This window comes from Bos mutus, chromosome 5, assembly GCF_027580195.1.
Source record: "Bos mutus isolate GX-2022 chromosome 5, NWIPB_WYAK_1.1, whole genome shotgun sequence".
In the NCBI taxonomy this organism is placed as follows: domain Eukaryota; kingdom Metazoa; phylum Chordata; class Mammalia; order Artiodactyla; family Bovidae; genus Bos; species Bos mutus.
Window position 1 is genome coordinate 51533373 of NC_091621.1, and position 144179 is coordinate 51677551.

At 38.6% G+C, this 144179-nt stretch overlaps 2 protein-coding genes across 2 annotated transcripts; both read left to right on the forward strand.

The window, feature by feature from the left end:
* The first annotated feature begins 15930 nt into the window (after positions 1–15930).
* On the forward strand, positions 15931–55593 carry EPYC (epiphycan). Its single transcript, XM_005910092.2, has 6 exons — positions 15931–16095; positions 42689–42860; positions 49621–49779; positions 51082–51284; positions 52705–52800; positions 55423–55593. Exons 1-6 carry the CDS (start codon positions 15931–15933, stop codon positions 55591–55593), a joined length of 966 nt encoding a protein of 321 aa, XP_005910154.2.
* Positions 55594–65791: 10198 nt separating this feature from the next.
* Positions 65792–67039, forward strand: CCER1 (coiled-coil glutamate rich protein 1). Its single transcript, XM_005910093.2, has one exon. It carries the CDS (start codon positions 65792–65794, stop codon positions 67037–67039), a length of 1248 nt encoding a protein of 415 aa, XP_005910155.2.
* Positions 67040–144179: the final 77140 nt, after the last annotated feature.

Below are 144179 nucleotides of genomic sequence, written 5' to 3' on the forward strand. Positions count from 1 at the left end.
AAACACCAGAGTCAAATTAATGTCTGAAACACAGAAAGAGTGAAAGTTGGATGATATTTTGGAATCAGAATCAACCTTGGAGCAAAAGCCTATTCACTTACACCAACTGTGAAGGCCAAGAAGAAAAACATATCATCTTGTAAACAAGTACATGAATTAACTTATTCAGTCCAGAACAAGTGATTTAACCAAGTTAGACAACATAAAGTAACTTCAGCCAAGAAAGACTAGATATTAATTGTAACAGAGCCAAAAACATCAGTTAGAAAATTTAGGAGTGAAGTGTTAAGACTGTTGGCATTTATATGCCTGTGTAGACCTTACAAGTTGGACGTCAGAAAATAATCTCTAGGAAGAACATCATAAATGGACTGTGTGATACAGTTTCCTGTTCTGATAAAAGCCTCTTTTGATTTCAAATGTTTTCCTTCAGCAAATATTTGCTAAAGGAGACAAAATTTCTGGAATTGGTATATAATGTACACAGTGTGTGGGTTTTCCCTGAAGATTAATGTAGGAACCTATCTGTAATTAAAGTAGTAACTGTGGGAGAGGTAGTACCCATAATCATATTTACCTCATTCTAAAATGTAGTTTATCTTTGAATGAGTGATATTTGCTCAGTTGTGTCTGACTCTTTGCGACCCCGTGGACTATAGCCCACCAGGCTCCTCTGTCCATGGAATTCTCCAGGCAAGAATACTGGAGTGAGTTGCCATTTCCTTCTCCAAGTTGATCTTTAATCCAGTATAATACTGAATATTTAGTCTAAGTTTTTCCTAATCAGGAGAATTCTGTAAAGTCATATACCCCAAATACAGTGCCTGATATGTAATAGGCACATAGAAAATAAGGCAAATTTGGGAGTAAAATAATATATTAATCTTTTTATTGGTGTGAAATGGAGACTGGATATCTAATTTTTTAGAACAGTTTTAGATTTACAAAAACATTTAACAGATGGTGCAGAGATTTTCATGTAACACTCTCCCATCCCCCATGCACATTTCCTATTTTATTAATATCTTGCATTAGCATGGTACATTTGTTACGATAAATGAAGCAATATTAATACCTTATTATTAACTATAGTCCATCATTTATATTAAAGTTCACCACTAGTGATGTACAGTGCTATAGATTTTGGCAAATGCATAATGTCATGTAGGGCTTCCTTGTTGGCTCAGATAGTAAAGAATCTGCCTGCAATGCAAGAGACCCAGGTTCAATCTCTGGGTCAGGAAGGTCCCCTGGAGAAGGGAATGGCAACTCCAGTATTCCTGCCTGGAAGATTCTGTGGACAGAGAAGCCTGGTGGGCTACAGTCTATGGGGTAGCAATGAGTCAGACATGACTGAGTGACTTAACATTAACACATAATGCCATATATTTACCATCACAATATTACACAGATGAGTTTACTTGCCTTAATAATCCCCCCTGCCTCACCTCTTAACCCCTACTCACTCCCTCTATAACCCTAACCATCACAGATCTTTTCACTGTCTCCACAGTTTTCCCTTTTGCAGACTGCCATATGGTTGGAATCATACAATATGTAGATTGAGAGTCCCCAGTCTCTGGGATCAAATGCCTGACAATCTGAGGTGGAGGTGATGTAATAACAGAAATAACATGCACAATACAGGTAGTGCACTTGAATCATCTCAAAACCACCCCCTCATCTGGTCCATGAAAAAGCCATCTTCCATGAAACCAGTCCCTTATGCCAAAAAAAGTTGGGGACCACTGCTGTAAACTTCTAAGGTTGTCGTCTTTCCTTTAGCAATGTGTATTCAAATTTTTACAAGTTACTTTATTGTTTGATCTCTCATTTAAAAAATTATTTTAAAAATGCTTCATTGTATGGATATAGCACTGTATATTTATTCACCTTTGAAAGACATCTTGATTCCTTCCAGTTTGGGGTGATTATAAATAAAACTGCTGTAAACAGATATTCCCAACTCCTTCCTTCCATCCTTTACAATATTGTTGTCATTTATTTTATTTGTCCATATGCTATAATCACCTAAAACATTATTGCTATGATTATTTAAACAATTATGTATTAAATTAAGAATAAGATAAATAAAGTATTTAATTTCATCTTTATTTATCCCTCCCCTTATGCTCTTCCTTTATTTATTTAGGTCCAAGTTTCTGACCTATATCATTCTTCTCTTTAGACTTCTTTTAATATTTCTTGCAAGGCAGATCTACTGGTAACAGATTTCTTCAGTATATGTTTGTCTAAGAGTCTTTATTTCTCTTTCACTTTTGAAAGATAGGTTGCATGTGTGTGTGCTAAGTTGTTTCAGTTATGTCTGACTTGTTGTGACCCTATGGACTGCAGCCCACCAGGCTCCTCTATCTATGGGATTCTCCAGGCAAGAATACTGGAGTGGGTTGCTATGTCCTTCTTTAGGGAGTCTTCCCAACTCAGGGATCAAACCCGCATCTCTTATGTCTCCTGCATTGGCAGGTGGGTTCTTTACTACCAGGGGCTTCCCTGGTAGCTCAGAGGGTAAAGCATCTGCCTGCAATGCAGGAGACCTGGGTTTGATCCCTGGGTCAGGAAGATCCCCTGGAGAAGGAAATGGCAACCCACTCCAGTACTCTTGCCTGGAAAATCCCATGGAGAGAAAAGCCTGGTAGACTACAAGCCATGGGATCACAAAGAGTCGGACACGACTGAGCAACTTCACTTCACTTTCACTTTCTTTACCACTAGTGTCATCTGGGAAACCTGAAAGATAGGTTAAACAAATACATAACTCAAGAATTTAGGGTTTTTTTTTTCCCCTCAACACTTTGAATATTTCACTTCATTCTCTTCTTGCTTGCATCCAATGTAATTCTTATTCTTACTCCTCTAGAGATGGTTTCTTCTACTGTTTAATACTTTTTTCTAGATTTCCTCTTTGTCTTTTTTTTTTTTTGGTATTTAACTATAATATGCTTAGGTGTAGATTTCTTGGTATTTATTTTCTGCTTGTTGAATCTGTAGTTTGGTTCTGTAAATAACTTTAGAAAATTCTATTATTAGTATTTCAAATATTTCTGCTGCTCCTTCCTGTCATTTTTGTCCTTCTCATGTTTTTTATTATACATATTTTATACCTTTTAAAATTCTCCCACATGCCTTGGTTATTCTGTTTTTTTGATTTTTTTTTTTTTTATTCTTTGTGTTTCACTTTTGGCAGTTTGTATTAGCATATCTTGAGAGTCACCAATTCTTTCCTTTGCCGTGTTTAGTCTACTTATGAGACCATCAAAATAATTCTTCATGTCTATTATAGTATCTGTGACTTTTATACTTTCCTTTTGGGAATTCCCTGGTAGTTCAGTGCTTTAACTGCTGGGGCCCTAAAGTTTGATCCCTGGTTAGGATCTAAGATCCCCTAAGCCATGCAGTGTGGTGGGGAAAAAAAAAAAAAATTATCTGATACTCTTTCTTGGGAGTTTCTGTCCCTCCATTTATATCACCCATTTGTTCTTGAAAGTTGTGTATGCTTTCCAATGAAGTCTTTAAAATACTAAACATAATAGTTTTAAATTCTCTGATAATTTCAATATTCATGTCATATCTGAGTTGGGTTGTTTTGTCTCTTTATCTCAAAACTTGTTTTGTTTTGTCTCTTCAGATTGTTTCTTTGTTTTTTATCTTTTAGAATACCTTGTAATTTTTTGCTGAAAGCTGGACATGATGTATTGAGTAACAGTCATCAGAGTAATTAAGCTTTTACTGTGACATTTTATGTTAATCTGACTAGGAGTTGGGTTGTGTTCAGTGTTTGCCATAATTGTAATTGCCAGAAGCCTAGATTTTCTCTAGTTTCCTTGTCAGACTTTTTTATTCCTGTTGCTTTTGGGTTTCCCTAGGGACTCCTTCTTAAATAGAATCTGTGATTCTCATTTATAGTCTGTGACTCACTTATGATCTGTTTTAATATTGAAGCCCTGTTGAGGTGGCAGTAAGATGTTGGGAAGGGTAAGAATTCTATATTCTTATAATAAATCTCAGATTTTTAATAGACCATAGTCCCTGAAATGTGGTTTTCAAAACATTCCTTAGCCCCTATTTTCTCATTGTTTATGACAGACAAGTCTAGCACGGTCTGGAATTGTCCGATTGTTTTTGCTTAAGTAAGATAGGGTAGAGTAGTTCCCCATGGAGGACACTGTTAAGTTTCCTTTGGGCATACTTTAAAATATTTACTAAAATCTGTGGAAGAGTGGCAGAGTTAAGAAAATATACAGAAAATATTGAGATAATAAAAAAAATGATTAGAGCAAAAACTGATGGTGATGGAACAAAGCAAAATGAGTTTCAATATAACACAATTATTATTCCAGAAAATGATTACAAGGAATTAAACAGAAACAAAATTTCAAAGGTATATTAGATGAGATTTGTCCTGAAATTAAGAATACTAATTAACCTGCAAGTGAAAAATGAACCTTCTTCTTTTGTAAAGATTGACAAAACTGTAAAGGTCAAGCCATCTTTTGTGATGTTACCAATATTCAAAGTCTAGAAAACATCTTGAGTGTGCACAGAGGAAAAGTAAGTAACCTAAACAGTGGAAAATAACTAGGCTGGCTTCAGACTTTTCCACTGCAACTTTTAGTGCCAGAAGACAATGAAGCAATGTCTCAATATTCTAAGAAAGATGTGACCTAAGAATATTCTACCAATTTGTCCTTAGAGTAAAATATTCACAGATATTAAAAAAAAAAAAAAAAAAAAGCAAGTACTCAGGGAACATAGCACATATGAGAAAGAAGTGAATATACTTTCAAAAGAGTTCTATCAAAATCGTACATTCAACACTGAAGCAGATGTGAATAAAAAAGAATGAGTCATTCATATTAAATACTATTGTGCATATATCTAAAGTCAAACACAAGACATACAATTTATAATGTGACAAATAAATGGTCTGGATCTACATTCTTATAGTTTCAACTCTGACAAGTCTTAGGTCTATAACCTTGGGCAAATTAATAATACAAACTATTTCATGAGGTCATTTTGAAGATTTGAAGATTAAATGTGCTATAATCTGCAAATAAAAATGCAGGAGACATTAGATGATGTTGGCTAAAGTAAGCAAACATGTATTCAGACAATAAGAAAAATTGCCAGTCTCTGATAAGTAAAATATAACAAAATTGGAAAGTGAAAAGAAGTGCAAATATAAATGAGTACATAAAATTAGAAATATTTTTAAAAGATTTAACTCAATAATTTCATAATTTTTAATATTTAAATGAATAATTTTGAATTTTTTGGATAAAATGTCTATTAAACTTTTAACAATTCCTTATATAAGTAATATATCATTATTATATCTTATTATCTATACTTATATTTTTCATCCTTTTTATCTCTAAATATGCAGAGATAATAAGATTTTGTGTGGTAAGCATGTGGATGATTATTGGGTCTTTTTCTCAAAACTTATAGTCCTTGAATTTTCATAATGATGAGTATGTATAAATTCTACCAAAATAATAAGCTTTTAAAAAAATGCAACATAAAAATGACAAGTAAAATGTAATAATTCAGAGTCTAAATTATGATAAAATAAGCATTAACAGTATCTAAAATTGTTATTTTAAATTTTACTGATTAAGCATGAGTAATGCCAGAATGACAAGGAAAATAGAATATATACATATGCTATACATGAAGCAGAGATTTAATGATACTACCATAACATTTTGGTTTTCAATGATTTATGTATATCTTATATCCAATTCGTTAGAAGACAGATAAGAATCAGAAATTGAGCAAAAGAAACAGCCAAAATAGTTTTTACAAAGTCCATGCATAAAAGTTCAAAGACTTTGTGATGCATGACAAATTCACTCTTCTTTCACTCGTTTTTGCTGGGAACTACCATTCACTCCCTTTATTTGGTCAAAGGTCTAAGTCAACAAATATTTACTGAATGCCTAACCTGTGTAATGGACTAGAAGTACAGCAATAAACAAAACTGATAAGCCATGTTTTGTGGAGATAACATTCTGGTGGAGAAAATAAATAAATAATAATCTATGCATTTATGTCATATAGTTATGAGTGTTATGAAGAAGTTCATTCACTTTTAGATGGAGTGCTCAGGGAAGGAGTAACCGAGGAGGTAACATTAAGCAGAGCCTCAAATGAGGTAGGGATTCAACCAAATAGACACTGTATTCTCCCAACCCCATTGTTTTCTTTTTGCTAGTTTGATTTTTGAGTGGTGAGCCTATGATTTGATCAGAATCAATAGTACAAAAGAAAATATTTTCTTGGGTTATGAGAACAAAGAATTCTCATCTTCTTCTCTGATATTAACCTAAAATGATACAAGGTATGGAGCAGATGTAGCTACCACCTCTATGTGGAAGATCACTAATTACGGCATCAACAAAAAGAAAGCTCTCTGGAAAGAGAGAAATGTAGTTAAAAAAAAAAACTACATTATTTATTATTTATTACTTTGAATTACTATGCATTTGATTTCATACAATCATTAATTGACTGATTCACATAAGAAACACTGGGCACACATTGTGGGCCAGGAACTGTTTTAGACATTAAGGATACAACTGTGACTATGACTAGTAAAGCTGATGCCTCATGAAGCTAGTATTCACCTAAGAGAGATGTATATAAGAAAAGAAAAAATATAATAGCAGGTTGTAACAGGTACCATGAAAATCAACACTTGGAGGAAACAATGATTGGGTGTGACTTGACAACAGAAAGGTCATTCATATGACTGCAGTAGACAGACTGAGGGAGAGGTGCTTGATCTAGGCATGGAGAAGGAGGTGGGCTCCAGCTGATGGGGAACTTTCTGGGACATGGATCAGGAGTTTAGATTTCGTTCAAAGAGAAATATAAAGCTACTGAATGCTTCCAGTGAAAAAGATGTGGAGTTTTATGTATTTATGTTTTAAATGACTCTTGCTGGTGTTTGGCAGAGAAGGCAATGGCACCCCACTCCAGTACTCTTGCCTGGAAAATCCCATGGATGGAGGAGCCTGGTGGGCTGCAGTCCATGGGGTCGCTAAGAGTCGGACAAGACTCAGCGACTTCACGTTCCCTTTTCACTTTCCTGCATTGGAGAAGGCAATGGCAACCCACTCCAGTGTTCTTGCCTGGAGAATCCCAGGGACGGGGGAGCCTCGTGGGCTGCCGTCTATGGGGTCGCACAGAGTCGGACACAACTGAAGTGACTTAGCAGCAGCAGCAGCTGGTGTTTGGAGAATAAACAATAGAAACACAAAACAGGAAGCAAGGAGACCCAGTAGCATGCTTTTTTGGTAGTTCAGATGAGAGAAGATAGTGGAATGAACTATATTTTAAGTAGAACTGAGCTCTTTGATGGATTGGATGGGACACAGTAAAGAATTGGAAGGATTCTACAATAATTGTAAGGCTTTGAGCTGGAGCCAACTAGAGAGATGTATTATCATTTAATAAAGTGTAGAGTAAAGGGACAGAGTTTAGGGTGAGTCCTAAGGCCATTATTTCGGGTATATTATGATTAGACACCCAAGTGGAGACGTCAAGTTCTAAGTAGTCAATGGCATAAAAGAAAAGAAATGGCAGCTCAGACAGCTGTGCAGATTGGAGAGGCAGCGGTGGGAGATTTATACATAAGGTGGCGGTTCAAAGTTGTGGTTAAAAACTTGGACTTTGCTGCCAGATGACTTCAGCTTTGATTCTGGCTCTGCCTCTTACTAGCTGAAGTCATTTAATCTTCCTGGACCTTAGATACTTCTCCAGTAAGTGAGGATAATAATGCCAGGCCCATAGTGAGCATTCACAATGGTAGTTATTCTTAAAATTTTGTTTTTGTTGTAATTTTAGAGTGGAAAGAGATGAGGTCACCCAAAGACTAAAAGCTAAGGTACTCCAACATTTACAGGCCAGATAGGGAAAGAGAAAGTTGAGAAAGGAATTGAGAAGGCATAGCCAATGAGATATGGAAACCACGGTGGGTTGCTAGGACAGCAGTTGGGACGAAGCCAGAGAATTATCCATACAGAACCCCGAACTGCTGTAGAATGAAGAGCGGATGAGAAAAGAGCAAGAAGAAACAGTAAATGCAAACCATTAGTTTGAGAATTTTTTTTTCTGTAAAGGGGACAAAGAAATGGAATATAAGTAGGAGGAAAATGTGGAATATAAGAGCCATTACTTTTAACGATGAGACATACCATCTGAAGTCATAATTGTAGAATTTATAGGATGACTCAAGTCTGTAGATATACAGTTTTGGACCCTGGAGTGTTTTAAAATAATTTGATTTTGAATTTTATTTTAGAAGTGGCATATGCTCTGATAGTTACTACTGTACCCATGGTATTTTGTACTTTCACTCAGCATAGAATATCTGCCTGACTATGCACAGGCTGTGTGTGTTTCTACATCCAATAATAGAGAGGGGAGCTAGTGGAGCAAGAGGAGACAATTAAAGAAGCATAGACCCACTCCAGTACTCTTGCCTGGAAAATCCCATGGATGGAGGAGCCTGGTAGGCTGCAGTCCATGGGGTCGCTAGGAGTCGGACACGACTGAGCGACTTCACTTTCACTTTTCACTTTCATGCATTGGAGAAGGAAATGGCAACCCACTCCAGTGTTCTTGCCTGGAGAATCCCAGGGATGGGGGAGCCTGGTCAGCTGCCGTCTATGGGGTCACACAGAGTCAGACGCGACTGAAGTGACGCAGCAACAGCAGCAGCAGCAGATCTTGAGAAGAGAAACAGGGAATTAGATCCTGTTTGGGGAATTTACTTTACTTCTTCCACTGTCACAGAAAGCAAAACAAAAACACACATACATGCAGGTAGGTTTTATAATGAGTTAATTGAACATTTCTCTAATGACTTTCACTATTACTCTGCTGATATTTGTCAGGAGAAACAGAATACAGGATGCGTTTAAGGACAATGGAAATGTAATGTAGTCATCTTAGAGTACTGGGAAGGGAATCAACATCAGAAAAATGGTAGATCTGCTGGCTAGGGTTGAAGCTTATTTTTAAGAATTTAAAGTGACATCAATTGCTGTAGGTGATTTTCATTAGTAATATACAGCTGCTCAGATGCAAGAGAGAAGAGGGTTGGGAGTTGTGTTTAACCAAAATTTAAGTTTTCATAAATGAGTTTGATGAAAGAAAAAGAAGAAAGAGAGCAGAAAGTGCTTGAAAGGGAGTAATTATGATAATGGTCCATCAAATCTAAAAGCTAAGGAAGAATCTGAAGATAGGAAATTTAATAAATAGTGAAAAAGAGACAGAGTCTGTGGAATGACGTTTTCCTGAGGCAAAGGGAAAAATAACAATACCTCAGTAATAGGATTATGTCATGCCTGGTGATGACAAGCTGGGGTTATGACAATAATAGTGGGTAACTTCACATGAGAAGATAAGGCAACTCCAAGTTATGACCAACCTAGATAGCATATTCAAAAGCAGAGACATTACTTTGCCAACAAAGGTCCGTCTAGTCAAGGCTATGGTTTTTCCAGTGGTCATGTATGGATGTGAGAGTTGGACTGTGAAGAAAGCTGAGCGCCGAAGAATTGATGCTTCTGAACTGTGGTGTTGTGGAAGACTCTTGAGAGTCCCTTGGACTGCAAGGAGATCCAACCAGTCCATTCTGAAGGAGATCAGCCAGGGGTTTTCTTTGCAAGGAATGATGCTAAAGCTGAAACTCCAGTACTTTGGCCACCTCATGCGAAGAGTTGACTCATTGGAAAAGACCCTGATGCTGGGAGGGATTGGGGGCAGGAGGAAAAGGAGACGACAGAGGATGAGATGGCTGGGTGCCATCACCGACTCAATGGACGTGAGTCTGGGTGAACTCCAGGAGTTGGTGATGGACAGGGAGGCGTGGCTTGCTGCGATTCATGGGGTCGCAAAGAGTCGGACACGACTGAGCGACTGAACTGAACTGAACTGAAGGCCACGGTGGTACATGGATTATGCACATAGAAGCATGTCATTGGACATGATCACGGGTATCAGTAGAGAGTATGAGGGACCCAGGAGTCAAAGTCATAGACAAGGAGAGGCTTGACTAGGAGGTCCCGCAGTTGATGACAGGAAGAGGTTGCAGATAATTAAACCAAGTGTCATGAGTTTCAGAATGGATAAAGTTATTTTTTTTAAGAGTAAAGAGAAGAAATCATTTGGAAGAGACGATGTAGAGCAGGGACGACCCTGCATCTTTGCGTCATGTGAGTAAAGAAGAAGCACAGCGTTTACTTTAAGGACTACAGTGGGAAACGTTTCTTGGGAGACAGCCATTTTTAAGATTAAGAAAAGCAGAGGGGGATTTTTCAAAAGAAACTGAGGACAAAGGAGAATTTTTGGATCAGAGATCAGGCTTGAAAGAATACTGGAAGAGGAGACTGGCTAGGACTAGGGAACACAGGCAGCCCATTGTTTTAATACATACGTGTATGGTGATGCTAGAAGACTTACAAGAGCCTTGAGTGTCTGATGATGACTAGGTATTTGAGGCAACAAGGGGATTCTTCAGAGCTAGTCATGCAGGCAATGGTTTTACTTCTTATACTCAATGGAGTGGGGCATCTATACCCTCCTACTGAGTCTTACTAATGTGGTCTTTGGGAGCTGATAACAAGGGCAGAGAGTTGTGGGCTGCCCTCAGAATGACTGCTCCTGTCCGCTCACCACTGCTACAGAACAGAGAGAAGGGAATCATTAGTACAAGACCATTCTGTTTAAAAATTAATTCTGTCTCAGCAAGAAGGATGGTATTTAATTAACTGTGTAGAGAGTTATAGCCAAAAGGATTTGTATTGATAAAATGTTTGGGGACTTAAAAGGGATAAAGCCTCAGTTACTAGATAATACAAGTGGCCATAATAACTGATCTCCTGAGCATATCTGATGACCAAGTTCAGGCTCTATTAAGAAAATTATCATGAAACTAGAAGATACTTACCAGGGATATGAAAGGCTGGAACTGGTAATTAATCCTCCCTCATTGTTCAGTGCAGATTAGATCCTCAGGAGGCTGTTACAAATTTGAGCTCCCAGAGTTCAAAACAGTTTTGAAATATTGGAGAGGGTCCAGGTAAGAATAAGAGAAAGTTCTTTAAGAATTGTCCCTTAAAAAAAAAATATTGGAGTACAGTTGATTTACAAAGTTGTTTTAGTTTCAGGGGCACAGCAAAATGGCTGAGTTATACACATACATATATTCACCCTGTTTTAGATTATTTTTCCCAGATAGGTTATCACAGAGTGTAGAGTTCCCTGTGTTACACAGTAGGTTCCTATTAGTTATCTATTTTATTTATAGCAGTGTGTATATGGCAATCCCAGTCTATCAATGTATCCCTCTTCCCATTACCCCCAATAACCATAAGCTTGTTTTCTGCATCCGTGACTCTACTTCTGTTTTATAAATAAGTTCACATGTACCCTTTTTTTAGATTCCACATCTAAGTGATATCACATGATATTCGTCTGTGTCTGACTTCACTCAGTATGACAATTTCCATTTTTATAAAGAAAGAGAACTTGGAAGAAGACTCACAAATGATCATTTTTGCTGTCAATTCTATATTAAGACTAGTAATTGTCAACATAATATTAATTCTATATATAATTCTATATATAACACAAGTAATTTGGCTGTGAAATCATCATGAAAAAACTGCATTCGTGGAGAGTGTTCTGGGGCCTATGAAAGACATCACTGAAACATCAGTAACTTAAAGCAGCAGTTCCCAACCTTTTTGACATCAAGGATTGGTTTTTGTGGAAGACAATTTTACAATTTTTCCATGGGAAGAGTCGGGGACAGTTCAGGCAGTAATGCCAGTGATGGGGAGAAGATGAAGCTTTGCTCGCTTGCCCGCGGCTCGCCTCCTACTGTGTAAGTTTCTAACAGGTAAGTTTCTAACAGGTGTGGCCCTGGGGTTGGGGATGCCTGGTTTAAAGGACAGAAATGCCTCTTTCCAGAAATGCTCTGAAAATAGCCTCTAGATGATGTGGTGAAACTGAAAGCGTGCGTGGCTGCCAGGAGGAAACCGCTGCCTCCAAGATGGCTTCACTACTGTTCCAGAGGTCTGTGTAGATTTCATACTTTACATTTTATCACTGCTTCCATTATCAATAAAGCTGACCCTGAGAACAATAATTCACACTGAGAACAAATTATCTGTAACCAGGTACAGATGATGGGGATAATGACTGAGAGTGCCCTGAAGAGATGGGCAAAGCAGTTTGAAGGACGAAATATCGGAGGGAACCAGAAAGGGGAATGAGTATTCTGAAGACAGACCATCTCCTCCGTCGGTTTGTCCAGGATCAAACCTGCTTTCAAAATCCAGGGAAGCTATTCACCTCTGGTCATGAAGGAAAGATTCCTGGTGTACAGGTGAGAGCCGGATGCCTAGATTTACGTAAGACATACCAGAATACCAGATGGAAGTTTCAGTTTTCTCTAGAACTTTTGCAGTGTGAGTGAAAGCAAAGAAGAGAAATTTAATACAAATATATTTTCTATATATACCTGTAATAAAACTCAGCTTCACAAAACACGTCAGGTACCAAAAGCCTAAAATAAATCTTGTATTCTGGGGCGAAAAAGTTTTTAATGTAATTTGATTTTTTGGGCTCTGATTGATAGATAAAAGAGAAGAAATGGAGCCTTCTTTTCAAAACACTCAGATCAAAAAAAAAAAAAAACACTCAGATCATATTTATGCATTATTTCTGGGCATAATTTTTTAAAAAGATAATCATGCAAGAGGTTATTGTTTGTTCTCAAAGCATTCCAAGCAATCAAAATAATTTGTTTTCTTTTGATTCTTCTCCTTACCCAACATTATATAGGTAAGGTTTTTGCAACATTTACTAAATTTCAGTTAATGTCAATGAAAATTGAAAAAAAAAAGACAATTCAAGATATGCAAGGTTTGATAAAGTTCTTTCTTCTTAGAACATTTCTGAAATATCCATTTACAGCATCACTGTGTACATTAATGTCTTCCCTTAACTGGTGAATGTGTTGTAGAAGAGATATGTTAAAACAAACTTTTTCTTTTAATTTAAATTTATTTATGTTGATGTATGGTAAAACAAACTTTTTCCATTAAATATTTTTAAGGTGACACATGTGCAATCAGAATTCCTTTAACATAATTTCAGGAGCTTTTTGTACTATGTAATTGGCTTCTGCTGCTTAATTTGAGTGATTATAAAATAATTTGGGTTTTTTTAAAGACTGAGAAGCATTTCCCAAGGTGAGCTTTTCCAAACAAAAAACTGAGTGTTATAAATTCCACCTCCAACAGACCAGAATTCACAACCATTGGTCAGGGGCAAATACCACTGGGACGGCATCCTCAGTCCCTGCGTGCCATTTCAACAAGTCGGAGCCAAAGGTAAGTTTTTACACTTGCCTTCTTCTTGGGTTATAGACTTTTTTCCTACTATAACAACCTTTGAAAAAAAATAATTCACCTTGCTTTAGTGTTTCATGGTGAACTTCAATGGATTGGGTTTAGTTTGCTCCTTTTATATTTATATTATTCTTGGAAAATCCAAAATTCTGAATTAGCTTAGGAATTCAAAAATACAGCAAAAGAGTTTATCTTAATAGCCATGACAGATGCCAATAAAATTATAGTTGTTTCCAATATAGTCCTTAAATCAGGTGCCCTGATACAGAACACATTCTTTGCTAGTATTGACAGGTACTATTGGTTGTTACTGATTGAAATATTATGCAAAAGAAGAAAATTATAAGAATCAGGTGTTTAAAATGTACTGATGATCATATTAGGATTGTGCAATTAGAATGCCTTTTTAAGCTATATATTTTAAAGCTTTATATAAGTATATGCTATTAAAATATCATTAGATGGCATAAAGTAGACATTAAGTTCAAAGTTTCAACAAGCCACTACATTAAACACTAATGTAAGTATTTGAAGGAAGAGATATGCTTTTTATCTACACATGGATATGTGTTCTTCATATTTCTAAGGTTCACAGACTGCCTTATTGGTGATAGCTTTAGGAGATATGTCAAATGCAAGTAAATTCTAATATGCAGATCTTTATAGTATGAAGTGAGAAAAAATAAGCAAGTGCATAATTTTTTTGAACAATGAAACTTTCTGGGAAAATGTACAAGGAAAATATATACTTCTTAGACTAGTGTTGACTGTTGTTACTGCTTCCCCCCTGAATATGGAGATTGGTTCTTGAGAGATTTGCAAATCACACTGTTTTATTAAGCAGGACTTTGTTGGTGACTGCATAATACAGTTTCAAATCTGAGATTGTGCAAAACCTTCTGCAAAGGCAAGTAAAACAGAGGTTTAGTTTATCCTGCGTGAATAAAATTTATTTGAAAAAAGCATAGGAGGGGATAAAAAGGAGCTCCTTGTACTACTTCTTATTCTCAGAGGAATTCCATATGCTTCTGCCTAAACCTGCTTCATAAAGACTTTCTTTCAAGTAACTGAAGGTCAGTTGGTCTGCCAGTGCATTCAAGTTTAAAGGTAATATTTACCATGAATTCCTTTTTATATGTCTGTGTAGGTACAAAACCACACGTACTGTTCATAAGTAAATCCAAGAAATGTATCTGAAATACAAAATTAAACATTAAACATGTCTTTAAAATTAGACATGCTTGATAAAAAGTTTTACAAATATTTTGTTCCTCAACAAATGATCACAAGGTAACACTTTTGATAGGCTTAAACATTTAAAATTATGCTAAGAGATTTTTTTCTAAACTACGCTGTATTCAAAGGAGTATACACAGAATTAAAATAATTAAAATTATAAGATATTGACTGATTCTCCCAAATGCGTGATGCTACCATGGAAAATAAAAATTACATTAATTAAAGAATTACAAAACATTGCTCTAATTTTATGTGTGTGCAAATGCTCCTCTAAGGAAATCTTGCTAAACGGTGACTTTTAAACATGTATTCCCATTGATTCTGAATCTAAACTTTAAATAGCCATTAAGAATTGAAATAAAACACCAAGGACTAAAGGAAAAGTGGTTTTTCTTATCGCCTCCATTTAGTTAAGAACAAATTTTGAAAATATTGCCATGAAATATTAATTTTATGTATGTACATATTAAATTATGTGTGTATTAATGACACCCAGAGGCAACAAAGAAGGAAAAAAAAAGTCTTCATTATTTTGTCTGGAAAAAGCCTTGGGCTTAAATGAACAAGAAACAGACTTAGTTGTATTACTGGCCAGCTCTGTCTTGGTTTCCTCATTTTTAAAATGGTATGACAGTTATAATAATTATCATCATTATCAGCTCTGCATCCCAGAGCTGATGAAGTAACTTCATGCTTACTAAGTGGTGAAACTTAGATAATGTGAAGGCTTTTGTGAATAAAGTGAAAGTCGCTCAGTCGTGTCCAACAGTTTGTGAATCCCATGGACCGTATAGTCCATGCATTCTCCAGGCCAGAATACTGGAGTGGGTAGCTGTTCCCTTCTCCAGGTGATCTTCCCAACCCAGGGATCGAACCCAGGTCTCCTGCATTGCAGGTGGATTCTTTACCATCTGAGCCACCTAAGTTTATCACAGTCTTTCTGCATCTCTTTTTCTCCATGTTTCTTTGTAAAATAAAATCAGTTTATTGTAATTACAGTATCTACTGCAAAAATGTGGGTAGGTTTGTGAATTAATTTGAATACCTGGCAGCAGTAGTCCTCAGAGTCCACACAGTTACACATGTTTTGTTATAAATTATCCATTGAAAGAAAACTACCGGCTTGAGTTTCTCAGTATTGACAGTGATGTATCATTCCTGTTTAGTGCAAACTATTCATAAGTTGTTAGCAATTAAATATTTACGTGTTCCAATGTTTTATGATTAGGAAATTTGAAAAATGAAAGCATTAGCAAGACTCATTGTGGGACTTCTCATCTTGGATGCTGCTGTGACTGCCCCAACTCTAGAATCCATCAACTACGACTCAGAGACATACGATGCCACCTTAGAAGACCTGGATCATCTGTACAACTATGAGAACATTCCAATGGGGCGAGCTGAGGTAACGGATTCCTCCAACTCTTGAGATTTTTTAAGCATCATATAAGGGATTATTGGGGTTTCTTCTCTTCAAATAGATTTTAGTTTACTTAGAAGTAGAGATGGTCCTGGCTTCCCAGGTGACTCAGTGGTAAAGAACGGCCTGCCAATGCAGGAGATGCAGGAGACACGGATTTGGTGCCTGGTTCCAGAAGATCCCCTGGAGGAGGAAATGGCAACCCACTCCAGTATCCTTGCCTGGAAAATCCCACGGACAGAGGAGCCTGGTGGGCTGCAGTTCATGGGGTCACAAAGAGTTAGACACAACTGAGCGACTTAGAACATACACTGAAATGTTCCGACTTAATAATTTCATATTAACATTTTCTCCAGAACATGTTCAGTGTGATGGAGGTTAACATTGGAAGACTCTTTTCTTTTTTATTCTTCATTTCATTTTCTTTACATCTCCTCATAAAGTTGAAAAATAAGAGTTTCTATCAAGTTAGAACAGAGAAAGAGGCAATCAGTGAGAGAAAGGTGAATTCAAATAGTACACCTATAATGATAAAGAAGTTTGGGAAGTTTGAAGTGAAGAAAAAAGATGTGAGAGATTAAAATGTAATAGAAGAAAACTAAAAGAATGCAAAAAAGGGACAATGGTTTGAAACTTTACTGTTTTCCAAGTGAAAATATGCTTCCCTAAATGATCACTCACAGCAGTAATGTAGGCATTGGCAAGGTTGCAGACCATTACCTAAATCTAATATGACATGTTCCTAATTAAATGGTAGGCTTTTTATATAACTAAAGGATACAGACTAATTTTTCTGAATCAGAAAACAAGCAGACCTTGAAATGTTGGAGTGTAATGAACACACAACATTGACAAAAACTAATTAAGTACAAATAAACCGAAAGGGAAATTACATCACCTTTACAGAATCAGAACATATTTGGGGCAGTCATTCAAGTGCAAATCTCCTTAGAATAACTTTTGATAAATAGGGACATGAAATATTTAAATAAAAGCATGTATTTAAATTGTATGAGACTTAGATACATCTTTTTTAAGATACTAAATGTTCTCATCTTTCTTTTTATTGCCTTATTAAATAGTTAGATTTTCACTGTACAATATTTTTATATCTTCTCCCCCTACCCTATTCTTTTACTGTCTTTCTCTCATTTGCCCTCTGTCTCTTTATCTTTCTCTTCTTTTTTTTAGTGAAATTTCAGGCTTGATAGCAGGAGACTTCTTCTGAACATTTGGTTATGATTTTTTAAATCTTTATTAATATTCACTGTTGATTCATTTCACTGTGTGCCTTCTATTACATGAAGGGGGCCTTCTGTGGAGAATTTATAGTTATTAATATCTATCTTGCTATAAATGTGATGTCTATATCTCTATTGCATCAATGCAGAGCATTAGAAGAAAGTTTGCAGCACTTAACTCATCTGCCCGTCTCCTTTTTCCATATTGCATAAAATTTTTTTAAAACCACAGTGCGTGTTTGTGTTGTTATCTACTAAAATAAAGATTTTAAACTTATTTGTCATTCTTCCAAAAGATATTTCATAGGATTGGTGAGTACCATAAGTGAATTCTCTATTTTAAGTAGAGCTGAGGAATTTGGATTCAAGGGGCTATTATTCACTTCAGAAGAACAGATGCACAGTACAGAAAACACCTTTTGAGACTAAGCCTTCCTCGTGGCTCAGAAGATTAAAAAATCTGCCTGCAATGCAGGATATCTGGGTTCGATCTCTGGGTTGAGATGATCCCCTGGAGAAAGAAATGGTTACCCACTTTAGTATTCTTGCTTGGAGAATTCTGTGGACAGAGAAACCTGGTGGGCTACAGTCCATGGGGTCGCGGAAGTGAGTAACACTTTCACGTTTTTTAATGCCCTGGGAAAACTGTGAAGGAAGTGAACTTTATCTGCAGACTGCTTTTAAGTTATTCCTCACTGTCAGGATTTTTTGTTGTTGTTGCCCAAGAGGCCCTACACATTCTCATGAAAGTCTAAAATTCTTCCTGCTATCAAGAAAATTAAGCTAATCAATATATCCATATAGAGATGATTTAGTAGACAACTTTTCCTCAGTGTTTGTTTATTCTAGAATAAGAACCTTTCTGTAAGGTACTGAATAGGTGGCATTATATCCTTACATTCTCTAGCCCTTACTTCAGGCAAACATTTCTAATTTTCATAATGGCCTATGCAAGCTCAGAAACCTAAACAGCAGCGGGTTCCAGAGAGTCACGGACAACACCTCGTAGTTAAATAAAATATACCAATCATCACTGATTTAATAACCCTTTGTGGCGAAGTCATCATCAGAAAACTGGTTTTAGGTAGGTGATAGATATAGACACAGGTATAGATAGAAATATAGATATAAATGTGCTATCAGTTCAGTTCAGTTGCTCAGTCATGTCTGACTCTTTGCAAACCCATGGACTATAGCACACCAGGCTTCCCTGTCCATCACCAACTCCCAGAGCTTACTCAAATTCATGTCCATCACGTTGGTGATGCCATCCAACCATCTCTTCCTTTGTTGTCCCCTTCTCTTCCCGCCTTCAATCTTTCCCAGCATGAGGGTCTTTTCCAGTGGGTCAGTTCTTCGCGTCAGGTGGCCAAAGCTTGGAGTTTCAGCTTCAGCATCAGTGGTTCCAATGAATATTCAGGACTGATCTCCTTTAGGATGGACTGGTTGGATCTCCTTGCAGTCCAAGAGACTCTCAAGAGTCTTCTCCAACATCACAGTACAAAAGCATCAGTTCCTTGGCGCTCAGTTTTCTTTATAGTCCAACTCTCACATCCATACATGACTTCTGGAAAAACCATAGCTATGATTAGACAGACCTTTGTTGGCAACGTAATGTCTCTGCTTTTTAATATGCTGTCTAGGTTGGTCATAGCTTTTCTTCCAAGGAGCAAGTGTCTTTTAATTTCATGGCTGCAGTCACCATCTGAAGTGATTTTAGAGCCCCCCAAAATAAAGTCTGTCACTGTTTCCATTGTTTCCCAATCTATTTGCCATGAAGTGATGGGACTGGATGCCATGATCTTAGTTTTCTGAATGTTGAGTTTTAAGCCAATTTTTTCACTCTCCTCTTTCACTTTCATCAGGAGGCTCTTTAGTTCTTCTTTGCTTTCTGCCATAAGGGTGGCAATCTTGATTCAAGCTTGTGCTTCATCCAGGCTGGCATTTCGCATGATGTACTCTGCATATAAGTTAAATAAGCAGGATGACAATATACAGCCTTGACATACTCCTTTCCCTATTTGGAATCAGTCTGTTCTTCCATGTCCAGTTCTAACTGTTGCTTCTTGACCTGTATAACAGATTTCTCAGGAGGCAGGTAAGGTGGTCTGGTATTCCCATCTCTTTCAAAATTTTCCACAGTATGTTATGATCCACACAGTCAAAGGCTTTGGCATAGTCAATAAAGCAGAAGTAGATGTTTTTTTGGAACTCTCTTGCTTTTTCAATGATCCAGCAGATGTTGGCAATTTGATCTCTGGTTCCTCTGCCTTTTCTAAATCCAGCTTGAACACATGGAAGTTCATGGTTCATGTACTGTTGAAACCTGGCTTGGAGAATTTTGAGCATTACTTTGCTAGTGTATGAGATGAGTGCAATTGTGTGGTGGTTTGAGCATTCTTTGGCATTGCCTTTCTTTTGGATTGGAATGAAAACTGATCTTTTCCAGTCCTGTAGTAACTGCTGAGTTTTCCAAATTTGCTGGCATATTGAGTGCAGCACTTTCACAACATCATGTTTTAGTTTTTGAAATAGTTCAACTGGAATTCCATCCCCTCCATTAGCTTTGTTCATAGATATGCTTCCTAAGGCCCACTTGACTTTGCATTCCAGAATTTCTGGCTCTAGGTGAGTGATCACACCATAGTGGTTATCTGGGTCATGAAGATCTTTTTTGTATAGTTCTTCTGTGTACTCTTGCCACCTCTTCTTAATATCTTCTGCTATGAAAGTATAACACACTTGAAAACATAAACTATATATAATTTTAAAAAGATATTCATGAAATTGGTCCAGTGGCAAAAATCAATCAACCAATCCACTCACCCACCACCTATGGCAAAAATCCAAAAACAAACAAATCAATATGATAAGGTAAGGTGACATGAGGAACCAAATTCAGAACTTTAGTTCAGATCTTCACAAATTATTACTATAAATTTCGTTATAAACAACTACCATATAATTCCCTAAAGAAAATACAAAATACAGCCAGTAGCTCCAGTCATGTGAATGGATTCTAGAATCTGATTAACATGGCATGAATTTCTTGGATGCAGTCTTGGAAGTTTAGATTTTGGAAGGTCAAATAAACTTATATATCTCATCTCTATAAATTAAAGGCAGTGTTTCCACATGTTCTTGATCTTATGGGATACTTTTTGAGTGAACACTGATAACACACCCATAAGGGGTCTCGTTGATGAAAAAGTTCAGAGTAAATGATGCACATTGAGAATGAGGGGATCAGATTCTTCAGTTGTTGCTGTTGTTTTTTTTTTTTCCCTTTGTTCTTGACGCCAAGAGTGTGGTTCTGCATAATGTAGCCTAGAATTTGTTTCATCCGCACAAAAGACAACTTGATATTCTAAAATTGACATTGTCAAATTGTCATTTTACAATGACAGATATCCTGTCATTGTAAAATGACAAGATAACTGCTTTTAAATGCCAATTTTCTTTCTTATAAAATCTAAGACTTGGCAACTTATGCTAATATAGTTTATCCTTTGGTCTAAACTTGGTATGATTATTACTTAAGGCCTTTGATATATGTGGTAGGCAGAATTCTAAGATGTGCTCTAAGTGGCCCATTCCTGGAGGCATCCAAGCTCTTTACAATTCTTAACACCATGAATCTATTGGGATATCACTCCTGTAATAGGTTATGTTCTATGGCATACTTGAAATTTAAAAAGGGAGATTATCTTAGCCTGACGTAAACTCATGAGCCCTTTTAAGTCAGTGTCTTGAGGTTAGGGACAAAATTGGAGTCACAAGAGTAATTCAGTGCAAGGGAAATGATCTGTTTCTGGCTTTAAAGATAGATGGGTATATGGAGCAGGAATGTAGGAAGTCTCTAAATGCTGAGGAGAAGTTGATAGCCAGCACGTATATGGGGGTAGAAGAAACCCATTTCTAAATATACAGGAAACTTCAAGCTCCACATGAGGTTACAGCCCTGGTCATCACTTTATTTTGGCCTTGTGAGACCTTAAGCAGAGAACCCAGTCAGGCCATTCTTGAACTTCTGATCCACAGAAACTATGAATTTAAAAATGAGTATAGTTTCAAATTACTACGTGTGTGTGTGTGCTAAGTCACTTCAGCCGTGTCCAACTCTTTGCAACCCCATGGACTGTAGCCTGCCAGGCTCCTCTGTCCATGGGGATTCTCCAGGCAAGAACATTGGAGTGGGTTGCCATCCCCTCCTCCAGGGGATCTTCCTGACCCAGATAGCAATTTTCAATGCAGCAACGGAAAACTAATAAAATATGTAGTGATTTAAACTGCTTTTCTGAAAGCCACATTTGAATTACTGTAAGGCTGCAAGGCTTGCATTTATGAGTCCAGTGATTTATTTAGTCAGTGAGCCAAACCACCCTTGATTCCCAGGGTTAGAATCTCAGTAGAGCTTTATTAATTTCTACTGGTAGTAGTATATTCATTACCTCCTCAGTGGTTGGAAAGTATTTCTTCCAATGGTTTGAAAATTATATGCAGTTAATATTTCAGACTGATGACTTACATGATTTCTGAAGCTCTAGAATATCTGGGATCCACTGGACATATATTAGAAAAATATTTTAGACCCAGCAATTCCATCATCTGGGCTTCCCTGGTGGCTCAGCAGTAAGAATCCACCTGCCAATGCAGGAGATGCAAGTTCTATCCCTGGGTTGGGAAGATCCCCTGGAGAAGGAAAGAGCGACCCACTCCAGTATTTTTGCCTGTGATACCCCATGGACAGAGGAGCCTGGTAGGTTACAGTTCATGGCGTCACAAATGAGTCAGACACAACTTAGTACATAAACAACAATGACAAATTCCATCACAATGTTTTAAATTATCCTGTGGATAAATTTGCTGATATAAAGTTGCTGCAGTTTTTACCTCTAGCTTTCATTTTACCATAATGATATGAGTAGGAACTGGTTATAAGCCATAAGACTGAAATGCAGATGTTTTCCTTCTTGATGGATAATAGCTTAATTCTGAGCGCTTATTGCATGTCAGTACCATTCTAGGAATATCACACGTATTATCTCATTTATTTCTTCCAACCAAAGAATGAAGTCCATTATTATTCCCATCGAATAGATAAGAATGTTGAGACAAAGAGCAGTTAAGTAGCTTGACTAAGATTACAGTTATTCATAATATATAATCATAGTGATGTTCTCTTAGTGAAAGTGAAGTCGCTCAATCATGCCCGACTCTTTGCAACCCATGGACTGCAGCCAGCCAGGCTCCTCTGTCCATGGGATTTTCCAGGCAACAATACTGGAGTGGGCTGCCATTTTCTTCTCCAGGGGGTCTTCCCAACCCAGGGATCAAACCCAGGTCTCCTGCACTGTAGGAAGATGCTTTTACCGTCTGAGCCACCAGGGAAGTCCCTGATGCTCTCTTACCAGAATATAATTTCCAACAAACTAATAAAGATTATATTATCCTCCCTTCATTTTCTACCATTTTCTAATTGTCCTTTTAACTTGCACCAGTTTTAGCTGAACTTAATGCCACGTGCATTTTATACTGCACTCTTAGAAAGAAAAACATTCTTCTGTGGGTGAAAGTGCTGCACTCAATATGCCAGCAAATTTGGAAAACTCAGCAGTGGCCACAGGACTGGAAAAGGTCAGTTTTCATTCCAATCCCAAAGAAAGGCAATGCCAAAGAATGCTCAAACTACCGCACAATTGCACTCATCTCACACGCTAGTAAAGTAATGCTCAAAATTCTCCAAGCCAGGCTTCAGCAATACGTGAACCGTGAACTTCCTGATGTTCAAGCTGGTTTTAGAAAAGGCAGAGGAACCAGAGATCAAATTGCCAACATCTGCTGGATCATGGAAAAAGCAAGAGAGTTCCAGAAAAACATCTATTTCTGCTTTATTGACTATGCCAAAGCCTTTGACTGTGTGGATCACAACAAACTGTGGAAAATTCTGAAAGAGATGGGAATACCAGACCACCTGATCTGCCTCTTGAGAAATTTGTATGCAGGTCAGGAAGCAACAGTTAGAACTGGACATGGAACACAGACTGGTTCCAAATAGAAAATGAGTACGTCAAGGCTGTATATTGTCACCCTGTTTATTTAACTTATATGCAGAGTACATCATGAGAAACGCTGGACTGGAAGAAACACAAGCTGGAATCAAGATTGCCGGGAGAAATATCAATAACCTCAGATATGCAGATGACACCACCCTTATGGCAGAAAGTGAAGAGGAACTCAAAAGCCTCTTGATGAAAGTGAAAGTGGAGAGTGAAAAAGTTGGCTTAAAGCTCAACATTCAGAAAACGAAGATCATGGCATCTGGTCCCATCACTTCATGGGAAATAGATGGGGAAACAGTGGAAACAGTGTCAGACTTTATTTTTCTGGGCTCCAAAATCACTGCAGATGGTGACTGCAGCCATGAAATTAAAAGACACTTACTCCTTGGAAGGAAAGTTATGACCAACCTAGATAGCATATTCAAAAGCAGAGACATTACTTTGCCAACAAAGGTCCGTCTAGTCAAGGCTATGGTTTTTCCTGTGGTCATGTATGGATGTGAGAGTTGGACTGTGAAGAAAGCTGAGCACCGAAGAATTGATGCTTTTGAACTGTGGTGTTGGAGAAGACTCTTGAAAGTCCCTTGGAGTGCAAGGAGATCCAACCAGTCCATTCTGAAGGAGATCAGCCCTGGATGTTCTTTGGAAGGAATGATGCTAAAACTGAAACTCCAGTACTTTGGCTACCTCATGCGAAGAGTTGACTCATTGGAAAAGACTCTGATGCTGGGAGGGATTGGGGGCAAGAGGAGAAGGGGACGAAAGAGTATGAGATGGCTGGATGGCATCACTGACTCGATGGACGTGAGTCTGAGTGAACTCTGGGAGTTGGTGATGGACAGGGAGGCCTGGTGTACTGTGATTCATGGAGTCGCAAAGAGTCAGACACGACTGAGCGACTGATCTGATCTGATCTGATGGGTAAATATGGTGAACTATAAGTGAACTTTATAGACAACTGACAGTTACCTAATTTTTTAGGAAAAAATGGTTTAAGATTACTTAAGAATAATTGCGAATAGGTATATGTATCTAAGTTATAAGGAATAACCTGAGTGTGTAGAGTCCAAGGAAACATTTCACTAATTTTTTAAAAGGTTCATGAAAAAATCTCAATAGTTCAAAATTCTGTATTCTTTGAATGGCTTAAGTTGAGATTGCGCTTTTGACCGAGCAGGTATTTGGTGTTCACATTTTCAGGATCAGTTTTTGCATTATTGATTGTCCATTTCTCTTAGGTCTAAAAAATCATTGGTCTGGCCCATGAGTAAATGATTTTGCTCAGAAACATACTCAGTGGCTATATTAATATTTATTGATGTTCTGCTGAAAGGTATGAACTTCCAATCCTCCAGGAAATTTTCTTGGCTCCTTCCAGGTAATTAGACTTCTCCATACCTCTATCACATTATTTAGTCTTGCATAATTACTTCTACTTAACTGAGCCTGCACTGTTCCCATATCTTCAATAAATAGCAGAGATATGTACCCTGTGGTCCCATGAAGCACTTGACTGTATTTGTTGTAGGATGGTGTCGGGGACATTTAGGACAACATCACACAATGCTCTTTCATGAGGACATGAAGGAAAAATTTCTCTCAGGCCTCAGTGTCAGAACAGGTTGCAATTTTTAAGAAATTTGTTTATGTTCTAGGCCATCCATCTTGTAAATGTGTTTGTCATTTTTTTTTTTCAGAAAACTAGATCTTAATTTTTGCCTCATTCTTCCCTGGCTTTGTATTATTTCCCACACCTCTATCTTCCCGTCACCCTAATCTCTTCAAGGAGGTTATTTTCTAAAATATTACCATATGTGCTTTAAAAATTGCCTTATATACCTACTGGAATGAGAGAAAGTATGCATTCATAAGGAAATAGCATTAATAACTAACAAAAAACATCAGTAATAATTGGCCAAGAGTAAGTTTCTTGAATGAGGAACGCTTTTCTTGCTGTTACTCTCCATTGATCTTAAAATTAAGGCCTTTTTTTTTTTTAATTTCACAGAAAGAACAGGTGGCCAGATTGTTTAAAATTATCCTTAAAAAACTGCCATTGAAATAAATATATTCAGCTTCAAAAATAGCATTTATCAATAACCTTTGTCAAGGGAATGAAAATTAAATTTAGTGAAGTTATAGGAATGGGAGAGAACTCAGTGAAGGCAGTTGTATCAATTAACAATAGAGCAGTGATTTTTCTCTTGTCATAACAGGATGTCATGCAAAAAAAAAAATTTAGAATATATGTTGATGGCCTGTAATACCTGAAACTGCTGAAGTAGAAGCAAACTAATATGGGTAAGCAAACTACTTACAGAAATCAATGTCCATTTTAGATAATGACATATAAAAAAGATCTTAAAATTAGGTTATACAAGTATAATGAATTGGTGTACAACTTCATTAATACTAGAGGATAGTTTGTCTCAAAACTCATCTCTATATATTCTGAACAAAAAACAATTAAATTAGAAATATTTCTACTATTTATTTCTTCTGGTGAAAAAGGCATGCAATACTTTATATTGTATCTGGAATTATGTCTTACTTTGGCCAATTTATATAATATATTTTAAAGTTTCAAATATATGGTTGGCATATAAAATACCTCTTATTGGAAGAAGTAACTTGTTAAAGTGTCAGTCAGCCTGAAGTAAATATTCTTTTCAGACTATGGCAAAAATTAAAAGCTAATCTTTCTCTTTACCCTCCCTTTTCATCAAAGATACTCTGAGGATGAGAGGAAAGAATTTTGCTGATGATCCTTTAATATGGTTGTCTGATTGAGTTTCCATATGCTTCTTTCCAAAGCAGCATTAAACCATTTGATTTTTATTTTAAGCTATTGGAAAACCTTAAAAAAGTGAAGCAACAAAAATGTACAATAATTCAGGCTCATCAGGAGAAAAAGATCACTGATATTATTTGCCAGTGGTCGGTTTGTGTTTGTATCTGTACTATACATTATTTATGAGACCACAAATATAAGTTAATTATCAAAACTAGCCCTTGAAATAAGGCTTATTTTTAAGAACAACTGAGGAGCAGAGTTCTTATTCAACTAGGAAGTTTCAGAGTAAAATTTAAACCAGATTCTTCTGATGCCAAAGCAGAGAGACCCAGGCACTAAAACCTCAATTATTTTCCAATTCCTTCTCTTTCCTCTTTGCTTCTTTTAGCTGTGCCCTATATTGAGGCTTACTTTCTCTGAAATTAAGTTATTTGAGTATTAGGAACCAGAAAAAGTTTTCTAGTGATTACAATTAACACACTATCTACGTATCTCTCTTAGCTGTCAAAGTATTTAAGGAAGAGACAGGAAAGATGATCCTTCTGAACTCAAAGCAGCTTTGTAAAACACATGCGATTGAGCAATCTTTGCCAAACACATTTCTTCCTCATACATTTTCAAGATAAAGTAGAAAATAAGATACAGCTTTCATTGCCTGTGCTCATGGTCACATTCTTTTAGATAATTAATATAAATCACTTAAATTAATTTGAGCACCAGACTTATGCTTAGCGCAGAATTTCATCACACTTAGCCAATTTCATCACCTACATGCCAGCATGTGGAACCCACAAGAATACTCTTAGTAACTCAGGCTGAATGAATGGCCCAGGGCCTATTTGGGAACCAAATTTTGATATAATGATGACAACAAAGAACACTTTCAACACTTTCAAGATTTGACTGGTGGGGTAATTTGGGAGAAAGATAAATTTAAAATTCTGTTCTGTTTTACTTGGTGCTGAATAAAAATCCAAATAGTATTCAGGATTTTGAAGACTTTAACAAAACAGGGAGATTGGCCTATAATTTAAATATTATGTGCTGGAGGAACGGAGTTCACTGGTTAGGTATAGACTGGCAGAGTGCAGACTCTAAGCAAATAAACAAGTAGGACATTTGCTTCTCAATCTGGCTTTGCCTGGGCACTTAAATCATTACCACGCACACTACAAAGAATGAGGGTAGAAACCACCAGCTTTGGGTGTTGCTCATGTGTACATCTGATTCATCCTTGAGAGGCAGTTTTTCACAGAGTTGAGTGACATGGGCTATGGAGTCAGACTCCTCATGTGTGAGTCTCAAGTCTGTCACACCAACTGCGTGGCCTTGGACTGTCATAAAAACCCTCTGAGTTTCAGCTTCCGAGTCCCAAGATATCTTGGGAGAAGACTTGAGAGTCCCTTGGACTACAAGGTGATCAAACCAGTCAGTCCTAAAGGAAATCAGTCCTTAATATTCACTGGAAGGACTGATGGTGAAGCTGAAGCTTCAATACTTTAGCCACCTGATGTGAAGAGCAGACTCACTGGAAAACACCCTGATGGGAAAGATTATCTTCAGAACATGTGATTTAATTCAACATAATTTTTAAGGGAATTTTTGAAAGAGTTAACTTTTGAAGGTAGCAGCTTTAAAAATGCAAAGAGCCAACTCACTGGAAAGACCCTGATGCTGGGAAAGATTGAGGGCACGAGGAGAAGTGGGTGACAGAGGATAAGATGGTTGGAGAGCATCATCGACTCAATAAACATGAGCGACACAAACTCTGGGAGATCGTGAAGGACAGGGAAGCCTGGCATACTCCAGTCCATGAGGTCACAAAGATTTGGACACAACTTAAGAGACTAAATAACTATGATTTAACTTAGTTCAGTGAATATTATCTTTACCATGGAATCAGTTATTAGTCAACAGCCACAGAGGGTTATGCACTGGTGATCAGAGAAGCCTTCATGGAAGGGAGAGGATTTGTGCTATAATGAAGATTAACTCTACCGGCATGGGTTCACTTTGGATCCACTTACAAATCTTTTGCTGAAAGTCAGGAATAGAAGCAGGTAAATCAGACCAAGTCCCTCCCTGTCCCTCAGTAGCTCTCAGTCTAGTCATCTTAGAAACACACAGCTTCAACACAATAAAGGAAGTGAAAAAATTTAGTATAAACAAGATCTATAGTTTGGGGACATAAGGTTTCTATGAGTTCAGCTGCAAAATATACAGATGTGCTGAGAAATTATGTCTCCAAATCTGTCATGAGTCACAGACCTGACAGAAAATCTTAGATATAAGTTATTTTACTCTTGTGTTTATCTACTATTGTTTTTGAATAGTATGTAAGTCTAGTTACATGCATAAATGCTATAATGAATACAGAAATAGATGTATAAATATATAGATAAATATAATTGTAGATAAAATCAGATTAATATAAGCTATATACAATGGGTTTCCCTGGTGGCTCAGATGGTAAAGAATACACCTGCAGTGTGGAAGACCTGGGTTTGATCCCTGGGTTGGGAAGATCCCCTGGAAGAGGGCATGGCAACCCACTCCAGTATTCTTGCCTGGAGAATCCTCATGGACTGAGGGGCCTGGTGGGCTACAGTTAATGGAGTCATAAAGAGTAAGACACAACTAAGCGACTAAGCATAGCATGAGCTATATACAATAATATTATCTCATAAAATAGTTTACAAAAATATATAAGGTATATTGTATTATATTATGCACATCACATCTTATATATTATTAATTATGTATTATATTATGATATAAAATATAAATTAAGACAGTGAGGCAAAGAGAAGAGTTGTTAACATAATATGAAGCCAGGGGTTGAGTATATTATTTGAAAATGCATACTATTCTATATATGACACATAGAGATACATATAGAAATTTTCTGGGCAATAGTGTTAGGTTTTAAGGGACCTTATACATGTTCCTGCTATGGCCTACCTAAATTTAGGATCAACTGAGAGACAGAAATGAGACTAAGACAAATAGAGTTCAAAAAATCCCCCTTATTACTGATAAAGGCTAAGTTGCAATATATGACTTAGGTGTGAAGCAACTGTGGGGGTTTTAATATAAAACTTCAGAAATAGGCCAGGTCATCAGTCACAGGCAAGGCTAGTCAACCACAGGCCTCAGCATACAGTAAACCTTATTGCCTGCATGAAGGGGCAAAACAGAACGCATGCTCCTGGCAAGCAGGCAACTTCTTCTAAAAAAGAAGATAGCCACTCATGCTGAGCTCCTTTTCCTACTCACTAATCACCCTGACCATTCTTCTTCCCTTAGGAGGAGTGGATGGACCTAATCCCCAACCCGGTGGCCTCACAAGCCATTAGGCGTGGCCACTGAGTTCAATATAGCTCTCCACATCAAGAGAGGAAGTCAGCCCATTTTTTAGGACAGTGGCTCCTACATTCCTGAGGCCTGCCCTTGAGGCCTGCATGAGGCCAACCAGCACTCTCAGATATCCTCTGTAGCTTTTGATTGCACAAAATCCTGAAGTAGGTCCAAGCACATCAGTGAATTTATCTCAAAGATTGAAATTTCACTCTCAGTTCTATGTTCTAACCTCAAATTATATCAAGCCCCATTATTTAATATCAGAGCTTCTGCAATGAAGTGAAATGCTGAGTAATTATACCAATAAGACAATTTCAGAAACATTGAGGATACAGATTTGCCTATAGCTCCCCTACCTCTATTAAGTTTTGGAGGAAAAGTTAACAAGTACACATTAATGTCCCTTGCATATTAAAGCATGTTGTTGTTTAGTCGCTAAGATATGTCTGACTGTTTTGAAACCCCATGGACTATAGCCTGCCAGGATCCTCTATCCATGGAATTTTCCAGGCAAGAATACTGAAGTGGGTTGCCATTTCTTTCTCCAGGGGATCTTCCTGACCCAGAGATGGAACAAGCATTTCCTGCATTGGAGGCAGATTTTTCACACTCAGCCACCTGGGAAGTCCATATGAAAGTATGAGTGAAAAAAAAAATGAAAAAAAAAGAAAGTATGAGTGAAAGTCACTCAGTCATCTCTGACTCTTTGCAACCCATGGACTATATAGTCCATGGAATTCTCCAGGCCAGAATACTGGAGTGGGTAGCCTTTTCCTTCTCCAGGGGATCTTTCCAGCCCAGGGATTGAACCCAGGTCTCCCACATTGCAGGCAGATTCTTTACTAGGTGAGCCACAAGGGAAGCCCATATTAAAGTAGAAAGATGTTTACATCCAAAGAGATTATAGTACAAAGTCAGAATTACTTGCCTCATGATTTAAAAGATTGAAGAATATGGACTCCAAAACTCCCCTTTTTCACAACCTAAGTGGACTCTACCAAGTACAGATGTCGTTCTTCAAAGACACATAAATTGCTGTTTGTTCATTACCAAGTCTCCCATGACCCTGATATTTAAAGAGAATGAAGCACTGATTGCACATACAATATTATCACAATATTGACCCCAATCTCCATCAAATTTTAAGAAACATGTTAATCCTGAGTCCCTAAACAGCTATTCTAGGCAGAAGTGTATTCCTCATGCCTGTACATACTATTGCCAGAGACCAAGAAGAGAGTTGATGGTATCTGAGAATTCAGAAGATGGAAAGAACTTTTGGTTTAACCTCATCCAGATATTGGTCAGCTTATGTTCATTGTCCCTAGCCTACAGAATTTGAGGTTAAGTACAATTTGGAGAAATCTCCCACTAGAAGTTAAATTATGGCACTGTTTAACTTTGAGAGCAGCTGTTCTCAAAGTGTAATTCTTGAGCTGGCAGCATCAGCATTTACCTGAAAACTGGTCAGGTATGCAAACTTTCAGGTTCCACTCCAGATCTAACAAATCAGAAACCCACCCTCCAGGTCATTCTGATGTACCTATGAGCTGCACTGAACTAGAAAACATCCCCAAACACCATGTCTCTTCTCTCACAGTATCATTGGAGATATTACTCTTTCTTGGCCCAGTTTTAAATATCCGGTTTTTTAGCAGAGGTGACTGATGGCTTCGCTGGTGGTTCAGTTGTTAAAGAATCTGCTTGCATTGCAGGAGACTGCCTGCAATATAGGAGACCTGGGTTCGATCCCTGAGCCAGGAAGTTCCCCCTGGGGAAGGAAATGGCAATCCACTCTAGTATTCTTGCCTGGAAAATCCCACAGACACAGGAGTCTGGTAGGTTATAGTCCTTAACATTGCAAAGAGTTGGACATGACTGAGCAACTAAACCACCACCCCACCAATCATCAGATCCATCTGAAGCTTATCTTTCTGTACATTCAAAGCTTTGAACTCCATTTTCCTGCTAAGTCCTGGTTTTCTGGCTGCTGGTGTTGCATTGACTAAGTGTTCTTTCAAGTGACAGATGGTTGTATGCAAGGGTTTTCAGCCAGGGGTTTCTCCAGTCTGGAACCTCTGTGTCCCAGGGGCTTTTAGCCTTGCTTCAGGTTGTGAAATTCAAGAAATCTACCTCCCAGAGAGTTTCCACTGCTTCCCCATGGTTTTTTTTGTTTGTTTGTTTGTTTTGTTTCAAGCTGGAGAATGAACCTCCGCAGATTCCTGAACTGAAACTGCCAGCTGATATCTCTCATGACTGTGGCCCTTGGGAGGCCAGTAAAAATCAATCCCTCTACTGTGTGTTCTAAGGCTATACTCAACATTTCAGAGTTCAGGACTTAATTGGCACTTGCGTCTCCTATGTTCTAGTCTGTGGAATTAACACTGACCTTGGCCATATATTTGAATCACCTCTAGAGTTTCAAAGTCAAAGTCGCTCAGTCGTGTCCGGCTCTTTGCGACCCCATGGACTGTATTACAGCCCACCAGGCTGCTCTGTTCATGGAATTCTCCAGGTAAGAATACTGAAGTGGGTTCCCATTCCTTTCTCTATGGGATCTTCCCAACCTAGGGAGGCAGATTCTTTACCGTCTGAGCCAAGAAAGAACATTTTAATGCCTGGACCACACTCTAGATTATTAAAATCAGAATATCTAGGGGTAGGACTCAGACTGGGTATTTGACGGCCCTCAGCTATTCTTTTAGTGTTCGTCTGTTACTATCGTGTTTAACCAGTTTACTATGCTTTTTAGTTGGGTCCCTTTACTTCTTTAGTACTGTGTGTCTTCTAGTAATGAGAGCCTTCTCTCTTCTTTCCGGTCCAGACTTGTTTTTCTGACAAAAGTGAAAGCGTTAGTTTCTCAGTCATATCTGATTCTTTGCAACCTTATGGACTGTAACCCGCTAGGTTCCTCTGTCTGTGGAATTTTTCAAGCAAGAATACTGGAGTGGGTTGCCATTCCCTTCTCCAGGGGCTCTTCCTGACCCAGTGTTTGAACCCGGGTCTCCTGCATTGCAGGTGAATTATTTACCATCTGAACCACTATTTTCTGACAAAGTTCTCCAGATATTGTTTTGTGGCATCTTCTACAGAGACATTAAAAAATCAGTAAATGATAAATCTGCCAAAAGTAACATTGTTCAAAAGAAATTTTGGACATCTTCACATTTCTGAGTTGGATAATCCTATACTAGACATGCTCCTCCATTACACTAATTTCTAACCCAGGACTGGACCTCACCTCTTATTGTCCTGCATAGCCTTTCTAAAAAATGCAGTGTAAGCCTCTCTGTTCCCAGCAAACTCAAGACAAAGTTTACCATAACACTCCCTAGGAGTGTTAGAATGAGAAATGTGTGGAATTAGGAAAGATCCAATGAAAATAGGGCATTTTAAAAAAAAAGGCTAGGCAGGACAATAAGAGGTCAAACAATGTTGTCATCCATTAGGCTGTACAATTATTGGCTTATGATGTCAGTGTACTCCATATAAGATGCAAAGAGGTGGGCGTCAAAGGATAATCACAGTGATATCATGTCAATATCTTTGCTAACTTTCAATGTGGGCTTTAAAGAGGAAAAGTATATGTGTAAATATATAAAACACTCCATTTCTTAAAGCGTATAAGGAGAAGAACAAATGAAATGTATCTAGAAGGTATTGAGGATGGATCAAATATTTTTTCAATGTGTTCTCTCTGGAGTTATGATATTGAAACTCTGATCAAAGACATAAATATGAAATCAAATTCAGAATGTTTAAAAGTCCTTCACCATATCTATACTGAATCTATAACACATATATAGAATGGAGATTAAAGCAGATCCATACATTTTGATACTGAGATTAATAAGGAAGATCATAGAGCCAAATATTACCAGAGTCAATTAACTACTACTCAGCAGCCTTCTGTTGACTGAATGACTTCTATCAGGCTAATGACTGCAAAAACATATGATAGTCAACAAATTCAAGGATTTCAAACCCTTGAAAAACAGCCATCTGTTACTTTACGTTATTATAGAGCTGATATACACAGGGTCTGGAGAAGGCAATGGCACCCCACTCCAGTACTCTTGCCTGGAAAATCCCATGGACGGAGGAGGCTGGTAGGCTGCAGTCCATGGGGTTGCTAAGAGTCGGACACGACTGAGTGACTTCACTTTCACTTTTCACTTTCATGCATTGGAGAAGGAAATGGCAACCCACTCCAGTACTCTTGCCTGGAGAATCCCAGGGATGGGGGAGCCTGGTTGGCTTCCATCTATGGGATCGCACGGAGTCAGACACAACTGAAGCGACTTAGCAGCAGCAGCAGTATACACAGGGTCCTCGAGTCTGCTTTTGTTTCTACAAAGTTTTAACTATAATTAAGCCCCCAAGTGAAGCTACAGAGACTACAGAGAACATACTGGTGGCAATAACAGGGTTCAGGTTAGTATACTAGGTTAGAATGGTCTTTTGAATTTGTTTAAAGTCATTCTGCCACTGAGAGATTAAGTCAGATTTATAAACTTGGAAAATTTTGCAAGGCTTTACCACCAATCCTGTACAATAGGAAAAAATATAATGTAATAACTATTTTGAAGACAACTGAATCTTAGCTGCTTCTCCCGAGAAACATCCTCTGAAATGCAAGTTTTCCTGTTTAAAATGTCTATAATCACCTCTGATAATATGTAAATCGTCATCATGAATGAACAGCAGTTGTGTTCAGAGACGCCCTGCATATTAAAAGGCACAGTTTGTTATACTTTGTGCCTCAAGAAAGTCTGTGTTAGAAGGAACAATTTGCTTTGTGTTAGGATGGGAAAGATTGAAACTTAAAAAAAAAAATACGAAATTACTCCATCATAAAATAAAGAGCCAGTGTTTGAAAGGTTCCAAATATCTTGGTTTTCAGTCCAGCTTCTTTGTTTTCAATTACTGTGATTGACTCTCTCCCCCTACTCCCATCCTCAAGAGATTACTGATTTCAGCCTGCGCTAAATTGTCCTTCTGGCAACCTTACTTGGGGAACAAGGGCAGTAAGGGGAAAGGGAAAATGAACTGACTTTGCTATTAGATAATGTTTCTACAGCCTTTGCCAAAGTCCCCTACCAATATCATTTGGAGACATTCAATTAGAACTAGATGATACATTTTGTGAGAACTAAGATATTGGAAACCTATTAAGTTTCTGGAGCCTAAGGGGGTGATGGTGAACAGAGTCCTGAATAAATCGGGATAAAACTGAAGTAAAAAACAGTCTATCTGGCAAGTAAAAATGAAATATCTCCATTTTCTGACAACAAGAAAAGGAAATAAGAAAATAAACATGTGAACAAAGGAAAAAACACTGACGTCCCAGAAGAGACACCGGCTAGAGAGGATATGATTAAATGCAACCTTCAAATCATCAGCTTTTGTTTCTTTTGTGTTACAGTTTTCACTTAAACTTGGCATTGAACACAAATCTACGAAGAATAGCTGTACATTAGGATAGATTTTAAAAAAGAAAGCATTTACAGGTTTTCTTCAATACATACATATCTTAGCAAGTTAATATCAAATATTATGACTGTATGCTATTTTGATTAAAAAAAAGCCATTAACTAGTCTTGATTTAGACTTTCAGACATTTATTCACTATATAGATTTATTAATTTTGAAATAAGTTAATAAAATACTGAGATTTAAAAATATATAAATTGAAATAATGGTCAACTGAGTAAAATTCGGTGATATATTTCAAAGTACTACATAAGTGACCTAGATCAAAGAACAGTAGTCTGTTAAAGAGAAATTAGAGAGGATAAAGAGACAAAAACATGCACATATGTATATTTTTCTAATGTCAAAGAAATGTGCTAGGTAAATAAATTCCAAAAATGTTAAAAATTGTTTCATTAATTTAATTAGGAAATGGATAATAAAACAACAATTGGAAAGGTCTATTTTAGGGCAAGTTACATCAGCAGCAGTAACAAATAATTCAAAATCCCAATGGCTTAATGCAATAAGAAATTTATATCTTGCTGACATGGCTACCTAATGCAGGTCAAGGGGTTTACTGCCTTCCAAGTAGTTATTCAGGGATTCAAACATCTTTCATGTTAGAACGTCACCATCTTCACCTTTGGACTTCAAAGTCACAGTGGATCTTCTGTTGACAGATTAAGGGAAGAGAGAAAACCTGAAGAAAGAATGCTTGCTCTTCTGATTTGAACCAGACGTTGCACATGACCTTCTCTCTCCCTATCAGTTGGCCAGAACTAGCCACATGGCCCAATCTAGAGTCTAAGAAAGTGGAAAACTGATTTCAGCTGAATGCCCAAGAGGAAAATGAATATATGAAACTATCATAGCTTAAGCAGACTAGAGCTTCATTCTACATAAAAGCTTATTTCTTACAAAATTGAGAAAATTACAATCAATGCTGCTTGAATTTTACATTCTACCTACATCAGTGTTATGTGATATATTTTATACTTGTCAATTTCAGGAGAAAGACTGATTGGCTGCCAAGTGCTCTCATAGGGGAGCATGGCCTTGGTAGGGTGTTCAGCCTTCATGTGTAGCAACAGACTAACGTCATCAGTCATGGTCAGATATGACGGTAGGCTGATAAATGACACTAAGAAAAAAAAATCACACAAGGCTTAAAATATGTACAAGAAAGTCCATTTATGAATTTATAATGTGAGGTCATTTCCACTGATGACAATGCTCACTTCTCCTATCCAGAGCTCCTCTTTCTCAGAATGAAGATACGTAAGAAGTTAGATTATTCAGCATAAATTTTTTTGGCTGAGTACAGAATCAGTAAGTATTAAGGAAGTTGTGTAGTTTTATGACAATCATAATCAGATTTAAAACCTGGGCTGACTACCTAGGAGCTGTGCGACCTCGGACAGCTTACTCAGCCCTGCCTCCTTCCATTCTCAGTTTATAAATCTATTAAATGTGCACAGTCATTGCACCTTCCACAGAGGGCTATTTTGAGAAATACATGCAAATCAATGGAAAGAGTATAACAGTTGTTCATATACAATGAGTATTCAATCCATGCCCAATATTTTCATCTAGCCCATAGTGAGATCCAGTGAATCCTCTCTTCTCCATTTTAGAGATGATATCTTTAGGTTCAATGAATTTAGTGTTTCTCTCTTCCAAACAATGATGGCTACAATAACAAACTATCATATATTTCCCCGGGCTCAATTTTTCTAGACTACCCTCTTCTTCAGTTTACTTGTGGGATACCCGAATTCTATCCCTAGGTCAGGAAGATCCCCTGGAGAAGGAAATGGCAACTCCTTCCAGTTTTCTTGCCTGGAAAATCCCATGGATGGAGGAGCTTGGCAGGCTACAGTCCATGGGGTCTTAAAGAGTCAGACATGACTGAGCGACTTCACTTTCCTTTCTTTGACTATATCATCATCACAAATGAGTCAAGAGTCATGAGTCAAGAAACCGCTCCCAAGGGTTTGAAACAGTCTCTTCTCACTGATCAGATCTACATCATAAGAACAATCTAAAGTAACTTCAGTTTCTTGGGCTGGGAATCTCACTGTGACTCTTTCTTGGACTCTATTTTATCTACTAAAATCTGCATTATTTTTTTTCCAATAGGATTGATTATATTTTCATTCTTGGATCAATGTTTAGAAAATATTAATGACAGGGAAAATGGAGAGTTGACCATAGCTTAACTGTAATGCTTGGCACAGGCATTCAGTCTGGTTGATTAGATAATGATAAACACTGCCAAACTTTCTATCATTTATAAATTCATTCATTCATTTAGTGATCCTTTCATTCATTCATAAAGATAGGAATCGAACCCAAGTAATGATTTCCATCTCACATGTATTATATTTTCTTTTCATCCTTTCCATCTCACAGGTATAACATTTTCATTGAGTTTTTCACTGGAAATTTAGTGCAGATTAAGCACTGCTACTGCTGCTGCTAAGTTGTTTCAGTTGTGTCCAACTCTGTGCGATCCCATGGACTGCAGCCTACCAGGTTCCTCCGTCCATGGGATTTTCCAGGCAAGAGTACTGGAGTGGGTTGCCATTGCCTTCTCCTAAGCACAGATTAAGCACAGAGATGAAAAATATTAAAATATCAAAAAACAAAATATACTAGTTTTAATTAATTCAAACAATGCTTAAGAGCACCAAAATAGTTTGTGACTACCCTGAACAGGTGTGAGTAGCATGCTCAACAACAGGTGTCTACTGAAAGAATCAGTGGAAAATAAGACAATCAGAAGAGGTGTGGCTGTTTCTGAACATATTAATTATTTATAGTTTTACTCTGAAATTAGGACAAATAAATTTAGGCTTAATGGTAGTAATTCAGTTGCGTAGATCGTTTAGATATACTTTTTGCTAGAGGGCAAATTGATTTGATTAAAAGGATTTTTTTGGGTTTTTGTTTGTTTGTTTGTTTAATATTATGTTTCTTATTATTGGAGTACAGTTGATGACAGTGTTGTCTTAGTTTCAGGAGTATAGCAGAGTGAGTCAGTTATATTACATCTGCTCTTTATTAGATTATTTCCCCATGTAGCTCATTACAGAGTATTGAGTAGAGTTCCCTGTGCTATACAATAGATCCTTATTAGTTATACATTTTTATATATAGTAGTGTATATATGTCAATCCCAATCTCCCAATTTATCCCCACTTCTTTATGTTACTGTCACTTAAAATGGTGCTGGGTGCTTTCAGAGAAAGTTTCTTCTGTGAGCAGCTCTGCAGACTATGTTTTAAAAATAAATTTTATTGGAGTATAATTTCTTTACAGTACTCTTAGTCTCTGCTATCCAACTAAATAAATTAGCTATATGTAAATACATATCCCTTTCTTCTTGAACCTCCCTGCTACCCACCTCATTCCACCCATCTAGGTCATCACAGAACACTGAGCTAAGCTCCCTGCCTGCTGACTATTTGAGAATGAAGGTCTCAAATCTTTCAGTGTTATTAATAACAATATAAACACAGCCAGTAAAAGTCTGAGTACACATAATCTGGTTAAAAAAAAAAAATGTAACTGACTTTCTTTCCACTTAGAGTCCTTATTTCTCCAGGAGCAGAAACTTCATCTAAGCCACCTCAGGGTCATTTCAGCCCTGTTTTCTCAGAGATTGCATTGAGGTTCGAGGTCATCTCCATGGAATCAGGGCTGTGCTGCGTGTGGAGGTCAAGGGATGGTGGAGGACACTTCTTGGTACTATTATCTCTTCAGTGTGACATTTGCAGAGACCTCAATGTGACTTCCCAAGTGGCTCAGTGGTAAAGAATCTGCCTGACAATGCAGAAGATGCAAGAGACATGGGTTCGAGCCCTGGGTCAGGAAGATCCCCTGGAGAAGGAAATGGCAACCCACTCCAGTATTCTTGCCTGGAAAAGTTCATGGAGAGAGGAGCCTGGCAGGCAACAGCTTACTGGGTCTCAAAGAGTCAGACATGACTGAGCGACTAAGTTCAGCACTCTACCCAGCCTGTGGGCTATGCATCTGTAATCTCTGATAGAAATAAACCTCTTTCATGGATATGGAAGGTACTTCTAAACACTGTCTGCCGTGACATCAACTATCTAAAGTTCCAAGGCCAGTAAACAAGAAAATAGAACGAGACAACTGATTAACTCAAAGATATACCCTACTGGTCAAGAAGATAAGCACAAGAAGTAATGACACGTGGGAATGACCTGATGTTGTGTCTTTAAATTTAGGGAAATATAATGATCAGATCAAAAGTCAACTCAGTAGGGAGCAAGTTTGAATAAAATAAGGAGGCAAAATGAAAAGGAGGGGAGAAAAACTCCAAAAGAATAAATATTTATATCAGAGGCTCAGTTATGTGTGCATTTGAGAAAGCGGGCAGGGGTATTTTCTGGCCATTTATGTTTCTTCCCAAATTTAGGTTTCTGCAGCATTAAGCATAAAAGTCTGTTACTCGGACAGCCAGGTGGTTACGTTTCCCTGGCCTCATTTCCCTGCATGCATTGCCTCACCGCTTCATATCACAGTATGAAAATTGTTAAAGAGGAAAAGACAGAACCCTAAATCACTTCTATCCAATGGTGAGAATAAATGCGTCTGCAGTGCAAAAGGCTCTCCGGGCACAGTACTTTGAGGCTATAGTTCTGTAACTTTGCTGAACTGAAAATACATTCCTTTTCCTCGGTTTTAAAAGCTGCTCAACATTCACGTTTTATTAGCAAGGAAGCATGAACAAAACAGTTTTTGATAAACATAAAAGCTGTTTTGCCTCATTATATTGAATGACAACTGAGATCTTACAGCTTCACGTCAAATCAGTGGAAAAACAATTATCTGTAAAAAAAAGTATGCACAAACATTTTTCTACAAAGCTAAAGATTCAAGGCAACGTGTCTGGAATGTGTTTCTCCCTTTAGGCTGCCTCCATTCCATGAAACATCTGTCTCAATTTCCGTTCTTCCCAGAACCTCCTTTTGGTCTCTCTGCAAATCCATTCCTTCTGAAACTGCCTCCTTCTGACCCTGCAGATGGAAACCGTATGTTTCTCTGTTTAAGGAAGTGTGCTTCTCAAGCAGAGATTTCTGGACACGTTTTATAATATTTTCATGTATGGCTTCCTAATGCACCCAATATACTGTAATTTGCTTTAGGTTTGCCTTCATGCTTTAAATGCAGTAAAATAAGCTTTAGTACCTTCGTTGATTTTTCTTAGCAAAATGTCTAAAACTAAGCGTGGAGCTGTGAATTAGATATATTTTGGACAAGCAAAATTTTTTATTATAATCAATTAGCACTTGTTGATCACCTACTATGCTACAGCCTTGAGGGGCGAAGATAGAAGACCTAACACAAAGTGTACTGTAAAGTAGCCTTGGGTTGGCAGAAACCTGATGGAATCAATACCATACAATGTAGGAAGGGCTGAAATGGAGAAACTACAGCTGCACAGAAGGAGACACAATCCAGAAAAATAAATTGACCAAAAAATAGTTTAGTTTCCTTTAAAGGGATAATTTTCATTTGTGGAGCAATGTATTCAAGTGTATAAAAGTGACATTAAATCATAAGTCTATCATAAAATTTTAAAATAATCTGAAACATCTATCTAAAATACTCAGAAAGTATCTAGTGTAATTATTTATTTTACATATTTCATATTTCAAACATGAAAGCAATAGCTTGCATATCATGTTGACATTCAGTAAGTTAGAAAGTAATTTGTGTGTGTGTGTTTAATGAAAACAAAGAGGGATTAAAAAAATCAAGGTGATAAAGGGAGACTTTGGAAATTCTAGGGTGTCATGTGGAGAAGACAATGGCACCCCACTCCAGTACTTTTGCCTAGAAAATCCCATGGACGAGGAGCCTGGTAGGCTGAAGTCCATGGGGTTGCTAGAGTCGGACAGGACTAAGCGACTTCACTTTCACTTTTCACTTTCATGCATTGGAGAAGAAAATGGCAACCCACTCCAGTGTTCTTGCCTGGAGAATCCCAGGGACGGTGAAGCCTGGTGGGCTGCCGTCTATGGGGTCGCACAGAGTCGGACACGACTGAAGTGACTTAGCAGTAGCAGGGTGCCATGAAAAAACTAGTCCTCTAAGGATGATTCCTACATAAGCCTGTGAGCGGGTGTAGTCACTCAGTTGTATTTGACTGTTTGCAACCCCATGGACTGTAGCCCACAGGATCCTCTGTCCACGGGATTTTCCAGGCATGAATACTGGAGTGGGTTGCCATGCCCTCCTCTAGGGGATCTTCCCCACCCAGGGATGGAACTCATGTCTCCTGTGTCTCCTGCTTGGCAGGTGGATTCTTTACCTCTGAGCCAGTTCCTACATGTTGACAACCAATTGTCTTGAGCAAATTTCTCACCCAAAGTTTCAAGGTCAGCAGGAAATTAGGGTAGGGAGGTAGGGATTTACAATACAAAGAAACTGGGGCTTCCCTGGTGGCTCAGTGGTAAAGAATCCGCCTGTCAATGCAGGAGGCCCTGGTTCAATCTCTGGATCAGGAAGATCCCTTGAAGAAGGAAATGGCAACCCACTCTAGGTTTTTGCCTGGAAAATCCAATGGACAAAGGAGCTTGGTGGGCTACAGTAAATGGGGTTGCAAAAGAGTCCGACACAATGTAGCAACTAAATAACAACAACAAAGAAACAGACACTGAGATAAGGGAAGAAAGTTGGGAGTAAGGGGTTCTTCTAAGTGCCAAACAGTGTTCTTAGAATCAAAAGCTCACTACATAAAACATGCAAGGAAGAAGGGAAAATCAAGAATAATCTAAAATAGAAGCCATCTTTGACCAGGTTTTCAAATTTTATAAAAGTGCCTTGTATTGTCAAAGCTCTCAAGAAGGTCAATTTTAATATCCCAATATTATTGGTAATATTTGTCATTCAAATAATAGTGAAAATATGTGAGAAATGGTATTCCATGGTCAAGTCATGTAGTGTTCATACATTTACATATTTTAGTTTAGCATAAAGGATAAAGGAAAGGAAAGTGAAGTCGCTCAGTCGTGTGTGACTCTTTGCGACCCCTGGACTATAGCCTACCAGGCTCCTCCATCCAAAGAATTTTCCAAGCAAGAGTACTGGAGTGGATTGCCATTTACTTTTCACTAAAAATGCAACCAAAGGAAGTGTAAGTCACTGTAAAGGAACAGAATATTTTAATCTAGAAAATCAAAGATTAAAAGGACTCGAAAATACACATCAGTTTCTTATTGGGAGTAGAATTGGGGCTGCAGGAGGAAGGGGAATTTTGGATTTTACTCTCAGAATCTTTCACAATAAGGCATTCTTGCAACACTATGTATTTAGAAAACAATAAACAAGGTTATTTTTAAACCTATGAAATAAACATACGCGGGTGTTTTAAAGAGCAATAAGACCATAATTAAAAAGGCACTGGAAACTATTACTAAGATTTGAGAAACAAAAATAATTAAAAAGAAAATGGGAACCGCATGTGCCTTCCCAGGCAAGCAGGCGTCACACAGCGTTCAACTTCAGGACACCAGCGACCTCTTGTGGCAAAGATGGATACATTTTTAAATTTGTGTCACGGCCACAAAGGGTGATTGAGAAAGCTGCCTGATGAAATTCTGCTTCTTTTTTAGATTGAAATAGCGACAGTGATGCCTTCCGGAAACAGAGAGCTCCTCACCCCACCCCCACAGCCAGAGGAGGCTGAAGAGGAAGAGGAAGAGGAATCTACCCCCAGGCTGATCGACGGTTCTTCCCCACAAGAGCCTGAATTCACCGGGGTTCTGGGTCCACAGACCAATGAAGGTCAGGTCCGTTAGGGCTGGATTGCACTGACGTTCACGTGTCTCTGTCTCAAAACTGCCAAGTTCCAACTCTGCAGGGACCCACATGACCCAAGGAGAGAGCTTTGCTAGAGGCTAGGTTTGAAGCAGGAGATACACATGTATTTTGTGTTAAAATATAAAGCAGTTTTAATAATTCAGCTTTGGCATGATGGAAATGATCAAATAACCAAAGATCTGGGGTGAAAATATTTGTCTGGCATCATTACTCAAAAAGCTTTGTGGTGGAATGAATGCATTTCTAGACTAAAGGATACACTATTAGCAAGATCCGAATCCATGGCTGAGAGACCAAGTCCCAGCATTTCAAGGAGATAAGTGATGATGGTGAGGATGATGGTGGTGATAGTAATAATGTTTTCCATTGATTGAGCACACACTTTCTGGGGGCCATAATGCTCAGCAGGTCACATTATCTCATGTGACTACTACAACCTCCCTGTGAAGGTATTAGTATTCATTTTTTTACATTATTACCTAGGAAACTAGCTCAGAAAGGGTTGGAACTCTCCAGAGATCACTGAACATGAGTTTCACACATTGAGTGTTAAGCAAAGTTGTTCTGATTCCTGAGTGTGTTCTTAGTGGAAACCAAGCTGCCTTTCCACTCAGTCCCAGGGGCAGAGAAAGGACAAGAGAAGACAGGGTTCCATAATATTGGACTCCACTTTGTAGGACCTGAAAGTTATGTAAACCAGGGCCTTTTGGGTGATAAAAGGAATTCCTGGTGCTAAATGTGAGTCTACAGTTTGTCTATATTTCATGTTAGAATTTGTCAGTGTCAACCTTGGGAGGTATTCAAGTGGACTCACACTAGAATACTTTTACACACGTGTGTGCTCTGATGAAGGGGGTGCAGAAAAAAATGAATAGTTTTCATTGTGAAGGTTTACTTACATTGAATGTCTCTGTACTGTAAGTTCGGGATATACAAAACAGTTTTAAATGACTACTATTTTCACAGATATTTCTGTTTAGTACAGAGACAGACATGTAAAGCAACTTAGAGACAATAGATGTTATAGGTAATATAAGAAAAAGTCAGTACATAAAACAATGAGAGAACAAAAGAGAGGAAAGAGCATTCAGATCCCCACGTTCAGATTTGCTGGATATTCAGTCTTGAGCAAAGCATTCAATATTTTTTTGCCTTTGTTTCCTCATCTAGAAAATGGGGTAATCAGTAACAGATGTCACCTCATAGAGTTGTTGCAAGGATTAACTGAATAAATTTAGTGCCTGGCCCACAGTTAACATCATCAATGGTAGCGATTCTCATTATTATTGATAGAATTTTTTTACTTACTGTCAACAAATTGTTCAGTGTATGATACATACATTAACTGTAGGCACCATGTTGTAAGATGTCTAGGACATAATTCATTTTACACACCTGAAACCAGTCCCCCCTCCCCCCAGTCCCTGGTAATCACCAATGTACTCTCTGATTCTATGAGTGTCTCACTATTCACTAAGAAGTCATATGAAAAGTTGTCTTTTGTGAAATGCTGCCAATACGCCAGTCACTGAAGTGTTTTATATTGTGTCTTTGAAGAGACACAGTAGTACTAAGTACGTGTTAGTTATTACTATTTTCACTTTATGAATAGGCAAACTAAAATTTAAAATACCACAAAAGTGGTCCAAGATCATGGAGGTGGTACGTAATGGTGCTGGAATGAAGACAGAAACCACTAAATCCTGTCTTTAATGAATACATTGTATTCTTCCCACACAGTCAACTTTCTGTGGGGTGGTAGAACATGCTAAAAACAGAACCAGGGAGAGACACACACAATGAGAAGGAAATGTGCACACCCGGCAGAAAGTCCTCAAAACAGGGAAATTAAATATCTCTAGAACATTACTTACTTTTAAGTAATTTCAGAGCTTTCACAAGTTGACTGATTTGGAATTATCTGATGTGCCAAGATTAAGAGGAGTAGAATGCCCAATCTTTTGAAAAGCTCTAGTAAAATGTATGGCTCAATAATGTAAATTTTGAAACAATGTAAGAAAAATTATGACTTAAAATATTTGTTTCTTAAAGGAGTCTAAGTAACGAAATTAAAAAGTTAATTCATATTTTACTTTGCACAAAAATAAGTTCTAAACTTTAAAACTTAAATGTAAATCATAAATTTATTTAAGTCAAATAGTTTGGAAATATTTAAAACATTAAAAACTGAAACATTATTTGTTATTATAACTATCAATTTCTAGAACGAATACTTAGAAGCTACACTGAGTAGGCTTGAGTTATAAGTGGAAAAAAACTAGAATTAAAAACAACTGTTGTGACTATATATAATTACTCTAAGCAATTACCGCTAAATTAGCATGGTCATATATATAGAAGAATGAAATGCTTTTCTTCTTGAAACATTGTGATGAGTAGCAAATATTTATTTATAATAATTGGAGAAATTAGCAAGTATTAAGGAGAAGGAAATGGCAGCCCAGGCAGTACTCTTGCCTGGAAAATCCCATGGACAGAGGAGCCTGGTGGGCTACAGTCCATGGGGTCGTGAAGAGTTAGATACGACTGAAGTGACTTAGCAGCAGCAGCAAGTATTAAATATTTTATAGCTCTCCCTTAAATTTTTTCCCCAAACTTCCATTCCTAAAATAGCTTTCATTCCTGAAGTTGTTATAAGTGATTTTTTTTCTATTTAATGACCTTGTTTTCTTGGGAATCCTAACTTTATAATTAAAATCACTAAAATCTGCCTGCAACGCAGGAGACTTGGGTTCAATCCCTGGGTCAGGAAGAAGGAAATGGCAGCCCACTCCAGTATACTTGCCTAGAAAGTTCCATGGACATTGGAGCCTAGTGGGCTACAGTCCATGCAGTTGCAAAGAGTCGGACACCACTTAACAACTAAACAACAACAACAATAAGACCTTAGTAGGTGCATTACTAATTCTTGATCTCAAACCATTGTGGATCCTTCAACAAGGGCAACCAAAGGTCCTGACTTGCCTAGGAGTGAGGGATCCCAAGACACGAGGCTTCCAATGCTAAAATCAGCAAACTCTCAGCCAAATGAGGATCACCAAGCAATTCAAAGAAAGTCTTTCATCACTTCTATCTCTCATGGCTATTTTACTTTCTCCATCCATCTCATGTCTCATAACCATTCTCTCCTTCTCCCTAAACTCCTCAAAACTCGTCAGAGAGCTTGGCTTCCTCCTACACAAAGAAAATACAGTCTTCAGGTTAACGGCTCCTTGGTCTTTCTATTTTCAGACACATAATTTACCTACATCTATATCCATGCCATTGGAGAAGGCGATGGCACCCCACTCCAGTACTGTTGCCTGGAAAATCCCATGGACGGAGGAGCCTGGTGGGCTGCAGTCCATGGGGTTGCTAGAGTCGGACACGACTGAGCAACTTTACTTTCACTTTTCACTTTCATGCACTGGAGAAGGAAATGGCAACCCACTCCAGTGTTCTTGCTTGGAGAATCCCAGGGACAGGGGAGCCTGGTGGGCTGCCATCTCTGGGGTCGCACAAAGTCAGACACGACTGAAGTGACTTAGCAGCAGCAGCAGCATATCCACGCCATACATGTTTTACCTACATTTCCATCTACAGCCAGCAAATTTGGAAAACTCAGCAGTGGCCACAGGACTGGAAAAGGTCAGTTTTCATTCCACTCCCAAAGATAGGCAATGCCAAAGAGTGCTCCAACTACCACACAATTGCACTCATCTCACACATTAGCAAAGTAATGCTCAAAATTCTCCAAGCCAGGCTTCAACAGTAGGTGAACTGAGAACTTCCAGATGTTCAAGCCGGATTTAGAAAAGGCAGAGGAACCAGAGATCAAATTGCCAACATCCATTGGATCATTGAGAAAACAAGAGAGTTCCAGAAAAATATCTACTTCTGCTTTATTGACTATGCCAAAGGCTTTGACTGTGTGGACAACACAAACTGTGGAAAATTCCTAAAGAGATGGGAATACCAGACCACCTTACCTGCCTCCTTAGAAATCTGCATGCAGGTCAAGAAGCAACAGTTAGAACTGGACATGGAACAATAGACTGGTTCCAAGTAGGGAAGGAATACGTTAAGGCTGTATAGTGTCACCCTGTTTATTTAACTTAAATGTAGAGTACATCATGAGAAATGCTGGGCTGGATGAAGCACAAGCTGGAATCAAGATTACTCGGAGAAATATCAATAACATCAGATATGCAGATGACACCACCCTTATGGCAGAAAGTGAAGAAGAACTAAAAAGCCTCTTGATGAAAGTGAAAGAGGTGTGTGAAAAAGCTGGCTTGACACTCAGCATTCAAATAACTAAGATCATGGCCTGGTCCCATCACTTCATGGCAAATAGATGGGGAAACAATGGAAACAGTGACCGACTTTATTTTCTTGGACTCCAAAATCACTGCAGATGGTGACTGCAGCCATGAAGTTGAAAGACGTTTGCTTCTTGGAAGGAAAGTTATGACAAACCTAGATAGCATATTAAAAAGGAGAGACATTACTTAGCTGACAAAGGTCTGTATAGTCAAAGCTATGGTTTTTCCAGTAGTCATGTAAGAATGTGAGAGCTGGACCATAAAGAAAGCTGAGCACTGAAGAATTGATGCTTTTGAACTGTGGTGCTGGAGAAGACTGTTGAGAGTCCCTTGGACTGCAAGGAGATCAAACCAGTTCATCCTAAAGGAAATCAGTCCTGAATATTCACTGGAAGGACTGATGCTGAAGTTGAAGTTCCAATACTTTGGCCACCTCATGGGAAGAACTGACTCATTGGAAAAGAGCCTGATCCTGGGAAAGATTGAAGGCAGGAGAAGGGGACAACAGAGGATGAGATGGTTGGGTGGCATCACCAACTTGATGGATAAGAGTTTGAGCATGCTCCAGGAATTGGTAATGGACAGGGAAGCTTGGAGTGCTGCAATCCATGGAGTTGCAAAGAGTCGGACATGACTGAGCAACTGAATTGACTTACAGACATCCTCGCCTCTTCCCCTTCCTCCTGTTACAACAGAAGAACTGTCTGTGCTCCCTCACGTGGATATAAATGCTTCCCATCGTGTTCTTAGTTCCATTTCCTGCTGCCCTCTCAGGATCCTTTTCATCTTCAATCTCTCTCCCCTTGGATTTTTTTTTCAAATCTCTCCCACTTTAGTCCATTTCCTCCTCATACACACTACAAATAGGTCTTATAGTTATCACTATCTCTCTTTCCTTTTTCTTTACAGTCAAACATCTCAGAAACATTGTCTGCACGTTGTATAACTGTTTCCTCACCTCCTACATCCTCCTTCAGGGACTGTGATCTGGCTTCCAGCCTTATCACTCCACAGCTCTTACTGAAGTCTCCTTTAACCTCCACAATAACTACTTCAAGAGAGATTTTACAGTCCTTAACTGACATCTCAGCTGATTTAGATTATTTTCTATTCCCTGTTCCTTCAAACTATCTCTCCACTTGGCCTCCATAATACTGATCATCTATTATCCTTCTTTTCTTCTGACCATTGCTTCTCTATCTCCCTTAGAAGCCCTCTGTCCTCTATAAGATCAATAAGACCAATAAGTAGAGAGTGAAGGAGGGAGCTCTGTGTATGTGTGTGTGTGTATGTGTGTGAAAGAGAGAGAGAGAATAGATTAATAAATGGAGATATAATATAACTTGAAATTTTTAGTGGGGGGGGGGGTCTGTTGCCTTTTCTATCACATTGTCATAGCCAAGCAAGCACCATCTTTTATCTTGATAACTCATTACCCCTATGCCCATCCCACTCCGCCCTCTACCCCATCAATCAGTCTTCCAGTTCACCTTCAAGCACGGTATATCTTAACCCGCAAATCTGATCATGTGATACTCCTGCCCATCCTTAGGACAAGAGACCAAGCCTGTAACACAGCCCGTAGGCCTGTGTGTTTTGTGTCCTACACATTCCAAAGCTTCTGTGCTGTCGCTACAGGGACCGTCTTTCAGTCCCCTCAGAGTGAAGGGACCTGGTGCGCTCTGCGTTCTCGGCCTGCAGACTCTTTCGGCTCACCTGAACAGTCAGGTCCTGCTCTTCCTGCAGATCTCAACTCAGTCATCACCTCCTCAAAGAACCACGACTCTCAGACTGGATCAAATTCTCCTATTTTATGCTTCTATGATATTCCATGACATTAACCGCAATCATCATTTTATGTGATTAACATCCGTCTTACACAGCAGATCATGAAACAGAACTGTGTCTTTGTGGTTACCACTGTTCCAACAGCTACCACAGCGCAATTACACAGAATAGATTCAATAAATGCATATTGAGTGAATTAATATTAATGATAATTGCCCTACCCTTTCCCTTGATTTTATTTCAGTGGGGTGTATAAATACTGAATGAAAGATAAAAATATTATATGTGATGTTTTAAATTTATAAAAACTGCAATCAATATTTACTTCTGAAAATAGAATTTTCAATAAATATAAAAGCAACAATCATGCAATATTCAGTAGATAATTTAAAATAAAATTTTAAAACATTACAAAGACTATATTAATTATTAGGCAGCCTGGGTTGTTATATTTAACTTTAGTATTTTATTTATAGAAAACTACATAAGAAGATATTAAATATGCCAGCATAGTCTATATGAGACTGTAATCTTGCTTAATAAACATTTGTAATCCCGTTATTTGTTAGAAATTGCTTGTTGCTTACATATATTATTTGCCTCTCTTTTAGACTTTCCAACCTGCCTTCTGTGTACTTGTATAAGTACCACCATATACTGTGATGACCATGAACTTGATGCTATTCCTCCGCTGCCCAAGAACACAGCTTATTTCTATTCCCGTTTTAACAGAATTAAAAAGATCAACAAAAATGATTTTGCAAGCCTAAGTATGGATGCTGGCACTAATATCCTTCCCTTTTGTTTCCTAAATGTTTGCATTATAAAATGTTGGTACCAAAAATGAAACTTGAATATTAAAATATGTCTTGTAAATCAATTTTTACTTATTTGTATGCTTGAAGGTTTGTTTTAATTACAATAAGAAAGAATGATGAATCATTAAAGGTCGTTATGAAACTATATGGATTTCCCAAGTGGCATTAGTGGTAAAGAACCTGCCTGCGAATGCAGGAGACATAAGAAATGCGGGTTTGATCCCTAAGTAGGGAAGGTCCCCTGGAGGAAGCCATGGCAACCCACTCCAGTATTCTTGCCTGGAGAATCCCAATGACAATCCCCAGTCCAGGAGGCCTCAAAGCGTCAGACACAATTGAATTGACATGACTTATGCACATGAAACTATATAGTTGTTGATATTCTCACTATTTTCAAGTAAACAAAAATCACAAATAATTCTATTTTATAGGCTAAAACTCTTTATCATGTTATCACAATAAGAGCAGAAAGTCATGACCATATATTTAGTAGGATCTGGGTTGTTCGAATAGACTTCCATTGAAGCACAATTAAAAAAAAAAAGCACAATTGCTTTATAATTGGTGAATGCAAATCTAAATTCTGGCCAAAGTTGTTGCCAACTTTGAAAAAAGTTGGTATTTGTCTTCATTAAGTGTTTTAATCATTTAAAAATTTCTTTTTAATGCCTGTGTATTTTAATGCTAATGTATCTATTACTGTTAGAAAATATAATAATCTGCCAGCACGGAGAAAAAATAAAAAATATTTTAAATAGTAAGATCCAGACAAAATTTATGAGGAATATAGGAAAAAGATCAATTATTTTAAATATAATGAAATATAATGGGTCAATTTCTTTGCTAAGGCTACACTTTCTTTGGAGTGCATAAATATGAATAGTATTTGGAGGAAATCCAGGTGGTTCAGTGGTAAGGAATCCGCCTGCCAATGCAGGAGACATAAGGTTCAGGGGTTCAGTCCCTGGGTCAGGAAGATCCCCTGCAGGAGGGAATGGCAACCCACTTCAGTATTCCTGCCTGGAGAACCCCATGAACAGAGGAGCCTAGAGGGCTATAGTCCATAGGGTCGCAGAGAGTCAGACATGACTGAGCAGCAGCAGTAGTCTATTAAATTTTTATAAAGTTGTTAGAAATAATTGTTTCATTAACTATCTCTAATTCATGTTTATATTTGTTTATATGTGGGAAATTTATATTTTTATGTGAGTGAAACATATTCAACTACTTCTCTCGTGTTTTTTTTTTTTCCAGATGATCTAAGAAGGATTGATCTGACATCAAACTTAATATCTGAGATTGATGAAGATGCATTCAGAAAGCTGCCTCAACTCCGAGAGCTTGTTCTGCGTGACAACAAAATTAGGCAGCTCCCAGAATTGCCAACCACTTTGAGATTTATTGATATCAGCAACAATAGACTTGGAAGGAAAGGAATAAAGCAAGAAGCATTTAAAGTGAGTTTTAAGTTTGAATATGAAATACTTTAATCTTCCTGTTCCTTTGCAATCAGTGTCTAGTCTTTTTATTTCCACAAAGGGATTCAATTTGATGAGACTTTTAATGCCTAAAATAAACTTTAGAACACTATGTGTCATGCCTTTGGGAAACACTGTGTCCTGGTACATTCTGAGGCTGCTCAAGAACTAAGAAGAGAAAGCAGAGCTGGAATAAGAAGTGGGTGGAGCACCAGTCTGTTAAGTTGCACCTAAGAATGCTATGAGCCAAATGATGCATATTTACCAAGGCTCCACTCAAGGAGAGTACTTTGTGTGGTTGGAAGGACAGTTATTTGCACAGAGTGTGGAGGGTGGTTTGAGGGTAGAAGCCTTCTAAATTATCTATGAGGGGGATGGATTCAGTTAATCTTATGAATTTTATTTTCTAAGTGAAGGAAACAAGTTTGGGGTTAGAATGGCTTTGCTTGGCATAACTGCAGAGAGTCTGAGAACAGTAACCAGTTTGGCTTTCTTATCCAGTCTTAACTCCCTTCGAGCTGCTTCTCTAAATATCTGTTGAACAAATACATTTAAGCTATTGTTTGAAGGGACATCTCACAACTTCCATGGAGGCTACAAGGGGTTGTGTGGATTCGCTAGCCCTGGGCAATGGTAGAAAGGCTGTATCTCCCCCTGTGCTCCTGTGACACCACTGTGGCGGGCAAGGGAGTTAGGACACCTCACCAGAGCCTGGCAAAGATCAAATCTAGTCCCCTCACTCAGGGTCTATTGGCATGGGTAACAGTGAGTCACCCTTTGTCCTGTGACATTTGGTTGGAGTAGACCTGGTTGTATCTAAAGGTATATTCTGTCTTGTTAGGCTGCCCTCTTGCTACTTGCATGGGAGGCGGTAGGATTTTCTCAGGGAGAATTTCTCATTTCCCCATTCCTGTAACGTGAAGGAAATTCTTGTTATTTCTCACCATAATCCTCAAAATTTTACTGCAGAATCTCTGTGTGGGAAATCAATGCCTTGCTTAAACTGAGAAAGTTAGAGTGGACAAAGTAGGTTCTTCCAGAGACTAAGAAAGATGTTTCATTTACATCGAGAGATATTTGCTGGCTATCAATTCTTGCAGAACTCAATTGAATAGTCCAGGAACACAGGAAACTAATTTGCCTCAACTTTAGAAAACATGGCACCCCATACCAGTACTCTTGCCTGGGAAATCCCATGGATGGAGGAGCCTGGTATGCTACAGTCAACCGGGTCACAAAGAGTCGGACACAACTGAGCAACTTCACTCACTCACTCACTTAGAAAACGAGACCTGAACAGGCATGTGTTATTTTACAAATAGTTTCATGGGCAGGGGATGAACCGTGTGACTGTGGCCCACTAATTTCTATTAAGGCCCTACATTTGGAATGTTTACAGGATATGTATGATCTCCATCATCTCTACCTCACGGATAACAACTTGGACCACATCCCTCTACCACTCCCAGAAAATCTGCGAGCCCTTCACCTCCAGGTAGGCTTCTCCTAGTAAGTTATGTCCAACACATCCATGGAAAACAGATGCAGACGGGAGGAAGCCACGATACAAAAGCTGTGTATAATGGCATGTTAATACACTGTGACAGGTTTTTTTTTTTCTTCTCTCATTTATTCTCTCTCTCACTCTGAGTACAAGGTGTTTGCATATTCATGACTCTATCTATACTGATTTATTTCTGATAACTTTAGTCTTTATTTTCATTTTTTGCCAAGTCATAATGCATCTTTTTGGCACACAAATCTTCTTTTTTTAGAAAATAAGAGCTTCATCTGCTGAAGAAATGTGTGAAGACTAGAAATGAAAGAGAGTAAGAGAGAAAGAAAAATTTAATTTGATTTCCAGCTTTCAGAGGAAAAAAATGTCAGTTTTAGCTCTTGATTTTAGGTTCCATGAACTGAGTTAAATTCAATCCTAGGACATTCCTATCTGCTGAGAGATGATGGACTTTCATCTCTCTGGATTAAGAAAATGCAGTTTTTTCTAAACCAACATATTTGAAAGCTTGCGTTATTTTAAATTCCTTTAAGCTACATTTTATCTTTGAAGTAATGAGTGAAAACACATTTTCAAAATGTTACGATCTGATATTTTCTAAATACTGGGTTGGCCAGTAAGTTTGTTCATTTTTTTTTTTTTTTTTCCTATAAGATGTTATAGAAAAACCCGAACAAACTGTGGCCAACCAAATATATTCCATTGAAGTATATTACAATACGATCAATAAAAAAACACTTTTGGCTGTTGAAACAAAGAAAGATAAGTTATTTCTTATTTCAGACGTAACTTTTGGTATACAGTTGTAATCAACTTTCTGTAATAATTTCATCTGTTCTATGGAATAAATCTGTAGAGAACACAAGCATTATGTGCTCAAAGACACAATATCATAGTGCAATATTAGTCTTTTAGGAGGAAAAGTATAAACCATCACAAGAAGTGATTCTGCTCTGTGACAGCAAGTCTGATTCTTTTTTTTTTTTTTTTTGCTCTGTGGATTCTGTAATTATTTACCTCTGTGTCCTTTCTTCCATTCCTGTTTACATCTTTCCATACTTCTTTTTGGTGTCTTTGTGTGTGTATCTGTCTATGGCTCTTGGATACCTATCTCTTGAGAGTTTTTCTGACTATTTAACTTCCTTAATGTGATATCCTTTCTAGTCCTTATCTGGTTTCTGGATGACTCTCTATTGGTCTTCTCTTTTTCTGGGGGTGAATGTCTATGTCAATGAGAATTTCTTGCCTGGTTTAGGATTGGAAAGAGGATTTTCAAGGAAACCATAAAAGGAACTGGAAATTTTTTTTCCAATTCTGAATTAAATTTCATTACTATGTCTGATGATATTGACTCCACAGAGTAACCAGGTCTCTGATGTTATATTTAAACATAATGTGATTGCATATACAATCTAAGATTTTTTTTGAAGTGATTGGCTTTACATTTCCTATTCTAAGGATTAAGAAAGTATCAAGTGAACATTTAAAAATATTTCTCTTTCACAATCACCTTACCAATATCCAGTATAAGGCTGTTTTTAATTTACATTGTCTTCATTTTATATTTATTTTTAATGCTCATATAAAAAATCTCTTTTTGTGATTCATTTGAAAAATATTTTCCAACATACTATGAGAATGACAGATCTGGCAAAAGCAGATTCCCTGGGCTGAAATTCTACTTGACACTATTTACTGATTGAACAAGTATCTAAACCTCTCTGCATCTCAGTTTTAGTTCATAAACTGGGTGCTGCATTCACTGATACATGATAATGACTTAAAGATAAGGCATGATAATTATTAACTGTGTATGTATTACCTATCAAAGAAAATAGAATAGTGCTCATGGACACTTTGTAAAATAGAGAGTCAATCTATCAGAAAGACATAAGGCTTATAAATACATATGTACCTAACAACAAAGCCTCAAAATTTATAAGGACTTCACTATTAGAATTGAAGGGAGAAAAAGACAATTCAACAATAATAGTTAGAGTCCTCAATATTCCACTTTTAATAATGGATAGAGCAACTAGCCATAAGATCAACTAAGAAACAGAAGACTTGGGCAACACTATATACCAACTAGCCCTAACAGTCATGTACAAAACTTTCAACCCAATAGCCATTTTGACATTTTTTTTTCTCATTCTTGAACTTGCCATGCATATTTTTCAGAATTTGAACTTGGTGTTCTGTCTGGGATATTCTTACCTCAGCTCTCTCCCATGCCCATGCCTCCTTGTCATTCCATTCTCAGCTCCACTGCTGTCTCTTAAGATACTTTTTCACAGACACTTTCCTTTCTTCTTAGGTTAGATTATTTTTGGAAATAATTTGTTTTTTCATCTAATTATCTTATATTCCCATTACTGAAGTATAAGCTTCATAAAGGCAAGCATATGTCTATTATGTTTATTGGCTTATCCTCACTGCTTTAGAAAGTGTTGATGTATATAACAGTTGCATAATGTGCATTTCTGGATGAGAGAAGGAATGAAGGCGTAAAAGCAGGGGTGAAGCAAAATTGACTATATTATTCATCAATACTAGGAATATGTGATAACTCATCTAATAACTTATCTTAATCTTTTTTAGAATAACAACATTATGGAGATGCATGAAGATACCTTCTGCAATGTTAAAAATTTGACTTATATTCGTAAGGCACTAGAGGATATTCGACTGGATGGAAACCCTATTAATCTCAGCAAAACTCCCCAAGCCTATATGTGCCTACCTCGTTTGCCTATTGGGAGTCTCGTCTGATTTCAGATAATGGTTAGCATTATGATGCCTCCTATAACAAAATGATTCTTCCTGCTCTCTTCAAAAAGAAAACTCGGCATGATACTTTCAAAATACGTTCTGGAAGATGATATAAGTACATAAAATACAGCTAAAATTTTTAATATATGATAGCAATGTAGTAGCCTAAGAAAACACCAGATTAATCAGAAATAAACCAAAAAATGTACAGAAATAGAAGACTAAGAGAAAATATTTCATAGATATTCTTATAAATCACATGTAATTTTCAAGTTTTAGGAATTCAAATCCTATATAACTTTAAATTAATCATATACTAAAAATTAAAAATTAATAGTGTAGGTATATTGCCAAGATTTTAATGTTTTAATTAAACTTTTCCTTTTTTAACTAAAGCATGTTTTTATTTTCAAATTCATTAAAGAAAATGAAGAAAAGAATAAAAATATTTGAAAATGATAAGGGCCTTGTGGAAAATATTCATTATAATCACAACAGACATATAGCTTCAGTATTTTAACAATAATATTTTATCATCGTAAAGCCCTGCCAACTCATTTTTAGACCTTTCCTAAATTATTAGTTAATTGGTAATATTTCTGTGCCTGGAAAAAAAAAATGTAGAAAATGGAAAATATAAACAATAATATGAAAATGACAGTAGGGAAGAAGTTAAGGAGTACCTTCTAGAGAGAAAGTTGAACTTTCTGAAATGTGTGATAATAGTACAAAAAACTGAAAGATAACAAAAGAGTATACACTGAAAGGTGAGTTTGTTTCCTGCAGCAAACCCTAAGTTCCACTCCTTGGAAATAGTCAATGGTTTCTTTCATTATTTTATCAAGTTTTCCATAAGAAGCAAAAACTTGCACATAAAATAACTGCTCCTCTTTTACAAAAATACATATGGATATATGACTTATATATAAATATATAAATATATCTCTCTATATAAATATATCACTATTATGTATGTGTCGGTACATGTAAACATGGATTTTTAAACACAATAGATAATCACTATTTTGCTTGTTTCACTTAAAACTACTCCTTGATCACTCTTACCACATCTACCATATTAGCACACACAGCTCTACTGATTTTGAAAAACAGATATCAGCTTACTACAAGGATGTATATTGTTACAACAGGAACCAATTCTTGAACACAAAAGATGTACTAGGCATCTACTAAGGTTTTCTGTATGTATTAATTCACAACATCCTAGGAGTTGAAGATAGTAATGACTATTCCAGTCACAGATCAGAGAGCTTAAACAACTTGCCCCTGGTTAAGGGCTGATCCCAAACACCTATTCTACACTTCACCTCACTGTCCTGTCTCATATACCATGGATGTGTCTTTTCCCTGTATTGTAATACAAGAAAATGGTGTATGGACTGGACAGAGAAGTTGTTATGAGCTGAATGTTTACCCCCACAATTTGTGTATTGAAGCTCTAAATAACCCCCTCCTCATTGTGATGGTGTTTGGAAATGGGGCCTTTGGGAGTTTAATAACGGTTAGATGAGTCATGACGTAGGGGCCTCATGATGGGATTAGTGGCCTTATGAGAAAAGGAAAAAAAGGAGACTACTCTGTGTGTGTGTGTGTGTGTGTGTGTGTGTACCTATACTAAAGAAAAGCCATAAAGAAATCAAAGATGACACACATAGATAGAGAAATATACAGTGTTCATGGGTCGGAAGAATCAATATAGTGAAAATGAGTATACTACCCAAAGCAATCTATAGATTCAATGTAATCCCTATCAAGCTACCAACGGTATTTTTCAGAGAACTAATACAAGTAATTTCACTATTTGTATGGAAATACGAAAAACCTCGAATAGCCAAAGCAGTCTTGAGAAAGAAGAATGGAACTGGAGGAATCAACCTGCTTGACTTCAGACTATACTACAAAGCTACAGTCATCAAGACAGTATGGGCACAAAGACAGAAATATAAATCAACGGAACAAAATAGAAAGCCCAGAGATAAATCCACACACCTATGGACACTTTATCTTTGACAAAGGAGGCAAGAATATACAATGGAGAAAAGACAGTCTCTTTAACCAGTGGTGCTGGGAAAACTGGTCAACCACTTGTAAAAGAATGAAACTAGAACACTTTCTAACACCATACACAAAAATAAACTCAAAATGGATTAAAGATCTAAATGTAAGACCAGAAACTATAAAACTCCTAGAGGGACACATAAGCAAAACACTCTTTGACATAAATCACAGCAGGATCCTCTATGACCCACCTCCCAGAGTAATGGAAATAAAAGCAAGAATAAACATGTGGGACCCAATTAAAAGATTTTGCACAACGAATGAAACTATAGGCAAGGTGAAAAGACAGCCTTCAGAATGGGAGAAACAATAGCAAACGAAGCAACTGACAAAGAATTAATCTCAAAACTATACAAGCAGCTCCTGCAGCTCAACTCCAGAAAAATAAACCCAATCAAAAAATGGGCCAAGAACTAAACAGACATTTCTCCAAAGAAGACATACAAATGGCTAACAAACACATGAAAAGATGCTCAACATCGCTCATTATCAGAAAAATGCAAATCAAAACCACAATGAGGTACCATCTCACGCCAGTCAGAATGGCTGCTATCAAAATGTCTACAAACAATAAATGCTGGAGAGGGTGTGGAGAAAAAGGAAGCCTCTTACAGTGCTGGTGGGAATACAAACTAGTACAGCCACTATGAAGAACAGTGTGGAGATTCCTTTAAAAACTGGAACTAGAACTGCCATATGACCCAGAAATTCCTCTGCTGGGCATACACACTGAGGAAACCAGAATTGAAAGAGACACGTGTACCGCAATGTTCATCGCAGCACTGTTTACAATAGCCAGGACATGGAAGCAACCTAGATGTCCATCAGCAGATGAATGAATGAGAAAGCTGTGATACGTATACACAATAGAATACTACTCAGCCATTAAAAAGAATGCATTTAAATCAGTTCTAATGAGGTGGATGAAACTGGAGCCTATTATACGAGTGAAGTAAGAAAGAAAAATACCAATACAGTATACTAACGCATGAATATGGAATTTAGAAAGAGGGTAACAATGACCCTATATATGAGACAGCAAAAAAGACACAGATGTAAAGAACAGTTTTTTTGGACTCTGTGGGAGAAGGCAAGGGTGGGATGATTTGAGAGGGTAGCGTTGAAACATGTATATTATCATATGTGGAGTGGATCACAGGTCCAGGTTCGATGCATGAGACAGGGTGCTCACGGCTGGTGCACTGGGATGAACCTGGGGGATGGGATGGGGAGGGAGGTGGGAGGGGAGTTCTGGATGGGGAACACGTACACCCGTGGCAGATCCATATCGATGTTTGGCAGAAACCACAATATTGTAATTAGCCTACAATTAAAATAAATTAATTAATTAAAAAAAAGAAAAGAAAAGCCATGTGATGACATAACGAAAAGTCGTCCATCTACAATCCAGGAAGTAAGCTCTCACTAGGAATAAAATCAGCTGACACCTTGATCTTGGATATGCTATCCTCCAAAACTAGGAGAAATAAAATTGTTTTATTTAAGCCACTCAGTCTATGGTATTATGGTAGCCCAAACAGACTAACATAGGTGTCAAGCTCAGTGTTATCTTTTTGTATGCCACAGTGACTTCCAAATGGTCAAAGGCCTTTGAGTCACATTTGAGTAAACACTTCTAGGGTCTAGAGTAGGCTTCCAGATACCCAGCCTCCAGAAGTTCAGCAGAAAGATGGACTGAGATGCTTTGGACCAGGAGGGTAAAGAAAGACTCCCAGCAGGCAGGGCTGACTTACTCATTTTAGGAACTTAGCATGTGCTTTTCAATGAAAAGAAAACACATGATTATAATAATAATAGTAAACAGGCAATAAAGAATCCAGCCTGGAACATATTAGTGTTTATAGCAACATGGTATAAACTATAACGTTCACTTTTTAAAGGAGGAAATGGTCCATAAATTCATAATGCCCTGCACACACAAGCTACTGATGATCTCAGATCTCCCCACAAATGACACAGAAAACCCCTCTGTTCTCACAGTCTTCTCAACACACCATGACTACAAAATCATGAGTAGGGTGTTGGAAGTTGTAGTTAAAGGAAAGAAAGGGGGAAGAGAGATAGAGAGAGAAAGAAAGAATGAAAAGAAAAGGAAAGAATGAAAAGGAAAGAAAGAAAAAGAAAGACTGGAAAGAAGGAAGAAAGAAAGAAAAGGAAATATTGGGATAAAAAGAGTATCATTATGCAAAAGCTATGGGGTCAGTTGACATTCTCATGGGCATTATGACTGCCTACTCACAAGGCTGCTTTACAGATGTAATTCATCATCAACTCTATAAGGACAAAGTAAGAACTATAACCCTGAAAATATGCAATTTTCGCACCACCTGATGTGAAGAGCTGACTCATTGGAAAAGACCCTGATGCTGGGAAAGATTGAGGGCAGGAGGAGAAGGGGATGACAGAGGATGAGATGGTTGGATGCCATCACAGACTCGATGGACATGGGTTTGGGTGGACTCCAGAAGTTGGTGATGGACAGGGAAGCCTGGTGTGCTGCGGTTCATGGGGTCGCAAAGAGTCGGACACGACTGAGCAACTGAAGTGAACTGAACTGATGATGGCATTCCTTTAAAATGTATTCTATTTAAATGACCACCTTAAACACCTCACATTCTTAATTGAAAGCTCTGATCTAAAATTGATCCCTGATTAAACACAATCTTTTTTATAGCAAAAGTTTTTCTTTATGAATATGCTATACACATTTCTTTTTCTCTAAATATTACAGGTTCTTTTCCAAGGGGGAGGACATTGCATTTTATTGCCCCATATTATAGTGTACTTTAAAACTATTTATAAGCAAACATCTCCATATTGAAATTCCTAAGTAATTCTCACTGAATACACATATTTCTCAGATAATAGGACTACAATATATTTTGCTAATCCTCTGAAAACCTTGAGTTGTTGTAGGGTTAGTAATATTTTCAAAAGGCAATAGCAAATACCTACACAGACTACTATTATAAATGTAAAATTCATATCCCTACTTCTCTTTAAATCTGTAACACTGTCTTTGTAGTTATTACAAACTTTCCCTTCATAATTTACTTAAATGAGAATCGTAAATGGAAAATATCAAGTGGTATTCCCTGATGCACAAGGTGCCTTATTTACTTGCAAACATCACAACTTTCCAAATTGTGGAGAGAAAGCAATGAGTAATTTTGAATCTCTTTTTTCTCACTTTCAAAAAGTCAGAAAGGCTTAATACTTTGCATTTAGTCTCTGTAACCACTAGATGGCGACTACATTTTAAATTACATGAATATCTTCAGGGTGGAAAAAGGCAAATTTTTGAGAGTGCATAAAAGGAGTTATGTTTACATTATTTTATGTATATCATAGCAACACTGGGGCTTCCCTGGTGGCTCAGAGGTTAAAGCGTCTGCCTGGAATTCAGGAGACCCGGGTTCAATCCCTGGGTCAAGAAGATCCCCTGGAAAAGGAAATGGCAACCCACTCCAGTACTCTTGCCTGGAGAATCTTATAGACAGAGGAGCCTGGTAGGCTACAGTCCACGGGGTCGCAAAGAGTCGGACACGACTGAGCGACTTCACTTTCACTTTCATAGCAACACATTGATTACAAAGATAAATCTGAAATATGCTTTGTATTTCATTTCTCTGACCAAATATATCAGGTATATACCACTTTTCTCTGAAGAATTTTATTTACCAGTTTAACTAGCAGAGCTGAGCTTTTCAAACTCCAGTCAAAAAAAAAATGCTAATCTAATAAATATACCCGATTCTACCACTCCAGGAAAACAAAAAGGATAATTAATATTGGCAACCTGGAGTAACTTGATATATGTGATAAAATATTTTTTATAAAGTGTCTAATTTCAGTTTCTTTGGTATAAGGACTTTTACTGCCTGAATCTTGAGTTTCTACTGCCATCCAGTGTTAGAATTCATTCTTTTCAAGTCACCCAAATGCACAATCAAGACTGCAGTGTTTTAAACTTAACATAACGCTCTGAATAACATAAAACATAGCAAAACTAATGCTGTTACATGGCACTCATCAGAATTTCAAAATGCAGCAATATCATGAAAATCTCCCAAGTTGTAACTAGTTACTACAAAGGACCTATTTGACTGCCTTTACTTGAAACATGTGCAGGCAGACTAAGGTGATCCCCAGTGATTTCCTGCCTGTTGGAATTTGTGCCTTTGTGTCAACCTCTCTTCTTGAGCGCTGGTAGGACCTGGGCCTTGCTTCTAGCCAAGAGGAAATGACAAAGGTCAGGGATGTCACAAAAGTCAAGCCCCATGATTATGACACACACAGATATGTGTCTCTGTGTGTTCACCGTGCTAGGAAGCACGGACGAGAGGCTCTTGGCTAGCAGGAGGGGGTGAGTGGCCACGTTGAGGAAGCCCATGACCGGGATCTGCAGGCTGCCTCTAACCACTGGTGTCCTCGCCAACCTGCAGTTAGCCTTCAAATTTGAGGACTTCCTCAGCCAACATGAAAGCTAAAGTTTAGGGCCCTCAGTTAAACAGCCACAAGGAAATAAATTCTGCCAATAACATGAATGATCTTGAGAGCAGATTTTCCCAAATTGAGTTCCAGGATGAGAGCACAGCCAAATGCTTCTATCATAGCCCCAGGGAGATCCTGAGCAGAAAACACAGCTAAGTTGTTCCTGGATCCCAACATTTGGAAATGCTGAGAAAACAAATGTATGTACACGTTGTTTTAAGTATGGATGACTAAGTTTGTGGGAATTTTTAATGTAGCAATCTAGATGGATACAATGTATAAAAATATGGTGCGTTGGATTTTAATGTTGAATCAAAGTATGTCCTTTTGCAGTATTTGAAGAATATGGGTCAATTTTAAAAGTCTTTAAAATTTCTTAATTGCATCTGATGGTGGTGCTTAACAATCTCTGGTTCCAATTCTCTTGGGTAATTTACCAGTATGAACAGTCAGTATTATAATGTAAATCTACTGAAAAAAAAAAATCATAAAAGGTAATTTGCTGTTTTTCTTAAAAAAAGTAAGACAATTCTGCATTAATGTTTTTAAGCAGGGAGGATAGGTCTGAAAGATATATATCTCACCATGAAAAAAGTGTATTAAAGTCAGTATTACTTATATAAAGTTCACATCAACTGAATAAAAAAATGCCCTTAATTATCCTTGAGGTAATCTTTTTTTAAAGAAAGAAATGGATAGGAATATCACTAATCAACATGCTCAATTTCTAGAGATCTCAATTAAAACTCAATATCATATATCATATATGTTCTTAGAAAAATAAATCTGGAATGGCACAGTTCCAAGTTCAGCAGATCAGGGGGTGAGTCACCACCCAGTGTGTGAGTCTCTGTTCAAAAATGGACACGGGAGGCTTAAAATGTCAGCATTCTGCCCTGGGACACAAGCAGACTTGTCTCCTCAGCAAACCACAGAGCAAATGACCTTGAACGATGTCTGTGGAGTCTGTAAGTCCCATGTCAAAGGGTAGAGTGCTGATCCAAGAACCCCTGTACTATTCTCAATTTTCAACCAGGAAAGTATAATGACCTTTGCAAGCATCAAGGCTTCGCCACATTTTGCTTCTCTGTCATTTAATGGAAGCCTGTATGGACTCAGTTCCCACTGGGCAGTGTTCCATTTTGCACAATTCCACTGAGCACAGGAAGGTAATAAAAGAATATACTCGATAGTTTTCTATAGGGTCAAAGCTGGTGGCACTTTCCTGCTATTTCTCAAAAGTGGGACAAGAAAAAGGTCATGAGGATGGGGATATCTAGTCTATTTTTGCTTCCAGCATAAGGTTAGTTATCTCTATATGTACTGTATCAATTTCTTGACAAGTTCTAAAACATGTAAGTATGATAATGATGCTAGTTCCTAGTTACTAAGTGCCCACAGAGTACCTGTGTTATGTGCTTTAATCGATACTTAATCCTTAACATAACTCTATGCAACAGGCACTATAACTATACTCAATGGTATGGGTGAGGAACTGGAGGCTTCCAGAAGTTAATAATTGCTGAGCTGAAGTTGAAGTACCTCTATTTTTTATTTTTGTTGTTTAGTTGCTAAGTCATATCCGACTCTTTGTGACCCCATGGACTGTAGCCCGCCAGGCTTCTCTGTCCATGTGATTTCCCAGGCAAGACTACTGGAATGGGTTGCCATTTTCTTCTCCAGGAGATCTTCCCAACACAGGGATCCAGCCCCAGTCTTCCTCATTGGCAGGCAGATTCTTCACTGAGCCTCCAGGGAAGCCACTTTTTTTTTTTTTTTAGCCCTTATTTTTTAGAGAAATGTTAGATTCACAGCAAAATGAGAAGAAGGTACAGAGATTCCTCATATACTCTCCCCCCATTATAAACATCCTCCACCAGAGTGGTTTATTTATTAATAATGAACCTACAGTGACACATCATTACCAACAAAAGTCCATAGTTTTTATTAGAGGTCATTAGGGCTCCTCTTGACATTACACCTTCTACAGATTTGGATAAACCTAGACTTCCCAGATGGCCCTAGTGGTAAAGAGTCCACCTGCCAACACAGAGGACGCAGGAGACACAGTTTCTATCCCTCGGTTGGGAAGATACTCTGGAGGACAGCATAGCAACCTACTCCAGTATTCTTGCCTGGAGAACTCCATGGACAGAGGAGACTGGCAGGCTATGGTCCATAGGGTCGCAAAGAGTCTAACAGGACTGAAGGGAATCATTCAGGGTAGGCTCTTGTCTATTTAAACTGAAGCCCATATTCTTAACTGTAATATTACAGAGGCTCCCAAGGTACCATGGTGCCTGGTTAACAAAAGGACAAAAGGAAAAACAATTGGCACTGTAGCATTCTTACAAACAAACCCATGGTAAACATCCTGGTAATGTTTAATCAAAGCACATTTACATGATATACTACAATTAGTGCAGTGCTTGACCATACAGATTCCCTGTACTCTTCATCACAGTCCTGTTTAAGGTGTTTGGGCACTGCAGTAACCTAAGAATTTGGGCTCTGAGGTCAAACACGTTTAAACACTAGCCCTTAAATTCACTGACCTCACAAGCTCGGGTAAATTAACGTCTTAGCTTCCTAACCTAGGAAATGTGGTAACCATGCCTACTTCACAGAGCAGGTGTGGGACTTGTGTGCCACAAGCCCACCTGCACAGAAAGCACAAGCAATAAACGTCTGCCATCTTGTTTTATGCATGATGAAACAGAGCTCCAGGAGTTAGAGCAGTGGCCACAAAGTAAGGCGTGGCACCCTGTTTCCGACTCCAGGGGCTTTCTCTTTACCCCTTCCATCACCCCAAAGGCATAGGATATTGTTTTTCAACAGACAAGTTTCTCCCCAACCCCTGCCTCTGGGTTCGGCTGAAGGTGCATCTTCTCTAACTCAGCACCTCAAGATGGTCGGAGGGGGCAAAGGAAAAACGGCCTCAGGTGGTTCCTAACGTGGGCTGCACAAACCCAGCCTCCGCCCTCCCTCCCGCAAAAACTACGTCACAAGCCCCCTGCGAATGTTCACTGGGCACCTGTTCCGGCTGGAACCCCACCTCCACGCCCGGGGAGAACGACCTCAACCCCAATTGGCTGTCTCCCGGGGCGACCAAGGATGCGGTGGGCACGCGGGGCCCCTGGCCGGTATTTAAAGGCTGCGGCGGCCCACGCCACCCCAGTCCGGCCCGGACGGCGACGGTGAAGCACCTGGGTTGAGAGGGAGCAGGAAGGCAACGGCGCGACCCCTGCCTCCCCCCGGCCCCAGCCCGCGCATCCACTGAGGCGGGTGTGAGTGGGACCCGGGAGCGGGTCTCACCGCGCATTGCCCACCAACACCTTCCTCACCCACCATCCTTACCCAGCCCCAGTCCCACCCAACCCGCCTTGGCGAGACAACTCGGGTGCAAAGGATCAGAGATAACGCGGAGAGCGACTGAGCGAGCAGAGAGGCGGGGATCCTTCTGGAGACAAAGGCGTGATCCCAGCGGCGGGCACGTGGTGCTGGGCAGAGAGAGAAACGAGGCCCTTGAGACCGTCAGATCTGTCCAAACGCGACGACAGCTCCTAGGGCGCTACCGTGTCGACCTCTCGGAGCACCCTGAATCATGACCCAGACCCTCGACACAAAAGAGGATCCTCTTAACCTGGGCGGCGGCTGGGCATCCTCTGCCCCGTTACGCACCTGGTCGTTTGGCCCCCGAAGGCGCAGGGGCGCTCCCGTTTACAGGCGGCGGCCTCGCTACGGCCCCAAGGCCGAATACGAGCCCCCGAGGAAACAGGCGAAGCAGCAATACGGTCCAGGCCCTTGGTTCCAACCACCCTGGCGTCCCTACTGGGCCGTGTATTCTAACTGGGGGCGCTGGAGAGGGCCCTGGTGCCCACCTCCGGCGGGATTCAGGAAGCCCCCGGGCCGGGTGCAAGTGATCCGGGTGTACGGCCTGCATCCGCTCTGCCTTTGCTGCTGCTCCTGCTGCCATGGGCCCTGGAACCCCGGCTGGGCGAGGCCCCCGGGCAGAAAGAAGCGCTGGGGTCGCCGGGGCCGCGGCCTGCGCCGTCACCCTCGCCGCTCCGCCCAGAGGAGCCCTCCGGTGGATCTGAGCACATTGCTGCGGCCGGTCAACCTGTACGGGTGGCGCGCCCCTGGCATGCGGGCGCCGCGCAACACCACGCAGTTCATCATGAACCAGATCTACGAGGACATGCGGCAGCAGGAGAAGCTAGAGCGCCAGCAGGAGGCGCTGCGGGCGCATCAGGCCCAGGCAGCGAGCACAGCCTCCCCGGAGGGCGCCTTCGGAAACGACGTCCCACCTAGCGGTGGCCAGGAAGACGAGGAGCTGCAAGATACTCTGTACAGCTTTGTGCGGAATCCCTCTCTCGTCTTCAGCCCTGACCCAGATGAGGAAAAGCAGACGGCCACCTCACAGCTGGTGGAGGAGGAAGAGGAAGGGGAGAGAGAAGAGGAGGAGGAGGAGTGGTGTGACGAGGAGGAGTGTGATGGCAAGGAGCTGGAGAGCCAGGAGGAGGACGAAGAGTCAGAGGCCAAAGATGAGGAGGACGAAGAGTCAGAGGCCAAAGATGAGGAGGAGGGCGAAGAGGCTGATTACATGGAGGAGCGGGAGGAGGAAGATGAGGAGGACGAAGCGGAGGAGATAGCAGAGGAAGAAGAGGGGCTGGCGGAGGATGAGCAGACTGAGGAAGAGAATCATTTGCCTCTGGAAATGCCTTTATCATTCCTAGTGGGGGCTGAAGAAGAGAGAGAGAACTTTATGAACTGTACCTATTTAAGCCCCAAACAGGGAATTCCCAAAGTGGCACAGGAAGCTCTCTTCATGGTACAGGACATTAACTGTTAAGACATCAGGAAAGGGATTGAGGAATGCTATGGAACTGATTGAAGGCTAAAATGATTAGCCACTTGTCAAAAACTAATGAAAAAGTGAGTTCCATTAATAAACCTATCATCTTTGGCCATTATAAAACATTTAAAAATTGGTGTGTTGTGTGTATGACTATGGGTGGGGGAGGTAGAGCTTTCAAATATAATTTAACTGGAAATGATTAAAGGCCAAATATTTTATTACTACAGTTTGAATATTTTCATTTGGTGTTTTCTCCTCTAGATGCTTGAGTTTTTTTTTTTTTTTTTAATAATTCTGGTAATGCTGAAAATGTTTCCTTTTAAACAACTTTATACATCATCTCTACTTAATGAGCTTGGATGAACAGTTATTTTGGCTGTTAGATGCCTAAGAAACATGTGCCATGTTTATTAAATGTTCGTCAGTACTTTTAACATGATAGCTGAAACCATTTTAAAATGCCTATTTTAATAATTTAAGATTTTCCACCTTCAGAGTTCATTTTTGAGGGCTGTATTTTGGTAACCCAGTTTGCAGTCTCTTGTGGCATCGCTCATTTATATTCCTTGTTCCACAGTGCTATGGATCTTCCTCAGAAGAACATGAAGTTGCTTCTGTGGAACTGGTTATCTGCCATGGCCTCAGCAATCCATAAATCCATGCATGGAGAGGATTCCCCATGGTCAGAAGTCAACTTGCACACCTAGTTAAAATCTAAGGTAACTGCAAACAATGGAACATAGATTTTGAAGCCTTGTTCCTGGATATATTCCTTGTCATAAGTTCACAGGAATAATAAAAATAGACTTTGCAGAATGAATTTTTTAAAGATGATTGGCCTTTTGGGGGTGGAATATCTTTTTTAAAAATTTTCTTTCCCAATTGTCTTCCTTATAAAGGAGAGTAAAACAAATATGTTTAAGTGCAAGCTTGTGTGAACTAGTTTCTGATGTCTAAACAATTACCTATGGAGAATTCAACATTCAAAATAACAGCTTTTATTCAGACATTTTTAGGAAGTAATACTGTTCTTGGATCCTTGATTCTCATAACTCAATAAAAGTTACAGTCATAGTATATTTCCAAAACTCCCCTAGATGAAGGATTTGAGTCCAGCTTATCAAAAATTACATCTTTTGACAAACTATACTACTAAGTATAGTCTGAACCACCATTCAGTATTTAATGAAAAGAAGACTGTAGGGTCTTCTTTACCTGTAGGGTCATCTCTTACCTGAATGCTGATTTTATTGCAGCTTTTGGGGGGATAAGCTTAAGCTGTTAAAAAAGATAATAAAATAATTAAAGTGTTGCTGTGCTGCTCAATTCTTATTTTTGAATATCAGACATCTTATTCAGTGGTCAACAGGATGAATGTAAGAAGAAAAACTAACACAAAGATTGTAGGATGATTTTTTAATGACACTAAACAGTCCAAACTACAGCAGTGACTAACCAAACATTTATTATGCTCTTAAGAAATCATTATTTTCTGCAAGATGCAATTTTATGGTGACCTATAAAATTGACCACCCATATACATTTCTAATGCACAGGGAGAAACCAAGAATCCTGCTGCTGATAATGATCAATAAATCCTTACAAGTTACAGTCCAAAATACTTTCTCCAAGATACTCAAGTAATCGCTAAGTTCTCATTAAAGAAACACTTTCATTTAGGACTGAATGAAAGTCCTATCAGTTCACAATCATATCTGGACAGTTCTCAAATTATTCTTACAAAAGATTCCACTTTTACATGACAAACTTCAGCACATGTTAATTGCCTCCACATACACAAGACATTATCCACTAGTCTCTGGGAGGGATGCAAATATGAGCAGTGCTCAAGAGTTCAGTTTGGGAATGATTATTTACCAAATAATTATGGAACTACCAGGATCCAGGGACCACAAACAGTGATTAGGATACGATGGCAAATAAGCAAAATCTCCTCTTGTAGTTTAGTCCAAAGGACAGACACTAAATGAAGTTAGTCAAATCGGCCACTGCCAGAATTCTAAAGGAAGTGCAACACTATGAAAGAATGTGTCACAAGGGAGCCCAAGAGAGAAGCTGGGAATGTTCACTGTGGGGAGAGGGTGACTTGAGGCTAAAGGTAGAGAGCTGGGAGGAGCTTGGTGCCTTGGAGGAACAGTACAGAAGCACCAGAGTGTCCTGAAGGAGCAGCCAGTGAGAAGTGAGAGAGAAACCGTATTATCCACTCATTTCTGCACTATCCATATCTTCTGAATAGTCCAGCAAAAAAAAAAAAAAATGAAAGGAGAACCTAAGTCATTGGTGAGTCCCTACCTGAGCTTTTTTTTTTTAGCCAGATACTGTGATGGCCCCTGTACTAACCTTGAAGGCTGATATGAAATGATTAAATCATGTCACAGGGTGGGAGGTTTGCACATCCCAGTACACCTATTCCACTTTTCAGAGACCTACCCAACCACTCCCGTGTAATGAAGTGGTCCTGGGCATTGCTGCTCAGCATGACTGGATCACCTTGGAGACGCGCCACACCACTTGATGATTCAAGAGTATCAGCGTTACATATGGCTCAGAATAAACCCCATCTTTAGTTTTAGAGGTAAGTATGCTTGATGAAAATTCACGATTAAAAAAAAAAGTTCTTAAAATCATTTCAAACTTGAGAGGACACAGTGCTAAAGAGCTGCCACTTAGCTGTGTCTTTTAAGTACGGGGTAATATTTGCTTTGTCAACTGTCAGAAAAATGACATTATAAATCATAAGGCCTAGGCTTGATAAAAATTTTTGCTGTCTATTCTCAGGTGTTTTTACACAAGAGATTCTGATATTTTCCTTTCCAGTGACTGACAGCATTTCTTAATTTATCTTCATTACTTTGTCTCCATAGTAACTTAATGGAATTTTTTCCTGTGAAAATATGAGTCCTCTAAGGATGGTAAATACACTTGGCATTTGGAGAGCAACTCTGAATTCTCTGAGAATGGTTTCATAACATTTGCATATGAAGATAAGAGTTATTCCAACATCTTTAGTTTCATTAAAATAAACACTAGAGGTGAAACAACTCAGCTATATCAAACCCACAGAGTCTGGGAAGAAAATGATTCAAATATCACCCTATAGATGTTCTTGGGTCAAGAATAGGATAAGAAAACACAGCTTATTCAGTTTAATTTTTTATTTTAGCAGAATAATAAAATGATATATGCAGCTAAATTACATTTATACAGGTTCACATTAACATAATTGTAATTGAGAATTATTGTTAATATAAATTGGGCTTCCCTGGTGGCTAATATTAATGCTTCTGAATCAATTTGGCCTTGATTATCTGTATATTTAAAGCAAAATCAGCATATGGCTGTATCTTAACTGTTTTAGTAGTAGCAGTTTCACTTTTAGCCAGTTAATGGAACATAACCTGAGCTCAAGGTCAGCTGATGAAAGGGAAGAGTTTGGGCAACTGTGTTGTCACAGCTGCCTAAGAGACTGGTGATGGGTAGTCTTAGGTCTCTGTTTCCAAAGAAATAGTTATCATACCTTATTACTGCTCACACCAATTTGTTGTTGCTATTCACTCAGTCACGTGACCCCATGGACTGCAGCACACCAGGCTTCCCTGTTCATCACCATATCCCTGAATTTGCTCAAACTCATGTCCATTGAGTCAATAATGCCATCCAACCATCGCCTTCTCTGTCGGCCCCTTCTCCTCTTGCCCTTCACCTTCCCCAGAATCAGGGTCTTTTCCAATGAGTCGGCTCTTTGCATCAGGTGGCCAAAGTATTGGAGCTTCAGCATCAGTCCTTCCAATGAATATTCAGGGTTGATTTCCTTTAGGATTGTTTTGATCTCCTTGCTGTCCAAAGGACTCTCTAGAGTCTTCTCCAACACCACAGTTCAAAAGCATCAATTCTTCAGCTCTTAGACTTCTTTATGGTCCAACTCTCACATCCATACATGACTACTGGAAAAACCATAGCTTTGACTATATGGACCTTTTTCAACAAAGTGATATCACATCTACACATGACTACTGGAAAAACCATAGGTTTGACTATATGGACCTTTTTCAACAAAGTGATATCTCTGCTTTTCAATATGCTGTCTAGGTTTGTCATAGCTTTTTTTCCAAAGAGCAAGCGTCTTTTAATTTCATGGCTGCAGTCACTGTCCACAGTGATTTTGGAGCCCAAGAAAATAAATTCGGTCACTGTTTACATTATTTCCCCATCTATTTGCCATGAACTGATGGGACTGGATGCCATGATCTTTGTTTTTTGAATGTTGAGCTTCAAGCCAGCCTTTTCATTCTCCTCTTTCACTTCTTGATGAAATATTTCTCCTTTCTTCACTTTCTGTCATTAGGGTGGTATCATCTGCATATCTGAGGTTATTGATATTTCTCCCTGCAATCTTGATATACCTACTTGTGATTCATCCAGCCCGGTATTTTGCATGATGTACTCTGCATATAAGTTAAATAAGCAGGAGACAATATACAGCCTTGACATATTCCTTCCCCAATTTTGAACACACCTATTGTGAAGACCAAATAACCTAATATTTATTTCATTATAGACTATAAATCACTGTTAATTATTGTACACAAATCATCTAAATTTATGAACATTGGGTCTAAATTAACAAGGCTCAGGAGATCTCATTGTAGTTTGTTGGACTGAGATATCTAGATAGTTAATATCAACTGAGCTAAACATGAACCAGCTGGTCCTAGAAATTCAATTTTGGCTTCCAGTTATAAGGAATGTGCAAATGCAGTGGTCTGGCACTTTGGTATTGAAACTGTGGTCCATGAACCAGTATTATGGGAACCACCTAATAGCTTTTTAGAAATGTTGCCCAGGCTCCACCCATATCTACTGAGTTGGAATCTGCTTTGTAGAAAGGCGTCTAAGCACACACATGAGAGACCTAGAAGATCTGTGGTTTAGGGGTTTGTGCATTGCAGAGTCCTCTTGGGAATTTAATAATTAAGACTGTGGTTTGTGGGTTCAATACTTCTGTTTTGTTCTACTTGTGTAACCTAAGGCATGTTCCTGAAATTCTGGCTTCTCATTTTCCTCATCTGTAGTATCTACCTCTTGGGATTAAATGAGATTATGATGATTAAATGAGTCAATGCTTACCACATTCTCAGAACAGTGATACTCAATATCTTCCAGTTATAATAAGTATTTAATAAATGCACAGATGAGACCACTGACATATTATGTGGTATCTAAAAATCATTTGTTAATAATTAGGGCAAGTATAAATGTAATATCTAATAAGACAATTCGAAAAACTGATTCATTACATGTCTTGTTTTCTCTTGGATAACTGCAGTCAGATGTGTTATTCTGAGCTGCATATTTCATTGTGCAGGACTGTAAGAACCAATTAAATCTCTGGAGCTGGACTCATTCCCCAAGTACACTTTCTGCCCTCTGTCTCTTCCCCTTACTGGGTCATGATACTTCATTCGCTTTATGGCTGATATTAATATTCTAATAGGTAGTGCTAAGAATTACCCACTCGAGTCAGATAATTCCTTTCCATACAGGCAATGCATCTTTTAAAAATCAAAATGCATGTATCATAATGCCTAAAGAGAAAGATTCTATCTTATGCTATACCTCAAGACAATGAAAATTCCAACAAATATGAAATACGTTCTATAAGCCACTTACATAGAACACCTAAGGTATTCAGAACAGAGATCTAAGAATTCAAAAATCGTTTAAACATATGCAAGATTTTAACACACATTATCACATATAACCACACTATTAACTAATACTTTATTTTACTTTTACAGATGAAGGACCTTCAATTCAAAGAAGTAAATTATTTTGGAACTTTTGAGTCCTCTATTCTGAGTTCAAAGTTGTGGATCCTGTATGTTATTGGAACACATCTTCCTGTGGTTTTATTTAAAATAAGTTTGCTAGGAATAAAAATTCTTTAATAAATTTAATTTGAGTTCCAAAGAGGGTAGGAAAAAATGCAGTCTCTTCAATGTGGGTTTGGTAACAATGGATCCTAAGGAAGAAACACCGATATCTGTGTTTCAATTTATAATTCTTAGTAGTAGTTTAATAGCTTATATAATTCATGTGATGACAATCTAACAAATTGTTGGTTAAAATTGTGTATGTATACCAATATAATATATAATTATATAATATATAATATAATTACCAATATAATGTTGTGTGTGTATACCAACATAATATACCAATATCACAGTAATCCAATATCACCCAATTCTATGCCCCAACCACTAATGCCAAAGAAGCTGAAGTTGAACAGGTCTATGAAGACCTACAAGATATTCTAGAATTAACACCCAAAAAAGATGTCTTTTTCATCATAGGGGACTGGAATGCAAAAGTAGGAAGTCAAGAGATACCTAGAGTAACAGAAAAGTTTGGCCTTGGAGTACAAAACAAAGCAGGGCAAAGACTAACAGAGTTTTGCCGAGAGAACACACTGGTCATAGCAAATACCCTCTTCCAACAATACAAGAGACGACTCTACACATGGACATCAACAGATGGTCAACACCGAAATCAGACTGATTATATTCTTGGCAACCGAAGGTGGAAAGCTCTATACAGTCAGCAAAAACCAGACCGGGAGCTGGCTGTGGCTCAGATCATGAACTCCTTATTGCCAAACTCAGACTTAAATTGAAGAAAGTAGGAAAAACCGCTAGACTATTCAGGTATGACCTAAATTAAATCCCTTACAGTTATACAGTGGAAGTGATAAATAGATTCAAGGGTTTAGATCTGATAGAGTGCCTAAAGAATTATGGATGGAGATTCGTGACATGTACAGGAGACAGGGAGCAAGACCTTCCCCAAGAAAAAGAAATGCAAAAAGGCAAAATGGTTGTCTGAGGAGGCCTTACAAATAGCTGAGAAAAGATGAGAAGCTGAAGGCAAAGGAGAAAAGGAAACATATACCCCTTTGAATGCAGAGTTCCAAAGAATAGCAAGGAGAGATAAGAAAGCCTTCCTCAGTGATCAGTGCAAAGAAATAGAGGAAAACAACAGAATGGGAAAGACTAGACATCTTTTCAAGAAAGTTAGATATACCAAGGGAATATTTCAAGCAAAGATGGGCACAATAAAGGACAGAAATGGTATGGACCTAACAGAAATAGAAGATATTAAGAAGTGGCAAGAATACACAGAAGAACTATACAAAAAAGATCTTCACAACCCAGATAAACAAGATGGTGTGATCACTCACCTAGAGCCAGACATCCTGGAATGTGAAGTCAAGTGGGCCTTAGGAAGCATCACTACTAACAAAGCTAATGGAGGCTATGGAATTCCAGTTGAGCTATTTCAAATCCTAAAAGATGATGCTGTGAAAGTGCTATGCTCAATATGCCAGCAAATTTGGAAAACTCAGCAGTGGCCACATAATTGGAAAAGGTCAGCTTTCATTCCAATCCCAAAGAAAGGCAATGTCAAAGAATGCTCAAACTACCCAATGATTGCACTCATCTCACATGCTAGCAAAGTAATGCTCAAAATTCTCCAAGCTAGGCTTCAACAATACATGAACCAAGAACTTCCAGATGTTCAAGTTGGGTTTAGAAAAGGCAGAGGAATCAGAGATCAAATTGCCAACATCCATTGGATCATCAAAAAAGTAAGAAAGTTCCAGAAAAACATCTACTTCTGCTTTATTGACCATGCCAAAACCTTTGTGGGGACCACAATAAACTGTGGAAAATTCTGAAAGAGATGGGAATACCAGACCACCTGACATGCCTCTTGAGAAACCTGTATGCAGGTCAGGAAGCAACAGTTAGAACTGGAATGGAACAACAGACTGGTTCCAAATAGGAAAAGGAGTATGTCAAGGCTGTATATTGTCACCCTGCTTATTTAACTTATATGCAGAGTACATCATGCGAAATGCTGGGCTGGATGAAGCACAAACTGGAATCAGGATTGCCAGGAGAAATATCAAAAACTTCAGATACACAGATGACACCTTTATCACAGAAACTGAAGAGAAACTAAAGAGCCTCTTGATGAAAGTGAAAGAGGAGAGTGAAAAAACTGGCTTAAAACTGAACATTCAAAAAACTAAGAAAATGACATCCGGACCTATTAGTTCATGGCAAATAGATGGGGAAACAATGGAAATAATGTCAGATTTTATTTTCTTGGACTCCAAAATCATTGCAGATGGTGACTGCAACCATGAAATTAAAAGATGCTTGCTCCTTGGAAGAAAAGCTATGATCAACCTCGATAGCATATTAAAAAACAGAGACATTAATTTGCTGATAAAGTTCCATCTAGTCAAAGGTACTGTTTTTCCACTAGTTATGTATGGATGTGAAAGTTGGACCATAAAAAAGCTGAGCACCGAAGAACTGATGCTTCTGAACTGTGGTGTTGGAGAAGACTCCTGAGAGTCCCTTAAACTGCAAGGAGATTGAACCAATCAATGCTAAATCAACCCTGAATATTCATTGGGAGGACTGATGCTGAAGCTGTTACTCCAATACTTGGGCCACCTAATGGGAAGAACTGACTCATTGGAAAAGACCCTGATGCTGGGAAAGATTGAAGGCAGGAGGAGAAGGGGATGACAGAGGATGAGATGGTTGGATGACATCACCAACTTGATGGACGTGAGTTTGAGCAAGATCTGGGAGTTGGTGATGGACAGGGAAGCCTGGCGTGCTGCAGTCCATGGGGTCGCAAAGAATCGGACATGACAGAGTGAACTGAAACTGAGATTGATACTGATATAAACACTTTTGGTTGTAATAAACACCGGACTGGAATAAATTAACCTAAGATATTGTTGTGATGCTGTTCATCTATAACTAAAGTAAAATAAAATTTTTACTTCTGAAAACATTCAGAAAAATTTGTGGGTAATTTTATAGATATATAAGATATCTGGTTAATATTCATAATATTGCCACTTTATTGAAGATTCGATCTTGTGTAACACCTAAGGGTAAATAAACTATTAATAATAGCATCTTCTGATATTTTCATAAGGCATGTGAACTTTTTATGATGATTGATATTTCTGTTATCATGAAATATTTGAGTATTCTCTCCTATGAATATGTTTAGGCTTTTAGCATATTACTTTTAGTTCTAGTAATTTAAGACTTTTAACTGATGTTAATGTATCAGTTCTCACAGAATCCCTGGTAGATTAGATAATCTATCTGACATTTATCATTAAATAGCATTCCCAAAGACAAAATCAGAATGCTGCTATATATAACTGTATTTTTGGAATTTCCTATTGATTGTAGCAGTCCCTTGAGCTGAGAGATTATAACATAAAAGAACAGGATAAGGTCAAGTCTAAATGTCTGTACATTTCCCCTTGTTCCCAGAAGATTTTCCAAAGTCAATGTTGATTTTTATTTTTTCCATAAAAAAAGAAATAATTTTCTTTTTTCTTAAGAATACATTTTATGAATTCTACACTATTTCCTGCAGTTAACTCATGACCTCAAAGTATATACATTAGCACAAATATTTAAATACAAAACAAAGTTAATAAAAGTAACTTTTCTTTCTGTTATTTACTTTCTATTTTGTCTTCTTATGCAGACAGTGTGCTCAACAACTATTAATATTTAGGTGCCACCTAGTGGCAAAATAAAACATGAATACAAAAACGCTACTTGTGGTGTTCCTCTTGTGTTTACAGATGCATTTTTGTGGGATACATAATACACTGATACATATAAAAGGAGTATTGTAAATGTGTTGGCATGAACAATCATATTAAAATATTTTATTGTTTATTTGATTTTTTTATGTCTCGAGTGACTTTATTTATTTATTTTTTTAGTTTTTTGGGTTTTTTCCTTTTTTTTTTCTAATTTTATTTTATTTTTAAACTTTACATAATTGTATTAGTTTTGCCAAATATCAAAATGAATGTTGCCATATGCTGTGGTGTTTAATAATAGTATTGATTTGCTCAATGAGACCAAGCCACAAATATAAAATTATCAAAGTTAGTAAAGGAAAGAGGGAAAACTTAGACCCACAAGAGGTCTTGGATTTCCCTAAATGATTATTTTTATACTTATAATAATTTTCACTGCTAATAAGAGTTTAAAGACATTACTATGAAAATATTTTGAATTCCCTTTGACATCCACTGCACTAATTAACATTAGCAATGTACACTCACAGTATAGGTTTTGCTTTTAATACTGACAACAGAGAAGAAAATTAACAAATTTGAAATTTATATGCTTAAAAATTTAAATCCAGACTGCTAAAGTAAACAATGCCTAATACTTTAATCCTGGTGAATAAAAATAAAACTATGTATCCATTGGCCTACTTTCAAATGCAAGACTTGTGATAGTCAGTTACCTCCTAGGACTTGAGCATCACTTAATTTATTAATGATCACAGCCACTAATTACAGAGCAATTTGTTAAGGAAAGAGACAAACCTGTTTATTTGTTGATCAAGTGACCAGAGGATAATTTATACTTGTATTACAGCCCGATTTCCAGCTGTTTCCAACTGCTTAACCACTTCTATTGGAAGCATAAATCAGTGCTAAGGACTGGGTCTTCCTTAGCAGACAGTTTCCACATTTACCACTTTCTTAGCAATGCATTCATCAATTTTCCCAGAGTAGGTACCCCTGCTTTGTACATCCTTCATGCTCACTCCATTAATAATTCCATTATCCTTTTAAAATTACAGTTGTCTGTGGCTCTCTTCTGGCTAGAAAATCCTATAGGGGAAGGAATTGATTTTCTATTTCCAGTACAGTTTTGCCTATAAGAAGCCCTTCATAAACATTTTTAATATTATGAAAAATAAGTAAAACTAAAGGTATGAAATGAACTATGATTATTAAGTGGTTCTAACAGGGAAGCATAGTGACTTATTCATGATGTGTGTACTAAAACAACTTTCAGTAGGAAAACATAAAGAACAAAGAGGAAGGACGGAGCTGTTACAGTAGCAGGCACCCAACTACATCTCTTGTGGCCTGAACTCTGTTATAGAGCAGACCAGCTCTCAGGACAGACAGATCTTCATAGAACTGAACACAAAATCCTTTAATGTAACAAGGAAGCTGTTGGCTCCGAACAGAGCCAACAGATTCTGTTGCTGGGCCACAGAATCAGGAGGATGAACCTTAATAATACCCACAGCAATGGTTCTTAAGTGCACATTATAATAAACTTCAAATGTTTTCTACAATTTAAAGTACCTGATTTAGAAATTCAAAACAGCATAACACTTATTTTATTCCATGTTTAAGGTAGCATCTGCTAAGCTGTTACCCTGAACCAGGGCCTGGACTAAGCCCATGAGTGTTATTTTTGAAAGTGTTAGTCGCACAGTGGTGTCTGACTCTTTGGGGCTCCATGGACTGTAGCCCACCAGGCTCTTCTATCCATGGAATTCTCCAGGTATTCCCTTCTCCATGGGATCTTCCAGACCCAGGGATCGAACCCAGGTCTCCTGCACTGCAGGCAGGTTCTTTATCATCTCATCCACTAGGGAACTTTACCAATGAGAAAGTTGATGCTAACAGCTGTTCAGAAAACTACCCTAAGTCACACAGCTAATAGGTGACAGACATGGGAAGCCACTCAATCTGTTTCCTTATATCATTAACTCTGCTTTGTGAAATGGATGGGAGTATGGTGAAATTTTAAATTCAGTTCAAATTATTTTGGGATATAATTCTGAGTCAATATTCAAAATCAAACTTTGGCAGTTATACTGCATATTATAATACCGTCCTGGAAAAAATGCTGAGTCTCAGTAATTTATGTCCAAAGCTTCTGTGATAAATTATTTATGAGACGAGAAATTTCAAAGAGAGAAAAGAATTAGAGTGCAAAACTACTAGAATATTCACATCATTAGAGAGGTTTTCTGGCCCCTTTCCCCTTTCTTCTAAGGTCAAAGTATAAAGCTCACTCTGATTGCAAAATTCTTAATTCTCTGAATTAGGATCGGCTGTCACTAATGGAAGTGGGTGGAAATGAAAAATTGCTAGCTACTGGCAGGAGAAGAGCCCCAGGGTGCCACCTGGCAGTGACAGTTAGGGGGAAAAGTTAAATACAGTATAAAAAGTAAAAGCAGCAGCCAGTATCAGGAGGTCAGTTGAAAGCATCTGGGTCTAATGAAGAATCCAAGTGTAAAAGCTGAGAAAGGTTTGCTATGAGGAAAGTATCAGGAATTAGAGTAAAAATGGAAATAGGAAATGTGGATGAAATGTAAAACGAAGCACTTAGCTAGGAACAATGCCATGCAAGGTATTACAACTCGTATATCCTTATGAAGATTCTTGAGAGTCCCATGGTCATCAATGAGATTAAACTGCTGCTGCTGCTAAGTCGCTTCAGTTGTGTCCGACTCTATGCGACCCCATAGACAGCAGCCCACCAGGCTCCCCAGTCCCTGGGATTCTCCAGGCAAGAACACTGGAGTGGGTTGCCATTTCCTTCTCCAAGGCATGAAAGTGAAAAGTGAAAGTGAAGTCACTCAGTCGTGTCCGACTCTTAGCGACCCCATGGACTGCAGCCCTCCAGGCTCCTCCGTCCATGGGATTTTCCAGGCAACAGTACTGGAGTGGGGTGCCACTGCCTTCTCCGAGGTTAAACTAGTCAATCCTAAAGGAAATCAACCCTGAATATTCATTGGCAGGACTGATGCTGAAGCTCCAATACTTTGGGCACCCGATGTGAAGAACCAGCTCATTGGAAAAGACCCTGATGCTGGGAAAGATTGTGGGCAGGAGGAAAAGGGGGTGACAGAGGATGAGATAGTTGGACCAAATCACCGACTCAATGGACGCGAGTTTGAGCAAACTCGGGGAGATAGTGAGGACAGGGAGGCCTGGTGTGCTGCAATTCATAGGCTCACAAAGAATCGGACATGACATAGTGGCTGAAAAACAACAACATCAGTGTCCCTGTGATTACCAACAGACCTAGCCATAAGCATGGGCAAAAGACAGTGTTTACCTCTTGGTGTACTTTTAAACCCTACTTTCTTTAAGATAGTTTCTACTAGTTAATGGCATGTTCATGTTCTCGTCCGCTTAAACATCTCACCTTAAGCCTCGCCACTCCTTTAGCTTAAGACAAATTTTATCCTTATAGGTGAACTATTAGATTCTGTATATGTCAGGAGAGAGTTGGCAATTAATAATGCCGGATAAATATATAATATTAGCATGGATTTGTTTATTCAGTTTGGCAAAGTTGTTGCTTTGAGGGAAAGAGAGCCAACCCATATGGAAAAGAAGAGAATAAGATTTGATGGGTGTTCAAGTGTAGTGATGCACTGTTGATAGAGGGTAAGAGGAGAACGTTGATTGGTCTAGACTGTGTATACAAGGCAGAGCTACAGGATTTTGATAAAATCGTGAAAGTCAAGTACGTTTTAGAATGCAAAGTTTTTCAGCATTTGGGGTGCTCATTATTATTATCCCTTTTTACATTAAAAACTATAGGACACTATAAAGTTTAAACTCATAACACACTTGCTTAGAAAACAGCAATCTAATTGGTATTAGATGCATTTAATATATCTTGGGAGTGGTGGTGGTGGTGGTGAGTTAGTCGCTAAGTTGTGTCTGACTCTTGCGATCCCATGGACTGTAGCCCACCAGGCTCCTCTCTCCATGGGATTTCCTAGGCAACAGTACTGGAGTGAGTTGCCATTTCCTGCTCCAGGGGATCTTCCCAACCCAGGGATCAAATCTGTGTCTCCTACACTGTAGGCAGATTCTTCACCAACTGAGCCACCAGGGGAGTTATCTTAGGGGTGTTACATGTGAACCACCAAGTAATTTAAATAATTTCACTAGGCAGTGATCAAATGTCAAGTTTAGTTATCCAGGCAGATACATTTATAATCCATCTTAATACATTTAAGAATCTTTTCCATTACCAAAGACACTACTCATTCCTAAGATTATATTTGTGTATATATAATAATATAATTATATATATATATCATTAAAAGATTATACATGTTTATATATACATACACTTTTGTATGATAAAATAGTTCCCTTTGGTGGCCATTATCTTTTGATTACCTATAAAGATGCTTAGTCTAGTGATAATCTAAAAAGAGATGATAATAATTTATATTTACCTTTGCCTTACAAACATTTATTATGCCTTCTACAGCAGATTAACTTCTTAATTATGTTTTTCTCTTTTTTGTGGAAAGTGGTACATTAAATAAACACACACAAATCAGCAGTAGGTTCAATTTTGGAGGCCATCTGTTCATTCACTCACCCATTATGCTTTGTATTACTCCTAAGTGTCAGGCATTATGTACATTCTAAGTCATATAGAGATATCTATGGGTTATATTCAAGATATTTAATCACTGGTACAGTGGGTACCAATCAATACAGTGGGACATTGACTCAATAGCTCCCTGGTAATGACTACATAAAACAGAGTCTCTGCCTCTGAGGAATTTACCTTTTAATGGGGGAAGACTGAAGACTTAACAGGCATTCACTAACAGTAAGACAACTGATCTAAAGAGGGTAAGCACAGGGCAATAAAACTTCTTCAAATAATCCATAAAATTACTTTCTCCATACTTGTACTTTTACCTATTCCATAATCTTGATGCATTAAAAATTCACAATCCTGAGGCATCTAATTAACAAAAAAAATTATCTTCAGAACATGTGATTTAATTCAAAATCACGTTTAAGAGAATTTTTGAGAATTAACTTTTGAACGTAGCAGCTTTAGAAATGCAAAGAGCTGACCTGTTGGAAAAGACCCTGATGCTAGAAAAGATTGAGGGCAGGAGGAGAAGGGAAAGACAGAGGATGAGATGGTTGGATGGCATCACTGACTTAATGGACATGAGTTCGAGCAAACTCCAGGAGATAGTGAAAGACAGGAGAGCCTGGTATCCTGTAGTTCATGGGGTCTCAAAGAGTCAGACATGACTTAGTGACTGAAAACCAAGCTTTAAAAAAAAACCAAATAAAGCCAAATAGGACATAAATTACCCAAAGCTGCTAAATCATCTTAGAACTGCCTTAAACATTTTTTGCTTTAAGTTCCCTTATTTACAAAATAATTTACAAAGAGTATGACATGGATTATACTTCATGTTGAATATGCTTTCAGAAAATACAGTGATTCAAAAACACCAGAAATTGAAGCAAAGAAAAATAGCCTATTTTCAATTGAATCAACTAACTAGATTATCTCTCACTCCACTTGTTCTGATTTGAGACATAGGTAGAAACACTTAGAAGCAAATAAGTTTAAGGAGGAGACATTTTTGTTAATTTTTATAACTAAATTGAGATAGAAATCTTTAATATATTTGGCTCAAACTTTTCAGAGTCTTAATTAAAATTTCTGAATTTTTAAAATTGATGAGTTTTCTCCAAATGTAATTTCCCCCCTTACCCAAATGTCAGAATACCTATTTTCTAAAAACATTTCTAGATATGGAAAAAAAATAGAAGTCATGCCCTAATGCATAAGTAAAAACTATATGCAGTTCTAATGTTACTTCGAAATAAGCATAAAATCAGACACAAAAATTCTAGAGCCACCAGTTAGCATGGGTTTCATAGGTGATCCACCTCATTTGCTGCAATATGAGAACATTTTATGTATGTATGTATGTGAAAATTTCGCTCAGTCGTGTCCGACTCTGTGACCCCATGGACTATACAAGTCCATGTAATTCTCCAGGTCAGAATATTGGTGTGGGTAGCTTTTCCCTTCTCCAGGGTATCCTCCCAACCCAGGGATCAAACTCAGGTCACCCGCATTGCAGGCAGATTCTTTACTAACTGAGCCACAAGGGAAGCACGGGAACATTTTACCTGTTTTTATTCTTAAATATGTCATCAGCTATGCAGCATGTGTGGTGTACTGCAGATGTTGCTTTGACTCATAATTTCCCCCAGGTGGCGATCTTGTCAAAGAAGCCTTGCCTGCACCGCCAGCGAAACGAATGGAACTGGTTATCAGCACCTAATATTTATACCCTAAACTTGTTTGCTATTTTCATCTCCACTGGGAGAAAAAAAATACATTTGGGGGACAGAGTATGATTTTGGATTTTGTCTCCAAAATCTCAATAAATTGAAGAGATGGATATTATCTAATTTAAAATTTAAATACATTTTTGAGGAAAGATGTTTCACAAACATTAGTTTGAATTAAGCTGGGGTTTTAATTAATCGACTGGTGACTGAAGCATGTTGCTCTCATTTTAGCTTCCAAACTATCTAAAGCTCCTTTTCTAAAATCCTGACATTGTTATTTAATGAAATGCTTCATTGATCTCTTTAGATTGATAATTGCTTTTTTCCCTTTCCTTCACACTGTTCACAATTGATTTTTGTGGGTATACCACAGGTAAATGAGAGAAGGTGGGTAAGTAGGGCTAAGCCCATTTGCAGTTTAGACTCTTCTATACTGTATTGAAAAAAAGAGATAATATTGAAAAAGAGAGACTAGTTTGATGCAAAAAAATGATATGGAGTGGAAAATATACTAAAATTCACAAGATTCTTTTTCTCTTCTTACATTCTTTTTACCCTAATATATATTTTCTAAGACAGTCACCCTTTCAGACATGACATTCATGTGTGGGGTCTGTGTGTGTGTGTGTGTGTATAAACTTAGCTGTCCTCTGCTTTGGAACTTTATCTTTTGTTTTTGCTTGGTTTGTGTTTAAATTTTTCACTGCTCCATCTTCAGGTTTAACCTTCAATAGACACGGAGCTGGCAATGGTGAAGCCTGACTCTCTCCTACATGCTGTTGAGAGGCTGCATCTCTCTCCTAGATGCTGTTACAGAGTAATTTGAAATATTCTATAATATTTCAAAAGAAAAAATGAAGGATACAGAATTAAAGTATCAATTAATGTTTACATAGCTATTTGAAAGGCAATTTCACATTTTATTAAATATTTTGATGTTTACACAATTCTGGACAGTCAGAAACCAGGAATTATCAACATCCCCATTTTATAGATAAATTTCAAAGAAATTAAGGTCCATAATCGGGGTAAAAAATGGCAACTGAAGAGCCATCACTCAAAGCCTGTTTGTTTTCCTTTCTAAACTGAGGGGTTTGGGTTGTATCCAGCTCTTTACAATGAGACTCAAATTTTGTCCCCTCTGCCTTCTACCTGCCCACATATACTGTGATTTACTGTTGTATTCCCTGAGAGAGGCACCGTTTCCAATTTGAAGGGAAGTTTCTCTAACTAAATGACCCCTGGGAAAGGGTTTATTGAGCCAGCTTGTAAGAACCTTTCCACTTTCTGTTTGATACATCGAGTGGAAGCAATCAGCAATAAAATTGAGTATTGGCATTCAGTTCACTTACACAAAACTTGTCCAGATCCAAATGGACAAATGGAAACCTATCCATTTGGATCTATGATGGAGTAATCTCCATGTCTTTCTGCTCAAAATACAACATCCATCATCCCCTATTATCTCAATTTATAATCCATCCTCCATCCTTTCCCATAGTCTCATCCACGCCCCTCTAGTCCCTCTTCTCACTACTGCCCTCCTCCTAGTGTACTTCCTGTTACCTTGGAAACCTCTAGTCAAGACCCCATGTGCAAATTGTAGGACTCAGTGCAAATGAAAATATAGGTCTCCTTGGGCAAAAACAGTGGGGGGAAGCTTTCTGTCTTTCCTTTGGTGATCTCTTTCTAAATCCATTCTGGTGGCTTTTCTTATTATCATTCAGTATTGAGCTCCCTGAGGCAAGGGGCAAGTAGAGACTTGGCCAACAGCCCAAGTCCTGCTCCACAACTCTGAGTGTGGGGCTTGTATTCCTGATCCCCATCCCTCCCCAAGCCTTTATCTAGGCTCCCTGGAGCTGGCGACATCCCCAGATGGTAGGGGCAGGGGAAGCCGAGTGGCTAAGGTCTTGCCGAGGGGGGTGTGACAACAGGTGAGCTGAGGTTCTAAATCCCCTGTGTATTCTTCATCATCCCACGGATCACATTTCACTTGCAAAACACAGATTCAGAGATAAAATCGAAAAGAATTTCAAGGCGCTATCCACAGAAGGCAGAGTGCCTTTGCAGAGAGAGACCCTGTTTATGGGCCCCAGGAGGCCACACAGAAAGCCGGGGGACCCCACTAAGGTGAGCAGCTTTCCAGGTATTTCCTGCCTTTTCTCAGACAGAGCCTTCTGTCCTGTGAAATTGGTGTTCCCCTAAGGAACTGGGCATTTTCCGAGGTTGCCTTAGCACACACTGCTTACTTTCACATGCTCCTGGCAATGGGGGTGGGTGGGGGTCCTGGAGGCATAACTCCCAGTTCCATAACTGCCCTTCCTCTTCCAAGTTAATGTAAATGCAGTGTACTGACGGGCAGCCCCTTTACACTTCCTCTTTACCCGTCAGCCTTTTGAATTCTGGTCACCTTCTGTTGATCATTGACTGCCTCTAGAGCAGTCTTCCTCTCAACCCCAAACTCTGCCTTCCTCCTAGGTAGGTTAGAAATCATACACTAATCCCTATTTCACAGGCCCTTGGCCTCAACCCCAATGGCCTTCAACTCTATCTAGTCACTTAATTTGTTATACTCAAGTCTTGCCATAATTGAGAGCCACCAGACCAAGGAAATCTTAAAATTTAACCTCCTTACATTGGCAACTTTCTTCTCTTGCTCTGCTCTCTCATCCCTTACATGCTCATAAGGAGTGTGAGAAATGGATTTTTGGATGCAGTAGAAATAAGGTTTTGATTTCTGTCTTGGAAGTTTTAAATTGTCCCATATCAAATTATTCTGCGTCATATATTTCACAACTTTTGTAGTTGATATCAGGTATTTTTTTTTTTTTTTTTACATTTTATTTATTTATTTTTTTTTTTATTCTTCCAATTTTATTTTATTTTTAAACTTTACATAATTGTATTAGTTTTGCCAAATATCAAAATGAATCCGCCACAGGTATACATGTGTTCCCCATCCCGAACCCTCCTCCCTCCTCCCTCCCCATACCATCCCTCTGGGCCGTCCCAGTGCACCAGCCCCAAGCATCCAGCATCATGCATCGAACCTGGACTGGCAACTCGTTTCCTACATGATATTTTACATGTTTCATTGCCATTCTCCCAAATCTTCCCACCCTCTCCCTCTCCCACAGAGTCCATAAGACTGTTCTATACATCAGTGTCTCTTTTGCTGTCTCGTACACCGGGTTATTGTTACCATCTTTCTAAATTCCATATATATGCGTTAGTATACTGTATTTATGTTTTTCCTTCTGGCTTACTTCATGATATCAGGTACTTTTGATAATGTTATCACATTTTCAACTATTACACACACACACACACATTTTTATTCCAGAAAATTAAGAAAAGGGACATACTTTCTTCTCCATTCTCCATCCTGCCAAATCTCCCTGAAGGCTCACTACACATTTAGTTTAGGTTCTTTGAGACTCTCAAACACTCCAACACTCATTTTTCTTTCACTCTGCCAAGTCCTTTCTGGCTTCATGTTGATCAGTATGTCTAAATTTCATGATCTATTACTTGAACTGCTTTCTTGAATTTATCTTCAAATTCTTTCCTTTTCCATTGAACCAGCCCAGAAAATTGTTTGAACCCTAGGTCAATAATGATAAAAAATAGTATAAAATATTACATGCCTTATATGTTTCATCTTGATTTTATCTTATTTAATCTTCACAATGATTGAAGGAGGTGAATCATTCAGTAATTATATTGAATAATTCAGGGCTTCCCTGGTGATTTAGATGATAAAGAATCTGCCTGCAGTGCAGGAGACCCAGGTTCCACCCTGGGTTGGGAAAATCCCCTGGAGAAGGGAATGGCTACCCACTCCAGTATTCTTGCCTGGAGAATTCCATGGACAGGGGAGATACTGGTAATTAGATTAATGATTATAATTATCCCCAATTTACAGATAAAGAAACTGAGGACCAGCGAGGCTCAAAAACTTATTCATGTTATTTCTTCAGTTAGAATTTTTGGTTCTCAAATAATTATATGAAAATATCATCCAGAGTTCTTGTTATCTAGAGTTTCTGGATCTTGCCATGAAAATTCTCATTTGGGAATATTTGCAGGTAGCGTGGGAACTCTGCATGTTTTCCAAGCTCACCAGTGACTCTGGTTGTGATCCTCACCTTACTCTTCCATAACTGTCTTTTCTGTAGGTACTTGTTTGGACATTTTTGGTAAATGGGAGACTTGTTCAGAGGGAGATGGCTGCTTGGGTAGCTCTCATTTTTCCATTTGGACCATGGCAGTCTTTTTATTATTGCGTTTTTGAGAGTAGAGTGAGACCAGAAGGATCTGGGTCCAAAACCAAACTGCCTTTGAAAGATAAACCATACAGTGCATAACAATACTGTCAGCTTTCATTACCAGTCAATCATATGAAAAATAATCTTATTTAAATTGCTGACTCAACTTGAAACTGCAGCATTATTTGTTAGCAAGTCTAATGCTTTTGTTCTTTTTTTAAAAAAAAACAACTGATTTTTGTCTATTGTGACTTAAAAAAGAAATTTCAACAGTATCCATAAACTGTTGCAGTACTTCTTGTTCTGACCATGAGAAAGTAATACACGTGGAGATATGCACTGACTTCTCTTTATAATTATTCAACTAGTGATTAGAGGAACATTATAAATATTATTATAATGAATTGTTCTATAAACATCCTACAAATAAACATGTTGTGGTAATAAAACACATCAATAGCAAAAACATCCAGCATTTCATTTTTGCTTAATAACCCATTGTTTTATTTTCTTGTTAATAATATATGTATAATAAACGGTATTGCCTTTGAAAGTCTGGGATTCTATGTGCATTAAAGGCAGTTTCACTGTTCCCCACAATCCCCACACTTGCAAGTCAGCCTGATGTAACTGGATTCACTCTATTCAAGTCTAGTGGATCTGAAGAAGCCCTGAAATGTTATATTCCATTCCTTTTTCCCCTGATGTCACTGGTTGCTTTATTAGATGTAGACAGCTGGGAGAGCATATGTTTCTTTAAAAGAAACCTTTAAAATTAAAATTTGGAGAGCATATTTTTAAAAGCCTCCAAAAGTAGGGTGAATTTTGCTTCTTATGAGACTCATGAGATGTCTGGAAGGATTCAAACATTAACATGTTAAGAAGCCACACTCGACACTTGAAGGTAAGCTGTAACAGAAGTTAAGTCCAGAGATATTTCAACTCTTGCTGCAGTTTCATATAAATCATTTAGATTAATGGCCTTATATGTCTTCATTTATAAATTAAATTTAACAATGTTTGCTTTATTTTTTTTTTTTTAGGATCAAATGAAGTGACGAAAAGATGATAAAGCTGAGAGACAAGGAGGGGAAAGAAATAGTGTTTATTAGACATCCACTGTATTCCAGGCAATATGCCAAGCACATCACGTATATTTTTTTCATTTAATTCTCACAATCTGCTCAGTAGAGTAGACATATTGGCCCATATTTTAAGGAAAGAATACTAAGGCTCTAAGAAATTAAATAGTAGCCTTGATTAGCAAATTCTTTTAATTCCACCTTCCAAATGAATCAAGAATCCAGCCACTTCTCACTGCCTTCACTCTGACCACTGTGGTCCAAGCTATCACCAGTTCTCTTCAGGGCGACTGAAATAGTTTAACTCTTATCCTATTTTTGTCTTTGTCTTTCTACAGTCTGTTCTTAACACATAAGAGGGAGCCTTTTAAAATTTGTCAAATCATTCACACCTCTGCTCAAAACCCTCAAATAACTTCCAAACACATTCAGAGTAAATGCCAAAGTCCTTAATGAGTCACAGAGCTCCCGCATTTTCTGGGCTCCAATATCCTATTATTTCTTTGGCTTTGATCTCTTAATATTCTGTTCTTGGCCAGCTATGATTTGGCCACACTGGCCAGCTGAAACCCCTCCTTTCACCTTGAAGTTCTTCAAACATTGTGGTCGTACTTCTGCTTGGGGCTTTTGCACAAGACTTTTATCCCAACATAAATTCTCTTTCCCTAGCTGTCCTCATGTACCTCCTAATCTCTTTCCAACCTGTGTTCAAATGTCTCAAAAGTTTAGTGAAGCTTTACCTAAACTGCCTTACACCCAACTTCCTGCTTGAACACCCTCTCTCTTGCTTTACCTTACTTTGTTACAACATACCATCTGCCATAGGAAAAACCAGTTTCTCCCATTTATCCAGTAAATAAGGATCATGAGGGTAGGTAGGCTTTAGTACCTTCAAAGCATTATCAGTTCAGTTCAGTCACTCAGTCGTGTCTGACTCTTTGCGACCCCATGAATCGCAGCACGCCAGGCCTCCCTGTCCATCACCAACTTCCGGAGTTCACTCAGACTCACGTCCATCGAGTCAGTGATGCCATCCAGCCATCTCATCCTCTGTCGTCCCCTTCACCTCCTGCCCCCAATCCCTCCCAGCATCACAGTCTTTTCCAATGAGTCAACTCTTCACATGAGGTGGCCAAAGTACTGGAGTTTCAGCTTTAGCATCATTTCTTCCAAAGAAATCCCAGGGCTGATCTCCTTCAGAATGGACTGGTTGGATCTCCTTGCAGTCCAAGGGACTCTCAAGAGTCTTCTCCAACACCACAGTTCAAAAGCATCAATTCTTTGGTGCTCAGCTTTCTTCACAGTCCAACTCGTTATATCCCAGTCCTAATCCATGCTGTTGTTGCTGTTGAGTCATTAAGTCATGTCTGACTTCTGTGACCCCATTGACTGTGGCCCACCAGGCTCCTCTGTCCATGGAATTTTCCAGGCAAGAATACTGCAGTGGGTTGCCATTTTCTTCTCCAAGGAATCTTTCCAACTGAGGGATCGAACCTGGGCCTCCTGCACTGCAGGTGGATTCTTTACCACGGAGCCACCAGGGAAGCCCAATCCTCATCCATAAAAGGGATTATAATAGTACTTTTCTCAGAGAATTTTTGCTAGGATTAAATGAGATAAAGCATGTAAACCCCATCTTGGTGCCTGGAACATTTAAGTTCTTAATAAAATAATTCTTGCTGTTAACTATTCATGCAAGAGATGTGTCAATTTTCTAAATCAAGAGTCTTTCTTTCTATAATTTGGTTCAAATCTACTACCAGGTGAGAATAATAAGAAGGAAATAAATGGGGACATTTTTGGTCACCTTCCCAAGGAAAATATGTGTGAGAGTAAAAGTGAGAAATATGAAAATAGTCTTGATGGACACAGGTTAAACAGATTAAATAAAACTGTAGTCACAGATTTCTAGATCAGAAAACTAATGTAGTATACCAGCAAGTATTATAATTCTGTTAGAGTGGTTAAAGGGACAATGAGTTCATCTCTCTCTTCCTAGGCTGAACTTCGTTAAATCATTCAAAGCAGTTTGTCATCTAAATGACTCTAATAGATATATATGAAAGAATATTTCAAGATCTTTTGCTGAAGTTTGTTGAAGTGTTTAATCACTGTATCATCAGATTCTCCTTCAAGTAACTTTTCATCTATTTCTAGAATTTTAATCTATTTCATCCAGTTTTGGCTAGTATCCTAACGCAGGACCTCTGGCCTCAGTCCTGTGAGCTTCAGCTTGAATACTTTAATTAATCAACGAGCTGTTTCCTGAGCCTTGTGCCAAGTATGGGGCTGGGCTTAATAAGTTCTAATTCATGATCCTCTTTGCTATACTCTGACCTCCTTGGAGTCCCCAGAGTCCCTTTCATCTTTTCTAATGGTCTCATTTTCATTTCTGTTGATCCTCTTTGAATGAGCTCCAATTTCTCTACAACTCTCATAAATACTTCAGGAAAACCTTGATTATTGCCAAATATGGGAGAAAGATTACTACTCATGATAAGTTTGTCATATTCCTATTCATATATGCTCCAGCCTAATGTTAGCTTTTTAAGTAATTGCTTTATGCTGCTGAATCATCAATTTGTGTTCTATGATGAGCATTAAGCCACCCCCTCCTCCCACAGTACTTGAGCACACTCAGTCTTTCTTAAATCAATTTTGTTTTTTTGTTCCTCACTGTTCTAGCTTTCATTCAAACTGATGAAATTCAGTCCTGTTTTTTAAAGTTGTTTTTCTACATATTCAAGTTATATTCTCATCTTTTTAAATATTAGCAATTCTTCCTACAGCCTTCCTAGTTCAGTTTCATTCAAAGCAATATTTGGCACCTATTAGGTGCCAGGCATTGTACTAGATATTAAGGGTACAAAATGGGTAAATGTGAGCCTTATTGAGAAGTTTTCAATACAGAGGTATCAGAAAATTTATTAAATTCCACCTCCAAGGTAGAGGGATACATTCATAAAGAGATCACTTGGTAGGCTTCCTGGTGGAGATAATGCTAACTTGAGCTCTTAGGACTAAACGGGAATTAAGTCATGCAGTAAATATTATGGCATTCCAGGCAGAGGGTACTGTATAATTAAAAGTTTAGAGGCTTATAGCAGTGAATATACATGGCAACTATCAACAGCTTCTTACCACCAGTAGAAAATGCAAGCTGAGAAACTCTGAGAAACTTACTAAACATCGTTTCAACTTCATTAAGGAAGTAAGTAAAGATTATATGATCTTTGGCTGCCTGGTGGTTGAATTATCCTTAATACAATTGAACCTCATAATTTGCAGATTCCACATTTGTGAATTTGTCCATGTGCTAAAATTTATCTAAAACCCCCACATCAACAGCTAGGTGCTTTACCTAAACAAGTGCAGAGTGATGAGGAGTTTAAGCCACCCACCCTGCACATTTGCAGCTGAGGTCAAACAAGGTGACTCCATCTTCTTATTGCAACTCTCACACTGTAAACAAGTATCCTTTTTGAGGTCTATTTAGTGCCCATGTGTTTTTGCATTGAGCTTTGTGTTGGTGGTTTTGCGACTTAAAATGACAGACTTTTGGATGCTGTGGGAAAAGGCGAGGGTGGGATGATTTGAGAGAATAGCATTGAAACATGTATATTATCATATGTGAAACAGATCACCAGTCCAGGTTTGATGCATGAGACAGAGTGCTCAGGGCTGGTGCACTGGGATGACCCAGAGGGATGGGATGGGGAGGGAGGTCGGAGGGGGGTTCAGGATGGGGAATACATGTACACCCATGGCTGATTCATGTCAATGTATAGCAATACATATAGCATACAATACTACAATATTGTAAAGCCATTAGCCTCCAATTAAAATAAAGTAATTAATTTTAAAAAATGGCCCCAAAGCATAAGGCTGAAGTGCTAGTTAGAGCTTCTAAAGTGAAAGAAAGCTGCTATGTGCTGTGTGGAGAAGATATGCATGTTAGATAAGCTTCAAAATTAATAAGGCTTAACTAACAAGAAGTAGTTCCATCTCTCAAGAAAATCATGGCAGTGCCTAAATGTCTGCATTGAATCCATATGAAGAGTAGCTGTAGCTGTCCCATTTCATCATTTAAATGCATTGACACTGTTGCCAAGACTTGCTTAACTTTGACCATCACCAACAATGAAATCCTGGAGTAAAACCTGCACTGGATCTGTGCTGACCTCAATTAGTTCTACCAAAATGGGCACACCTTGAATTTTCAGACATTCAATGGCTCTTTCTTGATAATGAATCTACTGTTGGTGATGTTGATAATGAAAAACAGAAAGATATCTGAGCAAATCTCACATTCACCTAAAATGTACCCAGGCTAGGAAAATGCATGCTTTGAGGGTATGCTCAGTACAATTAAATAAAACTGCTTCCGCATGCATGACTCTAAACTAGCCTCAGTTATGGACAGCATCACCTCTGATCATGAGAAGTCTACAGTCTACTGCATTTTTGAGGGTAAGAATTATAGTGGATATTATAAAGAGAAGGGATAAAAAGAAGGGATTAAAATGCAATGGATGAATGGATAAGAAAGCTGTGGTACATATACACAATGGAGTATTACTCAGCCATTAAAAAGAATACATTTGAATCAGTTCTAATGAGGTGGATAAAACTGGAGCCTATTATACAGAGTGAAGTAAGCCAGAAGGAAAAACATAAATACAGTATACTAACGCATATATATGGAATTTAGAAAGATGGTAACAATAACCCGGTGTACGAGACAGCAAAAGAGACACTGATGTATAGAACAGTCTTATGGACTCTGTGGGAGACGGAGAGGGTGGGAAGATTTGGGAGAATGGCAATGAAACATGTAAAATATCATGTAGGAAACGAGTTGCCAGTCCAGGTTCGATGCACGATGCTGGATGCTTGGGGCTGGTGCACTGGGACGGCCCAGAGGGATGGTATGGGGAGGGAGGAGGGAGGAGGGTTCGGGATGGGGAACACATGTATACCTGTGGCGGATTCATTTTGATATTTGGCAAAACTAATACAATTATGTAAAGTTTAAAAATAAAATAAAATTAGAAAAAAAAATGCAATGGAGTTTTAATGGTGTTTGAGACCACACTTGATAATACAGAGAAGGATCTCAGACAAAAGCTTCATAAGAGAGATGATATTCTTGCATAAACACATCCAAAGTCAGAAAAAACAAGGCATGTTAAGAAAACATCTAACATGCTTTGAGTATACAGACTTTGTGAAGGTAAGAAAGAGGAAATGTGACTGAAAACCATGCTGTTCTCTTAAATGCGATTGGAGGTTTTTGAGCAGAGGCATAACATTAGGGAGCTTCCCTGGTAGCTCAGAAAGTAAAGAATCAGCCTGCAATGCAGGAGACCAGGGTCTGATCCCTGGGTCAAGAAGATCTCCTGGAGAAGGGAATAGCAATCCACTCCAGTATTATTGCCTGGAGAATCCCATGGACAGAGGAGCCTGGTACGCTACAGTCCATGAGGTCACAAAGAGCTGGACATGACTGAGCAACTAAACACATAATATGAGGAGGGGTCATCATGCAACAGAGTGCTGAGGAGGCACATGGAGCAGGTCAGGGAATCTGGGTAGAGTTCCTGAGAGATTTTGAGGCTTATGAAAGGGTGGTGGCAGGAGAAATGGAAAAGTGGACAGAAGTGTGAAGAGTTGTAGAGGTTTCACACACAGGAAGCTTAGAATGAACAGCCTGAGTTACTAAAAGAACGTGTGAGCCATTCATGGTCATAGGAAATTCAGGTGAAGCAACCAGCCGAATTCCTTTTCCACACGATATATTCCAAAAGACGTTTAAGTGGAAATGTAAGAGTGGGAAGTTGGTAAATTGAACATGGATCATGAAAGAACTTGGAATAGGGCTGATTATTTAGAAGACATCTGCTTAAAAAAGCAATCTTGAGGCCTATAAAGTAAAAATCCTTGTGTTACATAAAATGAAAGTAATCAGTGTATGTTACAAATGTAGAAACACATACATAAAATGCATAGCATATATATGTTGTTATATGGTGTTCAGATGTGCTCTTTTATTGAATCTTCAGTGTAATTCTATGGGTCAGTTGTTACAGAATAAAAAGGAGAGGGAAAAGTTTTTCATTTTGAAAATATCCAGAAAAAAAATTTTTTTTAAATGCTCCTTTCTCCCCCTCCCTATGGGAAAGAATGAAAAAAGATGAAAAAGATGAAACTGAGCCCGGAGGGTGGTGGAAAGGGCTTGCAAATGTCAAAGACCTTGACTTGCTTTTGTCTTAGTCCAGGTACCTATTATTTTTATCTGGATTGTAAGGAAAGAATTCTTCCTGGGTTTTCCTGCCTTTCAATTCACTCCGTTCCCTTCATCTGCCAGACTGATCTTTAAAATTTTGACTATTTTGCCCCTCAGCTTTCCCTGGTGGCTCAGATGGTAAAGAATCTGCCTGCAAAGCAGGAGACCTGGGTTTGATCCCTGGGTGGAGAAGAGCCCCTGGAGAAGGGAATGGCTACCCACTCCAGTATTTTTGCCTGGAGAATTCCATGGACAGAAGAGCCCGGCAGGCTACAGTCAACGGGATCACAAAGAGTCAGACACGACTGAGCAACTGACACTTTAAATACCTCCAGTGGCCTCCCCCCTTTTGATTACAACATTAAAGTCCCCTCCAGTCTCATTCTCACTTTTATTCCAAACTCACTCAGGGACACTCAGCATTTCCCAGACCCAGACATACACCTTTAGATCTGTGACGTTTTCCTGGTGTTGCTATTTCTGCCCACAAACCTACTTCCTTCCAGATACTCCTAGCAAAATCTTCCTTAGCGGACAAGTTTCAGATCAAATAAAATAGCCTGATACCGTTTTCTGATTTCCATACCCCAAGCAAATGCTAAATCCTGTGTTGCCCAAGTAGCCAGACCAGGCTGATGTTGGGTTCACAACTTCAGCTAAATCTTATGAAAACTTGTCAGGACTGATTCATTTGGGGTTACTTTACTGCATAAAATTTAGCAAACAGAAAGGAGATAACTCTAGGTTTTATTTGTTGGTTTATTTTTAGTGAACATATTAGGGTGCTAACATATTAGGGCACTTGCAGGTTTGAAGATGTATCTATGTTAATACCATCAAAATAGATTTAATTGAAACTGGTACTGGGTGTACATGAAATCAAAGTGTAACCAATATTCTTTACGTTTAGTACAACACAGACCTGCTCAGACATGAGAAGTGTCATGATAAATGGCAACCTCAGCAAATGTTTGCTGAAAACCAGGATCTGCTTTAATGTCTGTCTGTTGTGGATAAGATTATATGGACTTTCAACCAGACCCTCTTCATTATATACACACAATCAGATTATAAACATGCACAGGTTATATTTGAGCTTCAATTACAACTATAAGATAATAAAAACTATAAAATAATAAACAACTATAAAATAATAAAAACATTTAGTTTGATTCCTTTGGAACATGACTCAATATGCACCTTCAGAAGCACAAATTGAATTTCTAAATATTGCTATTATCACACCTAATAGGTGTGATCCTAAAACCAAAGAGCTAACTGCCTATGAATTCAATTCTCAGAACTGATAACAGAGTACTGCATTAATGAAGACACAGCAGAGACAAGAGAAATTTTCAGAGTTTCAAGCCATTAAAATTACATCTCACTTCTGTCCTTCATAAAAGGCATCTGAGCTCCAACATATACCATCTCACATTAGACTAAACACAACTTCCCAGTATCTACTATAAAGCAAGAGCTTTGTGTGCTAAACTGTAATACAAGTGAAAAAGTGAAAATGTTAGTCGCTCAGTTGTGTCTGACTCTGTGACCCCATGGACTGTAGCCTGAGCCCACCAGGCTCCTCTGTGCCTGGAATTCTCCAGGCAAAAATACTGGAGTGGGTTGCTGTTCTCTTCTGCAGGGGATTTTCCCGACCCCTGGATAGAACCTGAACCTGGGTCTCCTGCTTTGTGTGCAGATTCTTTACCATCTGAGCCACCAGGGAAGCCCCAAATTGTAAAGCAAATATGTACTTTAAGAAGTTAATCTACTGAAGGTACTTTGCATGTTGCACTTGCCAAGAATTTTGTTGTTATGAAACTGCGAAATATTTTTTTTAAAGTAATGGTTTGCAGAATAAACTTTGCAAATGACAAGTTAATAAAATATTAGTGAACACTGAAGAAATTTTGATAAACATTAGGAAAAGGTTACAACTTCAAAGCTTATTAGAAATTCTATTTCATCTCTTGTTCTTACCAATAATCAAACCCTCCCACCCTCTACTCTGTGTAAAAGTGTTTCTGGTCAACCTTATGATAACAATTGCTTTTGTCTCATCATTTGTGTGTTCTCCTCAGTTCTTTGTGCTTCCCAGGTGGTTCTGTGTTAGAGAATCCACCTGCCAATGCAGGAGATGCAGGTTCAACCCCTAGGTCGGGAAGATCCCCTGGAGGAGAAAATGGCAACCCACTCCAACATTTTTGCCTAGAGAATCTCATGGACAAAGAAGCCTGGCGGGCTACAGTCCATAGGATCAGAAAGAGTCGAACACAACTGAGTGCACACATACTCATTTCTGGTAGGAAGATAAGCAACTTTAATTATCATCTTGCTTCTTACTTAAATAACCTATTCTGTAGTGATTCATCTCACTTCACTCTCTTTCTCTTATTCATGTCTTGTTAATTCCCAAGTGAATTCTCCATACTTGCCATTTTTCATCGGCTAAAGTGTAAATGGAAGTCCTCATTCTCATGATTCCTTCAACACTTATAGTTGACATTTAGATTTATTTTATAGAGTTGAGACTATTTCTCACAAACAATCAACCCTAGGGCTTGGGATGCTACTCCCTGAAACTGGAAAACAATTACACCAGAAGAATCTAACACATGATCAGAGTGTATGCAAAAGGAGTCATGACAGACATGCACTGCATGAAGGCAAAGAGCTTGAGAACGTTCCACTTGGAGAATATAATATTCTAAGTCACAAGGATAAGGAAGGAGGCTTAGGAAGGTTAAACAGATCCTCACTGAGGGGCTTGGTGAGAATCTGAAGAGTGATTTTATAGGATCTAATATACAGGCTGGAAACATGGGCTAGGAACCAAAGCAAAGAACTGTCAGGACTCGGCACCAAAGAAGGCACTGTTAAGAACAGCCCGAGCAGTAGACATAAAGCCCAGGAACAAGAATGATCTGGATGCCAACTAATGTCTTCCAAGGTCAGAAACCTAGAGCTAAACCAGTCCCAGAAAGCAGGAGGTGAACCGGATCCACTAAGAGTAGAAATAGTCCAATGGTGGGAGGGAATAGGATTGCGGATAGGAGTGAAGAAGTGAAGAAAGTGAAGCCAAACAGCATCTTGGCATAGGTTCTTCCCTCCCCATTCCCTCATGTCTTTGCATCAACATATATTTATATCTTTTAAAAACTTTTCCATTCCGATTCACAGGAGAAAATTTCTCCAAGAATAACTATTTAACTTTTTTTTTTTTTTTTTTTTTTCCCAGACAGGGCATTTGATCTTGAAGAGTCCATGGAGGATTTCTTGAAAGACTTAAATTTTCTCTTCTTTAGAGCTGTGTCTTATACCTTCACAGACTTGTGATTTTAGTTATCCATGCGTGGTTAAGGGCCATATTATAAAGAAGAACCAACAAGGAACTGCTCATGATATTGACATTTTATTGACCTAGGCTGAGTGGACAATGGTCCCAATTTAGATTCATTGAATGATTCTTATCCTTTAAATGGCTATGGTTTTATATGAGTTTCTCTTTTTGTTTTATTTTTAATACTTCACAGCATCCATCTGGATTAGAAGATGGGAATCACTCTGCAAAACTTGAGAGGCTTATCAAAATGTTAATTAATAGCAAAGAAGCAGATCAAAAGTATAGGATGTTCCTGTGTCTTTAGCAACTGAAGGCCCCTACAACCAATACTTGCAAAACCCAGAATATTCTATTAATAAAAGTAACTGTTCCACCTGGATTGTAAACCAATCTCACCCTACTTCTTTCTAGAACTTTGTTCTTACAATGCTCTTTCTAGCAGTCTCATAAGGGTTTCTGACCTTTATTTTTATTTTTCTCCCTTCTCTGCCTTCTAAAAATTAAGTATGTTTTTGCTTGACTATGCTTTCCTTTTACCTTTCTCCTTTCTCTTTCCTGACAGCTTTTATGTCAAGTGCCTGCCATTTTTAGAACAATCAAGAAGAAATCATACTAAATCTTTTGGTCCTCTCTCTTTAATGTGAAAAAATTGGGCTAATGAATGTTGGTCTTTCTTTGACCATGTTGCATGTGAGGTCTTAGGGCTACTCTCTACTTGTGGAGTACAAGATTCTCACTGAGGTGACTTCTCTTGTTATGGAGCTAAAGCCCTAGGGCACACGGGCTTCAATAGTTGCCGCTCCCGGGCTCTGGAGCACAGGCTCAGTAGTTGTGGTACCACTTAGCGGCTTCGTTGCCCCATGTGGGATCTTCCTGAATCAGGGATGTCTTCTGCATTGACAGGCAGATTCTTTACCACTGAGGCGCCAGAGAAACCCTGCTGCTGCTGCTGCTGCTGCTAAGTCGCTCCAGTCGTGTCCGACTCTGTGCGACCCCATAGACGGCAGCCCACCAGGCTCCCCCGTCCCTGGGATTCTCCAGGCAAGAACACTGGAGTGGGTTGCCATTTCCTTCTCCAGTGCATGAAAGTGAAAAGTGAAAGTGAAGTCGCGCAGTCGTGTCTGACTCTTCGCGACACCATGGACTGCAGCATACCTGGCTCCTTCATCCATGGGATTTTCCAGGCAAGAGTTCTGGAGTGGGGTGCCATTGCCTTCTCCGGAGAGAAACCCTAATGATTCTTAAATGTTTTCTTGTAGCAGAATATTATGATTCTAAAAATACAAGTTTTTAAAGAGCTAGAATTTTAGATAGTTTTTAGAACTAAATCTATAAAAAAGATAACTTGGTTTAACTCCCTTTTGTACGAAGAAGAAAGTAATTATTGTTTAGGATATAGTATATACTTGAATAATATAGTTTTTCATCATTGAATTATGCTTTTCCAATTCATAACATCAGTGTATACTAGGTGAAGGACTAAATAGCAATATGTAGCTCTTATTTTTAAGAAGATGAAGTCAGCTCTTTAAGTATATGTGGCAGAATACCACTATATCAATATTATTCTCTTTTTCAAGGTATAGAGGATTCAATACATTCAGTAATTGTTGCACTAAAAAGTTCCAGTTTGAGAAATGTGGGTATCTTCTGCATTTATGAATTATGATAGAGGCTGATATAAGATATTTTGACCTATTTATTCACTTTACAGTAGAAGAGTGACCAAAGTTGTCATAAAAATATCCAATTTGTACATAGCACTTGCTATGTATCAGACACTATCCTAAGCATTTTCTATATATTAACTCATAGAATGCTCACACCCTCACAAGATACCTGTTTTTGAGATAAATTAACATTAAAAGAGGTCAACTTATTTGCTCAAGGAATGTGGAAAATTTGCAATTCAAAGGCAGCGGTGTGTTCCAAGATCACTGCTTCTAAGTCTGCATTCTTCTGCCTCTTCTAAGGATCCTCTATTTCTATTGCCTAGCTTTGCTTGTCTCTTCTTAGCTTGATTAACATCCTATATCCCTTACTCCAAGATGGCCACTGGCAATCCTGATGGAAAGATAGAAACTCTATTTCCAGGTGAGGAATTACATCAGTCTAGCTCAATCACTGTGCTGAAGCTGAAACTCCAATACTTTGGCCACCTCATGCGAAGAGTTGACTCATTGGAAAAGACCCTGATGCTGGGAGGGATTGGGGGCAGGAGGAGAAGGGAACGACAGAGGATGAGATGGCTGGATGGCATCACCAACTCGATGGACATGAGTTTGGGTAAACTCTGGGAGTTTGTGATGGACAGGGTGGCCTGGCTGCTATTCATGGGGTCGCAAAGAGTTGGACATGACTGAGTGACTGAACTGAACTGAGCACAATCACTGTAGCTAAGGAAAATGTGGTACTGTGATTGGCTGGGTCTCAGTCACACAACAGCCCTTTAACTGATTGAAACTGGTTCTACAAAAGCCACTTCAAGACAGATATTAGGATATCCCTATACATTTAAATCTAGCAAGAACTGAAGTAGAGTCTGGATTGAGCTAAATGAGAATGGAGGACTCTTAGGAATAAACTCACCTCAATTCACCGGGATTTTTCTTTTCTCTGATATAGATTTTGCCCAGGATACCATACTATTTTTGTTGCATTCTTCAAAAAATTGTACAGAAGTCCCTTTCAACATTCTCCTTAGGGTCTAGACGTTCCTGTTGATGTTACAGTTCATGAAACCAGCTTTTGAGCAATTAATTAAGTTCCAGGCATTAATTTCAGAGCTGAAGGCATATTGTGGGGAAGCATCCCATGGGAAAGTCAGAGGTAACTTGGGCTTGACAGTATACCAGATACACACTTGGGTGTAAGTGGTTCAAAGCCTGAAAATGCTGAAAATGGAAGACTGCTGTATAGTCTCCCCTCCTGCAGGGGAGACTACACAAGCAAGCCTCTAGTGAAGACTTTACCCCCTTCCCCACAGATCCTGTAATCAGATAATTTTCTATTCACAGATCAGTACTTTCTGGGTCTCATCTTCCCATATGTTAGCTCTCCAAGCTTGGCCCTCCTGGCATTCAGGCTATCCTCTGTGGCCTTCCTTTCTGCTCAAACTTCTTTGGCATCCTCTACCTATACTCCCCTCTTACTGCTCTATACAAAAACTCTCTTTTCTCCCTGTTACTCACAATAGTTCTTTTTGGACAGTAAGATGGATCCAGCTTATCCATTCAAAACTGCACCCTAACTATTATTAGCAATGGAACTGCCTCTTCCACTCCCTCTAGAGGGCAGTGAAAGCTCAATCTTTGGAGAGTCTTGGGGCTTTCAGGTGGCCCTCATCTGATGGCTTATTCTAGAAAGAGTTCCAGAAAAGGTGAGGAGGGTATTCAGGAACTGGGAACAGATTCAGTATAAATTCTCCCTCTGGTAGAGAAATACTTTTTTCCTAAGATCTAGCCAATGGGAGTTTCTACTTTCCATGCCCTGAGTATGAACACAGGAAGCCGTGGACGGCCCGGATGCACAATCAAAGGGTTCTGAGTGCACTGCGTGGAAGCCTCAGCCAGTGTGCTACATATATCCTGGCTGGAGCAGCTTCCTTGACCACACTCACTTCTAAACAAACCTACCTCTGTGACAGCACTGGCTGCCTGAGTTGTTATGTTTGTAACAGCCTATAGTCCCTTGACTATAGGCTGGTCAGACAACAATCATCTCTTGTCCTGACTTGAAATGATGACTTGGGTCTGCCCAATTCTTGCATCTATAAACTTAAATTTGAAATGATAAATACATGAAATATTTTCCAATGAGCAGTGTGAGTTTAAGGTGCAAAGTGATGATATAGAGAAAAGGCCCAATAAACTGATATACAAACTAAAGTTATGAAGGAAGGTAAAGTAATGATAAAACTGATGGGGTGCAAAGAAGCAGATTCAATCTGAGGGAGCAGAAAATAGGTGACCTCCATAATGAACTTTTTATATTAATAGCTTTTTGCTTACCATATATGCATATCTTTACATAAAAGGATGCATACTCTCAACCAGTTTTGATTTTAAAAGTTCAGCTTCTTTTTGATATATTTTAAATAGTCATTGATCCTTTTGGAGTCATTTCCTACCAGGTCCCTCTTATTCCTAACAGTATTTGGAGTCTCACCAGTTTCCTCATCCCCCTCAAAGGCCTCCCCTCAATAGTTAGAGACTTCTGAACCTGCTGTCTTACTATTGGTAATAGAAACACTTTCCCAGCACTCTGCTGATGGCCCCTGTCAAATGGGCTCTTGGTAGAAGTATGAGAGACTCTGAGGTAGAGTATTTGGTTGACCTTTCCCAAGATGATCCCCTAAACTGGTAATTCCCCAGTTGGGGATCTCTTAGTTTCTTTCCCTCTTTGCTTCCAGCTCCTGACATGGACTTGGCTTTAAGACTGTTTTGCTCTGAGGAGCTCGTAAACAATCTAACCCTATCTTCTCAGGTCTTTCATGAGCTGCTAAGTCACTTCAGTCGTGTCCGACTCTGTGCAACCCCATAGACGGCAGCCCACCAGGCTCCCCCGCCCCTGGGATTCTCCAGGCAAGAATATTGGAGTGGGTTGCTATTTCCTTCTCCAATGCAGGAAAGTGAAAAGTGAAAGTGAAGTCGCTCAGTCGTGTCTCTTAGTGACCCCATGGACTGCAGCCCACCAGCCTCCTCCATCCATGGAATTCTCCAGGCAAGAGTACTGGAGTGGGATGCCATTGCCTTTTCATGAGCTAGCCTTAAATTATAGCCTGACATTTCACCGCACTGCTTTCCATAGCCTCTGCATCCAAGTTCATGCAAGGTATTAACCAAATTCAGTTTTTTGGAGTTGTATAGTTGAAATTGTCATTTATTTATTGGCTGTCAGCTTTGGGTTACCCCTAGATCCCAAAGTCACTCTCTGTTCTTGCATGTTCTTATAGGAGTCTTGTACGTGGGCTCCTACATTTCAGAGCCAGCACCGAATACTTATCCCACGTAGACTCTTCTGTACATTCCCTTTTCCTGCACCTTCTTTCCTTCTTCTTCATGAGCATCTATCTCACTGACTCTACTTGAGAATGTTCTTTGCTTGAAAAAACTCCTGTGATTAGATTGAGCCTGCTCAGATAATCTAAGACAATCTCCTGGTTTTAAGGTCAAGGTCTGTAACTTCAATTGCAATCACAAAGTCCCCTTTGCAATTTAACATAGCATATTTGCAAGCTCCAGGAATTAGGGTTTAGACATCTTTAGGGGTTCATTCTACCTTTCACATTTGTCTGGTTTCTATATATAAACCAATTTTCAGGCCCAATCTTATTGATTTTCCCCGCGGGAAACATCTTGCAGTAGTTTGACAAATGGACATGGTAATGATTTTCCCCATTTATTCCTAGAGGTAACTATGGTCATTTCCTCTGGTAACTGCACTGTAAGAGGGTGATGCTTGTACATTTGGAGGGCTATTGAACTTATTAATCATGGCCCTCCTGTTTGAGTGTAGACATATGGGACCAGGTAATAAACTGAGTTCTGGCCAAGATCAAGCCCACGCGGGATCCACTGAGTTTATAGACACAGATGGTGGTTATTTTATCACTGTCTGAATGTATAATTTTAATAGGCACATTTGGTAATTGAGATAACTCTCACATCAAGTCCTGCTCCTATGAGGTAAGAGCTCTAATACTATGGAAAGCCAAGAAGAACCCTCTGAAATTCTCCCTCTCCAAGATAGTAAAAAGGTAATATATCTCCAGCAGATGGTGGCTACAGAGCTCATCAAACATTTGATAAGCCGTAACAGGTTCCCCCATGTCATTAAATCAGACCAGAATAATATATTTTACACTAAAGGAGAAGCAGAAGTAGGCTTACAACTATGGGAACCACTAGTTATAGTTCAGACCAGACCACTCAGAAACTGCAACTTGACAGAGCCTTGGCAAACCAGTGAAAGGTACAGCTGAAGCCCCAGCTTCTCTCAGTGTAGAGCCCATGGGGTGGCCTAACAGTCACGCATGTGTGCTAAGTGTCTGACTCTTTACGACCCCATGGACTGTAGGTTACCAGGTGGCTCTGTCCATGGGATTCTCCAGACAAGAATACTGGAGTGGGTAGCCATTCCCTTCTTCAGGGGATCTTCCTGACCCAGGGATTGAACCTGTGGCTCCTGCATTGCAGGCAGATTCTTTACTGCTGAGCCACCAGGGCAACCAACATTCATCCTGCCCCCTAAGTCGTCTATCTCAGTGTCTGCCTCTCAGACAAATCAACCTGCTACATGTATACTGGCTACTCCACCAATGTTGGTTGAGATGCACATAACTAAAGTTTCTTCATAAGCTGATGCTCATATACTCTGCAGTGGACATTGTGCTCAAATCCTCTATATGCATTCCTTCCAGATCAGTTTAAACAATGAGGGGTAGTTTACTCAGCTGGCCAGGGCCAGTTGTTTCACTGGCTTCACAATGTACGCTCAGTCCAACCACTTCTAATCTTCACTGCTAGCATCCTTCTCCAAGCCACAAAGTTCTTTTCACCCCTACCCCCATTCTAGTCTCCTATGTCTGATTCTGCACTTGCCACCCTACAGTAGATTCTCTGTAGGCAGAGTGATCCTTTTCAAAATGTAAACCAGATCACACCACTTCAAGATCATTTGATGCCTGCCTACCCCCCCTTAGGGGCTTCCCTGGTGGCTCAGATGGTAAAGCATCTGCCTGCAATATGGGAGACTCAGATTCGATCCCCAGGAAGATCCCCTGGAGAAGGAAATGGCAACCCACTCCAGTACTCTTGCCTGGAAAATTCCATGGATGGAGGAGCTTGGTAGGCTACAGTCCATGGGTTTGCAAAGAGTTGGACATGACTGAGCAACTTCACTTTCTTTTTCTTTATCCCCCTTAGAAAAAAATCCAGTATATTTCTCAAGGCCTAGAACACATCATGATCTTCCCCCGTTGCTAACTTTCTGAGCTCAGATCCTTCCATATTCTAGGTTTCTTATTCTCTTCCAGCCACTTTGCCTTCCACGGTGTTTCTTGACTCAAGGCTCTGGACTTGCCATTCTCTCTGTATATAAACAGCTTTCCTCAGATAGTCACATGGCTCCCTCCTTCAGTTCACTCATGTCTCTTCTTAAAGTCATTTCCTCAGAGACTCTTTCTCTGTCCACGTGGCCCAAGATTCCTTCACTGTGATGTATCTATTCTTTGTCTCTTGCACTACTGTATTTTTTGCTCACAGAATTTATAACCTGAGATTGTATGTTTTGTTAATTTGTATCATTTCGGTTTCTCCAACAAGAATGTAAACTCCATGGAAGCAAGAATTCTTTTGTTTTAATTTCTAGAGTATTGAAAAATGTCTAGGACAGTGCTTGTTGACATTTGATGGGCTCACTAAATATTTGTAAATTGAAGAAGCTACTCAGAAATGGGCATGTGGTCCAACTCTGGTCCATGACGTGTGAGGGAAAGTGTGTTAAGTGTCCTCAATTGCAGCCATGAAATTAAAAGATGCTTACTCCTTGGAAGGAAAGTTATGACCAAAAGCAGAGACATTACTTTGCCAACAAAGGTCCGTCTAGTCAAGGCTATGGTTTTTCCAGTGGTCATGTATGGATGTGAAAGTTGGACTGTGAAGAAAGCTGAGCACCGAAGAACTGATGCTTTTGAACTGTGGTGTTGGAGAAGACTCTTGAGAGTCCCTTGGACTGCAAGGAGATCCAACCAGTCCATTCTGAAGGAGATCAGCCCTGGGATTTCTTTGGAAGGAATGATGCAAAAGCTGAAACTCCAGTACTTTGGCCACCTCATTCGAAGAGTTGACTCATTGGAAAAGACTGTGATGCTGGGAGGGGTTGGGGGCAGGAGGAGAAGGGGATGACAGAGGATGAGATGGCTGGATGGCATCACTGACTCAATGGACGTGAGTTTGAGTGAACTCTGGGAGTTGGTGATGGACAAGCAGGCCTGGCGTGCTGTGATTCATGGGTTTGCAAAGAGTCAGACACGACTGAGTGACTGAACTGAACTGATATAGGTTCATTATTTTTAAGCTAGACCCACAGTAAGAGACAAGAATCTCTCTTCTTCCTCTGGATGTGTTTATGTTGAAAATGTGAAACCTGGAACTGAAGGGGTCATTTTGGAATCAACCTGAGGAGGAAACCTATGCAATGATTGAAGGGCATGGAGAGATGGAAAGAACCCAGGTCCTTGATTTCACTGAACTACCGACTCATCTCAGTCTGAGGCATCCCTATGAACGGTTTGCAGTCATGAAAGGGAGTAAATGTCTAACTGATTATGCCAGTGTTCTTAAGGATATAATTTCATTCATGGGTTTGGTCCTCTCAGCCAAGAACAATCTGGCTGATGCATGCACATTTTCTAGCTCTTCTCACTACACAATCCCATACACCTGATTTTCTAAATGCATCAAAACTCCAGATGTCCAGCTAACTGTTCATCTGTGGTTTTGCTTAATCTTTTGCTTCTATGCACATAAAATTTTACTCATTTCTAACACTTCCTCCTTTGTGGACCAACTCAGAAGTTTCCTTCTCTGGCCTGTCTTCCCAACAATTCACTGCTGTATTACAATCGCTTTTTTTCTGTTGTGAGCCCATCGCTTATAGCTTATCTTTTTTCTATTTGTTGTTTAGTCACTAAGTCATGTCCAACTCCTTTGTGACCTCATGGACTATAGCCCTCTAGGCTCCTCTGTCCATGGAATTTCCCAGGCAAGAATACTGGATCGGGCTGCCATTTGCTTCTCCAGCGGATCTTCCTGACTCAGGGATTGAGCCTGCATCACTTGCATTGGCAGGCAGATTCTTTACACCGCGCCACCAGGGAGGCCCATTCTTTTCCTGGTTCCTACTCATTTAGGTTTCGTGTTACAGTGATTTCCCCCCATTCTCATCTTTATTCGTTCATTCACCAGTATTCACTGAATATTTATTGCCAGGCTTTGCACACATATCAGTAAACAAAACATATAAAAATTCTTGCTACAGTAGAGTTTATATTCTTGTTAATGGGGTGGAGGTGTCCATTCAATATACTAATCAATTAAATAGCATATCAGGGGATAAGTAGTACAATGAAAAATATTGCAACAGAAGGATGAGTAAGGAATACCAGGGTATGTGTGAGAAGATTGCAGTTTTATAAAGGGGTGGTGCAGGGAGTTCACCTCATATAGAAGGTGACACACAAACAGAGACTTGAATGACATGAAACAGCAAGCCATCTATCTGGGCAGAGTGTTTCAGGTCTAGGCAATAGGCCCTAGGGCAGGAACGCCCTCATGAGTTTGAGCAACAGCCAAAAACCTTTATGCCCAGAGCAGAATGAGTGCAGCAGAGAAGAAAGAACATGTCTTCAACACCTTCCCCCATCCCCAGGACCAGCACAGTCATTCAATCACTGAACCTTTGATAAACGATTGTTTAAAGGCTTTGCCTTTTTTATCAAGTAGTTGTTCCTATTGGCTGAATTTATGATTATGTGCATCATTCAAGTATCAAAATAGTCCTAATTAAATTTTTAGTAGAATATATTGTGAACCAGATTTGTTTTCCACCATCCAGGTAACTTTCCTAAGATAATTTCAAGTCCCAACATTCAGACTCACATTTCAGTCTTAATTTCTCTCATGTCAAGATTAACTCCAGATTTCAGATTTATTGACCTGCATCAAGCAGATTTCACACTCATACCTGGAGGTAAAATAAGCCACAATTGCAAGATGGACTATCTAAAGAGTATTCCACTTGCTGACTCTTTGACCTGTTCTCTCTGTTTTTTTTTTAATTTTTTGACGTGGACCATTTTTAAAGTCTTTACTGAGTTTGTTACAATACTACATCTGTGTTATGCTTTGGACTTTTGGCCACATGGCCTGTGGCATCTTAGCTCCCTGACCTGGGCTTGAACTCACACCCCCTGCATTGGAAGGTGAAGTCCCAACCACTGCACCACCAGGGAAGTCCCTGGAGGTGGCTTTCGAGAGACAGTTTTAAAGCTCTCACTCTTGGGTGCGATGGAGTGTGTGAAGGCAGATTAATCCAGGGAGTGGGTCAGCCCTGCTCCCAGACCTCAGCGAGGACATGTCTCACTTCCAGAAACAAGCAAGGGCCAGGCTAAGGGTGCAGGCAGAGCCAGGGTCAGATGCCAAGCCTCCCTGGATAAGCACCCAGGGGATGCTGAGTGACAGAGGGGCCCCTGGGGCTACAGTGGGGGATCACAGCTGGAAAGGGCACTGCAGTTTCAGAGACAGTGGAGAGAAAGATTCAGCAGGGACAAAGCCAGTGAGCACCACCCTCGCCAGACCACAGCTGGCTCCATGACCTCTTCTCTTGCCTGTGTGACACACTGCTCCTCCTATTAGAGATTCCATCGTGCCTCCACTGTTCCAGGTCCATGGTGGCCTAGTCATCAGGTGTGCCCCTTGATGGAAGGCCATCTCAGCTTCTATTGAGTCACCACACCACAGGATCACTCCTGCCACTCTGTTCCAGTAGCATCACTTCAGACATCTGGTCAAGGACTAGGCTATCTTCACTTCAGTCTTAAGGAGCACTGTGTCATTCCCATGTCCTACTGGGAAGACTCAGGAAGAGCTGCCCAGCAAGATGCTTTTCCAGGACTCTCCCACTCCATTCAAGATAATCCAGGCCTTGGTGATTAGGTCTGCATCTTAAGTCTAGTTATCTGTGCTCTCAGAAGAGTTTTGGGCATCCTTTCCCATAGGTCAGGGTCATCTCAGAATACCATTGTACCACAGAGTGTTGGAATCTCATGGTGTGCTATGGTTCCCTATACTCACATGCACACTTTCGTCAAGTATTCATTGCATTTTCATTCCGGTAAAATAGCTGCCTGCCTAATTGCTTTACATCCTCATCACTAAGATATCAGTAAAGAAATCTTCTAAAAACCAAGGTTTTGCTGTCACCATAGTATACTGAGAAGTAAACCACCTTAAATCATTGTTCCTCAGGTTAAATCACGTACACACACTAAAATGGTGCATGTGTGTGCTTTATTTTTCTTTAAGTTTTGTCATTATTATATATATATATTTCCTTTATTTTTCTCATTATTATATATATTTTTAAATTATATTTTCATTTATTTAATTATATATTTTAATTAGAAGCTTTTAAAAGCAAATTTATGGAAAGCATCTTCACATTACTGTAACTGGTAACTTTGTCAAAAGGAAAATAGAAAAATGTAAGAAGTTGTATGAATGATTGTATTTATTAAAAGTTCTATGCATTATTTTGAGGTTTATGCATCATAATCTAATTTAAAATTGTTATTTATATGAAATTAATCTCTGATGTACTACTTGTAATTGCCAGGGCCCAGAGATAGAAGTAACCAATAAATTTTCATGTTAAATCACTCTATCTGCACAAACATACTGGTTTTATCATCAGGCATATTATGCTGGTTAGAAGTTGTGGCAGGAGAGTTTATTACAATGAGAGAGAAATTCTATAGTTTATTTTCATTAAGCTTTTAGCAAAACTTTCTAAATAAAGATGATTGGTAGACAAATCTGCATATAGATATTGATCTAGATGATATGCACACAAAAATACATATCAATTCAGTTCAGTTCAGTCCCTCAGTTGTGTCCGACTCTTTGCAAACCCATGAATCGCAGCACTCCAGGCCTCCCTCTGCATCACCAACTCCCAGAGTTTACTCAAATTCATGTCCATCGAGTCGGTGATGTCATCCAGCCGTCTCATGCTCTATTGTTCCCTTCTCCTCCTGTCCCCAATCCCTCCCAGAATCAGGGTCTTTTCCAATGAGTCAACTCTTCACATGAGATGGCCAAAGAATTGAAGTTTCAGCTTTAGCATCAGTCCTTCCAATGAACACCCAGGACTGATCTCCTTTAGGATGGACTAATTGGACCTCCTTGCAGTCCAAGGGACTCTCAAGAGTCTTCTCCAACACCACAGTTCAAAAGCATCAGTTCTTCGGTGCTCAGCTTTCTTCACAGTCCAACTCTCACATCCATACATGACCACTGGAAAAACCATAGCCTTGACTAGATGGACCTTTGTTGGCAAAGTAATATCTCTGCTTTTGAATATGCTATCTAGGTTGGTCATAACTCTCCTTCCAAGGAGTAAGCGTCTTTTAATTTCAAGGCTGCAATCACCATCTGCAGTGATTTTGGAGCCCCAAAATTAAAGTCTGACAGTTTCCGCTGTTTCCCCATCTATTTCCCATGAAGTGATGGGACCATATGCCATACTTTCTATCAAAATTTATGGAGTACTTAGTAGATGTAGTACTAACATACTTAGTACTATGTAAGATGCTGTTCTAAGTACGGGGAACATGGTGATGAACAAGACAAAAGTCATTCTCTCATGGAGCTTCTATTCTACTCAGGAAGAAAGGCAATACATATATGAACAAATTTAGCATAGTGGCAAAAGAATGATGAATGGAAAAGAAGTTACTGTATCTCATGCCATCAAAGCACTATAGTGAGTTAACATTTGAATTCAGACTTAAATGTTGACAAGTATTCAGTCATGTGGATGGTTCTAAGAAGAATGATTCCCCAAAAGGGAAGATGAACTGCAGTTACAGACCGTAGTTACAGATATCATTGTGTTGAGGAAGTTTCAGTGATCAAATGCTTTCAAGTTCTTAGGCAAATATATAGAATCAAATTTAACTTTAAAAATACCTTCCAAGAAAAACATATCCTCAAGTTATGATTATCAAATTCTCAGTAAGATCAACTGCTGTCATTTTCCACTGTGGTTGTGTAGCAGGCACTGTTTTGGATATTTGGGTGATCCAACTCCTACCTCCCATGGCCTACTTCCTGGAGGTGACCATTTGACACAGCTCTGGCCAATAAAATGTCAAAGGGAGCAAAATTAAATGGAGTTTCCTAGAAGCTTTTCACTTTTCTGATGAAATAGCTTTTACTCATTTGTTCTGCACTCTTTTAGACAGATAACTAAAGCCTCTAATTCTTTGAGATGAGCACAGGGAAAAGCCAAGAGAATTATGGAGATTCTGGATCTTGCTGAGCTGAGGAACCATCATCAATAGTTGTCAACCTTCAGATTCCATATTAAGTGTAAACAAATAAATCTTATTTAAAGTGAACCGTGAACTTCCTGATGTTCAAACTGGTTTTAGAAAAGGCAGGGGAACCAGAGATCAAATTGCCAACATCTGCTGGATCATGGAAAAAGCAAGAGAGTTCCAAAAAACATCTATTTCTGCTTTCTTGACTATGCCAAAGCCTTTGACTGTGTGGATCACAATCAACTGTGGAAAATTCTGAAAGAGATGGGCATACCAGACCACTTGACCTGCCTCTTGAGAAATTTGTATGCAGGTCAGGAAGCAACAGTTAGAACTGGACATGGAACAACAGACTGGTTCCATATAGGAAAAGGAGTACATCAAGGCTGTATATTGTCACCCTGCTTATTTAACTTATATGCAGAGTACATCATGAGAAACGCTGGGCTGGAGCAAGTACAAGCTGAAATCAAGATTGCCGGGAGAAATATTAATAACCTCAGATATGCAGATGACACCACCCTTCTGGCAGAAAGTGAAGAGGAACTAAAAAGCCTCTTGATGAAAGTGAAAGTGGAGAGTGAAAAAGTTGGCTTAAAGCTCAACATTCAGAAAATGAATATCATGGCATCGGTCCCATTACTTCATGGGAAATGGATGCGGAAACAGTGGAAACAGTGTCAGACTTTATTTTTCTGGGGTCCAAAATCACTGCAGATGGTGACTGCAGCCATGAAATTAAAAGATGCTTACTCCTTGGAAGGAAAGCTATGACCAACCTAGATAGCATATTCAAAAGCAGAGACATTACTTTGCCAACAAAGGTCCATCTAGTCAAGGCTATGGTTTTCCCTGTGATCATGTATGGATGTGAGAGTTGGACTATGAAGAAAGCTGAGCGCCAAAGAACTGATGCTTTTGAACTGTGGTGTTGGAGAAGACTCCTGAGAGTCCCTTGGACTGCAAGGAGATCCAACCAGTCCATTCTGAAGGAGATCAGCCCTGGGATTTCTTTGGAAGGAATGATGCAAAAGCTGAAACTCCAGTACTTTGGCCACCTCATTCGAAGAGTTGACTCATTGGAAAAGACTCTGATGCTGGGAGGGATTGGGGGCAAGAGGAGAAGGGGACGACAGAGGATGAGATGGCTGGATGGCATCACTGACTCGATGGACGTGAGTCTGAGTGAACTCCAGGAGTTGCTGATGGACAGGGAGGCCTGGCGTGCTGAAATTCATGAGGTCCAAAGAGTCGGACATGACTGAGTGACTGAAATGAACTGAACTGATTTGAATATTTTGTCACTAGCAGCTGAAATATTGCTAACTGATATAAGCATATATTCTTTTGGCCACTTTGTTTTGCTTCCATTCTTTTCTCCTTGGTTAGACCCTCACTCCCATCAAACAATTTTTTTTTTTTCAGTGACGAGGAACTAAAGCTTAGGAGAAAATGTTTAGCTTTATGCTTTTCATGCAGACTCAGAGTTCGTGATTAATACTGTTTCTTTATGAATAACTTTAACATTGTACTTGTTACAATGTTTCCTTCATGTCTGTAAAATGTTTCCTTATGTCCCTTATTTCTATAAGGGCCAAAAAATAAGAGTCATGCTTATTTTAGATATTTCCCCATAACTGTAGTATTGATTAGCTCTTAGAACTGAAACATGCAACTTTATCACCTTTCAAAATTTTATAGATTATAAAATTCCAGCTGGAAAACAAACTTTTTCTAGAATTCATGAAATAACACTTTAGTTTGTGTTTCTCATCTTTCTTGTGATGAATCTGCTTTCACACAAATTGTTGTTCAAGAAGGATGACTGATTCTAGAAAGGAAACAAGGAGGTGAGTCATTTTTTCTATCCCTACACAGAATAAATAAATCACTGAAATAAGTATCTTGATTCAGTTCAAAGAATCAACTTTCTTAGATTTCTCTTATATTTAAATTTGAAAATAAAGCCAAAAAATTAGTTATATTAATACATTTCTTCATCCAGAACATTATTTTAAAATAATTCAAAAATCTCACTTTTAAAATATTTATTCTATATGGAGATAATTGTTAATAAAGGTCACCAAATATTTTGAACATATTTATGTATTCTCTATTTGTTGTATAAAGTAAGGGGAAACCAAGTGGTAAGAGAGCAATACTTTGGTGATTCAGAAATCTGAAGATTAGCCTCTTTCTGCTTTTGTTGTTGTTGTTAAATAACCTCAGATAAAGGGTTTCACCCTCTGTTTAACTTGTTTTAAACATGGTCATTTGGTTTGTCTTCTACCAGATGTACTTATTCAATGATTTATTCATTTTGAACCTAGAAAAATGTCATGTCAGCCTCTGTAGAGGAAAATTATATATATGCTGCTGCTGCTAATTCGCTTCAGTCGTGTCTGACTCTGTGCAACCCCATAGACGGCAGCCCACCAGGCTCCTCTGTCCCTGGGATTCTCCAGGCAAGAACCCTGGAGTGGGTTGCCATTTCCTTCTCCTATATATATATCTGTGTGTGTGTGTATACACACACTTGTGTGGTATACTTACTTATTTTACAATTTAGCTGAGTGAATAAATAAAGTCTCTGTGAGGCAGTATGTACTGTTTCATGAGTGTTACTTACCAAAATAACTATAGGAAATTATAAAGATCTTCTTTAGTCAAGTAATTGAAAAAGATTTCACAGAGGGGATACATTTTGAGTTCTGACCTTAATGTTTTTGGATTCATTAAGAGCATGGATTCTAGAATAAGATTAAGTCTGTTAAACTTTAGTTGATCTGGAATGTATGCCTAGTTATCTATAGATACAAAAAGACCTATTTTATAGACTGATGAAAAATTTAAAGAATTTAATATATGGAAAGTCTTGAAATTGTGTCTCTCATATTTTGAGAGCTTAAAAATGCTCCCTATCATTTCAGTAGGTGGAAAGGTATGGTGAGCATCAGGGGAAACCACAGAAACAGACTTCTTTGAGAAGGCTTGGTTTAACATATTGAGTCAGGTTTCTAGGACCGCCGTAACTCAGTACCACAAGCTGGGTATCTTAAAACAAGTGACATGCATTCTCTGCCGGTTCTAGAGGCCATGAGTCTGAAATCAAGGTGTCAGCAGGGCAACATTCCCTGGGAAGGACTGAGGAGAGAATCCTTCCTTACTTCTTCCAGCCTCTGATGACTCCTGGTGTTTCTTGGCTCAGATGACTTCAGTCTCTACATAAAGGGAACTTTATGTACTTTTCTTTATCGTAGAAAAATAAGTGGCTGTCAATACCTGGGCTTAAGGTTAATCATTTATTTTATACATATTGGTAAAACATTGAAAATTTAAATCACAAAATGAGACCTATGATTTAGAAATACTAGTCTGGTGGCAGAGTCCAGAAATGGCTGAATAGGAAAGATACTTGAGAAAAAATAAAATGGGAAACAAGCAAACAAACCAGAAAAACCCAAACTAGTTAGAAGTTATGTGTGAAAGCTCCAGATGAAGTTAAGACTCGGTCAAAGGTCATAATGCTGAAAAACAGAAAAATATTTTAAGGCAAAAGTTCAAAGAACAATGAAAGATTGGTTCTAAGACATGGGGCAGGTTAAGGGCTCCTCTCCGATTTTAAGCATGAGTTACATAGAGAATGTCAGTAGCATTTTCAAAAATAGAATTAAGTCCGCCAAGGGAGCTATTATGACGAGACGATAATTAATTTTTCTGTGGGTCGTGTTGAATTTGTATAGGGAATTCAAGACTATATCCTAAAAAAAAAGAACTGGAGATACAGATTTGAGAGACATTTTTATAATTGTGGTACATGAAAAAATAAGATTAGGTAATGTTCCTGAGAGTTTATAGCCAAAGGCTTTGAAAGAGACTGTTCAGAGATTATCTTTAAATGCCATATATAGTAATGTTGTTATTTGGGAACCTGGCTAACAAAAGAGAGAAACTATAATTTAACTCTAATTCAATCCTTCTGCCAAAACTGATCCATATAAGATAAAAAAAAAATATAACAACTTGCCTCCCTTCCACCCTTATTAGGCAAATTACTTAAATTCAACTGGCTTTGTTGCTGAGCTATAATTACTTCAGTGACTGTATCTGGTCATCTCAGCATAAGCAGTCTGTCAACATTTTGGGTCATTTCAATCCATCATCTTGATAAAGGTCAGTCCTGACCTTCCTCCCTCCCCCCCATACAATTGTTTTTCTCTTCTCTTGGCCAACAGACTTGCTTTCTGTTTCTTTGAAGATCAAAAATATCGATTTGCCATCCTAATATGACAGGTGATATCAACTTTAGAACCCCTCTCAGTATTAATAGCCTGGGTATACACTTTTCCAAAAGAGTAATACTTCTTTTAATAAAGAAAATCTACTCTCCTGTCTACTACATGATTATCAAGCGTTGTCTCAACAGAGACAGAAAAAAAAATGTCATCTATAGAGCAGAAAGACACAAATAACAATTTACAAATAAAAGACAAATTACTAACTAAAACAATGTCAATGCGTTGGTGAAAGAGGGGAAAGGAAAGCGGGTGGAAGTTTAGCAAAAAGACATAGAGATGCAGAGAAATCTGCATGGAACATACTTTTCAGGAGTTGTGCAGTCAGAAAGGACCCTCTCCAAATTAGTGTTTCTCAAAGTGCAATTTTTGTTGCCACCACTACCAAAATGAACTTAAGGGCTTGATAAAAAGGCAGGTATCTGGATTCTAACTTTAGGAATTTTTTTCCTGAGAGATTTCTATTTGCTCTGCAACTATAAAAATATGACTCTAAAGCCCTTTGGAAGAAGCCAGTGAATAAAGAACCACAGCTAGCAGAGAGCCAGTAGTGGCCCGAAGCCAGGAAGTTAGAGCAGTTGCTGCCTCTCCTTCCCTCATGTCATTCTTCTCTGGAAAGCCAGTCAGTCTTGTGGGAAGCAGGACCAGACCCCCACTTTCAGTCTGCAGTCACCCTCAAAAATGGTTAAGCGAGGTCCATATAGTCAAAGCAATGGTTTTTCCAGAAGTCATGTATGGATGTAAGAGTTGGACCATAAAGAAGGCTGAGCACCGAAGAACTGATGCTTTAGAATTGTGGTGCTGGAGAAGACTCTTGAGAGTTCCTTAGACAGCAAGGAGATCCAACCAGTCAATTCTAAAGGAAATCAGTCTTAATATTCATTGGAAGGACTGATGCTGAACCTCCAATACTTTCTCCACCTGATGCAAAGAGTTGACTCATTGGAGAAGACTCATGTTGGGAAAGACTGAGGGCAGGAGGAGAAGGGGGTAACAGAAGATGAGATGGTTGGATGGCATCATTGACTCAATAGACATGAGTTTGAGCAAATTCCGGGAGATAGTGGACAGGGAAGCCTGGTGTGGCATGCTGCAATCCTTGAGGTCACAGAGTTGGACATGACTGAGTGAACAACAATCTTCAAAGCCAATCAGCTTATCCTAATGGGCTTTCCAATCCTCCATAGCTCATCTATAGTCTGAAGTTTGTTTTCAGTAAATTGGAATTTTTGAACTTTTTCAGATCATGAAACAGGACCTATTTAAAATAAATATGTCTTGTTTAAGGCAACCAACTGTTGTGAAGTCATTTTAGTCAAAGTATGAAGCAGATTGTGTGAAATAAAAAGAAATGGCTTATGTTTTAATGGCATCAAGAGCCATAAAGAAACCTGGAAGGCAATAGATACTAACATGATATAGAGGGGAAAAAATGGACAAAAGGATGAGACACAGATTCAACTCTGGAATAATCTTATGATGTAGAAAAGATGTTGATTCTTTTGGACCCTCAGTTTCCCAACCTATGAAATGGAGATTGTTATCGCCAGCGCAAAGGATGCCATGCAGATTAAATGTGACAGTATTGTCCTGGTGCACTCTAGGTGCTCAATGAAAAAAATTTCTTTTTTCTTTCCTGGATTTGAGAAATGTTTTATCCTCAAGAGAAGACAAATGGTTCATAAAGTAGAGAAGGATAAGATGTAATCATACCTTAAAGTCTTCACATTTTGCTCAAGATATGCCATGCAACAGCAATGTGGGAAATGCTAAGTGGAGATGATATGAAGGACACTCTAAGTAGAACCTACTCACAGGCATTGGCATCATGACCTGGTTCTCATGTGTCACCCAGAAGGAAATATCGGATAGCCATTTTTAGGAAAAAGGTCCTGACTCAGACATTTTAAAGGCTAGTCTTAACCTTTGTTTTTTTTTTCAATCTTGTCCTACTTCCTTTTTGATTCCTTGACTCACATGCTTCTTATCTAGAGTATCAGCTAAATGACTTTTCCTGTACCCAAATCCACTGAATGCTTTGTCCCTTTCCCTTGGTTTTAATAACTATTCAGCTTTACTCCACAGTCCCCTCCATAAGTAGGGGAGGTATATTGGTATTATATAAAGTATGAATCAAATGTCCTGCAATTCTATCAAACAAACAGAATCTTGGCAATGAATAAGTTGATTTTTCTTAGATTTTTATATTTCTCACATGCTTAATGATTTATTTTTAACAAGGCTGGTTTTAAGGACAGAAAATCTGGATCCAGAGGAGTCTTTGTAAACTGACTGAGCTGTCAGCTTTTCTTCTTGGCCCTAGTCAAATGTAGGTGGAATAAAAAGTTTTAACCAGTGGAAGTCATTAAATCAAATAAAAGTTTTAAAAAGCATTTAGTTGTTTGTGAATATAATACATAAAAATGTCCAAAATAAATTTAAGGGTAGCTTCTCATGCTGTTCTTGTATGTGGTTAGGTCGTGATTTTAAAAGTATTTAATGGTCTATTACTGGACAATTTAGCTTTGAAAGAAAAAGCACAGTGGTAAGAGAGTTTGTTCTAGGGAATGCTGATCTACTTCTGGAAGTCACACAAACCTTCTCGAGGAATTGTTGATTGAGTGGAAAAATGAAGTATTTGTTAACTCAGATACAGAATTGGGAACATTCTGTAGAGAGAAAGTAGCATGTACATGGCCCCGATATGGGAAAGGGCATCAGTCAGTCAATTTAGTCTCTCAGTCATGTCTGACTCTTTGCGACCCCATGGACTACAGCATGTCGAGCTTTCCTGTCCATCACCAGCTCTTGGACTTGCTCAAACTCATGTCCATTGAGTTGGTGATGCTATTCAGCAATCTCATCCTCTATCGTCCCCTTCTCCTCCTGCCTTCGACCTTTCCCAGCATCAGGGTCTTTTCCAAGGAGTCAATTCTTTGCCTCAGGTGGCCAAAGCATTGGAGTTTCAGCTTCAGCATCAGTTCTTCCAATGAATATTCAGGACTGATTTCCTTTAGGATGGACTGGTTTGATCTCCTTGCTGTCCAAGGGACTCTCAAGAGTCTTCTCCAACACCACAGTTCAAAAGCATCAATTCTTTGGTGCTCAATTTTCTTTACAGTCCAACTCTCACATTCATACGTGACTACTGGAAAAACCATAGCTTTGACTAGACAGACCTCTGTTGGCAATGTAATGTCTCTGCTTTTTAATAAGCTGTCTAGGTTGGTCATAACTTTTCTTCCAAGGAGTAAGCATCTTTTAATTTCATGACTGCAGTCACCATCTGCAGTGATTTTGGAGCCCCAAAAAATAAGTATGTCACTGTTTCCATTATTTTCCCATCTATTTGTCATGAAGTGATAGGGCCAGGTGCCATGATCTTAGCTTTCTGAATGTTGAGTTTTAAGCCAACTTTTTCACTCTTCTCTTTCACTTTCATCAAGAGGCTCTTTAGTTCTTCTTTGCTTTCTGCCCTAAGGGTGGTGTCATGTGTGTATCTGAGATTATTGATATTTCTTCTGGCAATCTTGATTCCAGCCTGTGCTTCATCCAGTCCAGCATTTCACATAATGTACTCTGCATAGAAGTCAAATAAGTAGGGTGACAATATACAGCCTTGACGTACTCCTTTCCCATGGTGCAAACCAAATGAAAGAAATTGGGCAGAAGAGTAATAACAGTATTGACACTGGAAAGATAGGAAAGAAGAAACAGCATATGCAACCTTGCTAGTGATATCATAGATCTTGGTTTTCCTCTTAAGAGCAAGAAAATTTACTGAAAAGTTTTGAGCAAGAAATTGACATGATCTGACTTGCATTTTAAAAAATACTACTCTAGGCTACTGTGATTAGAAAGGCAAAAGCAGAGAGGGACACCAGGGATGGAATCCTTGCATGATCCATGAGTAAGGAGCTGGTATCAACAGCAGAGATAAAGGTTGTCCTACAAGCATTTATAAGGGTAGTGGTAAGAATCGTGTCTCAGATGCAGAGGAGCAAGTGACTTTTAGAAGCATTTATAATATAATATATGTGTGTGCTCAGTCACTCAGTCATGTCTGACTCTGCAACCACATGGACTGTAGCCAATCATGCTCTTCTGTTCATGGAATTTTCCAGGCAAGAATACCAAAGTGGGTTGCCATTTCCTACTCCAGGGGATCTTCCTGACCCAAGGATTGAACCCACATCTCTTGTGCCTCCTGCATTAGCAGGCAGATTCTTTACCATTGCATCACCTGGGAAGCTCTCATAGTATAGTGACTCAACCATTCATTACTTTTGAAGAGTGAGAGAAAAATACAGATTTCAATAGCATTCAAATTTTCTCTTCTAGCTTGCTCATCTGATGGATGGATGGATAAGGCTTTGCCTGTGGTATACACACATGAGAGTATATAGATAAGTGCTAGATAGGTTTTACATTCTGTGTAGTGTTACTACAAACAAGCTAACAGAAAAGGACATAGTATAGCTTATTTAGGCAGACTTTGGTCACCCTATGATCAGGAATCTTCCTTTCTGGTCATGGAAAGCTGATATTTCTTTCAACTATCCTAGAAGATATAAAAATTATAGCATTGTCAAATCACATGTTGCTGTCCATTGTGGTTCTTACCAAAACATATGTATATGAGTAGCTGTGCTTTTTACCAATCCATTCTGACCAAATACATTCAAAGCTCAGAGCAACAGTTGTGTAATAAGGCAATGTAAGAAAATAATTAGCATAGGGATTTTAGGACACATATTATTGATGCACAAATCCTTGTTTAGATATTATGATCTTGAACAATTTATATACATTTTGTATGATACTTTCTATAAAGATTTTTAAATGTGAAAAAATTTATTTAATATAGTTGTGAGAAGTAACTGAGTTAATACATGTAAAGTGCTCAGGAGAACGCCTTATGTTAGAACTACTGATCCCTACTTATCTATTCAGTGTTATGGTGACTGTATTGAGTCCTGTACATGTCACTAGATTTTGGAAAAGTCTGAATCAAAGGTTTTCTTACAATACATTCCAGCTAAACTGACGGTGGCTCATATCATGAACTCCTTATTGCCAAATTAGACTTAAATTGAAAGGGGAAACCCCTAGACCACTCAGATATGACCTAAATCAAATCCCTTACAATTATACAGTGGACATGACAAATAGATTCAAGGGATTAGATCCGATATACACAGTGCCTGAAGAACTATGGACAAAGGTTCATGACATTGTTCAGGAGGCAGGGATCAAGACCATCCCCCCAAAAGAAATGTAAAAAGGCCAAATGGTTTTCTGAGGAGGCCATACAAATAGCGGAGAAAAGAAAAGAAGCTAAAAGCAAAGAAGAAAAGGAAAGATATACCTATTTGAATGCAGAGTTCCAAAGACTAGCAAAAAGAGAAAGAAAGCCTTCCTCAGTGATCAGTGCAAATAGAGGAAAACAACAGAATGGGAAAGATGAGAGATCTCTTCAAGAAAATTAGAGATATCAAGGGAACATTTCATGGGCTCAATAAACGGCAGAAATGGTATGGACCTAACAGAAGCAGAAGATATTAATAAGAAGTGGTAAGAATACACTGAAGAATTATACAATAAAGATCTTCATGACCCAGACAATCACAATGCTGTGATCACTCACCTATAGCCAGACATTCTGGAATGTGAAGACAAGTGAGCCTTAGGAAGCATCACTATGAATAAAGCTAATGGAGGTGATGGAATTCCAGTTGAGCTATTTCAAATAGTAAAATGACCCCTTGATATCTCTAATTTTCTTGAAGAAATCTTTCTTCTTTCCCATTCTATTGTTTTCCTCTTTTTCTTTGCACTGATCACTGAGGAAGGCTTTCTTATTTTTCCTTGCTATCCTTTGGAACTCTGCATTCAAATGGGTGCTGCACTCAATATGCCAGCAAATTTGGAAAACTCAGCAGTGGCCACAGGACTGGAAAAGATCAGTTTTCATTTCAATCCCTAAGAAAGGCAATGCCAAAGAATGCTCAAACTACCCCACAATTGCACTCACCTCACATGTTAGCAAAGTAAGGCTCAGAATTCTCCAAGCCAGGCTTCAACAATATGTGAACCATGAACTTCCAGATGTTCATGCTGGATTTAGAAAAGGCAGAGGAACCAAAGATCAAATTGCCAACATCCATTGGATCATCGAAAAAGCTAGAGAGTTCCAGAAAAATATCTACTTCTGTTTTATTGACTACGCCAAAGCCTTTGACTGTGTGGATCATAACAAACTGTGAACAATTCTAAAAGAGATGGGAATACCAGACCACCTGACCTGCCTACTGAGAAATCTGTATGCAGGTCAAGAAAAAACAGTTAGAACTGGATATGGAACAACAGACTGGTTCCCAATAGGGAAGGGAGAAAATCAAGGCTGTATGTTGTCACCCTGCTTTTGTAACTTATATGCAGAGTACATCATGAGAAATGCTGGGCTGGAAGAAACACAAGCTGGAATCAAGATTGCCGGGAGAAATATCAATAACATCAGAGATGCAGATGACGCCACACTTATGGCAGAAACCAAAGAAGAACTAAAGAGCCTCTTGATGAAAGTGAAACAGAGAGTGAAAAAATTGCTTAAAACTCAACATTCAGAAAGCTAAGATCATGGTATCTGGAGGTCCCATCACTTCATGGCAAATAGATGGGGAAACAATGGAAATAGTGACAGACTTTATTTTTTGGGCTCCAAAATGACTGCAGATGGTGACTGAAGCCATGAAATTAAAAGATGCTTACTCTTTGGAAAAAAAGTTATGACCAACTTAGACAGATTACTAAAAAGCAGAGACATTACTTTGTCAACAAAGGTTGACATCTAGTCAAAGCTATGGTTTTTCCAGTAGTCATGTTTGGATGTGAGAATTGGATCATAAAGAAAGCTGAGCGCTGAAGAATTGATGCTTTTTTTTAAATTTTATTTTATTTTTAAACTTTACAATATTGTATTAGTTTTGCCAAATATCGAAATGAATCTGCCACAGGTATACTTGCTTTTTAACTGTGGTGTGGAGAAGACTTTTGAGAGTCCCTTGGATAGCACGAAGATCCAACCAGTCCATCCTAAAGGAAATCAGTCCTGAATATTCATGAAGGACTGACTGATGCTGAAGCTTAAACTCCAATACTTTGGCCACCTGATGCGAGGAACTGACTCATCTGAAAAAACCCTGATCCTGGGAAAGATTGACGGTGGGAGAAGAAGGGGACAATAGAGGATGAGACAGTTGGATGGCCTCACCTATGTGATGGACATGAATTTGAGTAAGCTCCGGGAGTTGGTATTGGACAGGGAAGCCTGGTGTGCTGCAGTCCATGAGGTCGCAAATATTTGGACACAACTGAGCCATTGAACTGCACTGAACTGAAACTATGTAGACGTGAAGGAGGATAAAGTTTCAGCGTGGAAATCATGACTTTCATTTTTGGGGTGCTTTTTTCTAGCTGACTATGAGGTATTAAAGTGAATATTTTGAGACATCTATGAGATATATTGTCTAGCTTTTGGAGGACATGTGGCAGAGAGATAGAAATTACTGATTGTTAGCAAATACTGGGGAAAGGAACTATTGCTGTAGATGAAATCACCTATGGAGAGAGTATACAGTAATGTTTCACTTTGAATTTCCCAAGAAACTAACTCTGTTATGTTAATTAGCATGTAGGAAGTTTATAAGGGAGCATTCTTAAGGTCAAAAAATATCAGAAAGAAAAAAGAAAAGAGGATTGGGCAGTGGGAGAAATTGCACTATGATGAAATATAAAAGGCCTCATGGAAGCTGAAACCAAAACAGAATTTCAAATTTTCCAAAGTTAAGGGAAGGTTTCAGGCCTTTACAGTCCTATGTTGACGAGTCGTTGAATGAAGCCTCTTACCACAGATAAGGGCTCTCTGCCAGCTGTTCTAGAAAATGGGCCCTACCGTGCTGGGTTTGAGAAGCGAGTGACAGCATCTACCATGAGTGAAAGAAAAGATGTTAAGACCAACACTTGAAGAATTCCAGCTCTTAAAGTTCCAGGATGTGAGGATAAGCCAGGAATATTGAATTCGAAGGAGAGGAGAGGTCAGAGAAATAAAAAGATGAATGATACTTTGGGTAGGAGATATTAGGAAAGAGAGTATGCTATGAAGGATGGGATGTAACACGGTGTCAAATGTTGCTAAGTTTTGAATTTAAAATCCACTGTAGAAAACAAACTAAACCCCAAAGAAGAAAACAGAAGAAAGTATTAAAGGTTAAGTGTAGAGATAATGAAAATGCAGAAGAGAAAATCTACTAAATTAAATGTATTTCTTTGAAAAACAATCAATGGTGCTGACAAATTTTTAGTGATACTGATGAATAAAAAAACAGAGAAGACCCAAATACGGTAAACCAAGAAGGAAAAGGAGCCATTACTACTGATCTTATGGAAATAAAAAGGCTTATAAAGGAATACTGTGAACACTTGAGAAATTAGTTGATGCAGATGAAATGAGCAAATTTCTAGAAGGACACAAACTACCATAACTGACTGGAGCATACACAGAATGTCTAAGGGAACAATAATAAATAAATATGCTGAGTTAGTAATTTAAAATTTTCCCACAAAGAAAAGTTCAGGAGCTGGTAAATGTGAATTCTACCAAAAGTTTAAAGAGAAATTAATATCAATCCTTCTCAAATTCTTTTAAAACATGGAAGAGAAGTTAGCTCATTCTATTAATCTGACACTAAAAGCAGAAAATTATATCATGAGAAAAAAATTATAGATTAATATTCTTTATTAATATAGATACAAATATCCTCAACAAAACACTAGTAAACTAAATAATTAACAAGATCCAGCCAGTCCATTCTGAAGGAGATCAGCCCTGGGATTTCTTTGGAAGGAGGGATGCTAAAGGTGAAACTCCAGTACTTTGGCCACCTCATGCGAAGAGTTGACTCATTGGAAAAGACTCTGATGCTGGGAGGAATTGGGGGCAGGAGGAGAAGGGGACGACAGAGGATGAGATGGCTGGATGGCATCACTGATTCGATGGACTTGAGTCTGAGTGAACTCCGGGAGTCGGTGATGGACAGGGAGGCCTGGCGTGCTGCAGTTCATGGGGTTGCAAAGAGTCGGACACGACTGAGCGACTGAACTGAACTGAACTGAATGTTTTTATACCATGACCAAGTGGTATAAAATCTATTCCTCAGATTTTTCTGAGGACTATAAAGTTGATTCAACATTCTAAAATCAATTAATGTTATAATATTAATATAATAAAAGACAAAACTTCATGATTATTTCAACAGATTCAAAAAGAGCATTTGATAAAACTGATGATAAACACACTCAACAAATTAGGAACAAAAAGGATTTCCTTAGCCTGAGCTTTCTTAACCTGATGAGTATTTATGAAAATATGGTGATATCTTAATTCATTTTGAGCACGTTGGTGTGTTGGGGAAGCATAACTGGTGTATTTAATTAAAAGTATGCAGATTATAACTTGTTAGGTGAGAAGGTATAAGTCACTCACACAGCACTGGCAGATAGCTCCCTCAGCTTCTGAGTTCCAGCTCTGGGGAAGTAAAAACCCCTGGGTCATTTTGATTGAAGGGGCAATTACACCCACACAAAGGAAGTAAAATCACCAGATTTCTTACTTACAGATTCTAGAAATGAGGGTGGGGGATCCAATCAGCTAGTGGAAGGGCAGTCTTCCATCCCAGGTCATGAGCAAGCAGGAGGGAGAGAGCAGGTTAGCAAAAACCTGTTACTTTTAAGATTTGGATAGAGGTCACTAACTCTTTGTGGACATAACTTTTAAGAGATTATTTTAAAAGGTGCCTCAGGAAAGCAAAAAGGAACTGGTGGTGGGAATCATAAACTCAGGTCCTTATTTAAATATACAAATTCTGGGTGAAGTAGGATTGCCATACTGTAAAATATACTGTAAAATGCCTAGGCAGCAACTCAAAACAGCTGTTTTCTCATCACATGTCTTGGACATTCAAATGGAGATATATATAGCCAAGGCAGTTAGATTACTAGTTTGGAGTTCAGGAGAAACATGAGAGATGGAAGTATACATTTCCCAGTCATTAGCATACAGATGATATTTAAAGCCAGGGGACTGGATGTAATGCAAATTGAACATTATAGAATTTACAGAAATGATATACTTGGCAGATGCCTTACTGGATATATTGTGATTTCAAAGATGGGCAAGGTTTGAAATACAAGTAGGTTGTGATTATAATAAAACTAAGAAAAAACACTGAATTATGTAGGAGGACACATTTGAAGGATGATTGATGACTTTGATTTTAGCTAGTTGAATTTTACAAGATATAAAATAAATCTTGTAGCAGTGTCTGAGTAGGCATTTGGAGTAGAAAGAGCAGAATTTGGAAGAGAGAAAAGGGGAAAATATAAAGATGTTGATGCTCTCAACCAAGAAATGATATCTGAAGTTAAGAAATGGATTATAATGTCATGATATCAGCAAGACAGACTATGGAGGGAATTTCAGATTCATAACAGATTGTGGCTGAATAATAGCATTCAAAATGTATTTGTGTCCTAATCTCTGGGACCTGTGAATTGTGCCTCATAGGCAAAATGATTTTGTAGATATAATTAAGCATTTCAAGATGGAGAAGTTATCCTAGCTACATGTTGGACCATGCGTATCCTTAAAAGAAAAGAAAGTAACCTAAAATATGGATTCCTTTAACAGCAATTTTTATATTTAGATTTCTATTAAATATTCTTATTTTTATTTAAATGTATGTATGTGACAATTTATACCAATCAGTTATCAATAGTGCCATGAATGTTTTGGGGAAGAACTTAAAATTTCATGTACATGAGCATTATAGAGATCTTCCTGAAATGAACAGCCACACAGGAAAACAATAGGAAAACTATAAATAGAAGCTGATCGCAGGAAAGTAGTTATCTATTTTTATCTTAAACAGAGATGTAATTGAAATGTATTTACTAATGACAAATTAAATCAATGGTCAGCAGATATTATGTTTGCTGCTGCTGCTGCTAAATCGCTTCAGTTGTGTCTGACCCTGTGTGACCCCATAGACGGCAGCCCACCAGGCTCCCCCGTCCCTGGGATTCTCCAGGCAAGAACCCTGGAGTGGGTTGCCATTTCCTTCTCCAATGCATGAAAGTGAAAAGTGAAAGTGAAGTCGTTCAGTAGTGTCTGACCCTTAGCGACCCCATGGACCGCATCCTACCAGGCTCCGCATCCTACCAGGCTCCTCCGTCCATGGGATTTTCCAGGCAAGAGTACTGGAGTGGGTTGCCATTGCCTTCTCTGATATTATGTTTACTGATTGCCTAATACATACTTGGCTTTCCAGGTAGCTCAGTGGTAAGGATGCCTGCTGATAAAAAAAAGATGTAAGTTCAGTCCCTAGGTCGGCCAGATTCCCTGGAGAAGAAAATGGCAATCTGGTCCAGTATTCCTGCCTGGGAAATTCCATTGACAGAGTAACCTGGCAGACTACGATCCACAGGGTCGCAGAAGAGTCAGATATGATTTAACAACTAAATAACAACAAAAATACATACTTAGACCTGATGCCTAGAGCTACACCAATGAACAAGACTACTTCTACCATGAAAAAATATCACACACCAGAGCAGGCTTCCTCCAAATGTGGTTATGGACCAGAGAAATCAGAATCATCAGCAGTCTGCTTTAGCGCTCTTACATAAGAATGTTTTTGAGCAGGTCTCAGAAATGTACTTTTTTGCCCTAGAAATAGACTTTGTCTTTTAACAATTAGTTCAGATGTACAGAATAATAAGGAAAATAGTACAGAAAGTCCTGGTATGCTCCTCACTTTCCCCCCTCGCTATGAACATCTTACATTAGTATGGTATGTTATTACAGCCAATGATACACTGTCAAGTCCATACTTTATTTAGATTTCTTTTAGTTTTTTTCTCATGTCCCACATCTGTTCCAGGATCCTATTAACATTTAATAGTCACATCTCCTTAGGCTCCTCTTGTTTGTGAATGTTCTTAGACTTTATTTTTGATGACCTTCACAATTTTAAGGCACACTGGTACAGTATTATGTACAGTGTATCGACATTGATACTTTTGGAATTTATTTGATGTTGTTCCATGTGTAGATTAAGGTTGAGGGTTTTGGGGGAAGAAAACAGAAGAGAGAAATTTTCATTTACATCACAGATCAAAGGTACATGCTATCAATACGCTTTATGATTATTGGTATTAACCTTGATCACCTGGCTGAGGTAGTGTTTATCTGGTTTCTTCACTATTAAGTTATTCTTTTTCCCTTTTTCCATACTGCAATTTTTGGAAATAAGTTTCTGTATTCACACAACACTTAAGCCCATAACTCCCTTTAGGGCAGAGTATCTACGTAAATTATTTGGAATTGTTGTATATGGGGGATTTGTCCATTCTGTCCCATTTTAATACTTGTGTGCATGTGTTTTGAGGGTTTCCCTGGTAACTCTGAAAGTAAAGAATCTGGCTGTAACATGTGTGCTTAGTTGCTATGTCATGTCCAGTTCTTTGCAACCCCATAGACTGTAGCCTGCCAGGCTCCTCTATCCCGGGGATTTTGCAAGTAAGAACACTGGAGTGGGTTGCCATTTCCTTCTCCAGGTTTTAATACTTCATTGAACCATTTATTTATATCAGTATGCATTCAATAATATTTATTTTATACTTTGGGCTATAATCTTGTATAACTTTATTCTGTTTGATCAAATTATTCCAGTTTTGGCCACTGGGGGCTCTTTCAGTTGTCTTCTCTACCCCTTTGAATATTCTTTACTAAGATGAGCTTGGTTTTAACACCTTCTTACTTTCTGTTACTGTGAGATGCTCTGGGCTCACCTTTCCTGCACTAAGTGTAGAATTAGCCATTTCTCTGAGGTGCCTTGTTTTTTATCGTTGTAGAATGGCTTTATACTCCAAGATCACTGTGCTAGGCGTGCTCATTACACCTGAGGTTCCATTTTTTTGTGAGTACTTTCAGCTGACAGAACAAGAAAAGGTATACGTTTATGTTAATCTGTGTATATACATGTATCTATAAGTAATTTAGTATGTAACTGTCTGTGTTGAAGCTATTAAGCTAAATATATTAAGCTAAACATGAGCTTTTCCTGATGTCTTCAACTCTATTCCATCACTACATGAGTCATTCTAGCCTTTCTCCTTGCTTTATCTGTAAATTCTCACTCTGACAGTAAGAAACCTGGATGCTACTATCCACCATCCATTTGTTTAATTGTTCAACCACAGTATTCATTGCAGTATCAAGATTGTTAACCTGTACTCCCACTTTCTACATTTTCTCAGCAAGCTTTTAAGTACTTATACATATCAAAGTGATGATGGGTTAACCACATTGAATAAATAATTTCTGAATCTAATTATATATACCTTTTTCCTCCTTTATAAAATTAAAAAATCTATCTTCTTAAAAGAAACTTAATTTTGCCTTTTTTTGTATTTTAAATATTTAATACTACTAATAAAATTAAATATAGTTTATATTAACTTTAATTTTGAAATTAATCAGTAATAAAAGGGAAGTAAAAAGTCATAGTAACAAACACAATCATTTTTTGCTTGCTGCATTTCATCTGTTTGTTAATAACAAGTAATAGATGTCTCACTTTAAATGTAATTAGGTGATACTGTCTGCTTCTGCATACTCTACTTATTCGTAGAAGCAATGTAATTCATTAGGAAATGTAAAAATTCGAGCAGTTCACTGACTAACAGAAGAAGTACTTGAGTTAAGCTTTAGGATTTAGCTATCAGTGACCTATATATACTAGCTTATGGGAAGAAAAGGAAGAAGTGGTATAGATTAGGGCTGCCTCATGGGAACTCAAGGGAGGAAGTCAGGCAAGCATGGCTTGCAAGCATGGCTTTCTGGGGAAACATGCTGAAAGAAGGGACTGCCATGCTGTCTTGACTTCTGTTTTCACGTCTCTTTTCTTCTCTGTGTAGCTTCTTTATTTTTCCCTCCTGGCCTCCCTAGTTCATACGTCTGATAAAAGATGGCTATTCTACACTTCATTACTTGTGCTTTATTGTGTTAATTACCCAAAAAGACTTCTTCTACATACATATTCTCAGATTCTGAGGGGTCTCTGTTTTAATCAACAAGATTATAAACAGATGGAATGTACTGATCTAAATGACTGCCAATGTTGGTCATTGTGGAGGAACCAGGATGAAAAAATTGTGCTTGTAACTGGACACTATTTCCGAAAGTATCTGCTATAAAGATCATGTTTACCAATAAAGTAGCATTTCTGCCTGAATCAAAATGATGGGTTGATTTCTACCTTCTGAAGGTTAGTAGGTATATTGCTTGAACTGTTTCTCTAGTGTATTTTTTTTTCAATATCTTTTTGTCTAATCCCTGTAACATTCATTCTTGTTGGACTTCCCTGATGGCTCAGACAGTAAAGCGTCTGTCTACAATGTGAGAGACCTGGGTTCGATCCCTGGGTTGGGAAGATTCCCTGGAGAAGGAAACGACAACCCACTCCAGTACTCTTGTCTTGAAAATCCCATGGACGGAGGAGCTTGGTGCAGGCTACTATCCATGGGGTTGCAGAGAGTTGGGCACGACTGAGCAACTTCATGCTAATGAATGAGTATTCATTCATTCTTGATTTGTCATATCCAGGGTCACCCTCTCCACATTCACAGATTCACTACTCCCAAAAATCCACCTGGCTATAAGAATTGTTCCTCTCAGAGTTCTCATAGACTAAAAAAACTGCCCAGTGAGTCTTCATTATGCTCCTTATCTGAAAGGATAAACATCTCTGCCTTTCCATGCTTCTCAAAACTCAGATGTTCTACTTCTGGATCATTAAATTGCCATCATTCTAATACCTTGGAGAGAGCTCAGTTAAACTCAATGAATATTTAAAAAGAACAAATTAAAGGTCAACACAAACACAGCACAATACCTTTGTAAATACACCTTTAGAATTCTTTTTCTCACCTGAGGCTATGTTTTGTGATTGAATCCCTCAGGTGAGAGCAGATTTAGCCTGCATAGTTTACAAGTTAAAAGAACACACTTCAGGAGTTAATGAAATGTGAGAAACACAGACTTTTCCACAGGGTGGTTAAAAAAAAAAAAAAAACAACTACATTGTTCTGGCCTATCGAAAGATAATGGAAACTTATCTTCCTATCTCCCACTTGACTTAAAAATATAGAGGTTATATACTGTGTTCTTAGATGCATAAAAAGGGATCTCACTTTTCACATCTTTTCTTTCTTTAATTTCTAGAGTTTACCCAGTTAAATCAAGTAAGATGGCATACTTACTAGCAGACAACAGAGCCGCACTGTTAAATCTCTCTTGATTTCAGACATAGAGTCACAGTTATACATTTATAAAAAGCACCTTGGCTTTTAAAGGTTTGGTCATTGAGACTTCCCAAGTTACTGCCATTCCTTTTGAGCCCTTGGATTGAGGGCTCTGAAGGGTCATCAAGACTCATCCATTTAATGTCAAGCTAATTTATTAATTTTACAATTCATTCTTAAGGACAGGACTCCCTAAGGATGTTGCTCTCTTGAAATTAATATTAAACTACTAGATAAACATACGGTCATCAAAACTGAAGCAATTTCAAATCAACCAGGAACTTCCTGCAGAGAGAGAGAGAGAGAGAGAGGGAGAGAAGTGAAGGGAGGGGGACTATTTCAGTTTCCTTTTTGAAATAACAGGAGTTAAAAAATCTGTATCAATGCACATGGAATATATTGCTTACATCCAATTTTAAGTCTGAGTACAATGACTCATATGGATGGACAACTTTGCTGCCAGCAAATACAAAGAGGCCTTAAGGCCACAAGTATATGCTAAACATTAGGTCCTAGGGTAACACTATAGTAGTTGCATATGGCCACCAGCCTTAAGAATGTTACAATGTTGCCAAAAGCAATGTCATTTTTTAATATTAACGCAAGTTAGATTGAACATATTTTACAAAATATTTTTTTAATGTATTCATGATACTGGCAACCATGACAAGAGAAAATTTTAAAAGAAGCATACTAACAAACAGAAATAAAGATGAAAATGTATTTCTAACTGTGTTTATAGGGTTCCTGAACATTAAAGAAAGGAAAGGTGATGAAAAGGGGGGAAATCTCTATTTTAGGCATATATGAGTACATTATGTAACTACTGCAGCATTGAAATTTTTAAAATTTGCATATAGTGTCACTTGCCAGAAGCAGATATTTTATGCATAACCACAGATGGAAGCTGTTAGCTGGGACTTTGTCTTTAGTTTATCATTGTCATTAGATATTAATTGGAATGGATTGATACCTACCTTCAGGCTTTCCTAACAAAAAGAAAAGGACAAAGTTGATCAGTTTGCACATCAGTTCAACTGGGTATGAGAACATCATACATTTTTAATGGGAAATAGTTGGCATATATTCTTTCCATTTAAATTGGTTGTACTACTTTATTGCCATGTTTAAAAAGAAAATCTGATGCTCCAAGAAGCCAAGGTCAGGAATGTGGGAGAGATGAGGGTTCACCATGCTCTCCTCCCAGTTCTGGGAAAATCCCCATGGAAACCACTTACCAAATGGAGGCAAAAGCAGAAACTGGCTCTAACATTTCAAAAAAATAAGTTCCTTCCCTCTATAGTTTGCCTATCTCAGAAATGTTTGAATTAATGTAATTCACAAATATCCTTTATTAAGGTATTGTTCATATTACAACATGCACTATGTCTATTAATATTTTTTACATAATGGAAGACATAATGCTTTTCCTAAAAAGAGACAGCTCTATGCCTCAGCTTTTATCTTCACAGTGTTTACTATCTTCTACTTATTACTTAAGGCTTCCCTGGTGGCTCAGTGGTAAAGCATCTGCCTGCAATGCAGGAGACATGGGTTCGATTCCTGGGTTGGGAAGATCCCCTGGAGGAGGGCACGGCAACCCACTCCAGTATTTATGTCTAGAGAATCCCATGGACATGATTGAAGTGACTGAGCATGCACGCAAGCATTTATTACTTAATGTTTAAATAACCTCAGTGTAGTACAAAGGAAATTTAAGGACAAACATAAAAAATGAAGAAAATTAGGCAACAGTAGGTAGAGAAGGAGGATATGTTACTATTATTTGCTTTCGGATTTTATAGCTTGAAGGAATTTGCTTCAGAAAGTCTAGATTTTGACCCCAACTCCATCACTTTCATTCACCTCAATGCTTAAGTTCTTCACTCTGCACCATTTAGATGCTTAATTCTATTCTCCACATGACGAGATGGTTGGATGGCATCACTGACTTGATGGACATGAGTTTGAGCAAGCTCTGGGAGTTGGTGATGGACAGGGAAGCCTGGTGTGCTGCTGTCCGTAGGGTTGCAAAGAGTGGGACAGAACTGAGCAATTGAAATGAAATGATTCTCCACAAGATTCTTAGATGGATTGAATGAGACTGTAACTCTGAAGTGCACATGAAAAGTCATTTCTTGAGCCTTAAGCTCAAGTAGAGGAGAGAAAGACATATTCAGAACTAGGAGAATTGTTCCAGAGTAATTGGGAGGGGCGGGGTGGGTGGGGGTGGCGGGAAGTGGTGTAAGGGAGATGACATAATGAAAACTCTTAGCATTTGTGATCCAAGTGCCATTTTCCCAGCTGGTTTCTTCTTTCTTCCTGTGGCAAGAGTTGGCACTGATAGTTCAAACTTTGTTTAATCATTTCCAGGAATGTAGGTGTGGGTGAATGTAGTTCTTACAGATTGAGGGTACAGAAGCATGATGGGCATATGTAGGAAGCTTCTCTGGTCAAGTCTGTCAGCCAGGAGAAAGCAATGGAAAGTTCTGACAGTTCTATACATCTCTCAAATATCAGTTCTTTGCAGTCGATCCTTTTGCAATGAACTTTGTGATGAAGGAAATAAAGCACCAGATTCCTTTCATACAATAATAGTAACAATCTTCACCTAATTGTTTCCCAAGCTTTAGTTTCTAAACATTGGCTTTATTAAAGGAATCAGGCACTATCAAGGGTATTCTTGGTACTACTAATCAGTAGCTGAGAGGGATATTGAAGGAGATTAAGTACAGCCTCTCTTTGAAATAGATGTAATATTTTTTAGGAAAAAAAGTCAAATACACAGACAATAAACAAAATGAAAGTAATACAAAGCTATATATATATAATATATATAATAAAATAATAATATATATATAATTTTCCAAGCACCAAATTATACAATAGTGGGTCTAGAATGGTGCAGGAAATCAGAAAAGAAAGGGTAAGATAAGGCAAAAGCTCTGTGGGCCACACAATTTCAAAAACAGGAAAGAAACTTAGAAATCATGTACATAAATCCTTGTTTTATACACAAAGAGAGCTCAAGCCCATAATATGGCCTTAAGTTAGAAGAGACCCAAATATTGTAATTTTTCAATATTCTAGCAGCTAAACAAAACCAACCCTGGTAGTGAAGGGTAGGCAGGATTTAGGGAACAATAGGAATGAGTCTCTTAGGCAGGCAGTGGGGAAAACTGCCCATGGAAGAAGTTTAGGAACTGTGCCTGCGTGTGGGCTCAGTCGCTCAGTCATGTCTGACACTCTGTGATCCCACGGTTATACTGTATTACACCGATGGATTTATTATGCAAGTAGTTTTTACTGTTATTAATAAATATTTGATAGATTACAGCATGAAGATGATTTGACCACGCAAAAAAATCTATTTTGTGCTTTTATCTTTTACAAGCCTATGAGAGAAGATGGCAGAAATGTCAATCAATATTTTTGACTGAGAAAGAATGATTGTGAATTATATGTTTCAAGACTGAATTTCCAGCCCTTGGTCTCCCACAAATAGAGCTGTACAGACTTAATGTTATCATCTGAAAAGGAGGGGTGGGTAATCCCAGATTTCCTTCCTGAGTCATTATTCAGACTTTATGAATGAAAATTTGTTTGGGTGATGGGGAAACATTATTTGTGAGGTAATACTTGAAGAAAGAAAATGCAGTAAAAATTCTAAATTCTTACTTTATATTCTTCAGACGAGTATTTTCTTTGATTTATAATTGTTTAAAATTCTGAATATAATTTTGATCCTGCTTTCATTGATTTTCTATCATTCCAGGAAATCTTTAGCACATACTTTACATCAAACATTGTACTAGATACTGAAAATATGGAGCTGAAAGGCAGTTGCTTCCCTAAATAAAGAGATAATTAAGGTACAAAAAATAAGGCAATTCTTAGGATCTATTATACCCAAGATAGGTGTTATTTAAATTCACATAAAAATCTATAAATTATTATCCCATTTATAGAAGAAGAACTGAGCATAGAGTCAAACACACAAAATTAGAAAATAATATCTTACACCATAAAACAGAAAAAATGATTAAAAATTTTTAAAAACGTCTTTGAAAAAGTAACCATAATTTTCTCCTGTTATGTTGAATTTAAACCTATAAAATTTACAAATGCAATTTAAACTTTTCAAAATTCACTGAATGGTTCACACACTGAAACATTTACATTTAAATGTATTATCTGAAAATAAGTGTCTTTCATTTCTTCCAATTGCTTTTGGAGAGACTTCTGCTTAGGGAAATGAGTAAGCATTTACAATACAGTGAGTAAATGGAAACTATTCTTTAATATATTTAAAAAATACACAAAGAAAAACAGAGTTGTGACTACAAGATCAATTAGCACACAAGCTGTTTAACCTTCAGTTTTGTCAACTACAAATTGGAACTTACCAAAAGCATTGCCAATGACTGAACAATAACCCATTTGCCATCTGCCTCTACTGAGACTGAACCCCATGCTGCTATGGCTGCTGATCTTCAACAACCCCTGAGGGAGTTCAGTGTGGAGTGAGGCACTCCATGCTCCAGGGAATCTGGTGGGACAGGTCTTTAGACAGTTGCATGTTTTTAGGAAACAGATTTTATGATCTCAATCCTTGCATCTCTTCATGTTCTTCATGTTTGCTGCTGCTGCTAAGTTGCTTCAGTCATGTCCGACTCTGTGTGACCCCATAGACGGCAGCCCACAAGGCCCCGCCGTCCCCGGGATTCTCCAGGCAAGAACACTGGAGTGGGTTGCCATTTCCTTCTCCAATGCATGAAAGTGAAAAGTGAAAGCGAAGTCGCTCAGTTGTGTCCGACTCTTAGCGACCCCATGGACTGCAGCCTACCAGGCTCCTCCGTCCATGGGATTTTCCAGGCAAGAGTACTGGAGTGGGGTGCAGTTTAGAGAAGCATTAAATCCCTTCATGGTGACATCAGACCCTCAGTTCAGTTGCTCAGTCCTGTCTGACTCTCTGTGACTCCACGGACTGCAGCATGCCAGGCCTCCCTGTCCATCACCAACTCCCAGAGTTTACTCAAACTCATGTCCATTGAGTCGGTGATGCCATCCAACCATCTCATCCTCTGTCATCTCCTTCTCCTCCTGCCTTCAATCTTGCCCAGCATCAGGGTTTTTTCCAAGGAGTCAGCTCTTCACATCAAGTGGCCAAAGTTGGAGTTTCAGTTTCAACATCAGTCCTTCCAACGAACCTTCAGGACTGATTTCCTTTAGGATTGACTGGTTGGATTTCCTTGTGGTCCAAGGGACTCTTAAGAGTCTTCTCCAACATCATAGTTCAAAAGCATCAATTCTTCAGTGCTCAGCTTTCTCTAACTCTCACATCCATACATGACCACTGGAAAAACCATAGCCTTGACTAGACGGACTTTTGTTGACAAAGTAATGTCTCTGCTTTTTAATTTGCTGTCTAGGTTGATCATAACTTTCCTTCCAAGGAAAAGTGTCTTTTAATTTCATGGCTGCAGTCACCATCTGCAGTGATTTTGGAGTCCCCCGCAAATAAAGTCAGTCACTGTTTCCACTGTTTCTTTATCTATTTGCCATGAAGTGATGGGACTGGATGCCATGATCTTGGTTTTCTGAATGTTGAGCTTTAAGCCAACTTTTTCACTCTCCTCTTTCACTTTCATCAAGAGGCTCTTTGGTTCTTCACTTTCTGCCATAAGGGTGGTGTCATCTGCATAGTTGAGGTTATTAATATTTCTCTGGGCAATCTTGATTCCAGCTTGTGTTTCATCCAGCCCAGCGCTTCTCATGATGTACTCTGCATATAAGTTAAATAAGCAGGGTGACAATATACAGCCTTGATGTACTCCTTTTCCTATTTGGAACTAGTCTGTTGTTCCATGTCCAGTTCTAACTGTTGCTTCCTGACCTGCATACAGATTTCTCAAGAGGCAAATCAGGTGGTCTTGTATTCCCATCTCTTTCAGAATTTTCCACAGTTTATTTTGATTCACACAGTCAAAGGCTTTGGCATAGTCAATAAAGCAGAAATAGATGTTTTTCTGGAACTCTCTTGCTTTTTCCATGATCCAGCGGATGTTGGTAATTTGATCTCTCATTCCTCTGCCTTTTCTAAATCCAGCTTGAACATCTGAAAGATCATTGTTCACATATTGCTGAAGCCTGGCTTGGAGAATTTTGAGCATTACTTTACTAGCTTGTGAGATGAGTGCAACTGTGCGGTAGTTTGAGCATTCTTTGGCATTGCCTTTCTTAGGGATTGGAATAAAAAGTGACCTTTTCTAGTCCCATGGCCACTGCTGAGTTTTCCAAATTTGCTGGCATATTGAGTGCAGCACTTTCACAGCATCATCTTTCAGGATTTGAAATAGCTCCACTGGAATTCCATCACCTCCACTAGCTTTGTTCGTAGTGATGCTTTCTAAGGCCCACTTGACTTCACATTCCAGGATGTCTGGCTCTAGGTCAGTGATCACACCATTGTGATTATCTGGGTCATGAAGATCCTTTTTGTACAGTGCTTCTATGTATTCTTGCCACCTCTTCTTAATATCTTCTACTTCTGTTGGGTCCATACCATTTCTGTCCTTTATTGAACCCATCTTTGCATGAAATATTCCCTTGGTATCTCTAATTTTCTTGAAGAGATCTCTCGTCTTTCCCATTCTATTATTTTCCTCTATTTCTTTGTACTGATCACTGAGGAAGGTTTTCTTATCTCTTCTTGCTATTCTTTGGAACTCCGTATTCAAATGGGTATATGTTTCCTTTTCTCCTTTACTTTTGGCTTCTCTTTTTTTTTTTTAAATTTTTAAAATATAAATTTATTTATTTTAATTGGAGGCTAATTACTTTACCATATTGTATTGGTTTTGCCATACATCGACGGGAATCCATCACGGTTTCACAGCTATTTGTAGGGCCTCCTCAGACAGCCATTTACTTTTTTGCGTTTCTTTTTCTTGGGGAAGGTCTTGTTCCCTGTCTCCTGTACAATGTCATGAACCTCCGTCCATAGTTCATCAGGCACTCTGTCTATAAGATCTAGTCCCTTAAATCTATTTCTCACTTCCACTGTATAATCATAAGGGATTTGATTTAGGTCATACCTGAATGGTCTAGTGGTTTTCCCCACTTTCTTCAATTTAAGTCTGAATTTGGCAATAAGGAGTTCATGATCTGAGCCACAGTCAGCTCCCTGTCTTATTTTTCCTGACTGTATAGAGCTTCTCCACCTTTGACTGCAAAGAATATAATTAATCTGATTTCGGTGTTGACCATCTGGTGATGTCCATGTGTAGAGTCTTCTCTTGTGTTGTTGGAAGAGGGTGTTTGCTATAACCAGTGCGTTCCCTTGGCAGAACTCTATTAGCCTTTGCCCTGCTTCATTCTGTACTCCAAGGCCAAATTTGCCTGTTATTCCAGGTGTTTCTTGACTTCCTACTTTTGCATTCCAGTCCCCTATAATTAAAAGCACATCTTTTTGGGGTGTAATTCTAGAAAGTTTTGTAGGTCTTCATAGAACCATTCAACTTCAGCTTCTTCAGCATTACTGGTCAGGGCATGGACTTGGATTACCGTGATATTGAGTGGTTTGCCTTTGAGACGAACAGAGATCATTCTGTCGTTTTTGAGATTGTATCCAAGTACTGCCTTTTGGACTCTTTTGTTGACTATGATGGTGACTCCATTTCTTCTAAGGGATTCCTGCCCACAGTAGTAGATATAATGGTCATCTGAGTTAAATTCACCCATTCCAGTCCATTTTAGTTAGCTGATTCCTAAAATGTCGACGTTCACTCTTGCCATCTCCTCTTTACCATTAGACACTCATGACCAGCAAACTATTTTAATATAGCATAGTATTAACTAACACGAGCAGTATCTAACAACACTGGATAGAGAAAACTTTTAGTCCAATTTATTATTATATTTTGTACTAGTTCAGATTCTAAGAGTAGTTAGAAATAGTTGTAGAACTATCAGAAATAATACTGACTTTGAACCAATGCTTTTATACTTTTGGCTTGTCTGCCTTAGCATAGGATCCAGACTCATCAAATATAATATCTGCATTTTTGGACCCATGAGTATTGTCAATGACTCCTAGCATAAATTCTTCTTCATTCTTGTCTCAGAGAAAGAGCATATTTTTGCCATCAGTTTTTGAGTTGAAGTCCTGAAATTTAGTCTGAATAGATTGGTTTAGACTTTCATGTTTTTCTCTGCATTTATTTCTGTGCTTTAAGAGAGAGATTATCCCATTAGTAGAAGCCAGATCCTCATGCCCACTCCAAGATGAAACTAAGTTTCTGAAAACTGATAGTGACGTGAATGATTTTTATCAAGGGAAGCGCAAATCAGTGTCCAAAGGAATACACATTTGAATATTGCCTTTTTGATGGTGTATTTTTCCCCGTTTGCAAAAATAGCTTATTGTCAATATGTCTCTGCTCTTTGAATTCTCTTTTGAACAAACTGTAATACACTGTGTCTTCATTTTGTAATAAATTACATAAAATTAAAAAAAAAAAAAAGAAAAAACCTTTTGTAAATTGAGTGCTTCATGATATTGAACTTCCCCTTCACCAAAACTTATGAATTGACTTTCCCCAACTGCCACTTTGGAGCAGTCTCCTAGAGCTCTCTGAGATGCTGCCTCTAGGGGTGCAGTCCTCATTTTGCCCCAAATAAAACTTAACTCACAACTCTCAAGTTGTACATCATTTTTTAGTCTTCAGGTACATGGTCTCACAAACTCTTAGTCATCCTTAAAGGCCCATCTCAAATGCCCCTCCTATTCAACACATTTTATTTTGAGTCATATTGCTGTGTTGGGGCTTCCCTGGTGTCTCAGTGGTAAAGAATCAACCTGCCAGTGCAGGAGACATAGGAAACGAGGGTTTGATCTCTGTTTCGGGGAGATCCCCAAGAGGAGGAAATGGCAACCCACTGCAGTATTCTTGCCTGGAAAATCCCATGGACAGAAGAGCCTAGTGGACTATCATTGAAAAAAATGATGAAAAAAATATAATGACAAGCTAAGTTCCTTGACCTCAAGAGACAGATATCAAGGAAATAGTTAAAATATAATGCAAAAGTTACTTGAGGTTTATGTGTCAGGGGAAAAAAGCACCTTTAATTACCCAAATACGAACATTTCATATAAGGAAATAGAAGCTTAAAAAGTTATTGGGAGGTGTGGTAGACATTGTTCTTCAAAGAATTTCTGCAGATACTTGGGTGGGCAAACAGCTTCAGGCTGTCAACTCTTTAAGGACATTTTCAGTTTCAAGCCCTACCCCAACTCCCATCAGAGGTCATGCCATTCCTGGAAAAATCACTTCTGGTGCTCAGCCAAGAGTAGTTATAAAGCTGAACTATTTTAACCCAATGTAGAACAATTTTAATATTCAACAATCCCTCCAGATATCCCTATCAGATTGGCTAAAATTATGTCAGGTCTGAATTGCATTTTGACCTCTTTTATTTTTTCATACATTGCTTCTTCCTTACTCCTTGCACAGTGGATCTGTGACATGCTTGTTATTTGTTGTTTGGTTGCTAGGTTGTATCTGACTCTTTTGTGACCCCATAGATTGTAGCCGGCCAGGCTCCTCTGTCCATGGGATTTCCCAGGCAAGAATACTGGAGTGGGTTGCCATTTCCTCCCCCAGGGGATCTTCCTAACCCAGGGATCGAACATGCATCTCCTGCATTGGCAGGCTGATTCTTTACCTCTGAGCTACCAGGGAAACTCTGCAGCTCACTCCTAAATAAGGTCTCAGCTTGATTCTGAAAAATCCCTACCTGATGGAAGGACTGGGGGATCTGAAGTCAGAACATTTACCACAGAGGATGTCAGTGGGCAACACCAAAGCCTGCTTTTCTGTCCTCATCTCCTCATTGACACTGTTCTGATAAAAGTTATTAATGATGTCCATGTTGCAAAATCAATGAGATTCTTTCAGTCCTGTATTTAACCTCCTGACCATTCTCTTTTCTCAAAACTGTCTTTTCCCTATCAGAATGGTTGATAATAAACTCAGATCAAATCCCATCTCTGCTACTAATTAATTGTGAGACTTAACTGAGTCTGTGCCTCGGTTTCCAGCCTGTAAAATGGTGATAATTATTGTATCTACTTCACAAAACTGCTGTGAAGATTAAATGTTTAGAATAGTGCCTGTCACATAATTTTCACTATGTAACTGCCTTTTATTTATATACTGTTATACAAGTTTATCTCTTTCCTCTCTGACAGATCCTTCTAAATCTATTCTCTTTTTCTTTGTGTCCCAATTATCACCTTAAGTCTTGATGCCATCTTTCTTCAACTTTCTTATCTTTTTCTAAACAATCTGACAAATGTTTATTTTAAATCCAGTATTCTAAGTAGCAGATCCATATTTCCAACTCTGCTGAATAGCTATATCTTAATGTCTGTAGGCATTTAGACTAAACATAACTTTCTATGAATTAATTTCTCCTCTGCTTGCCCTTCAAAAAAAACCTCACACAGCAAAACACACTGAATGGTACCACTGAAGGTATGTATACCCAGATGCCCGAGTCAAAAGTGTAGAAGTAATTTCTGACATTTTCTCATCCATATTTGTCTTTCCCACATAAAGATATATATGTGTTATATACATATTTATCCTTAACATCTTTTGAATTTCTTCCCTCTTCTCTACATCCATTTCCATTATCATTTTTTGTTCATTTGTTTGTTTATGCAGTATTACCAACATCATCCGTTCCATCCTTAATCAATCGCTTTCTCTAATCTGTTCCCCATACTGCAGTCTGCATGTCTTTTTGAAATGAACATTTCATCTTGTTACTCTTACTTGGAACTCTCTTTTTGTTCACCTATATCCTTGAGGACTGATACTTAAATCTTTTATGTGACATACAGTGCCCTTCCTAATCTACTCCATATTAAAGTTTCCATAATTTCAGTTAAGTTTTCAACTGTAGTTAAGCTCTAGTTAATTTAAAGAACTTACAGTTCTCCAAGTGCCGTTCAATCTTTTAAACATGCTCTTTTATGCCCCTGAAATGCCACCTCTAACACCAACCTTCTTGTATTAGCTTGCTTTGCTATTTATTGGGCAATCAAAAAATCTGAGTGGTATTTATTCACACATCTGGGATTCAGCTACAGGTTAGCTAATTTAGGCTTGGATTTTCCCCCTGTGTCTCTCTTCCTTCTCCTGGGCATATGGACTATCCTGCAGGCATGTTTTTTTCCATAGTGATGGGAGAGGTACAAGAGGGAATGTGGAAGCACATAAGAAAAATTCTGCCTAATAATTGACTAAAGCAAATTAAATGTAGGTATCCAACGTCAAGAAGAAAGTGGAAAGTATTTCCAAAGTGGAAATATACTTTGTCTCTTCTGTGGGAGGAATGACAGTCATATTGCAAAAGGTGTGAGTGTAGTGAGCAGTGCTGTGGCCAGTAACACGATCTACAGCACATTATTCCTTGCCTTGCCTGGTGGTTCTATAGGTTTTGCTTCAGCCATTGCATCTTCGAGATATTCTCACCTGACTCTAAGTTGGCTTTTGGTGCTCCAAAGTGCTTCCCTCATTGCCTATGTAAACCCATATTTGCCGTTAAGGGGCAACTTTAGAATTTCAATTTCTAGTATCGACTTTATTTTCTTTCCATCATAATGACAATTCCTTGAGAGTAACAATTCTGTTTTGATTTTATTTTTACTCACATTAGTAGAACATATGATATGTATTCAATAATGATCTGTGGTATTGATCAAATACCTGAATGAAAGAAGAGCAAATGATTGGATATTGCAAGGAAAAGGTGATAATGGCTTGAACCAGAGCAGTGTCAGTGAGAATAGAGAGGAGGTATACTGGAGTGGGTTGCCATTTCCTTCTCCAGGGGATCTTCCCAACCCAGGAATCAAACCCAGGTCTCCTGCATTGCAGGCAGATGCTTTAACCTCTGAGCCACCAGGGAAGCCCAATTAATATAAGCCATGTTTAGGAGGTAGAATTGCCAGGCCTTGGTGATTTTAGGGAGAAGGGTAGCAAAATTTAAGCAAGATATTTAGAATATCTCCCAGGTTTACAGTTAGAACATTGGCATAATTAAGGGCCATTCATCTGGATTAAAAAAAAAAAACAAATAGAAGGAAAGACAATATTGGAAAGCAAAAATAAAGATTTAAATATAATCCATGCCCTTTTATTTCAAAATATATGGACCTTCCAATTAAACAAGGAGGTACTCCAAATGCACATTAGAAGAAAAAGTTGATCTGGGGATATACAGTTCAGAAGAGACTCATGCACAGAGAAAGAGGAAAGACAATTCAGCTTAGCATTCTAAGACTTCAAAACTAGCACCTATCCTGAGTGTCATGGGATGTTGGACAATCCTGAGCATCGCTGCAACCGCAGTTTCCAAATATGTGAAACAGGTACAAAAATATCTCTGATCTGTTGCCAGTGGAAATAAGACGGTGAACTAGAAAACACGTAGTCTAGTGTGTAGCAAATGTCACACAAGTATTTTATAATGTTCTGTCACAGTTTCTCAACCTCAGTTGATATTATGAGCCGGATGAGCGTTAGAGGTGGGGAGGGCTGTCTCCGGCATTTTTGCGTATTTAATAGCATCTCTGACCTTTATCCACTAGATGGCAGTAGTTCCCCTGAGTGTTCCAATGAAAAGTGTCTCCAGACATTAGCAGATGTCCCTTGGGGAGAGAGGGTATGCCCAGTCATCCCCAGCTGAGAACTGTATCTGAATATATACATAGGAGGTAGATGGCAGTGTAGTCCATTTTAGGTGGAAAGGGAATATCGAAACAGAGAGGAACATTTTTTTGTGGGTAGTCCACAGAGGTGAACTGAAGAAAGTGACCTACATTTCAAAAGCATACAGTTAAATATATATGCTTTTGTCTTCCTTCCTTACTGTTTTTCATGTCATATCCTGACATGAATTCAGTAACTACCATCCACAAGTTCGGAGAGGGCAATGGCACCCCACTCCAGTACTCTTGCCTGGAAAATCCCATGGATGGAGGAGCCGGGTGGGCTGCAGTCCATGGGGTCGCTAGAGTCGGACATGACTGAGCGACTTCATTTTCACTTTTCACTTTCATGCATTGGAGAAGGAAATGGCAACCCACTCCAGTGTTCTTGCCTGGAGAATCCCACGGACGGGGGATCCTGGTGGGCTGCCGTCTATGGGGTCACACAGAGTCAGACACGACTGAAGCGACTTAGCAGCAGCAGCAGCATCCACAAG

Bases quoted from the DNA above. Each gene is read 5' to 3' on its own strand.
- EPYC (XM_005910092.2), top strand. From the start codon at position 15,931: ATGAAAGCATTAGCAAGACTCATTGTGGGACTTCTCATCTTGGATGCT. The intron at 42,861-49,620 runs GTCAGGTCCGTT...CCTCTCTTTTAG, and splicing joins GGGTCCACAGACCAATGAAG to ACTTTCCAACCTGCCTTCTG. The intron at 49,780-51,081 runs GTATGGATGCTG...TTTTTTTTCCAG, and splicing joins AAATGATTTTGCAAGCCTAA to ATGATCTAAGAAGGATTGAT.
- CCER1 (XM_005910093.2), top strand. From the start codon at position 65,792: ATGACCCAGACCCTCGACACAAAAGAGGATCCTCTTAACCTGGGCGGC.